Source organism: Osmerus eperlanus, chromosome 1 (assembly GCF_963692335.1).
Source record: "Osmerus eperlanus chromosome 1, fOsmEpe2.1, whole genome shotgun sequence".
NCBI lineage: Eukaryota > Metazoa > Chordata > Actinopteri > Osmeriformes > Osmeridae > Osmerus > Osmerus eperlanus.
In genome coordinates this window covers 9,386,190-9,520,907 of record NC_085018.1, presented here as the reverse complement: position 1 = coordinate 9,520,907, position 134,718 = coordinate 9,386,190, and the positions used below count along the sequence as shown (strand labels likewise).

Genomic DNA, 134,718 nt, shown 5'->3' with positions numbered 1-134,718 from the left:
ACGCAACCCATTGAGAACCTAACTTCTGTATTATTTTGAACTTTGCCTGGCCATTTCCAGCTATTACTTGTTTCGACATGGGTTTATGATAATATATATATATATATACTTTTTTTTCTTTTTTTTCACATTACTGGCCCAGATGGAGGGCACTGTAAATCTCTTCAAAGGCATTGAAATAAGTATTTTTAATATGCAAGGCTCCATTTGCTGGGATACATTGTTTTTCTTGAAGCCCACAGTAAGCAAAGTTTCTTCACAAACAAAAAAGACAGAAGACATGAGTCTGGCTATCGGCGTGACATCAGGAAGCAGATCTAATGATTTACAATGAGGTTCTAATTAAGGCCAGATTTCTACTTAAACCCACACAGCTGAAAGACATGCAGTACTGTACTCCCTATTACCCTCTGTCTACAGTTGATGCAGTCCAGAATTTACTTCATATTGCAGCAATGGTGAAGTCTACAGGACTTAATTGAATAAATACAATTTTTGGAGTAAGGCTTGAAATGACTATTTTAGCCAACAAATCGGAAATAAATAATTAGGCACCACTGGCCAAACCAATGAGATGCAGGCCAGCTTTAATTCAGAATCAAGATACAAAGCAAAATACCAAACATGATCAACCTATACATTCTGGAACTATTTTATTATATTTTATGCATTTATTTGAATTAATAATAATTGTCTGATTTATATTCCATTCACATTTCTTATGGCAATAGCCATATTTTTTAAATAAGAACCCGTTGGTCACTAAAGATGGATTGTGTTAAACAAATTCTCACTTGTTGAGCAGTCACCTATCCACATAGGATACACACAATAACAAATCATTAAGCCATAGTTCATCTGAAGATACTGAAGTTTATAGGCATATGTTTCACTTATCTGTTAGTGCTACTGGAAGATATACCCTTTTGCTAGTGTCAACACAAATGTACACTGTAGACAAGACATATCTTGAGAAGAATTGTAAAAAAGTTTCAGGCTTTGCCTTATTAGGATGGATTTCAGTTAGCGACTTGGACATTACCGTTGTTTCAAGCTCTCTCGACGTGCGCACAATGTGGGTTGACTATAATCCTGTGTTGTAAAACCTGATTTCAAGACTCCAGTCCATCTGTGCTGTCTGTTTGCTTCTTCAATGTAAAGTCAGAACCAATAACGTTTTTTTAAGCCTCAGGTCAAAGTCTACATACATAGGATGACAGAAAGTTACAATTTATGGAACCATCTTGATGTGTTCTAACTCATGGGTGTGACGTTTACAAAATGGAAGTGTCATTAGGTTGGAGAAAAGAAAGGTATTTGACCTGGCAAGGCATTTAATAGACACATTTTTGTTCGGTCAGTGCTGGCATGTGTATGGATCCTATTTGAACATGTCTCCACCAAAGGAATGCCAATTCATACGTCCAAATCATCTAAGCTTTGTCTGAGCTAAGGGATCTGCACAGCTGCAGTATCTGATGGACATGACCTGGCCTAGACATCACAATGAATGGTTTGGTTCAACTGAAATCAGAAACAATATCACATATTTATTTTTACATTCCACTTCCAAAGAAGGACATTGTTGTATGCAGTAACATTGAAAAGATTAGGACCATGTAGTGTTTTGTCATCGGGTGCTAAATTGTGTACGTCAATAGATAGAAACACAGACTTGAGCATTAATCAAAGCAATTGTCATGTCGTCAAACAGAGAAACAACACATAAGATACAAAAATGTCTATATCACCATGAATATACTGCATATAGTAACATGGATTACTTCAGATACAACTGAGGGAACAACTAGAAGGAGTTTAGCATTAAAAGATGGTTACATGCCCAAACTGAAAAAAGAGTCCAAACTGTAACAAGCATGTATTTTTTTGTGACAGTACATATGATATTGTATTATTTCATGGCATTGTATTTGTTTCATATTGTTTCGTATTGCATTATTGAATACTAACGTGACATAACAATGCAAAGTTTCACACAAGCCCAGGACAATGCAAACATAATGCAGTACAGTATGAGTATACATAGGAGTTACAGTACAGACTGACATGTTTCCTGATGTGATATTTTAGTGGTATGATTAAAAAAAAAAAATCGCAAAGGTGACTTGTGAGGACCTGTCGGCATTGTAATGCAAAGGCACATCAAAGTCTTTTAAAAGAGTCCTCTTTCTAAAGTTTTAACACACCAAACTGCATTTGAATCCTTTTCACTGGAAAGGTCCAAATCTAAGAAAAGTGGGAAAACATGAGCAATTAAAAATGTGTTGACAATAATTAAACAATGCTTGTATACCAATAATGTCGTTAATAAATGTTTTCCCCACAGAAACAATAATGTTGAATTCTAGGTCATTTCCTCCTTAAGTAGATGTGCTTGTATAAAAAGTAAATTGCAGAGATTGTGAGATGACATCAAAACCATACTTGCCAACTAATGGTTAAACCTCAGTGGACTTTCCAATGACTGCATTCTGAACCTGTGAGGGAGAGACAGTAATTTCCATCAAAACATGTGCAATAACATTAGATCCCAATCCAAGAACACATCCCACAACCCCAGGTTATTAGTCACAATGAGTCTAAAGTTGAACCCACACCTTGCAGGAAGTCAGCTCCTTGGAAATGAACAGTGGTTTTGGAGCAACCGGGGGAGGTTTTTTTGACGTGGGCCTGGTGGGACTAGTCTTAGGGTGTTCTGGTGCGTCTTCAGTTCGGTGGGCTATCTTTTCCTCCACGGTGACGGTGTTGTCAGCCTCACCTTCCAGGGTCGAGTGGCAGCTGACTCCAGAGCTGCTGAAGCCACTGACACTCTCTCCGGAGGACTCGGAGCTGTCCACTGGAACAACATGGAAACGTGCAGTTATATAGTCAGCGAATTCCATGGTCTGGTCCACAGTTGAATTACTATTCGGGATTCTTGGCAATGATTTCGAATGCACAATGTTTGGAGTATCAACTGGGAAGTGTGACAGTTAATCATTGAGGGATTCTGATGGGCCACAAAGAAGTGAAGGCGTGCAAGATATTCTTACCTCAAAACATTTCTAATATATTTTACATTACTTAACAGTGTCACATACTTATGCAAATGCTATCATCTGCTTGGCAACATCATTCTGATCTAATTTGATGTGGGTTAGAGTTAAAATATCCTAACCCAAACAGGTTGTCTTTACAGTACATCCCCACACAGAACCAACAATGAGTATGAACTGCATTCTCAATGATCCCCAGTGAGGTCTGTGCACATTGGGGTGTAGCCAGTGATGAGGTAGTGTCCCAAAACACAGATTTGTATTCAATCCCCTTTATAGTATAGGTCAAAGTTCAATGTTTCCCAATGGAACCGCCCTCACAGTGCACTCACTCAGTAGGTTTTGACTCCCACTTTCATGGTCCTGGTCATCTTCCTCCAGAACACCAGCGGGCACCCAGTACCCTCCGTGACCCGCTACACCCCTCCGTTCAGGCCCACACGGATACCCAGTGGAGGGCAGGGACCCTCTCCCAGAGGAGGAAGAGGACTGGCTGCCGGAAGACGATGTACTGCTCCTCGAGCCAATCGAGTCTGGACGCTGAACAGGAAACCCGCCCTGCAACCCAGCCGCCCCTGAGGAGACCAACGCCTTGGATTCTGGGAGGACGGCATGAGATCAAGTTAAAGAGAGATGGAATGAGACAAGAAAACACAAAGAAGTAAGTCACAAGTACAACCTGACAATTTGTATGTACAAATTCTTAGTGAGGCTCATGCTGTCTTGAAGCCAGCATTCAACCCCCCCCCCTTTCCTTAACTCCACGAATAATCTGATATGCCGTATCTGAAATAAAACGACCCGATTGTCTCACAACAAGAACTATTTTATTATTTTGTATACATTAAGTTGAAATGATATAAGACGCTCACTGAATTCCATTTATGCTATCGGGCATAACTCAACTGGAAAAATTCCTACCTCGTCCAATCAGAGCAGAGTTGACGGCCCTATTGTTGATTGCAGCGTCGCTCGGCTGGATATCCATGAAGGGCTTGCACCCAATACCCATGAATACCCTTTCCTGCATACGGACCTCTGGAAATATAAAGGGATGATATGGCCATCAACAAAACAAAGTTGCACAAATAATTGTGCAATAATTGTATAACTTCAACAACAGAAATTCTGGAGTGTGGATCTGGTAAAGGTAGGGTTTCCACCTTAGATTAGTGTGTGTGTGTGTGGGCGGGGGTGGTGGTAAGTAAGCTTTCGTATTCCTGCTACCAATCTAGTAAAAGTATACACATGGCCAATCTTCAGTATGTTTTAGGCTACCACTCAAAATTGGATGTATGAACATAAGAAAAAGAAGAAACTAGAATAGCAGTAGAAGGAAATTCCAAATGAAGTTATATTTGAAATTATGAAATTCAAATTTAGAAACACATTTTCACAAAAACGGGACAATTCATGTCCCGGAAAAACTGGGACAGGTGACAACCCAAGGTACAGGAAGACTAGCCTACTAACTTGAATGGTGCTGTACAAGGATGTAGACCACTGCAAACTGTGTGCGTGGCACATTTCCATTCCATTGTAAACATAATTAGGAACAATTATTTATCTATCGATTCCTCATGCATCCAGAGGTATTTGATTGTCTGGCCAAGGAATTCCTCCAATGAACTCTGACCTCTGTTGTGTACAGCCTGCTCCCAGAGTATGCGCTCTAGGTCCTTGGCCCAGGCCTCTTTGACCTCCCTGTTGTTGGCCTGGAGGCTGTAGGTGTCCTGGGTCTTCCTCCTCCGGAACCAGATCTCGAAACACAGACCGCTGTCCCCAGAATTGTGAGTCATTCCAATGTCAGAGGTCTGTCGATGAAGAAATCAAATTTATAAATCTAGCATTGTGCAAAAAGTTATAAGGAAGGAAGTGATACATACTACAGGGGAATCATATGACTGAGTGGTTAGGGAATCGGGCTAGTAATCAGAAGGTTGTTAGTTCGATTCCCGGCTATGCCAACCAAATGACGTTGTGTCTTTGGGCAAGGCACTTCACCCTACTTGCCTCGGGTGAATGTCCCTGTACTTACTGTAAGTCGCTCTGGAGAAGAGCGTCTGCTAAATGACTAAAATGTAAATACTTCAGTACGTACACTGACAGATATTCACCACATTCCCTTTTCAGCCCATATTATGTATATATAGGGGGAGTCAGGTGACTGAGCGGTTAGGGAAGCGGGCTTGTAATCAGAAGGTTGCCAGTTCGATTCCCGGCCGTGCCAGATGACGTTGTGTCCTTGGGCAAGGCACTTCACCCTACTTGCCTCGGGGGAATGTCCCTGTACTTACTGTAAGTCGCTCTGGATAAGAGCGTCTGCTAAATGACTAAATGTAAATGTAAATATATATTATAAGTATCACAACATCCCTTTCAGACCACTTCCTTGACCACTGTTTAGCTGTATGTGAACACTGGCCTGGGTTCCTTTTAATGACACACCAGGAGGTGTGCAATGACCCTACTGTATGTATGGCATACAGTAAATAAGCATATATATCACTACTTTGTATTCATTTCCCTTCATAGAAGTCAAAGTTCAATGTTTCCCAATGGAACCACCCTCACAGTGCACTTGGGAGAAGTAATGTTTGGATTTATTCATGGGTGTACCTTGAAGGACTGTTTGTATATGTACATGTCATTTCCCACGTCTGTCTTCTTGGTCTTGCTGAAGAGAATGAGGTCCTGGAACAGGAATATGTGGCGGAAACACTTCTTCTTCCTGAAGGAAACCAGGAACTCATCCTGGCGAATCAACTGCCCCTGCTCCTTCAAGTTGACCTATAGGAGAAAAGGAAAGGCCAAGCCTCAGGTTGCCTTTTTCGCATACACTTTCAAAAACCCAGATTGAAATGTATTCTGGAACAAACTTTGAACTAGAGCTCTTATTCAAACTCAACTTGCATTCTTCATCTGACCTTGATAACCTCCAGTCTACTAGTGTTCTGACCCTCTACAGGGTAAGAATGTCATTTCTGTGGTTGACTAAGATAAATTAGCAATCTGCATATTTTCACTTTGGACAACAGCTTTGAAAATGTGTTAGATTAAAACACTGATAATGAATAGTTCTGTAAAATATCTAAAGACTGTGCATCTTATTATTGCATTTAAATCAACAACCTAACACTGACTGTCAAGTAACTGTCACACAAACTCTTATAAGACATTACATAATATAAAAAATTATCACAAACATTCCATAACAAATTGTCATGTATCGCCTCAATCTACAATCCAATTGACAGAATAATTCAAGTTTGCACAAGACAGAGATATGCTTCCACATTGTGTTCTCCCAAAACTTGAGCAAGTTCTCAGGAACATGGTTTCCTGCAAACTTGCAAAAAAAAAACATGTACCGGTATACAATTCCTGTATCTACAGTAATGCAGTACAATTCCTTAGAAAACCTCTATTCAACCCTTCACTCACATCACAGTCCTGAATGTCATCCATGGCCAGCAGGTTGTTGCCGTGGCGGAGCTGGAACTGAATGACCTCCAGGGCAGCTTGGACTTCGGGCATCTCGCGCGCTCTCTGCAGGCCACACTCCCTCACCATGTCCTGGAGCAGCAGGCTGTACTTGCTGATCCGCTGCACAGGCTTCAGCAGGTAGGAGGACACGTCCATCTTGTCTCCTAAGTGCAGCTGTTTTTGCTGGTGGCAAGAATTGGACAATATATTGCTTGATGTGGAGAAAGTTGGTACACATTCAATACAGTATTAAAAGACACGAAAACAAGAAGGTTCTTCTGAAGTCAGATTGGATTTCTAATTAGAGTATTTTTGATTTGTATGCATGTGAATTATAAGGTGGGAAGATTCACACGTACAGTAAGTAAAAGCTAATGTGTTGTTCTGTACTTGTGGGCCCCAATAATGTAACTTACATAAACAGGAAACAGATGGCTCTAGGACTAGTGATAAGCCAATACAATTACTTTAAAATAATATAGATATCAATATTTTCCTTAGAATGTGTGCTATAATGAGCCACTATTCACAAAATTGCATATGTTGAGTAATAATGACGATATACAGTATCATTTAGGTTATCTTTGAGTATTTCTGATTCCGTAAGTAAAAGTTACTGTGATGGGGTGAAGTCATGATACAGAAAGGAGAGACAGAAGGCCAGAGGGAAGAGTCAGACGGACAGACAATAAGAGACAGACACACTGAAGAACAGATCGACTGTCAAGAGAGTTGATTCAATCAGGAGTGAGACCAAGGAGTGAGCAGGTAGTTAGGGTGAGGGAGAGAGAGAGAAAGAGAAACAGAGGGAGATTCTCACCTTGAAGAAGCCGTTGACGTGGCTGATGAGCAGGCTGTCTGACTGAGGTTTGTTTTTACTGTAGAGGGCATACAAGCCAAAACTCTCTCTCTACACAGGAAACAAAATATAGACAGTCATGTCTATAGTCATGTAGTCATGTTTGTGTTTTGTAGTTGATCGGCAACAAATCCACCTGAAAACCCGCTCTAAATGTATATGGTGGCACTTGGTGCTTTCCACAAAGCCTTGTACTGTACATGCAGGTGTAAAATATACCTCTCTTTTTGCCTATAGCCTGTAAAACCAGATGTAGAAATTTTTACATACTGACCCTGTTAAATAGACCAAAATTCTATTCTAACGATTTCTGAATCAATGTGCATCTTATTACTGTTGAGCTGTGATGTGATAGATGTCTTTCCATTTCAAAGCAAAGGCCTATGAGTAATACAGTTGCAGGAAAACGGGAGACGAGTTTGAATTTCCTTCAAAATTCCAAGGCTTTATGAAAACCATGTGTCTTCACATGGAATATACTCCATTCACATAGGTTGGAATTAAGATGCATATATCACATTACAAGTCTTGTGAATATATTCTAGGAATTTCCGCCAACAGTTGTATGCAAAAGTCCCTGAGCATTCAGACCTCCAGAATGAAGATCAACCACCCAAATATTATTGAAGTACTGAACAAAAAATGCTTTTAAGGGAACCCACATGTCTTAGAAAGCAGCGCCCTACTCTGAAGGGCTCATTCAGACAACCCTCCAGTTCCTTCAGGAAGTGATGTCGGTGGAAGTCGTGTAGCTTCTCCAGGTTGCCGAAGATGATCCCCCTCTGGCCTCTAAGATCCTGGGGGACGTCAGCCCGCTCCAGCTCTGGGAAGTAGTGCTCTCGAACGTAGCCCAGCGCTCTCACATACTCCCTCTCTGTCATCAGGAGCTCCTTCATGATCCTCTGCAACTTCCTTCCCAAACAGGAAATAAAGGAGTTTAAAAAATAAACAGAGAAAATAGAAGATTGGGTAGATGTACAGTTGTTTTTATTTGCTATTACTTGTGCTTAACACACACACGTTTTTTTTTTTTTGACTTGGCACCCACTTTTAGAGAAATGTTTATCTTGAAAAATGAATGCACGGAATTCGGAATTAGATACCATTCCAAATGAATGAAATAATCAATGAATGATTAATTAACCAACTTCTATTTGGTATTAGAATTTCCTGGAACGATATCAAGATAATAATTTTGTATTGCTTTTTTGATAACTGCTGAAAGGGGCCATTACTTACAGAACATTGCTGGCATTTTCCTCAGTATCAGGTCCAGAAAAGGGTAGCACTGACTGGGACTGGTCTTGAACAGGCTTCAGGGAGGACACTGAAGTCCCTTCACTGCAGCTACCCGTCCCTTCCCTGGCCTGCTCCGTGATCCCAGTTGACTCGCAACACGAGAAACTTGGTTGAAGGAAGATGTGAGGTTGTTGGGGAAGACAGAGTCCGTGTGAATGTGTTCTGAGCTGCCGATGGGCATGTTTTTCCGACAATGGAGAGGAAGCAGTGGTCACGCAAGACCCCTCGCTCAAAGAGCGCACCAAGGCTTCATGCCATCGAAAAGGATCGCCCCAACCACTGGGATGCACTCTCCTGAGATCCACCTCGCTACTGTGCTCTCGTACTTTCCTCACTTTTCTTTCCGGGCAACTTCCGCCATTTTGGAGAGAAACTGACACAAGATTCCCTTCACTTCCGAGTGATTTAGGCAACTTAGGTGTTTGGGCTTCTTTGCTCCCTTGGGAATCAGGTTTGAAATTGAGGTTAAAGCAAGGAAGGTTTTCACTATCCCTTTGACTTGTGTCTCTGCTTGCTTCTGAAAGCCTTGAGGCATGGACCGCTGTGCGGGGGGAGCGGCAAACCTCCTCCCTCCTTCCCTCCGTCTCCTCTCCCTCCGACCCCCCAGCCCTCTCCTGAGGATAACCAGCTGTGGGTTGCTGCTTCTGGGTCTTAACAACGTCCCCCCTCTCCAGCCTCTCCACCAGACGCAGCCTGGATTCTTGGATCTGCGACCAGGCTACATTCCACACACTCATCCTCCTTGATCCCTCAGGGCGGACCGCTTTGGCTTTTACCGCCTGGAAGTGTTGGAGAGAAAACTTCCTGACGAACTGCTCTTCGTAGTTCTTTAGCGTACTTGGCCATGCCTTAGTGGAGTGGCACCCTGTCTCTAACAGCTCCAGATACTGTCTGCATTCCATGGCGAGGGCAGTGGCCTGGGGAGTCAAGGTGGGGAAAGAGAGAGTGAGTGAGAGAGAAACATAGGGACAGAAGGCGAGAACAGAGAGAATGTTAGACAGACAGACAGACAGACAGAGATCAAATATTAAGAGAGACAGACAAAGAGAGAGAGAATTTTTGAGAGGCAGACAGAAAGAGAGAGAATATTATAGACAGACAGAAATCATGTTGTGGGTGTATATTGGAATGAGATGTGGATTTTTTTCAGATAAAGGGATTCATGGATGTGGTGGTTGGGAGCTGAAGAGGAGCCCAGGGGTCAAAGTTGAGGTCAGTTCATTCACTTACATCATATCAAGGGATGACAAATTTGAACAATTAGAGTTTTTATTCCACAATTCATAATGAGGTGCCACAAACTCAAATGTCTTCTCTAAGTATGTGTTTGCTGACGGCCAACTGTATTGGCTGTAAAGAAGTCAAGGGGTGAATAGGAGAAAGGTAAAACAGACAAAAGGATGACAACAATAATGAAAGGTTCAGAATAGGAAAGCAAGATGGGATAAAGGATAAAAGAAGGAAGTGAAGGAAAGTGGACCTTTTCAACTCACCTGCTCACAAAAGCGATACAACTGTGCCAAATTCTCCAGCTCTGCGTGCTTTTGCTCCACTTGCAACATGAACCCGGACATATTGGATTTGAAGGTGTTAATCACTGTACGAAATACATCTGCTTCGGGGCTGGAGTCAGCGCTGCCGAGAATCATCTCTGCCTCCTCCACAAGTGTCAAGGCTTGCTGTTTTTTCTCCTTTGATGAATGTAAAAGACAATATGTTATTCACATGATTCACCTCCCAGTGCCCACTCTTTCCTTCTTTCAAAACCATCCGTAAATTATTCAACTTTATCAGAACATGCCTTCAAGTACTGTGGAAAGGTGGTGGAAATGTTTTGAAAGAATTGAATGTACCATGAAAACCTATTGTGATAAACATTGACAGCAAATAACAGTAGTCTGATAATAATAATCAAGGAGATATCCGATTATTTTAACGTTTCTCCAAAGGGTTTTCTTCACACTATCAAAGTCATCACCACAATGTCATTGTAAGGTAACAATAACATATTTTATAAAAAAAATATATATATATTTGTGAGTTCAATATCAAAACATGCCAAGCACATTCAAATGGTGTAATCAAATCTCAGATGCAATCAGATGGTGTATATGGGACCATAGGCGGAAATCCCGGGGGCGACAGGGGGGACACAACCCCCCCCCCACCCTGGTAAAAATATGATTTGTCCCCCCCAATAAATCACTGTAAACATAACTATGTAATTTCAATAATATGAATAATACGCAATGAAAGCGCTTTGCTGATTATGGACACAATAATTTTTTATGTGCTATGTGTTACAGCAGTAATTTTGGTGTCCCCTTCCGGAATTGCTCTTGAGAAAATGCCCCCCCCCAAAGTTGATAGCAGAGTTTCGCCACTGTATGGGTTTTACCTTTGCCTGTGAAAGGAAAGACTCGGCATGTTGTAGGGCCTTGTTCATGCTCTTCAGGTCACTGTCTGTGGAGTTGAATTCCTTCAGCCACTGCTCTCCTTCTTTGTCGAACCACACCTTGGCCTGAAAGGTGCAGAGGGATAGGCACATGCTGTGTCATGTTTGAGCTTGTGATATGTCTGACCAAGACAGGAAAGAGAGAATAACAACCTTCAAATCTAGAACCTCTCATGTAAAATAATTGCAGGAGGTATATGGTAAGGTTCTCTCTGCAAAGATTTTTTTTTTAATCAAACCTTATTTTCTTTTACTCTGCTTGTAGTGTGTTGCTTGTACAGCCATAAACCGACAGTCATTTTAACATGGTTTGTTGAAGATCACATCACCCAAATCCAAATAATACACATGGTTGGCAACAAAGGATAAGGCATTATACCATTATCAATACACTGCAATCAACTTCCATACATGTATTGCTGGCAAATCTTTTGCCAAATGGGACTGTCAAGTCCTCCATTCAGAAGTTCAGGGATGGTCAGTTCTCAACGTACCATGTTCAGTTTGCCTTCCGAGTCTCTAAGTCTGGACAGCAGGTCCAGGTGCTGCATGGACTGGTTGGACCTCATTACCAGGGTGTGGACTCTCTCCTCTACTTGGTTGTACAGCACTGTCGCAGACTCAATGGCATCCCTGTGAGAGGGTCACATAGATTTTGCATTGAATATGTTAAAATGACATAGCATTAAGTTAGCATTAAGTCATATATTAAGAGGGAGGATTGGCCTATTAGCATTAGCATTACACATAGTGAATGCAAACGTCAAATATGCGTCTACACTTTTTGAAATTGTGTTCTTCAGTTCTCTCCTCAAATTGTTGGTCAGCACATTTAGTTTGAATCAAATGTGTACTATTTGAGTCGCTTGAATGCAGTCATCTTCACATTGGCTTCACAGTGGTGTTATTGTCACCTACAGGTCAGGACTGGAACAGCAAGCCTTTGGAAAAGTGCAATGTTGGAATATCAAACCAGTACAATAAAAGACAAACCTATAGTCTTCTGATTGGGGGAATCGAAACTCCTCCCTCCTCATTTTTGCTAGAATAGATCCGCCTTCTCGCTGTAAAGCAACCAATCGGGCATCCTCTAGGACCTCTTTCATCGAAGTTTTCTGCTCCTGTATACACTGCTGCACATCCTGTGAGTTTAAATAAAAACTTTGATCAAATGTAACTTTGACAGAGATAATATGGTGATGTATTACTGGAGCATGATGCTACGACCACAAGTTTGTGTTTCAAAGGAAACATACCTGGGCAGTGTCCATTGTTTTGTGGTCTTCAATCTTATTTATGGCTTTCTGGAGCAAACAAGCTGCACCTTGCAAATCCGACAAGAAGGAAACCTGTTTCTGAAACACAAGAATGTAAACTTTAGCATTAAAAAAGGCAAAAGAAAACTAGACCTTCTCATACTAAACCTCTTGGTAGTGACTTATACATTATATCTAAGTGAAGAAAAGCTATTTGCATCATTACCATCAAACCAATGCATGTAGTGTACACAGATCACAGACTACATTATTGTCCCGCTGTTACCTATCCATTGGGTTGACCCACTTATTGATGAATACAGTATAATGCATTACTAGGGAGTCAGGTGGCTGAGCGGTTAGGGAAGCGGGATAGTAATCTGAAGGTTGCCAGTTCGATTCCCGGCCGTGTCAAATGACGTTGTGTCCTTGGGCAAGGCACTTCACCCTACTTGCCTCGGGGGAGAATGTCCCTGTACTTACTGTAAGTCGCTCTGGATAAGAGCGTCTGCTAAATGACTAAATGTAAATGTACTTTCATTTCAAGCACGGTCATTAAGTATTGCTGCTAGACTGCCCTGCCACACCTATCATACCAAGCCCAGGTCTTAGGCTGCAACACGTCACAGGAATGATGCACTTGACATAAGTAATCATTGAGTCATCGTTAATCGGTCTCTGATGCTCAGCATGAATGGATGGATGGAGGGAGAGTTCCACAGAAAAATAAACCCCTGTCAAATTGCCTAAGAAACTCTTCATAGTACTCTATGTGTGAGGTGTATTTCGCATTCAGGGTCATTTAATGACACACAAGTGTCATTAAGTGAAAAGAGAAGTTGCAAAAAACACCAATTATGAAGATTAAATACCTGATGAAACTGTAGCCAATCAGAATGGCTGTAGGGGAAGGTTCCTCCTAGGTCAGGGGTCAGCTGCTGTACCTCAACAGTCTTACTCAGGGCCTTTAGAGAGGTCACTATGTCCATCTTGATGGACAACATGAGTATGTGTGTGTGTAGGGAAAAATGGGGAGAGTGGTTAAAGTTAAGAGGGTTAAAAAAAATAGCAGTTAATACAATACACAGGAACTTGAAATTGGCATACCTATATCTAATCTCAAATCATCATTTGAAAATAGTTTGTGACACGGTAGATTGTCTCTCAAAAGTCAAAAGTTTCTGTTGCCCTGCTTGTCACTGTAGTGATCTTAACTATTGCTGCATTCAAGAACCAAAATGTATAGCATGGGTCCACAATGTTGACCAACTGACTCTGTATCTATTTCAAAATAATGACCTTTTTCTTTCACTTCTAATAGCATCTGTAAGGAGTGAAGTAAATAAAAAAAAACCCTGACCTGCAGTCCCGGGTGTCTCTCAGGCCGTGGTGAGGTGTCTTTGTCCACCAGCAGCAGTGCACTGTGGACCGCATGCAAAGCCTGCTCCTAGAGAAGTTCACCAACAGAAAGCAACATGTTTAACATGCATCTCTGAGATCACTCACGGTTGTAAATCCCCAAAGACTGTCATAACGCAGTACCGTCTTTATTTGAGCCCAAATTCAAGTACTTTGTGTTTGGAACCTCTCAACACCTTTTGACCTTGTTCTGACCTCTTTCTGTATCCGCTTTTACATTATTGAAACCTTTGAATATATTATTTTGATAAAAGGGAAAAAGCTAGGAAAACCTAGCCTGTCAGGGTAAAACAAAGTCGAATGGAAAATGGTGAAATATTTCAATGAGTGTGGACGGGAGTTCGATCATAGAGGGCCTGCTCCTCCTGCTTAAAGCCAGAAGAGGCGTCGAAGCTAAACATTCTGGTGTGCTAAACATCCTGTATTGACTTGCTTAATAGCGCACCCTGGTGGATTGCAAGATCACGCACAATGCAGGAACGTGAATGGCTTGACACCACCTACTGCGTTCACATTTTCTGAAAACTAATCATCCCTTTGACTTGTCCCTTTGACCTATGTGACACTCAATATTTTATCTAAGAATCTTGACAGTTGGTTTATTGTTTGACAGTTGGCATTGTGAGCCTTGTTTTTCTAACCTGGACCATCAGCAGAGCTTTGTAGAGAACGGAGGGAGGAGGCTTCTTTCTGGCATCAATTACCAGTGTCATTCCCAGGTCTCGTACCTCCTTCCTGGCGAGAAATACAGGGAATCTTGTTGAAGCACATTAAGACGTGCTTGTATCAATGAAGCAGCATGTTTGCTGAAGAAGGGTGTCATTTGAGTGCTTTTTGACGACCTCGCCGGTTGCTCACTTGTGTGGATGGACACACAAATGCAAACACACACACACACACACACAATTGTGAGTGTGTGTGTGTGTGTGTGTGTATGTGTGTGTGTGAGAGAGATGCTCTAAATAAGACATTGCCTGCCAATCATTTGGAAGCCATGCTTGCATACCAGACAATGGGCAGACAGTCTGGCAGCAGGCTATGTTATTGTCACTGTAGTTAGAATGTCTCTCAAGCAGGGGCACAAGAAGGCCAACATGTTTAACGAGCTGTCACCCTGAAAACCTGTCCATGACAAACTGAGCAAACATCTATCGGAGTCTATATAGGTTACACTATTCAGTATATAAAGATGTGGCTGCTCTTATATAGGTACTGGTCCCAGTCCCAGAGTTTTGTATAGATCGTTGTATAGCGGTCGTAAATGGGAAACAAATGATTAATAATTGCTAGAGGTTGACAATAAATCATGTTTAAAAACTGCAATACATAATCTGTTGAGGATATTTGATGACAGGTCATAGAGGATTGAAGAGGAGTAATTGTCTTCATGCTTTTGCTTGAAATGCAAGAGAAGCGTCAAATTAAAAGGTGGTAAACACTCTGAAACCAGGTTCCTCCTGTCCTCCAGCAAGTACCTGAGTTTCACTGCCCCCTTGTGGTGAATAAATAAACTAATAATCCAGTCCAAAAATGTAGCATGCTTTACCTGGGAATTGAGTGGAGGTAGAGTAGGAGTTTGCAGACCTCTGGGGCTGAAACTAGTTGAGATGACCAGCCAGTGCGGTCTCCATGGACTTCCACCACTGCCCTGCCTGTCTTGTCCCTGCTTCCTAGGGGGGTTAGGGGGTATGTAGAAATGAGCAGAGATCACACTTTCTCTGACTTTATGAGAATGTGCAATAATAAAATACATGGCCCAGTCATGTGCAATAATGTGGTGGTGAAGGGTAGTATCCACTCAAATCATTATACTTTGAGATTAAGCTTGTCCCTTATCTTTAGGCAACAATTAAATCACATTTAAGTTCATTTAAATGTTTTTATAAATGTTTAATGAATTACTGTGCGTGAATACACAACAAACACATTTCTACTGTTACAAGGAAATAACCTGGCACTACTTCTGCATTTTGATTCAGTAAGTTGACCAAACGATCACCAAGGTGATCATTGACATTAGGTTCTACCAATACATGACAGTGCTGTACCTGGTAGGCTGGTAAAGCCTAGTTGAAGCAGATCACTGATGCCTCTATAACAGGATTCCAGGGTGAAGGGAGAGGGCGATGCACCAGAGGGGTAAGAGGGAGGATGGATTGGTGCCGAGGAGTTGTCAGTCTTTGGGCTCTGCATTTTTGTCTCAAGGCCACCAGTGGTTGAAGGGGTCTGTGGTTCAGCTTTGCCAAGCAGGGAGTCTAGAGATGAAAAGAAAGTTGGCTGAGTTTTGACAGTGGACATCTGGGAGATAAACCCTTGATGAATCCTAATCCTGACCTCTATTTTTGAAATGCCTGTTTTCATGGTACTCAATGTTCACCTAGCAAGAACTCACTCACCAGAGAGATTGAACAATGATCAACAACATTGTCTTATTTTTCACGTATTTTTCACTGGCGGTAGCACCTAAAAACTGTGCTCCTGTATCTCAAGCTCCATGCAACCAAGTTGTGCTTAATCGTTGTGACCCAGATATCTCTCTATTGGTCAGGAGCTACAGCTCCAACAAGTGGTTTTCATTGAAAGGTTTTGTTTGGTTGAAAGGTTTCCCATTAAAATACATTACAGAATTCATATTAATTTCTTCACTGTAGCTAATGAGAGAGTGAACGTCCTGTCCAGTGACTATGACCTTTCAATTCTGGAAACAATTCAAACTAATGCAGCCATTACTCGAAATAGTTCCCTTTCATACGAACATGAACCTAACCGCCACAGCTGAGATATGAGTAGCTTTAAACATCTGACTTGCTCTCTGAAACAAACACTTTGAGGCCTGGTAAGCCTGTCTTTGATTTTGAACATTCTAATTGGCTTCTCGTTTAAAGCCAACAAAGGCTTGTCTGTTTTCCCTCTCCTCCCCAGTCTAACAGCCCATGACAAGCATGTCTTCAGACTGACCTGTAGAGTGCTCTTACAAGGGTGTAAGGGGACATAGGGAGGGGACTGGGAAGGAGAGTTCTCTCCTTACTCCCTGGCCCCTTGTCTCTTTACTTTACAGGAATGGCGTGTTTCCTCCGCAAGCTCAAAACTTCAAGTTAAGCGCTGCATGCTATGTCTTCATTCTTTCTCGCCGCTTGTCATGATGTGAATGAATCCATTCTACATGGCAGGCCAGACAGTGGATAAGCAATCCCCTGAGAAGCAATCTCATGTTTAAGCCTGATCTTTGCCCCCTGACCCGTGGTTCTAAAAAGCTCATGGCGACCTGTTGACCTGTGTCGCTGCACACTCCCTTCAGCTAGAGGAGTCAAGGTCGAGTATAAATCTCCCTTTTTATACAGAGTTGGGTTCAATGGCCCTTTGAAATGATCATGAATGCACATCCCAAGCAAGGGAGTTGGCTGGACTGACATATAACAACAGTACATACTGTGCATGATGACACTGTGTGGGAGTAATAAACAAGCCTCAGAACTGTGCAAAGAAACAAATGAAAAACACAATAAAAACTGTCTGGCAATAACATTTTGGTCATTATTCAGGACCGGCGAAAGAATGTCACGAGCTAACAGAATCTCCAAGCCACTAAGAACCATTTGAAAGTTTATGACGCATTTGACACTGTGCACATTGTATACAACACAGAGAGCATCGTGCACACTAACCTTTCTTAGGGGACTGACGTCTCTCCAGCTTTGGGGAAATCAGGCGGAAGCCTGGGCCTTTCTTACATTGCAGTACATGGACGCTGGGGATCAACTCAGGGCAGATGTCACTGTGGCTCCGATTGTTTAGTTTGTGGACCAGAGGATTCCCTTTGGGCGTTTCTGATACAGAAGACAGCGACCTGGGTTTGGCCTTGTTTTTGCCTGTGGGTTTCATCACTTCCACACTCCAACGTGGCTTGGAGCCCGCTTCGCTAGCACCTAAATTAGTCTGAGGAGGTGCTGGAGATAAGGTGGTTTTAAGTTCTGCTTGGTACAATGAGCGGTTTACTCGACAGTTCTGTTGTCCCCCATGGTTCTGTTTGTGTACCAGTACCAGAGATTCCTTCATACTTTTTTCTGGTTGGCAACCTGCTTCTGGTGTCTTGTGGTGAAGACTCTGAGATTCCACGAGACAATGTCCAAGAGACTCTTTGTCGTAGTTACAGAAGTCACCTTGCTCCCGACATGGGCCTACTGAATGCCCTTTGCCTTCATCCTCCCCCTCAGAAGGACTAATCTCCTCCAAAGCAGACAACAAGTCTACACTTCCTCTTTCAAAGGGAACAGGGTTAAGCAAAGCTGCCAGGTAGGAGTCCCTGTACCTGCACTTTATATCCTGGCCACCAGCTTCTTGCCCCAACTTTCTTTGACTGCATGGACTACAAGGCTCTGCTGAAAACCTGAGAGTTCGTCCACAGGGGATGCTGTGGCCTACTGGAACAGGGGGAGGGGGCCTGACTGGTTTGAACAGAGGGGTTGTGGGCTTTGTATTCCTCTCCAGTTTTGCCAAAGTCTCTTTTTCCTTGGCAAAATCGATCAGATCTACATAATCCCCCTCTATTTCGCGGAAGTTCCGGCTGTCCCAGGTATTGGGAGAAACCCAGCCCACGGGTTTGATTAGTGGTTTGGAGCGTACTTTGGGGGTGGGTTTATTTTGGCCCATGCCAATGTGCTTGGAGGTACCTTCCATAAGCCGTAAGGATACAGATATTCCATCCCTAGCTGGGATGGTTTTAAAGGCCAGGGTGGAAGCATCCGAGGCTGACATCTTTGCATTGAGTGGAGATTCCCGAATAACTGGTGGTGTGGTCGGCATGGTCTTGGGTTTGTCCAAAAACTCCGGAACAGCTACTTGCACCCACGGTACCTTCACCACCCCCTGCTCTGTAGACAGCAGACAGCGAGACAGTGGGGTACTGTGACGGCCATCGTTGACCTCCCTCAGCCAGTCCTCTGTGAAGATGCAGGGGTAAGAGGTCTCGGGGATGGGGGTCTCCTCCACCTCCCGACAGCCTTCCTCCAGGAGGCTCTTGAGGACGATGCGGGCAGCCTGGTCCCCGAATGGCTCCACCTGGAGGTAGAAATCTCCTGGTCGCAGTAGAAGGGGGTTGAGGGGAGCAAGCTGAATTACAGTCCTGTCGTGGAGACACAGGGGCCACCCTTCACAGCGGAACAGTACATCAGAGTAGGCAGCCTGGGAGGACGACAAGGAAGACGACATTCAGAAGAATGTCATTCTAAAAAAGACAGTATAATTGAGATCCAAGTTACAGTAGGTCTTGAATCCCAATACCAGACACTTTTCCACAGAGTTTTCACATGTGATATGAGAAGGGGACAGGCTTGAAAAAAATAAAGAAAAGGAAATGGATCCATAGATTGGTCTGAAATTACCTTTCTCGAGCTAGCCTGTGATGGCAACCCTGTGATAGCAACCCTAACCCTCACCATGGATTTTGAAGAGCTCCTTTTTTTCTTTTAAAAAGATAACATTTTACTAATTACCTGTCAGCTTACTTGCCTGTCTGGCTAAGAGACATTTGAATTTGAGAAACAAAACAGCTCATTCTACATTGTGTGACCTAAAATGCAAATTGCGTCGTCAGTCTTGAATGTCACTGCCATTTGGCGCCTTGTGCTGCTCAAAGGGCTATGTGATGTTTCTGTTAGTCCTACTATATATCGCTCTTTGAACATCCAACTGTGTTTTTTGTGGATATCGACGTGTGTTAGAATATACTTTGGATTTTTTTTCACGTGTTTATTTGTGTGTGTACGTGTGTTTGTGAGAGTAAAAGAGAGGGAGGATGCGTGTGTCTACTCACACATGCCGCCTGCTGCACGCTCTCAAGGAGGTGTTTGGCCGGGATCAGAAAGTCCAGCAGGCACTGCAGTGCATCGCCCTGGTAACGCTCCTCGATGGTGCGAAACAGCTGGCTGAGGACAGTGGGTGCTGTGGCCTCAAAGGGTGGGAAAAGGGCCGACAGGGCACTCTGGATGGTGGAGTCCAAGGATTCTGGGTTCTGTATTCCAATGGAAAGATAGTAGACAATAGTAATTCCTCAAAATAAAGTTATTGTAAGTGACATGATGAATAAAAAATTGTTCTTACACATTGTTTCATGGTTACTATAAATGGTTCACATGTTCTGTTAAGCAATGTCTTCCAAACCTAAACTCCTTCCTCATTTATTTTTAATGCAGTTTAAAAAAATCCAGAATTTGCACAGATTAAGATGTATCTATGTGTACGTGTGAGTCAATTCTCTGAGTGTCCATTTTGACTTTCACTAGCGTTGACAGCAACGCTTTATTTGAGCAACGTCTACAGAAACAGGGAACATTTAAAAAGATAAATACTTGGCAAAAGTGAATCCACAGGACAGATATTTTCCTTGGCCTTTACCCCTATCTCAGTGGAACTCAAAGTAATATCGTTTCAGTGTCAGCATTCTTCAACCCAAGATACATTGAAATTTGAAGTACAGTGTGAGTGGAATACTGGGTCACTGTAGACTCAAGTTAAAAATTCATATTCAGTTTAGATAACCCTTTTCAGACAAAAAAGCTGCCCCCAGAAAAAAAAATTCCGTCATTTAATTAGATTAAATATATTAATCTATTTGCCAAAAGTACGTGACGCAAAATAATAAACAGGTATTTTTTAAAAGAAAGGTTTTATTTAAGAATGCACTGATCTAAACCCTCTTTGGCATGTCTGGTTATGATTAACTGGAGTCTTCTGCAAGTCTGGAAGTGCTTGTTTCATGTGCGTCCAAGATACACCTAATTTAAGCTGGTACACTTCAAGCAGGCAAGGGTCAAGTTCTGACCTGATTCAAACGGACAAGTGTGAGAAGGAGAACAAAGAAACGTCCCTGTAGTCGGCAGATCTGCGTAAAAGGATACCGTTGTGCACTGGCGTCACACGTGGCGGTACTGTTGACTACTCACACACATCTGTTTTACATAGTCACAGCTTTAAGAGAAATGAGACTAATGTGAAATTTCCCTCTTTAAACTAATCTAGGGGACTAATACCCTGGAACTATATACAGCACACTTCTGAACGTTACTGTATTTGCTTTCAGCGGTGTGGTATTTACTATGTTTTTGCCCTGGTCTGAAAGCTTATTGTCCTGGGTTATCTACTGCACTGACTATATGCACTTTTGTCATTTTGGATGAAAGCATAAACGTAAATGTGTTTCCTTGTATTTTCTCAAGAAGTGCCATCAAAAGCCTGAAGAGAGACTCAAGTCCTGAAGAGAGATACAGTATTGTTTATGGAGTTAGTAAGCTGTACAACTGCACAAGAATACAAACTAATGAAAATCACTTTTCCCCTTCAGTTCATGATATAAGACCTATTATTGGGCCTGTGAATGCAGCTTTGGACCCTATGGTTCAGAACTATATGTTTTCTGTGTACGCTGATACCGTGCACACAAAGTTAACAGCTTGGGGCTGATCTAATACTTGATAGTATCAAGTAAATCTTTTTACCTGGATGCATTGGAAGCATACTTAGCATCAACGTTGGTTCACAGTTCCCTGTGCTGTTGATCTCTGACCCCCAAGTAACTGTTTTTAGCCGTTTCCTTATTTAGCTCCTCTGGCCTCTCTAAGGCCACAGACTTTTCAAGGATAAACAAACCGCAGACAGACTCAAAGACCTCACACAGAAATGTATGCTAACATACAGTATGTTTTGCTAACCTGTGCTAATGTGACCCACTAGGTGTTCTGTGCAATTTGAGACCATAGCATAATGGAACAGCATTAGCATTAGTTGTAGGCCTAGGGGGTGGTAGGTTTTACATGTTACATGTGGATTATTTACCAGCTGTAATTAGCTACATGAAAGATACTAGGATAATCTTCTTGTCCTTTAAACTTGAAATAGAGCTTTCTCAAAGGTCAATTGAGTTGTCCATTACCTGTACAGCATGCCAATGTGGATTAACCTTAGCCTCCTTGATGAATAACGGCTGCTTAAAAATGTAGTCTAAGCTATGTCAACAGGATAATGGTGCACAAAAAATAAAGCAATGCCATTAGGGTTGAACAACCTAACTGTCGATATTGACTAATTACCCTGAATCTTTGTGTCGGTTGGAGAGATTACATGTCCTCAGCAGAAAAGAATGCTTCCCTTTGCTAATTGTGCACATCTGTCACAATAGCTTAGGAAGAGGAGAAATACCTTGGTTGCTGAACTTCACATGTTACCTCATCACAGCTGTGAATGAGTGGGATAAGTAGTCATTTAGGAGTGTGCTTTACTGTATGTCATTTGAGATACTTTTTGATATAGACCTAAGGCCATATTTCATTTTGAAAAAACATTACTCAAATGTTATTACATTTCCCCTGTCTGAAAGCTTCATTTGGATTGAGGTTTAGATGAATATACATTTCGCAAACATGGCAAAGTCTTCTTTCTACAATCAAATTATTGTAAAATGAAGAGCATGTTTGGCACACTCATATAGGCTCTAAAACTCAATTGAATTGGTCAGGTCAGGCCAGCTAATCTCATGCTTGACATACTACCTAATGTTCTCACTGGTAAAAGTTCTCTTTCTAAAAGGCAGCACGGTTTAACTCTGACCTCTTACCCTGACCCGAACTTCCTCATGGGTGGCTTGGCTGGCCACAGCCTCATGAGTAAGAGATCCCCTCGAGATACAGTAAACATAGCTGCACAGCTGGACCCAGTTCAGACTGTCTCGCTGGCCAAGTGGAGTGAGTGGTGTGGGATGGAGGCAAGCGTGGTGAGTCCTTTTTGGATCCCATTTCTTTTGACAGACTGCCAGACAGCATTGCAAAGCAGGCCAGGGCCATGTGCAGGTCAGCACTGGCTCCTTCCCGGAGAGAACATGTTTGTGTTTGATGGCAAACATTGTATTTTGCCATCAAGAAACCGTCTCTGATGGATGTAGATAGAGGCTCTTTCGGCCTCTGACCACCAGCAACGCGTTGTTGTGGAACGGCTTTCACCAGACTACATTTTGTAATTTGCCTGCTTTTCATGAATGACTTCCCTCTCCACTGAAAGGTTTTCGGGTTTACATTTCTTCGGCCAACTCCCATTATAATCTAAAGACACCATCATCTTCCTACATCCTCTTGACAACATATTACTGCACTCAACCATATCAATTTAACACGCACCCATTTCCTTGCATTAAAGCAGGGGCAAATAACACCAGAACTCATTTTCCATTTACAGAGATCCAGTAGGAAGGGTTCAACCAATCTTGAACCCAGAGGAATTATCTTGCTTTACATACACAGTAGAACTAGGGCCCGTGTCCAGCTGACAGGCCCATTTCCCTGCCGCCCACCCTGCCTGCCCACTCAAGCAAGCCTGCGGTGTGGGACAGGGGGTTTCCCTTGGCTCAGCTATTGTCCTGAGCAGCCAGGGGGTTCGACCCTATTCAACAAGCGCTTTGCCTCCGAAAAGCCCTCAGTCGTTAACAAAGGTTATTGTTTGACATGGACTGACATGGAGGTGACTGGTCTGTGGCATCTGTCATAATGGTTTTGGTCTTTGTCCCGTCTGGCCAAAAGATGTCCCTTGGCCATTTTCACTGCAATGAACACTAAGGAGTTAATTATAGTCTTTTCTCTTATTCTCTCTTGGTTCTATATTGCCTTGGGTACTGGTGAACAAAGGAGGCCTCTTGTGGATTTAAACAAACTGTCAGGTGGATGTGGCGCTGCCCGATGACTGACATTTTAAAAGGCACCAGCGGCAGCAAGGTCAATGGCTTAAATGAGCAAGATAATTACAGATGGGATTATTATGGGATTGTCATTGCCAGTTCTCTTTGTGTAATGACAAGCGTAGAGGCTGTACAGATGTGTCTTTTCAAACTTGTTCAAATCTTTTCTTCAATTAGAGTTGAAGAATGCAGGGTCAATATCCCCTTTGGGCCAAAGAGCCCAACATGTCTCCAGTATTTTACCTGAGAGTAGAAGTGTAGGTTCTGAGAGTTCATAGAAAGAGAGAGTCAGCAGTGACCGAGTAGTAAACTGTGGTGAGTCATTTGTCCAAGCCGACAAGTAAAAGCCTCATGCAGACGTCGCGTCAGCAACCTGAGGACACCACCACATAGTTTTGTCTGTGTGGACAGAGTGGGGCAGACAACACGTCTTTCCCCAAAACACTCATATCAGATATCCTGTCAGAGGAAGGCGCAGTAGACAAATGATTGGGTCACATTTACATTAAGTCATTTCAGGTAATGGAAGCTTGAGGACAGAACATTTGAATTCATGAAATGATCTGTGTCGTCATAGTTCATTCAAGAGGTTTGATTCTTTTTATAATGAAATACCTTTTTGGGGGGTAAATGCAAAGGTTAATTATTTCAGGTAAAAAAGTATTTCCAGACCCTTAGTGTGACAACAATATATATATTCCCTGTTCCCACACTTTCTCGCGCCTTCCCTTTTACTCCCCCCTTCTTCCCCTCTTTCTTCAGGAGCAGCAGTCTCTGTTGCTTGGTGGGACAGTACTGTCTTTGTCTGGGACACCCTTGTAAAACTCTGCTCGGGCCTTTAGCAAAGGGGCACACAATTGAACTAAGCCATGTTAAATCCTCTCCAACACTACCCGCCCAATAAAAATGGTCCCCAAGACAAAGCCTCTGCATTGGTTCATTTATCTGTGCGTCCTTTTGGCTTGTACTAGTATGCGCATGCTTACTGCAAGTGGATTTGGTCAAACTCATGTGCTATGGGTTTTAATGGCCCTGTATAACTCAGACTGTGTTAGTGAAGTTAAGAGGCCATGTAAACACTGTATCTGGTTTCTGGTGTTGAGTTGCCTTGGTTGAAAGTAAGTCAGTAAAGTAAGTAAGAATTAAATGCAGGTCTTCGTGAGTGAGCTGAGATTGGAGCTTAAAAACAAAGAAGGGGTCTGCATTAAGGCCGAATTCCTCATTTAATTTGATTTTGATTTCATGAATGGAGAGGCATCTGGCTAACTATACACACAGCACAGCACAGTCTAATGCTATAAGTTATGGAGAATGTTCAGATGGTTACCATAGAGTAAATGACAAACATACAATAACTACAGTACACAGTTGTAAATTTACCACACAGTTTCAATCTTGGTAGGAACTGCTGAAGCTTAAAAAACATGTTAATACTGTACTGAAGACATTTTGTCAGTGAGAAATATGCCAGTTATTTATGCAACAACTTCAGGAACAACGAGTTGAGTGTAATAAAATGGCTCCATAAACCATCACTGTCACATTTGTATGAAGAAAAGATGGACTTGTGGTTGTCTGTTACATCTGTGTCCTGGCATATATACCACAAACACCATTTGGTGGAAAAATAAAATACTTTAAATGACTTTTATTTTGTATATGGTTTATAATGTATACATCCTATTGATGTAAAGATATCTGAAAACACTCGATCAAAGTTGATAAAAAGAAAATTATAAATGATACACCAAGAATGCAATTATTAAAACCATCATTAAAGCCTTAAATGAGGATATTGACATTTGACTATTCAGATTGGGCCCATTTTTGCCAAGAGCACAATGCCCATTGCTATGGCATTATCAAGACGGAGCTGTAAAACACCCAACCTGGCAACCCCCCCCCCCCCCCCCCACCACCACCAGCACCTCCCCCTCCACCCACCCATCCCAAGCAGGCAGCTTTTAGGTAAATATATTTATCATCCAAATTTCTTTTCCCTCTCTTTGTATGCTTCCAAAAGCTGAATACTGACGACCCACAAAGCACAACAATCTCATTTCAGCATCTCTCTCCAACTCACTTCCTACAGCTTGCTTCCTTGGCAGAACATTTGGAAATTATTTCAAAATATGTGTGTGTTTTGTTATAGTTTCCTTAGGGGGGGGGGAGGCAGAAGTAAGTAATAGCTAGCGATGTCGTGGTCAACAGGTTAAATAGGCTAAGTAATACTCAACTCATAGAATACTGTAGGATGAGTTTAATGGTTTCATGTTTGTAAAAGCTGGGAAGTGAAGATACCAGTGGAATTTATTGTGACTGGAATTGACAGTTGTTGCTCTCCCTTGGCTGTAGCTGCGAAGTTCTTCTGGAGGCAAAACAAGTACACAGCTCCAAACAGAAGAGGGGTTGTGGAGCGCATGTGGCATAAACAGCTGTAGAATCACACAACACGACGAGACAGGATACGGTGGAATGTGAATGTAAAAGTTCAACTGAAAGTTGACAATTCCAAGGCTTTCACTTAACCCTTAACCAAGTATACAAGCTGAAGGTGACATGTTGGCTTTTACATTTCGTCTGAGAAATGTCAAATACTCTGAAAAAAGACTTTGACGGAAACCAAAAACCACACAGATTTTTGTTTGGTGAAAAATATATCATAGTACCTACATACCAGTAGCGTAGCCACGAGGGGGCCCGGGGAGGCCTAGGCCCCCTCATTTACATGTCTGGCAGCCTCAGATTTCAGATAAAAAATTAAAAAAAATCCTTGGTACAAGGAAATCACCCATCTCTGGACAATATTCACAATAATTCTTCTTTTTTTCCGAATTTCAATTCTGGAAAATGTAAGAGCCACATGGGCACTGAAATGCTGCCAATAATACAATTTTTCTGTTTTTAAAAAGACATTACAGAAACTCTCTCAAGTTCATTCCACTTTTGTGATCCAAAGACAACAAACACTCCAACAATAAATACACCACTGTTATGAAACCAGAACTCTCACTCCCATCCAAGTCTGAGGTGTATTCATCTTCAAAAACATCTCAGTCTGCAGATGTCTGTAATAATCCAGTATTTTACGAAAATCACACCCACGTGTAAGATACTGGTATTTACACAGCAACCAGATAGAAACATGGGAATCCTGCTAACTCGCTGAGCACAGCAGTGGGTGTAGAAGCGTTATCTGGTTGCCAAAACGGTACACAGACGCTGGTATTGTAAAGAGATTGGGAGGACTCTTCATTAACTGCTCATCAGGATGTGGATGACTCGCACATGGCTGTTTAGAGAGTTACAGCTGTAGCCCCGCCGGACAAATCACAGTCAACATGTCCGCTGGCCAAGCAACATCTGGATAGTATCAAACAGTGCATGTTTTATTATTTTTTACAACAGTTTTAGCCCCCTGTGAACAGGTCTGTCATTGAGTTTGAGATTGAACCTATTGCATTGAATGGTCGATGATTCGTTCTGCTACACCATGTCAAGTTAAACACAAGCACTGAAGTGCCTTAAATTGTCCTTTGTTAATTCAAAAACTGAAAGTTTGGGAATCAATGACTTGAGTCAATGTTGTGCTATTCATACCTACAGTAAAATAGGTAACCAGTACACATAATGGCTTACTATCCAGCAATTGAAGGTTTTTTTGCTTCAAAACTGAAATCAGGCTACCAACCGTAGAGTAATCTAATAATTTGGACAGATAGGATAACAACTTTAGATCAGGGGGTGGGATTCGAAGATAACGTCCGTCATACTGTAAGAACAAAGCAGCTATTGAAAACAACATCCCAGGGAAGGCTTGAGGAGTAACACCTGTTAGCAGTGTGTCTATGCCTGGACAGTAAATGTAAGCAACAAATCAACACAATTTGAAGTTAAAAGCTAAAGTTAAGGAACAACACAAAACAAAAGAAAAATCATGTATCACAGATTGAACATGCTTGGTATCAGAAATTCTGTGGTGGAAACCACAGGTCTCTCATGGTAGAGTTTAGCCTGGGGTGCCCATCCAACCTGAAGTGCAGCCAATGAGGCGGATTAAATGAGAAGGATTTCACTCTGCAGATATTATATGAACTTGTTTCAACAGTCTCCTCAACAACATTTTATGACTCCAACCACAACAAAAAACGTCTCAATAAAAGTTGGAGATCCTTCAAAAACACTTCCATGTAACTAGCTACCATTGTGAGCAGAATTAGTGCCTCCAAATTTAAAGATCTTTGTGAGTGTAAAACATTTAGTGAACAGCTCACTGAGCTGTGGAGCACTCAGTCGTAGTATATGTACAGAAAAACACCCCCACTTGCCCAAGAATGTGTGAAATCCACATGAATTCAATTCTAATCAAAAGGCTGCCATGTTGCCAACAAAACAAAAGACAGTGCTGCAGCTTCTCTCTTTGGCAAAATATGATTGGAATCCTTGAGTGTCATGGGATGTTGTGTTGAAAAACTGAACGTGGGCTCTAAACAATGCATTACCTTGTGTATGGACAGTAAAATGTTGTGAAACTAAAAAGATGTCCACAAGAAAATCATATTTTCCACTTTTACTTACTTTTACCACACCATACAACCCAGTACTGTCGCCTTATAAACTTCCAAACACTGTAGCTGGTGCCTTGCTAATGTCAGCTGGTTCTACAGATTCCCAACTTTTTGGAGATACTGTAATGTATTTTAAATCAAAATACACTTTTAGAACACATTTAATTCATGGCTAACTGATGAAGCCACATTCAACACTACTGCTTGTCCAGACATGCAGTTTGTTTAGGGGAGTACTTTAAATCCCAGACCTGGCTGAAATGTCATCCACAGAACAATACCTCACAACAACCACAACTCAAAAGTCACCAAAAGTACATTTACCATCTTTCCTGGCGCTTCTCTTCTACCCTGCCAAAAGCTTGGTCATGTTAATCCTTGTTATCCTGTCAGGCTAAATTCCCTCGAATTTACAGAAGGAAAAGTTTTCTTCCCATGCTCTCTCAGTTAACGTCCAAGTTCCTGCCACCAGTGAGCGCACGTCCAAATGACAGAGGGTTCAGAAGGAGGGTTATGGTAGGAGATGTGGTAGTTCCCATTCTTGGGCCACTTTCTGAAAGTTTGTGCCGAGTTGAGCTCAGGAGAGTTTTGTCAAGCTTCCTGCTGCTTCTCTCACTACTCTTTGCTTCTTTGGACCAAGTGGCCGTAAGTATAGAGAGAGAGAGGGGGGCGGGGGGGTATAAAGTGAAAGAGGGAAGAACGGAGGGAGGGTGAGAGAGAGAGCCCTCGAAGGGGGGAGGAGAGAAGCTTTCCCTTTCAGAGGAAATCCCCCTCCAGGCTTTTCAAGCTATTTAGACAGAGACTGCAGCAGCCCCATAGCTCTCTGGGGATTCACACACACACAAACAGAAACACTGACCTGCAGACTCCACCAAACAGACTTGAATAATTAATTTTTATTTTGATATGAGTAAAGACCCTGTTACACACATCATTTAAATTCCTATTCATATTTGAGGCTATATGGATACAAGAGACACATCCACACAAAAACGACACCAACACAATCACATGCATGCCAACACACACACACACACACTCACTATTACATACGTTCTCATTCACACACTATAACCAATCCCACTTGAGCTTTCAATAGAACTTCCAAATCTATTCCCACTTTTACAGATCACTTTTTTCCCTCTTAATCATCGGGGAGAATCCTTCTCCTTCCTATTTCTGTCATTGCACACTGCAGTTCCAGGCCGCTCCACGCTCCAGGCCTTCTCATTTCCTCTACCCAGAGTGCTCCTCTGCTCAACGGGGCTGCTTCCCAAAGTTTGGCTCACTTCAAAGAGAGAGCCGGGCCCCATTTGAATCCTCAACAAAAAAAAGGCATCTTTTCTTTCGTTCTCCCTTTTATCCGACTTTTCTTACGTGTTTTTTTTTTTGATATTGCATGGTCGGATAGGTTAAATCTTGTGCTTCTCAACACTTAACAGGGATCAAATTGGTCTTGTCAGATCAATGACTTCGAGGACTTGTAGCGCATCGAGACTGGGCCCTGGGAGCAGCAGCCCCAGGAAAAGGTCCAACAGCAGAAGCAGGCAAGGGAAGGGAAGGGTGCTGCTGCTTCCACACACCGACTGAAGGAATGCAGGGTTCCACCCTCTCTAGGAGGGATCGAGCCTGCTCCTGGAGGGGCTGCTGCGTGCAAAAGAAACTCAAGTCTAGTGTGTGTAGACAGCAGCCTTGGTTGCCGTATAACTTCAATTGCTGAAACGTTCTTGTTTTGAGAGAGAGAGAGAAATCGAGATGGAGAGAAATTAAATGTGTCACAGTAGTATGTAAAAAAAGAAATATATTTGATGTGAATGATTGGCTTGACATGCAGTGTTAAAGAGTTCTTTTGTAGAGCTCTCTCCATCGATATTGGCTATCCCAAAACTGGCCCCTCAATTATCCTCACGTAAGGAAGGAAATAAATATTTATGAAGCAGTCAAAAAGTGATACAAATCAACAGATGGGGCTCTGCTAATAAGAATCGCCTCAACTCAGGTTCACCTAATGTCTGTGACCTTCAGATCCAGCGATCATCAGGTTCCAGAAGCCCCCCAACCCCCACCTCCCGCCCCGGACATTCTTGGAATGTTTTCATTCGGTGAGAGAGCAAAACCAACGGTCATTTCTCTTTGCTCCCCTTCAAAAATGCTAAAATATATAGGTGAAGTACCCGAAACACGAAATCTTTCAGCTGTTGACTTTGTCTGTAGCTCAGAAAAGGGCAAGTGCTTGCCTGTCTCAGGTTCTTTTCACAGATGTGCCTATGTGAGTCTCGGAGGGGGTGAGGGTGGGGGTGGGGGGGTCTTTTTAAGTGGACAGATGTTTTGGCAGGGATTAGACTGACAGCGGGTATTCCCGGGTAATCTTGTTTCATTCTTTTCTCCTCACTTCTTTTCACCTCCCTCTGGTTTGACAAGACAGCTGAGGTTCTCCCACTATTTTGACAGAGCTCCTCTCCCACACTGCTTCTACATCTCCCTCGCTCAATTTTCTCTTTGTCTATGTCCATGGGCTTGGTTTTCACGGGTCTCAGCAAGGCTGGGCAATATGATATTGCTCGAATAGATAACAATCAACAGATGCCGCTTCTTATTTTCCTCAAGAAATGATGTCCACGCAAAGCATTTGATTTTTATCTAGAACTTCGCATACCATCGTCAATACATATACGCCAAATGGAAGCAATTCAGATTTGTTTTGCTTCGACTCATTGCCCAGGCCAACCCGGGTGATGTTCCCCAGTATGAAACATGCCTGTCTAGTGAGGCTACACCAGATCAAAGAGACCACAGCGTCTGACATTCATTTCAGATCCTTCATGGGATCCAGATGTGGGGTCCATCTCCACCCGCACAGGCCTGCTTAGTGTGTCACGAGTCGGTGAGAATGAGGCAGGGGATGGGGTCGCCTTTAAAGGCAGACACACACGCACACATCCACACAACCAGATATAAGCAGACCATGGAGTCAAACAGAAACAACACTAAACCAGATGGTTTAGTAGGACAGAGACACAAACATCAACATCAGACGTTCTTCCATTAGACAGACACTGCCTCCCTACTCCACCCCTCCATTGCAGTTCTTTCTCAGTGAGGGGAAGGGAACTAAGCAGGACTTTGCCGCCTCACCCCCCACCGTGTCAGTAGCTTACTCAAACAAATACCCCTATCTTTTCCTCCATAACCTCCCATTCAGACTCAGACGTTTAGTTAGGTCTACACAGGATGACTCACGTTGGGAGTAGATAATAAAGACAAGCCATCGGGAAATAGAGAAATGCTAGTCCAGACATATCACAAGTCCACCAAAAGGAAAACACCACTTTCTCTATGTATTTTTCAAAGTTGTTTCGTGACTAGCAAAACACATTGGGGTTTGAGAGATACTTAGCTCCTTTAGCTGGTTACCATCCATATTCTCACAAAAGCAAGAGACTATCTCAACCAAACAGCATGGCTGCCGTTCGTCTGCAATCTGTGGATGTTTGATGTGGGCAAGATGAAAGAAGGGAGCAGACGCACAATGGTGTTATCTGTCTTCACTCTGGTCACTTTCCCAGAGGGATTCTTATCACTGTCTGGAGAGCTCCAGAAGCTAGACTGTGACATCATTTCCTGCCAGGCCAAGCCTGTCATAATTTAGATTGGCGTGGTGGGACTTTTGACAGTCTTGCAACAAACAGACAGGAAGTCGCTTAAATAGCTTGATCTTCCTGTCAGTTGTCTGTCGTCACCCCAGATGCACTTTTGTGTGAGGAATTAGTATGGATCCCACATATTTAAATGCATGTTTTGACTGCTGGACTACATAAGAAGTGGCTCGTTGTGGCAAACACTGCGGAGAGCATTCCTCAAAATTCGGCCTGAATTATGAGTGTGTGTGCTTGTATGCGAAAGGAAAGGAGAGAGACAGAGAGAGTGAGTGAGTGAGGGAAATACCGAACGAAGAGAATGAACAAGTAAGACCCAGAAAGACAGAGTGCATGTGTGCGGGTGAACAATATTATTGTTCAGTGTGTGGTTAAAAATGTCAAACAGCTTAAACCATACTTGTGATATATCTTGACATGAAAGTTTCCCAAACGTATGTATTCCTGTAAAAGTAAATCCACAAATCTGTCAAGTTCCACAAATCGTGTTACGACTTTATGGATATAGTGAGCGAGCAGACAGAGATTTTTCCAACACTTTAAATTGATTTCCATCTGTCACAATTTAACAGCTCATTCACCATTGAGGTTTATATAATGAGATAACTTACATTCATAGCACCAACTTTTTCTTAATGGCAAGATTGTCACCATGAAGTCACATGGGTTGTGCAGGATTATTTTGCAGTATGAAAACTGACAATATTTCTTGCGAAATGTGCAGTGCTATTTATTTTTAAATCCATCATTATCAAATGGTAAACCACCATTTCAGCAAATCTCAGTAAACGCAAATATTTGAGTCTTGTCTGTCCAATCGTGACTACTCTTGAAGCAAATTCACTGATTTGTCATGACACACTTTTTGAATGAAAATGACAGACCATGAATGCAGACTATAAACTTGTCGAGCACATTCAGATGTACACATGATGGATCAGGCTTGTTATGACCAGATGAGTCCCTCTCGCCATGACAACAGAATGTTGAGTCAGTGTGACAAACTAATGTCACGATCCTAAACATCCACACGCAGACAGATCACATGTAGCTATTGTATGACTCCCCAATGCCAGTATATCCATTTTGTGCATCCTTCAAAATACAGATGATGAATTTCCATTCTCATTATGTTTTTAGCAAACAAAACACATTATTCTTATATAGCCCCCGACCCATTGCCAAAAATGTCAACACAGTCTGGCCCTGCACAGTCTGCTAGAAAATACCCCAAACATGTTTTTTTCATTTTACTGGAAACTGAAAATTTGCCGTAACGGAGATAGAATCTTTTTGCAGGTTGCTGAGTAGGTATTTTAAAAGGACTGCTTGTTAAAGTAGATTTTTGCACGGAATGTTGTTCTTTGATTTGATTTTGTTTTTCATTGTTGATTCTTAGGGGATAGTTTAAATCATGATTAATAATAATAACAATTAGTCATTGTTGAGCAGGGATGGTTCTTAAGAGGTCAGTAATCCAGAATAAAACATACGACTGGGTAATAATGAGCAGGCAATGAATGATAGTACCAGTGTAGACCAGCATAAAGAGAGGTTGCGTTTATTTGTCTTGCTTTGCTTTGTCTATACTTAAGATTGTCTATGAAAAGTAGGTCAGATAGTGCCCTCGTTTGTCAAACAAAGGATTTCCACATGTATTCTGTTTCCTCCCTCATCAAACTCAAGTGTTTTCCTTTCGTTCCAAATGTCGAAAGGTCACAACCCCAATTGACCACAGCTGTGGAGTGGTCCAGCTAGGAGCAGGTGCAGGAGGACATATCAGATCTCTAAGAGGAGACAGCCCAGTTAAAATGTTCACAAACTGGGAAGGGAATCCATACAATTGTTTAGTGGGGAAAATGGCTATTACTGGCTTTCTGTTTGATTCGGCATGCAGTAAGCCTGAAGTGAACATGCATAGAATAGAGAATGGAAATTCAAAGTATCAAATAAGCTACTGAACACAGTATTTCGAGAGGTCCTATCAAAATTCACTTTATCCAGCATACTGTCTTTACAGTATGCAGTATATAGTATACATACAACCACACTAGTTTACTTGCATATATATACTCTGTGCTACAACACATTTTTACAATGTTTTACCAGGGTTAACATGATGTACATGACTCTTGAACATCACTGTACAGTATTAAGAACACCCAAGAAGATGGTGAGAAGTTCACTAATGGTGCTAGGCTAGGCCAATTAACTAGCTTGCTCCATCGGGCTGTGTAAGCAAAGCTGTGGACACAATGGTGTTTTGGGAAAGCGGTATGTGAAAACAGTTTCTGTTCTTAGAAAGGCCATGGGAAACTTCAGGAAATGTCAACCTCACACAGAGACAGACAGACAGCGGTGTTGTCCCAGGTCACCCAGAGGACAAGCAGGTGTGAGAGGAAGCAGGGAACATCTTTTCGTATCGTAAGACCAAACAACATGGTCCGGCCAAATATAAACAAGAAAGGGATGCATAGAGGCACTCTGCGTTCTTGGCTTGGTTTCACTGATAAACAGATACCTCTCTACTGTAAATATTCTTGGCTTAGACAGATGGAATTAATTTGTCTCAGGTAAGAATGTTGTTAGTACCAGATATCGCATACTTGACACATGACACAAGTGTATATCCACAAACACAGACACATTATTTGGTTTATTAGTTTAGTTTTGTCACACAAACAAGTTAAATGTTGTCAAACATTAATTCAGGTCATTCTAGATAATAATAACAATAATCATTTTAAAATGTAGACCATACAATTCCAAATCAACACAAATATTAAATGAAAACACAGAGGCTGAAAGCACCTCCAACCCTCAAGCGTCCAAAACAGACGTAATTAAAACCAATATGTAAACGTGTGAGGTATTTTCTAACTTGGGGAAAGTCCAAGACAATAACAAACAGTAATTCAGCAAGCAGACCAAAAAAAATCCAGTGAGTCACCGCAAGTTGGCTAGACATCTATCGTCTCCATCTTTCACTCGTCTCTCATGACAGTCCACAATACACATCTGTCCCTCTGCCTCTCCCTTCCCATCTTCCTGTTCCGTTTTATCTTTCTGCTCCATCTCTCCCTCCCTGTCCCACTGTAGTTGTGCAAGGCTGTTTGTGTGTGCCTGTCTGCCTGGTAAATGTGAGGCTCCGTCCATGTGGACGTCTCGTTCATGCGCTTATGTGCACGAGTGAGTGGGAGAAAGGATGCTTGTATGGGAGTGTTTGCGTGTCAGTGAGTGGAGGACCGTGTAACAGTGGGAGTGTTTTTGTATGTTTGTTGACATCCAGACCAGCTGTTATCGGCAGGCAGTCTGGGAAGCGAGATAATCTCTGGTTGATTTAGCACCCTATACACTGACAGACCTGCTAATCCCAAACTAAGACGTGGGGAAAGGTGGTAAAAAGTCACGCTCCTCTCATTCTTCTCGTCCTTCGTCATTTCACACAGCTGGATGTCTTTCCATTGCCGCACATTGCTTCGCCGTCTACCACTTCCTCTTCGTCCCGAATCTTTTTCATAAAGATCCTTTTCTTTCATGAAAATGATGTGTTGATACGTCCTTCTCCTTCTCTGTCACTTTTGCTGACTCTTTTACTTTTCTGCCAATCTTTATGAATCTCTCTCTCTCTCTCTCTCTCTCTCTCCCTCCCTCCCTCCCTCCCTCCCTCCCTCCCTCCCTCCCTCCCCTTCCTCTCTCCCTCTCTCCCTCTCTCCCTCTCTGTCTCTCCCTCCTTCGCTCCCTCGCTCACTCCCTCTCTTCTTTTCTCTCCCTCCCTGGTGTCCCTTTCCTTGTTCCTCTGCACCCCCCCCCCTGTCTCTGCGTTTGTGTGGTTATTGGTTTGCGTAAGGGGCAGATGTTTAGGCTGGCCCGTGGAGCCACAGACACAGACAGTGGGCTAGGGTGGAGGGCTCGGGCTGACACAACAACACAGATGTAATTTACCGACAAACAGGGCAGGGCCTCGAGAGACCATGACAACATGCCTTGGTTGTCACAGAGAGAGAGGCTGACTTAGAAAGACAGAAGGAGAGAGGGAAAAAAGTGTGAATTACTGACCCATCCAAACAAAGCACAGTCTCAGACATCTGTTTACGGCTTGGTAGTTAGTTAAGGCAACTGTCCAACAAACATACAGTTCACATACACATCACAGTGAGTGCACTTGGATACACCACTAGATGGCATACTTTGGCCATGGTCTGCCAGACATTTTTGTCAATCTTAACCAAGGTTACAACTGGTAATAAATTGTTTGTAATCAACCCTGTATGCAAGTTAGAGACACAATTCATTTTTTATTAGAATTAAATAACTGCCTAAAAAATAAAATTGCCTTTTTTTCCTTGTTCATCCACTCCAATCAAACAAGAAGGTTGTGTGATTGCAGCAAACGGGTGACTGCAGCAAGAGGCATGTATCAAAATAAATAATAAAGAAATGAGCTCAGAGGATATTTCCTCAAGGCAGGGGTCCTGGATCAGGTTTCCCACCTCTAACCTAACCTTGACTATCAGTGACAAACACTAAAACCACCCAAATACCAGCACATGGGACAGATGTCTCTTTTGAACCTGCCCTGTATTATGGAGGTCCTAAACATGACAGGTGGCCTTGCTCTATAAAGAAACTGGCTGAAACGAAGATGGACCCAACTGGTTCCTCCACAGTGATTGAAAGCACGGGTATTTTTAACTCAATATGCCGCATAATGATCATATGTTTTAAGCAAACGTGTGAGTGCTGTTGTGGGAGTTTTCAGAGAATAGGGTAAAGTCCTGGAGAGGGCCGTGTCCTTCGGTGTAGAAAAGAATCTAAGTCTTGTCCAGATTGAGCCGAGGCCCTATTGTCTGACTTCCTGTTAACACACATAGTGTGATTTAATAACCAACACACTAAAACAGAGACAATGGAAGCGGAGAGATTTAAAAAAAGCTAGACTTCTTTCTGTTAATGTGTGTATGAAAGACGGAGAGCAGAATGAGACACAGAGGGAGAGATTGAGATGAGACTCACGACAACAGCATCACATATGCCTCAAACATTTTTACTACACAAATAAAAGGTTTCCTAAACAAAACTCCTGAATTAAATGAATCTCAGATACCACAAATACATTGATATCTTTTACCAACTGGGGTGCCACTTTTTTTGTTGTTTTCTCTGTAGTTAGCAACAACTTTTAGTAACAACTGTGACAATATTTTCTTTTCCTAACCATGCTGAACTTTGTTCAACCAAAGCAAAAAGGAAATGATCACAAACTGCAGTAGTAAATAGATTGTAATGAAATGCATTGAACCCTTACAAACTAAAATAAAAGTTCAAACAAAACTTGTGAAACAAGTGCTGGCATTGACACTCGTTTTGAGGGTCATTTCCAGCCGGCTAGTCTACACCAGAGCACAGCAGGAGCACAAAGACTAACAAAGACCCTTAGAAACCTGTGTTTACACTGCATGGGCAGGTTCTAAAATTGGACAAAGACAACTGCTGACGGCTCAGTTGTCCCCTCTTTCTTTTGTACGGGCTACTTGTACTGCTAGTCACAATATCGTAAAGGCAACACTGCTAATTGCAGACGACTGAAGATGTGTGCCTAAACCAAACACAATCTACATGGAATTTTGTGATTTGTAAAGTATTAAAAACGAATTACACTTATTCGTTTTTTTAAATGTGGCCCACCGAAATGTGAGATGGTACATGGTACATGTTACATCACGTACATAGGCAGCCCCTAGGGCAAACCAGCCTTCCCCTTACTGTGATCTGATGTGCTACTGGAAACCACTATGGCTTAAATTCCTGATTTGTTCAAAGCTCTGTTATCTGAATCCAGCATGTCTGTTTGATGTACCTTTGGCAACAATGAAAAATTAGTCAACGAGTGTGTTTTGGAGAGAAAGGGTGCCCGAGGGACACTTTGCCTCTGTTTGTCGAAGTATTAGTCTTTCCGTCCAAGATACCCTCAAAAGCCATTAAGCCGGAAACGGGGTTTAGGCTGTCATTGTAAAACATAGTCAAAAACAACAAAACACACTTAACGGTAGTGAGAGACAGAGTAGAGAGACAGAATCAAGTATCGTTTTTGGAGGGTTCTCGTTAATGTCTGTCCTGAAGAAGATCTGGAAATGTATCTATTAAAAATGATCTGGGGGAAAAACATGAATCCTAATCACTAACCAAGGAAGACTGGGTGTGTTTAGATGGTTTGAGGTCAGTGGTACAATTGCATATGAAACTGTATAAGGACTTAAACAGCCATTAACAGTAAATCTATACCAAATTTAGTTTTATCAAGCTCAAACTATCTAAAATCTATCCTTTGTTCAGCAGTGAATAGCATCCTAAACGGGACTCAATGATGACTGTAATGTAACATATTCATTTAGCTCATGCTTGCACAGGAGGGATATGAACCAGTGACCTCTTGATCTGCAGTCAAATGCTCTGCCACTCAGCTCGAACCCCTCTCCCTTCTAGAAGTCCTTTAAAGTTCTAGCAGGATGGAACAATGATCCTCACATGCTGAAACACAGCAGGCAGCTGAATGACGGACAAGGCACGGTGGACATGCCGGCACACACATTCCAGGGGCAGCCACCTTTGGCTCTCGGGTCTCGACAGATCCCCGTCATGTAGAATGGCAGGTACAACTGTGCTTCTCAAAACACCCATGACACCAGTGAACAGGTGGGACGCCATGTCGTGAAAGACTCTCCTTGGAAAATACGGAAGTGTGATTGTTGTCAACGCTTAGAAAGCTATACTGAATGCAACAGAGAATAGCGTGAATGTGATATCCTATGTTTTTTTTGTTGCCTATTGTAATACACTGGCCTACTTTGTAAGACAGTCTTGCTGATTCAATGCATAGCCTGAGGTACATAAGTATCTCCCCATCTATTTATTAGGGTATTCAGTAAGCTCACATAGAAATTATGTTTGCCGCACCCAGCCGGATGAATTGATTGGTGACCCAAACAAAATCTGAGTGGCCTAATGTGCTCTAATCATGTTTTTTTCATGTGAAACCTAGACATTCCTTGTTTTTTAATGTGACTATATAGTAATGCAGCAACATCTACTAAACTCCATCCAAGTCTCATTTAGCAAATTAAGATTGCTGAGTCACTTCCTGCACTGTAAAGGTAATAAACAAATAAAGTGAAGCCTATCCCATCCTGTTAGTATCAGTCATCTACACTGAGGCCTTGTAGAATGTAATCTACGAGTCACTGATTGAAGAAGAAATGAAAGTAATATCTAGGCTAGGGACCCCCTACTCAGGAAAATGAGGATTGCAGCTCAACACACCAAGAGGGGATTGAATCCTGTTGTTTTGTCATAATCCACTCCATGAATGACAGATATGTTTACAATGTGAACAATATTATATTGAATATCCCATCCAGCAAAGATTAGAAAAAAAGAAGAAAAAAAAGTTCCATGCCTTCAGGATGCAATTTGATATTCTAAAGAAATACCAAGACTTATTGAATTTCAAGTTTTACAGTAAAACAATTGGTCAGGTTTTATGTTATGGTTTGTATTAAGGGTTTTTTAAGTATAACCAGGAAGACCCTCAGAGAGTTTAATGGCATGAGAGAAGTATATTTTTGCCAAGCTCAGTTAAATGCTGGACAATAATAGTATTGATCACTCAATGCTCTCTCCCCGTTCTTCACAAACGAACATTCTCAATAATAGGTTCACAATGCCATGAATCATACTGTCGTTGTACTGGTACGACTGGTATTGTATGGTTTATTTATTTTTTATATCTATAATAAAAGGGACAAACTAGTAAACCAATGTCTTGGTCCAGGAATATTGAAATCGTGTCTACGGCAGTTCGTTTCATAGTAGGGCGAGTCAGGTGTTTTCTCACACTTCCCTAGGACACACCTGAATAAGAGCGACTAGTTCGCATTGTTCGAGATGAACTTCGGGAACGACAAACCAATTAAATTCGTCCGACTACAATTCCTCATAAACATAATTCATACTGTACTAGTTTTTTCACAAGAACAAACTGACGTAACTTGAACTTTAAATAGAAAACCCAATTCATGCATTATGCGATTGACAAAAATAGGTAAACAGGTAGCCTACCTTCAGGTGAAATTCACACTTCTTTCCAACTAAATACAATCTGACAATGCGCCTATCTGTCTGTGTCCACGCCACAGGGTACAGCCTATTAATTTGACAAACTGAAAGGCTGTGACAACATGCGCCTTATACTTTAACAGGTGTAAATGGGCAAGGCAGGGCGGGTGGAAAGAAGGAGGGAAGGGGAAAGAGAGACAGAGAGAAAGATGCTACTCTGAGTTTTGAAAATCACGAACATTTGAAAAAGCCTTGTTCAGATTGTTTAGGAATCAGGCAGCAAGATAAAGGGCTGATTAAGAAATAAGTAAAATAGGCTGCGTCATTTGTATATAATAAAAATGAATATATAATGTAGAAAACTGTGGTTTGTGATAGTCCTATCTGTACCACTTGGGGGCAGTATAATGCAGAGAATAGAAGAAAGAACATATTTTAGAAAAATTAGGAAATAATGACATTTACTACATTTTCCTTCACATGCTTTAACTATAATAGGTTTTGTGGATCCCAAGGTTTTTATAAAAACAAAAGCATATACCAATTAAAGTAAAACATTATTCATCTAATTTCCTGGTTTAAAACATGATTCTGTTTTCTTGATGGTAAGAAAATTGCAGGACTATTCTGATAACTGAGTCCGACCCTATGTTCTGTTAACCAATTGCTTCTCAATGATAAATGGCTAAAGATAAATATATCAAAAAGTCTAAAGGAAGCATGTTATCTGATCTCATAGCCTCAATGTGAGGAGGAACCTGTTCAATGTCCAAGGTTGATCTAAGTGGCATAAGATTTACTGGAAAAACCTTAGATCCAGGTACTTGTAGTAAGTGTCAGTTAATAGATAATAAAGCCTGGGTAAGATTTTAAGTCTTTTAACACATCATTAATATGAATAAGCATCTTGTAAGGGCATTAGATATTACCCAATGCTTATCACAATTTACAATAACCTTAAACCGAATCCTAGCGCTAATCTTTACTAATATTATTAACATTTACATAGTCTTATTAACACATTACTATTCATAAGCATCTTATAAGGGCCTTACTATCTGGATCTAAACCAATTTACTCAATTTTTTGCTCCGGTTTCCTTTGATTTTGGATCAAGAGGGAAAGTCCTTTGAAAGACAGTTCATTATTGGAGCAGAGATGGCAGGAGATGGCTAGTGTTTCAATAGAATCAGACTAAAGTGGTTTCTGCAATTAGACTGATGGGCAAGGCATCAGTAGATGGGGTCAACAAGCCAAGGTATTAATGAGGAATGTTTAATTATCTTGAGACATTGTCTACCCCACCATAGATTATTTTAAGCATATACAAGATACAATTGAAATGTTGTCACATCAACACACACACACACACACACACGCACACACACACACACACACACACACACAAATGTGAGCCACTGTTGCTGGGTCATATAATTAGACTAAATAAAACACTCAATGGGTGAGCATCTAGGTACAAACTTGTATTCTATACGTTACCTTATAAATACATTTACATGTTATTCATTACAACGTGACAAGACATACTAAATATGACCTGCCATTTTATAGGATGGTAGTATGCCAAGTGAGCTTGACCACCTAACATCAGTGTAATCTATGTTATTCATTTTACAGGAAGATGGTGGGAGAGAGAGTGACAGTTCTGCCAGCTCTGTTGTCTGATAACTAAGACAGTCTGATAACTGCTTTTTTCCCTCAGAGGTATAGACTTGGTGGAAGTTTGAGGAATCAACAAAAATGTATTAACAATAAAGACAGGATATGAAGACAGCATAGTAAAATGTTGAATAGATGAGAATACATAATAACACTTTTACAATACTTCTTTCTAGGAAGCTGTAGGACTTTATTAATGTAATGTAAAATGGAATGGTTTAGGTTATATTTTATTTTTTCATGGGTCTATGGTTCGAAAGGGAATTATAAACATGTGTGTTACGTTTTATGAACGCACGATGGAAGCATTGTCTCTTGAATCAATGCACATGTCAACCACAGTTTTTAATATTTATTAAAACTCCAGTCATCTGAGAGTTATTTTTGCATCCCATTGTTTTGCGTTATTAACACATGGGCTCCCTACGTCTCATTGCTGATTGACGACCAAACCAAATGTATGTTACCTTAGCAGTGGTACACATTGTCAAATTAATTTTTACGCGTCTTTTCTATAAACGCATTCATAAACCTGGTTAAAGGGTCGCATTTACAGGACCTGAATGATGTCCATTGCAGTCATACACTTCACACGCTCTCATGCTTTCACGTACAGTGGACTCTCCACCGGTGCATGGCTCTGTACGCGGGAGAGGAACGGAGCCTAGTATAAAGCACGCCAACGTGAAGCGAACATTATTCCAGGATGGATCGTCAGCAGTAAGCGTTTGGAAACGATCTTGCAAACATAAACGTTTTCTACATCGGTCAATGAGGTAAGCAGTTTTAGATATTTTACTATAATTCTTGCCAATTTCGTGTTGCATTTGTGTAATATTAGTCCCTCAGACAACGAAATAAAACACTGAAATTAAGTATCAGCCGATGATACGGTATAGTCTAATTGTGCATGCTATTATTTTCTTGTATGGCATTTTTGGGTCCAGTATTTGATCCAACTGTTTATTTATTAAAACTGCAGACTACAATGGTAAATAAATAATAACATGCACTCAGAACATGCGGGTTTCGACTACGTGCAAAGTCATTAGGTTAGTTTTGGGTTCTTAGTATAACTTTACATTGCAATTTTATTTTCTGTCAAGGCATTGAGTATCGTATCATTCAGTCAGTCAATTTTTGTACAATTCACTCTAAGTGACTTTGACAATACTCTACCTTCTACATCCTAGTTGATTTCCTCTGATTTCCCTTATTTCTCTATATTCTCAATTTTTTCTGCATACTTTTTCTTGAATCATGCCTACTTTTTCTTGCATCCTCCTTCTCTCTCTTTCCCCCTCTATGTTCTAAATGTCAGTGACGGGGTGCTAGTATCAAGCACATGTGATTGCATATATAGACCACCTGGTGATCGGAGTGTAGTCAGCTTGCCATTACCCTCTACTCTCTCATGGCCTTAGCCTAGTGGGGTGCCCCAGTGGTACTGACAGCAATGAACTCTATTCCATCATGACCTTTTTAAAATTGATTATCAATAACCCTGGCAAGAGAGAGCCACATACACATTTGGATCAAAACACAATTTGATGCATGAATCATACTTTCCAGCATACAGTACGCCTAACTCTAAATCAACACTTGAACAACACAATTTGCTCTAATGTGGTATATTATACCCTTCAGAGCCTATATATGGAGAGGTTCAAAATAGAAGTAGAAAGTGGCTCTTAGTCTTCTCAGATGGATGCCCGGGCCAGTCATGCGATGGGAGATCTTCCTCTCCACCCCCCATTTAGATACAGATGGTCTGGCCCTTGGGCAGCTGGCAGTCTCTGTCCTCTGGGCCTGTAACGATCTCAGGAAATGTGAGGGGTGGTTGATTAGGAAACACGCAGATTAGAAGTAATTTACACATTGTTTGTACGTTCGTCTTGCTACTTGAATGCATAGTTACATTGATTTTAAAAAGAATTGTCCTTATAAACAACAACTGTACTTGGTGAAAACCCTGGTAAACCCTCACACTGTACTGCTGACACAAGCAGTCAAACAAACCTTTTTTCCCTTTTTTATGACTTTGACCATGTGGTCTTAAGATGTGTACAGGTTGGCCCTGGAAAGCCCAACACTGGAAATAACTTCAAATATGTACAAAAGATTGATCCTTTTGGAAGCTTTGCTTGAAGAAATAACAACATGTAGGTCTAAAATAGTGCTAGTTTAGAGGTTTGTTATTATCTTCTTTCCACTTATGTTCATGACTGTATAGGCAGTTTATAAAGAATTTTGCAAGAAGAATCATAAAAAGTCTTTTTAATTGTAATTCTTCTTTTATGTCCCCTGCCCCCCCCCCCTTCTATTTGGCCTCTTAGAGAAGCTTGCTCTTCTTCAGTCTCGTATCCATCTCTGGATGTTGTCCCACTTTATGGGAACTTGCCAAGCGTACACCCTGCCCACGCATTTGCAGACGAAGCGCCTATCTGCTGTGCATGTGCTTCCCACTTGCAGGCTGACACAGCCGATTCTGATCTCAAGGCTAGCTGTTTTCAGGGTGTTTGTGTCTCACAGGAATAGATTTTTTCCTTGTCTGTCACATTAATCACTGGACTTTCTCATTCACTTAGATTTATTTGCCTGTGTGTTTTTGTGTCTATACCTGTACACAACCCCTTGTTGTTGTGTAAGGAAGTCTTGCAGACTGGTGCAAACGGGTTTTGATGTGGAAACATATACCACAACAATGTGTGAAGTGATTGGTGGACTTAATTTTTTATTTTCATTCTTTCATTCTGGCTCCATTGGTGCTCAGCATTATGGTGGGATTATTACTAAAAGTCAAGACTCTAGAGAAATTATCTACCCACTCTCTGAAAGGTTACAGTATGATGAAAACATTTGTCAGGCATAACTAGTTGAAGTTCAGAATACTTCCTATTTACATATTTTATGCTGTATAGTTTTTTCTTGCATGTAGTCGTGGTTGGAAAGCCAGTTCAAGATAATGGCCTGTTTTAGCGTTGAATATGCTGTATACCTATTTTGGTATCAATACCTCATCATTATTATCATTGTTAATAGTTAATAACCTTTTATTCCTTTGATCAGTGATGGATTCAAGCTTAAGACCAAGCACAATCCTGTTTCCTTACTGGGAAACACAGCAAACCCTTGGAATGTCGGTGAAAAAAGGTTAAGAGATGTACAAATCAGAGAAATGTCCAATGCTTATTGAACATAGTCAATGTAGAAAAGTTTGAAAAGAAAAGTAGGTGTTTTTCTTCCATATGTTTTAAGTGCTCCAAAAGCGATTTCTAACTGGTGAACGGAACATAGTATGAATGTCTTATGCCAGCTCCACTGCAGCCAGAACTCTGTTACCCAAAAGCCCTTGGTAAAAGCAGTCCATGAAGCCTTAATGGTTATGGCATTCAAAACCACTCTACAAAGCCCTCATGCTTGCATCTCAACTCAAAATAGCTCTTTCTCTGAGCTGAATGTGTTCCAACCCTCGGCACCAAAGACTCTGAAAATAATTTACCACTTGGCCGTCCTCTATGTCAGGAGCAAAGCCTGAAAATCATTGTATTGTTTGACTGCTTGGTAAAAAGACAGCTTGTTGTGGCATGTAGAACCCCCTACTTTTAACATACCCATACACACACACACACATACACAGAACTCTGTGTAATTGCATACACTGTGATCCCCTTGCTCCACGCTTGATATCTCTTCTGACAGCTTTTGTCCTCTCTTCTTCTTCAAGTTGTGGGTTAAAAGGGTCTCAAAGACCGGCTAGTTTTCCAGGGAGAAAAAGAGTGAAGAGAACATAAGCAATGCCCGATACTGCAATGTAGTGAGACCAGAGGGACAATATAGGGAGAATAGAGTTGACAGAAATGTAACACTCAATATAGAATCTCTGAAGATGCGTTTGAAACCTGACCCTGATAAATTCATACACTCACTGATGTGAATCGTAACGTTGTTTCTGGGTGATGATAGAAAGATGATAACTTTGTTGGCTTTGGTCAAATATGCAGCGTGATTTTCTACAAATGTATACTTCATACTTCAACTTAAAATTTAGATAATATCTTGATTAGTGGTCTTAAATAGTTTCCATACTGTTTGTTATTTCATGTTATTTGCTTATTTGGCAGGACACATTTCTAGTTCAGAAGTAGCCCACTCCACAATGACAGAATTAATACGCTGTTTAAATGTTACCCAGTATATATGCCATGGGTTGTTTGTCCGGCAGCAAGCCTTTGAAGAAACCATATACGAGAACGAGTAAAGATTGGCAACATACAATTAGTGGTCTTAATTATTGAAAAACCTGTTCATAACTTTTTCATCTCTGTTCTTGTTCTGTGTATGGTCATGCCAACCTTCCAATGTAGCAATGCATGGGTTCTCTGCTTTTCCCGATATGGATTTTAGGGTCTTAGGCTACATCTTTTAAAATGTCTAACAGGCTTTGTTATGAAAAAATGTACTCTAGGAGGTATCCCTACAATTGCCCTGTTGTCATGACTTTGTCAGTCTCATGCTAAACTGAAGCTCAGACTCGAGCCTCAAGCTGACTGTCAGAACACAGAGTTATTGCATGCCAGCAATTTAAACATTTAACATAAAAATTACATAAAACATTTAAACAACGGAAACATATATTCATATCTGTAATACGAGACTTGATTGACGTTCTTGTGCAGACTAATAGTTCCTACAGACTAAAAGTTCCTACTGAGGTTAGTCCTAATTCGTACCTAGATCCTACTCTATCCTGCACACAGACAGCTAGCTACACCATACATGTATTACTTCCACACACCAAAAATGCTGTATATGGAGCACAAACATGTCTCTCTCTGCTTGAAGCGAGTGGGTGCAACTTTCTAGCTGAGTGAACTTACCTAGCTAGCTCGTCAGCTAATAACACAGTGCATGAGTAGTGTGTACACTTATGTGCATCACAAAATTTGAAACCTACTGAGAAAACACAAACACAAATACAATTGTAGAATGTATGGTGCTATGTATGGTCCCCCCCCCCCCCCCCCATCTTTAAGTCACTGTCAGACCCTCATAAGCCAATTCTTGTTCTTTTACTAGTGACTACCACATCTATGCTACTCCTGCTATTTAATTTACTCTTCACAGGGGAGCTGTCAAGAACTTCCACGACGAACATGGGAGTACATCCTTTAAAACTGAGCGCATATCTTCAGAGCTTCGAATGTACCTTCTGCTCAGTTTTATTTGTTGTGGCTGGGCTATCCATATAGCTTAGACCTAATACCTGTTAAGAGAACCAGTCCTTCCAAGCTGTAGTGTTAGCTAACGCATTGCGGTGAGCTAACTGCACTTTAATTGAATGGCTATTCCCTCCTTGACTATAGCCTCTCCATCACAAGAGAGCACTAGAAACAAAGCCCTCCCGGTTTGCCTCCGCATCGTGTGGCTCCGTGGTTTCAGGGAGAGATTCTTCAGACCTGTGCAAAGCCTGTCTCGGAATCAAGCATGCTAGCACGTCCTTCGCTAGCCCCAAAACATGTCAACATCGCCTTTCCATGTCGGAGAAGACCTCATAGAAGAGTGCGCGTTGCTGCCACTCCGAAAGGAGACCCATTTCTATCTTCCACTGCTGTCTGCAGTGACGTCAGGGATGCCCAGGCTATCACCTGGCACATACCGGTCGGAAATTACGGGGAATTCATCCTCTGGACTCCCTCCCCAGTTTGAGCCACTTGCCCTGGGGCCTGGTTGAGAGTGAGACCTCTCCTCAGCTCAGCTGTCTAAGCCTGCCCGTGCCCAGGGTGGCAGTTCCTTCCCAGTGGAAACATTGCTGTCTAAGGTCTGCCAGAGGGCTGCCACCAAGCTCAGGGCTTGAGTGACTAGCCTCCCAGTCGGAACCGGGGGCAGACAAGAGCCTGTATGACAGCATGATAGCCGTAGACTGGCTACTTGCCAGCCCCCCACGAGTCAGCTCATGCGTCTCATCCCAGACTGCCTTTTGAGAAGCCACTCTCCCTCAACACCACAGTTAAAGGCCTCTCTGGTGTGGATATTGGGGGGTGGGGATGGAAGAGCTCCCAGGTCCTTCACTGGCTGAGCCTGCGGTGGCCCGCCACCTTAATTCCTTCCAGTGGCTAACCACAGCTGGCCTCTCCCTCCCGGGTAAGCGAGAGCGATTCACTGCCTCTACTTACCGTGAGATCTACCAGACTTCAGCTCATTCGGTGAGAGCCCCTAACTCTGCTACTCTCCTGGCAGCCTACCGGGCCCAACATTTGGAGGAGATGGGTCACCAGTGGGACTCGGGCACTGCTAACCCAGCACTCTGAGAAGAAGGAGGGAGGAGCTCTTCAGGCTTACCTGCCTTACACTGATGACTACCTACTTTGCACTTCCTCATGGGAACAAACAGTGCAAGACACCATTGGTGCAATGGTATATTGCACCAATGGAACAATGGTAGATTGCACCACTGGTGGCTTTCCAGACTTGGTTTCAGAATCAATCTGACCAAGAGCTGTCTCACCCCTCTCAGGAAATAGAATCTCTAGGTCTCAGACTAAACTGAAGGGATGCTTGACAAGGGCAAGGCATTTTCTACCATTAAGGTTTATTTAGCAGCTAGTTCAGCCTGTCATGTAGGCTTTGGCAATACTTCAGTGGGACAACACCCACTGAAAAAATTTATGAAAGTGGCCCGCCACCGTAATCCCTTCCAGTGGCTAACCACAGCTGGCCCCTCCCTCCCGGGTAAGCGAGAGCGATTCACTGCCTCTACTTACCGTGAGATCTACCAGACTTCAGCTCATTCGGTGAGAGCCCCTAACTCTGCTACTCTCCTGGCAGCCTACCGGGCCCAACATTTGGAGGAGATGGGTCACCAGTGGGACTCGGGCACTGCTAACCCAGCACTCTGAGAAGAAATAGAGTCTCTAGGTCTCCGCCTAAACTGAAGGGATGCTTGACAAGGGCAAGGCATTTTCTACCATTAAGGTTAATGTAGCAGCTATTTCAGCCTGTCATGTAGGCTTTGGCAATACTTCAGTGGGACAACACCCACTGAAAAAATGTATGAAAGACGCACGCTGATTAAGCCTGGTTGTCAAGTCCTTTGTCCCTTATTGGGATTTATCTCTTGTTCTCAAGGCTCTTTCTCAACAGCCTTTCAAACCACCGAACACTGTTGACATGAGATATCTCTAATTGAAAACAGCCCTTCTTCTGGCTCTGGCCCCAGCTCAGCGAGGATGTGATGTGCACCCTCTGCCGGTTCATTCCTCGTGCATGCAATTTGACCCCGGGTTTTCTAAGGTGTGCTTAACCCCACCTTTGTGCCTAAAGTCATTGACTACACGCCTGCTCTGGAGTTACTGGCTTTACACCCTCTGCCCTTGTCCTCTCCCGAGGAACAAAGGCTCCATTCTTTATGTATATATTGACATACTGTATGGAGAGGGGTCATAACCTTCAGGTTTATTTAGAACACTTCGGTCTTGGCTTGTCATCAGAACGAGGCCAACAGGAGTTGTCTATATCCTTCTGAAAGTGATATACAGAGCGAGAATTTGAGATAGAATTTGCATTATGTTACGTAAGCCTGGTTCTTTGATCTTTGATAAGGGAGATATCTCACTGCACATCCCTTCTTGCTGGGCACATGGACAAGATTTCCCCCATATGGATACATTTCATATCACGTGCTTCGATCTGTGTAATAATAGAAGAAACTTTTCTGGAAATGCACTTGACACTTCAGGTAAGAAGTGAAAAGGAGATATCTCACTGCGCATCCCTTTGTGCTGTGCACAGGGACAAGATTTCATCCATATACATTTCAAATCATGTGCTTCAATCTGTGTAATAATTGAAGACATTTCTCTCAAAGTGCACTTGACACATTAGGGCAATGTATGCAGTGTGTGCATGAAAAATCAGCACTCTGTTCCTGCTTGACACAAGTAAAATGGAGCACACAAAATAAGGCAGGGAAGCAAACCTCTCTCTCCATCCATTGAGATTCAAAGTTGCTTATTCACTTAATGGGAGCAGAAGGCCTACCGGAACTTTCCCTCTACAAGGATAGAAATCTGTCTTGGCTGGCATACTTGAGCCAGTACCTCACACCTCTGCAGGCCTTCCCATGAAAATGATTTGCTATGAAAATATGATAAATAGATTGGGGCCACTTCTCACACTGTGCATACAGAAAATCAGCATATGGCATGGTTGTGTATGTGTATGAGAGAGTGCCTGTCTGCGATAAAGATGAGGAGTGAATCATTCAAAGGGGGAACAGATGGTCTGTGCAAGAATAAATGGGACAAGATCTGTGTCGTCTAGGATTTATGTCTGGCGCTGGACATTTGTCAAAAGTCATTTTTTTGCACCCTCTCTCGTTCTCTGGTCATGAATGCTCTTTGCTTTTCAAATCTGGGGGGGGGGGGGGGGGGTCAGGTGGCTGAGCGGTGAGGGAGTCGGGCTATTAATTGGAAGGTTGTTGGTTCGATTCCCATCCGTGCCAAATGACGTTGTGTCCTTGGGCAAGACACTTCACCCTACTTGCCTCGGGGAGAATGTCCCTGTACTTACTGTAAATCGCTCTGGATAAGAGCGTCTGCTAAATGACTAAATGTAAATCTACTAAAGAGAATGTAAGAGAATGCAGAATGCATAGCAGTGAATGCTCATGAATGAAGATACCGTTTTGGAACTTGAAAAGATGTTGGTGGTCTTGGGAGTTGTGCTTTATACTCCAGCAGTTATATGTTTGCTGATCAGTGCAGTTTTTTTTAATTATGTCATGTTCATTTTGGCTTAATATGAACATTTTATGGATGTTTGTATATGGATGTGTAATGTTTATTATATCGGCCAAATGAAAATGTGACATCAAGTTGAACATAACAATGAAGGATACTACCCATTCCGAATAACTGTTAATCGGTTTAATGATTGCTTAGATAATTCTACGCACAAGCTGCCCCTCCCCCCTTTCCTTAATGTGTCCTATCTCATTCCCTCTGCAGGGATCCGACAACAGAAGTTGGAGCCAACCAAACCGATACCGAACCTTTTCAACATTGCTTTGGATGGACAAAGCTATTTTGTACAGCTATTCTTCCCCCAGGTGAACAGGGACGGGGCTCTACAGAAAAGCTGGGGCAAGGGTTGAGGTCTCACTTCGTAGAAAGAAGAGACCACAGGCACTGAAGACGCGCAACGCATATCTTCGGGGTAATCACACGTGGACACATCAACTGTAGGCTGAGAATAAAAAGTGTCTTTCTCCTTGGTGTGTTACAAAGCCGTCCACTTTTGGACACAGGTTTTTGCCTGCGAGTGAGCGGAACATCAAAACTCAACAGCGTTGTCTTTAGAAGTCTTATCAATGGTAGTTTCGAGTGGAGCCACTTTAAAAAGAGAGGAAGGAAGCAGGCATGAAGGAGGACAGCGGCGCTAGGTGTATCCAGACATCCATACCTTTCATCTCTCCTTAAATTGGCTGTGCACTAGATATATTCCATTTCATATTCAATATTCTCGCTTTGTTCCTGCCGAGACCCTTCAAACAGACGCAGGCGCAACAGGCCACGCAAAACTCTCCCGCCATGGAGGCAAACGAAAGTGTGCCCGGACTGTCGACAGCCGCCATGGTGGCCATCGCCTGCAACGCGCTGGTGGGCTTCCTGCTCTTCGTCCTCTTCCTCATCCTCTACAAAGCTTGCAAAGTGCCCTCTAGCCAGGAGAGGCTTCCTGTGCTGGCTCCTGCAACACTGCAGACTGAGCAGAGGAGCGAGCAGAAGTACTTACTGACCTCGTGACTCTCCGGGCGAAGGGCGTCATCCTCTCAAAGGGGTGACAGTGGCGAGCAAGTGTGCGTTTTCAGTGTGTCGGCTCCCAGGGCGGAGAGAGCTTTGTGGGAGGAAGGGGGAGTGGGCAGAAGAGGAGCAGCTCAGACTGCAGTGGTGGCGGGTCACTTTGAACCTGGTCTCCTGGCACCTGTACCTGACTGACACAGCCTGTACAAAGTTAGGTTAAGGGATGAAATGTTTGTGTCTCCAAAAGCTGTCCAAAAAAATGAATGAAAAATAAACGGTGAGAACGTTTGTACAAACACGCATGCAAGAATGCAGGCATGGTTGTATGTACGCAACATCAACACACTCACACACACACACACACACACACACAGACAGGCAACCACCTGCCGAGGCCATTGAAACAAATAGAAAAACATACTGGCAGCGACGGAGGCAGGGTCAAGAGTGTCACGGTCACACAAACACGCCGGTGGTCTGCAAACAACAGTTACATAAGGAGCTTCCCATTGTCCCCTTCAATGCGATACTCCATGCGCTCTTTTTATGGCACCGTGCTAGGGGCAACCCACACATGGTCGTGGGTGAGAAAGAAAGCACTCCTACACGCCAGTCTCCCCCTTCGAGCCAGAGCATGCCTATTTGTATATAATGTGATTTGCAGGACACAAAAAAGGCCCAATTAAATATTCAGACGCAAATAAACTTCAACGTGAAGTTGTGATTCATCGTTGGCGGCGAAGGGGGGGGGGGGGGGGCGTGTGTGCTTCGCAGCCACGAGAGAGCGGTGAGAGCACCGAGGAGAAGCGACCGAGGCGAAGGTTAAGGCTCTGGGGTTGGGTGGGCCCGTTTGATTTAAGGCCGAGCTACAGTGCACTGGCAGCCCACTGTACAGAAGATCGGGAGCATTAGCTGACGGAAGAGTTTCGAAAACCCACATAGGCGGAATAAGGATTGAAGTGACTCACAATTAATTCCTTTACGTAGGTGTAAAACAAAATGCGATTTGCCAAAGGCCCAACTCGACAGTAGACAACTACTAGACAAGACAGGCTACTGTCGTTGGACTAGATTTCCATGTACATGTATTTCCTTGCATCCGATTGTCAAATGCAGAAGTTCCATACCGGTGTTAATGGTGGAGTGACAACTATGGAGGTTATGTTGCGTTTGTAGCATGTCTGCAAGTACAAGTCTTAAGTGTTCAACCAAAGCATAACTGTATCGTTGACTGTATACTTGATTTCTCAGAGCTATACGAATAGAAAAGGGTTCTGAGCCGTGTCTTTCAAACTCCTACTGAACACAAAGATGACCCTTTTTTTCAATAAAATCTTTCAAACGAATCCGTCTTCCTTGTCTACCAAGTCATTTGCTTTGAGTTCTTTTTGACAATAGGTTTAATCAGTTTTTTGGGGGGTAGAATGCAGACAAGTATTGAATCACAGTTGGATTCTAGCACAACAGATCAAAGTCAGCGGGTTTATATACAAGATGAGATACAAATGAGATACAAATTGAATTTCAAAAAGTAATATTAGGTTGGGGGGGGGGGAGTCACTTGAGTAGCACATGACTGTAGTTAGGCTGGCAAAGGTGGTGCGATTCTTGTGGGCTCTTAAGAGCTGGCCTCTGGCTCCCTCAGCAAGCTCAGAAGCTTCTCCATCTTGGCGACCTCCACCTCTGGACCCTTGGGCAGCTCCTGGCCCTTCTTCTCCTGGAGGGAGGGAAAAGAAAGGGGAGTAAAGGGAAACAAAGAGAGAGAGAGAGAGAGAGAGAGAGAGAGAGAGAGAGAGAGAGAGAGAGAGAGAGAGAGAAAGAAAGGAAACGGTTCAGTGTTCAGTGAGCTTGGATGTTATGCCGGTGCACTTGAAGCAAATGCATCAACTTAATGCAGATCCAGTGTTTGTGTATGCCCGTAAGCAAGAAGGAACAGACTGAACATTAGACAATCACAATTCAATTCAATTGACAATGAAAAGCAACCCCTATGTCAAAGGGCCACTTAGAACACTTCATCACAGGGAATAATGCATTCTACAAATGGTCTTTTTAAGGCTCTGTGGTCAAAGTGCTTTCCACAAAGAAAGAATACCCTGCAAAGGTGAAATTCATTAAAACACTCAATCTGGGCAGGGAAAGTGGAAAGTGACAAATTATACCAAGAAATCTGCAGACTGAGAGCGAGAGAAAGAAAAAGAGGGAACTATTTGGATATTTTACCGGTACTTAACACTCATCATTGATTTGAAATGCTGTGAGGTAGGGCTGGGTGAGACCTCAACTGTGGCCTTGCTTGTCTTTTCTTAAAAATATAATTTTGGGCCTTTTTTGACAGAGACAGACAGAGATAGACAGGATACATAGGGTAGAGAGAGAGAGAGAGAGAGAGAGAGAGAGAGAGAGAGAGAGAGAGAGAGAGAGAGAGAGAGAGAGAGAGAGAGAGAGAGAGAGAGAGAGAGAGGCAGACATGCAGAAACGGCCAGAGCCGGAATCCCGAGCCGGAGCCGCTGTGTTAGGAAGCCGTACGGTACGTGCCCTCCACCGGAGCACCCCCGAGGCCTGGCATTTGTCCTGGCTATTACTAAAGGTTCCCACCCATCCAACCCGTCTTCCATCTGTCCATATCTTCCATCATCCCTATGGTTACAGACATTTCTGACGAGGCATTACATGTCCTGGGGTGCAGGGTAATTGAATGAACGTAGATGAAGCCTTTTTGTCTTTTGGACGAACACTGGTCTGCGTCAGGGTTAACGAGGGGAGTCGGCTCAGCGAAAGCTTGCACTGTTTCTGGGTACACACGGTTGTACGAGCGACTTCTTTCTGTCGGGTAGTCGAGTCAAAGATTGGCTCTGGCACAGATCATTCTCTGACTTCTCGAATACGCACCTTGAATTATCCTGCGGAAAACATCATGTGAGGCTCTCCTCTCTTATATTTGTTGGGATGACATTTTATTTGTTCCTGTGTAATTAGATGCAGTCTAATTCTCATGCACATATATTGAAATGCAAGGTTTCTGTTGCTGGAAAGAGTGACATTCCAAGATAAAGAACTTGATTGGTGGGTCACAGAATGCCGACATCCATTGCCTGTATAGGATGTGCAACCAAGTAGAAGGACTTTTGGTGCCACCTGTAAATGGGACTATGTGCTGTAGGTGCACTTGGGTCTAAGCTAGGACAGGAGGTCTAACATCTGGGTCCCTTGGTGTGTCAGCAAATCCTGCTTTTTCACATTTACATTTACATTTAGTCATTTAGCAGACGCTCTTATCCAGAGCGACTTACAGTAAGTACAGGGACATTCCCCCCGAGGCAAGTAGGGTGAAGTGCCTTGCCCAAGGACACAACGTCAGTTGGCATGACCAGGAATTAATTCCTGTCCAAAAACACAATCATGTGGACGCCTCGTCAAGTCAGGTGCTGTGATCCCTTTGCTAGCGGGAAAGCGCCGATCCGACAAAACCCATTTCCAGTGAATCACTGGTGACTCATTGAGCAAAGCAAACGTCCGTTGTGTGACACACGACTCTTGAAAAGCGGGGAGCAGAAGTGACGGCAGGGCCATGGCTGACCCCCAAATGGCCCTAATTAAGGCCTGTGAGTCAGAGCCCTTTTCTCTAGCCCTGTGGTTACCGAGAGGACAATGACTGTAAACAGAACATGGTGGCTAACTGTGATCGTCGGTAGCCGCGAGAGGACGGACACGGAGCAGGGCCGCGTGGAAAGGGGGGACGCCTTTGAGGGCGGCGCCAAATGGCCCTCCTTCCTCACGTCCTCAAGGTACAGGCTGTGGGGAGGGAACCTCAAACGCCTGAAATGAGAAGGGTATCGCTCGTCGACTCAAAACTCACCAGTCTGAAGGAGAGTGGACACTGCTGCTTTAACTGTGTTCGACTGGTGCTAACTGATGTCCACCAATGCAGAGTGCGAGTGAAGGAAAAAGACAGAGAGCCCACGTAAACCCCTCCTAATTAGCAGTGAGATAGAAAATTGGAGCCTTCATTTATTTATTTAGTCAAATCATTCATCTGGGGGTAAGTATTGCTTCTCAAACCGCTCTAAACTTCCGATGACATGGTCACATCAAAGGTAGTTGGACTCCCATCAAAAACCCTCGGTTGTTACACATCGACTATAGTGATCATACTGGTGTGAGTCATAACCAATTCTGTATCCAACCTTGATCTATTTTTTCCTCAAGCCTTTCATTAAACAAAGTTGAACAAATAAACAAAAGCATCCATCAATAACTGTTTTGTGCCAGCTTGCCACTTCCCTGTACAATAATAAATCAGGCTTTGCCTTACGTGCAAAACGGGGCTCGCTCGGATTATGCACAATTGATTGATACTTCCAATTGCCTTCTTGCGGTTGACATTTCAGCCCGATCGATCCTTGCAATACTAGTACCACCGGGTAAAGCTGCAATCTGATTGCTGTTATCCATGGGGGGGGGGGCTGTGGCTTCACATGGGGAGCATAGCAACAGTCTACTCGCTTGTGTCAGTCTGTTTATGTTAGAGTGGGAACTGTGTTTGCGAGGCTGACCGTGAGGCAGTTTTGAGATCTGTTTCCGGAAGCTACACATCTGGGATTCTCTTACCTTGGGTTTCTTGCGGAGGTTGGGTGAGAGCTTGAGGCTGGTCACGATGCCTCGGTCGTCGCCTACGATGAGGATGGGGTGGACGGGGTTGAACTCCACGTGGGTCAGCTTGGTCTTCTTCTTGGCTACCACTGGCTGTTGGCAGATGGCTTCGTACTTGTTGATGCTTAGGTCAAAGATGTGGACCTAAGGGCACAGTGACATTTAATGGGAAAAGTGAGTGAGTGAGATACGAAAATGGTCCGTTTGTTCATTCTGGTACATTCGTAATGGTGGTGATATTTTGCTATTCACTTTTTAATTAAATAATCACACAGTGGTATAGTGTAGGATATATCCCAAGTAACATGAATAGTATGAAAAGGATGTGAATGGGTTAAACATCTGTGTGGATGACACAAGGCTTTGCTGCATACATGACTGTACCTTTTAAATGAAGGCAAAGTTAGCCCTGAATCAGGCCTGAATAAATGTTCAAAGCTTACAACCTCCAAGTAGAAACTTGAAACAGTAATAGCTGGTTCTGATAGCTGTCTTGTGTGTGCGGGTGCATGTGAGATAGAGCAAGATAGACAACAAGTGAGAGGTCGAGGCTGTGTGTGTTTGTAATTCTTTGCAGCAACGCTAGAAAAGGCTATCTTGTGTTTCAGCATTTCTTGTATGTCCTGCACGTGTGTATCTTGCCTATTGTACAATTTTGTGACCGCAACTAGCTCACAGAGAACTGTCAACAGCCTGCTAATGCTTGGGCTAATTATTCTGTGAAATCAACTGACAGGAACATAAATTGGATTCCAGGGAGTGGGGCGGGGGGGGATTCGATCATACATGTTATCCAACAGAGTGAATCCTAGTTACCTGTCCTCCAGTTAGCTTAAAGGCTGCTCTATATATTTCAGCCAAGGGCTCATTTACAATAATCGTCACCAGAAACGTCCATAGAAATGCATGACTCACACCACAAACGCACCACAACCAACGGCTCATTTACTTGAATTGTTCGCGCAAATGTCCATGGCAATGCATGACGCACACCACAAGTGCACTTCATATGTGCACTGTGAGGCTGGTGAAGTTCTATGAGTGATGTAGACAGCAGGTGCAAGGCTAAGGGAGGTCCAGGGTGAGAATTGACGCCAGCTCTACACTTGGGGGTCAATTGGGGGATGAAGACAGACACAGCAAGGTTTTTTTTTTCCGCTCCCCCCTTCCCTTCTGAACCTTGGTCTAGCACGATCTTATCCATATCGGTCCATGTGAAGGGCGGCAGGGAGAATGGAGGAGACCTTTTGTTAGCACCCGCTCATCCCGTGTTCTCATTGTCATTCATAGGTTACCGTCTGAGGTTAGACGGTGACAGACCCTGACATTTGAGTATCACCCATCAGTGCGAGACTGGGCTGTCGCCATGGGGATATACATGAAGGAGTCGTGCAGAGTCGCCCTACCTGGGATTCAGGATGGTGGCAGAACAAATGAAAGATCTTGTTCTTTTGGGAGTGTTACGCAACACAAAAACCACACAGTTGGAAGTTGGCACAACAAACTTGCATATACAGTATGCCGAAATGTAAGAGGTGAAATTCTAGTGGTGTTGACGCAATATAAGTGCATTATAAATAAAATACATTTAGTAAATCATGCATTCATTGTAAAAGATTTACGAGTTTAAGCATGGTTTGGTAAACATTTCAATCACAGCAACCTTTCTCAGACACCTGGATTCAAACGAAACATGCCGTGTTCAATATTCATAATACTGAATATGCATTAAAAAAGGTAAGCAATGCCAAAACCCATTTTTGCCATTGTTTCTAAGCTAATGAGTTTGACTAATTGAAATTCTGTATACACACGTGGGACCTCATTACTAATGATTCTCTTTGTTTCAAATCTAGTGAACTGAAGGTAGGTTTGTGTAATACACTGAAATGGTTGCTGCCATTTTCATTGTTTTATTGGATGGCAGGTTTTTCATATTAAACCGTTTAGTCCGTTTTTTATATTTTGTATATACGTGAAATATTACACCATCAGGACATTCTTATAATGATATTTCTATAATGATTATTAACATATCTATGTATGACATAAAGTTACTAAGATATTTGTCGAAAGATTGTGATCTGCATATTGCTTCCTCTTCGCCATCTGTCTCAGCCAACAGTGTTATTTCCTGACCAGGGAGAGGTTGGACAGGATTCAACGTATTACGCAAATGCTGCCATTTGCCTCTAAATTCCTCCCATTTATCCTTGATGATATTCATTTTGCGCAATGGAGCAACAGCTGGGAGCAAACGGCCGTCGGCAGGCTGTTTCCTGGCCCCTGCTGCACAGACGAGGCCAGCCTCGACGCATCACTTTGAGGACCAGACAGAGGACAACTGGCTGGCATACTAACAACACGCTAAACAAACCGACTACAAAAGATGCCGAATCGAAAGGTTCTTGAAAATAACCAAGAAGGACAACGCAGATCCCAAAACGACCTGGTTTCGAAACTGAAAACAAACAAGTTAGGGTTACAGAGGGAGTACAGAAAGACTTCACCATTAAGACTCATTGGCAAACTATGTTTTTGGCAAGATACATTCCACTCGCACACTTATGATACATGATTATATGACTATAATGTGTATATTTAGCTGGAGCTGAGCCGAAGCAGTACTGGCAGGAAGTTCAGACCAGGTACGAGAGGTAGCATCCTTCAGCTGTCGTTGAGCCGTTGTCGTTGTGGTTGTGGTGGGTGAAAAAACGAGCATTTCCAGCTCTGGTCGTTTGGCTTACCTTGCCGTCCGTGGTGGCAGCTGCAAAAACTGTGGAGGAGTATGGAGACCAGGCCACATCTCCAACAGGGGAGTTCAGGTCAAAGGTGAACATCGGTGTGCTGAAGAGACAGGTGCATAGATTAGGATAAGTGGATGTAAGTGTCTGGGCAATTATGAATTCTTACGTTTTTTCACAGCACCATTCGCACTGAACCTTTTTTTGCACTGTACAGTTACCCACTTAAAGGTACAATGGGTACAATTAGTATAGTAGTGAAAAAAGCAAAGAAAGAAGCAAAAAATGGGTGCTAGTGGCCCACATGGCCTGCAGTTACTGCTCTGGGCCCATGTGACTTTGTGGTGTCTCTTTGAGCGTTCGTCTTTACTAGCCTCTTTATGTCGTATTTATGTATGGATGGTTAGTGTTTTCAAAGTAATTTATGTGACTTTCATGTGTTTTATGTTGTTTCTGAGTCAATAACCTAAGACTCATGTGATGGACATTAACGTTTTTTGAATCTTGAAGGCTACACACATCTGTTTTACTGCTGATGGGCCTCAAATGGGAGACAAATGCATCGTAAACATGAACTTGTAGGGTGCAGAGTGGCAGTTACTTGAGCTGAACTGCAGGTGCAGGGGGAAAAGTACAAAACATGAGGATGACAGCATGTGTATGATTTTATTCTGAGTGATATTCACATCACTGTGACTAGCAACCCGAAGGACCACAGGGGATAAAACTAACCCCAACCACGTTTATGGATTTTTACAGTAGTTAGTTGTGACCTTGATTTGTGATTGGTGGACAGCCATTAATGATAAATCATGGCTAATGTATCTTTGCAACAAAACAATAAATACAAAAGTCCCTATGCACCAGCACAGACATGGGTAACACTATAATAAGTCAACGCTTTTTGGCATTTACAAAGTGTTAACTAATAGTTAGTTAATCCTTTATAAAACATTTTGAAACATTAACAATACATTATTAAATAGTTAATAAGCTTATTATTAAATGCTATGTTAATCATTAATAAACACTGTTAAACATTATGGATTTGATTCATAATACAATTCATAAGGTGCTTGATAACTGCATTACCATACTTTATAGACAGCTTGTTAATATAGTTGCAAACCAGTAGTTTATAATCTGTTAATGGTACATGAGCTGGTATAGAAAGCATTAGCAAATGGTGAACAAATCATTTACATTACCTTTACAAAGCATGAGTAAATAACTAACAACATATTTACTTATGTCTTTAATTAATGTACGCCAAGTCGAATACATGATGTACACTAATACTTAGCAGATGTCTTAACAACTATTTTATAAACACTTACTAATGATGCAACTTGTGATTAGTAATGCAAGTTATAAAGCATTTACTAACTGTTAGTTAAGGCTTTTGTGTTATTTATTAAGGTGTTCTTGTCCATTCTCAAACCTCACATTCACAAAGGTATCATAACAACTATTTTATAAACACTTACTAATGATGCAACTTGTGATTAGTAATGCAAGTTATAAAGCATTTACTAAATGTTAGTTAAGGCTTTTGCATGACCTAATCTAAAGTGTGAACTATCTATGCCTTATTAAACATTTATAAGTTATTTATTAAGGTATTCTTGTCCATTCTCGAACCTCACATTCACAAAGGCTGAACATACGTTTCTCAAAAGGAAACAGACACAACACAATGTGATACACAAAATTACTATTTTATTGAAGTAATGACAGGCATGTGTCTTACTAACTACAGTACTTAGCTCTACTAGCCGAGAGTGACTGCGGTCGATACGTTATAACCTCAGTTTGATATTTCCCGGCATGACCGAACGGTCGAGGTTAGTAAGTTGTTTATTATATGGCATTTTTAGCTCTTTTCATTTAAAACATGTCGTTTTGTTCAGCTCTACAGTACTCAAGTCTTCACACGGTGTGTTTCAGGTGTTAGCACCTACCTAGCAACCAATCTGAAATCTGAGCAACCAAACCTAGCAATCTGCCTAGCGCTTGTCGTTTATCTCTCTGTGTTCACACTTTTCTGCTCTTTTAGAAAGTTAAGAATTTCCTCGTCGCTGTTGATGTCTTCATTATCATCTGGATAGTAAAACTCCTCGATCTCGCTCATTTTGAAGATGACATCAGCGGAGGGCAATAAGAATACGTATCAGACCGCAGGTCAATACGCGCATAGAATATAAAGACTTAATACGCGGCTGGCATGACTACCCATTAGCCAATCAGAACGCTCGTACTGTTGTTGCAATTGAACCAATATGCTGTTCTTATTGGTTCAGAAGACGTTCTCAAAAGAGTTGTTGATATGTTGCCTTGGAGATGTAGTGACGTCACCAGTACAAGTGCAGCTGATTGCTCTGACAAGATGGCGTCTGCTCCAGATTCGCCGTGTTTGATTTGGGATCTTCCCACGTATTGTTGTAGTATATAAGAAACCAAATGTTTACTCTTCGACAGGTCAGCAAACGCTTTGTCGCCTCAATATGTTAAAACGATTTGTTTGTTTGTAACCCTCGACCTACGGTCTCGGTTAACACACGTTTTAATAAATCTCTGCTTTCAAAGGCGTTTGCAGACCTGTCGAGGAGTAGCTAGCTAAACATTTGCAGTTTATTACAGCCATTTTTTGAAAATAAAATACAGCTTTGGGTAACCAACTTTTATACCAATTCTACTGTATCGCTTCTTAATGGAAATAAAATACTATTTTATTACCCAGGTAAATAAATTAACAGCAATTTCTTCTAAAAAACAAAAACACAACATCTATAGGCCTATAGTCTTTCTATAAATGCTTAATAAGGCATAAATAGTTCACACTTTAGATTAGGTCACGCAAAAGCCTTAACTAACAGTTAGTAAATGCTTTATAACTTGCATTACTAATCAGAAGTTGCATCATTAGTAAGTCTTTATAAAATAGTTGTTAAGATATCTGCAAAGCATAGTGTACATCCTGTATTCGACTTGGCATACATTAATTAAAGACATAAGAAAATATGTTGTTAGTTATTTACTCATGCTTTGTAAAGGTAATGTAAATGGTTTGTTCACCATTTGCTAATGCTTTTTATACCAGCTCATGTACCATTAACACCTTTTAAACTACTGGTTTGCAACTATATTAACAAGCTGTCTATAAAGTATGATAATGCAGTTATCAAACACCTTATGAATTGTATTATGAATAAAATACATAATTTTTAACAGTGTTTATTAATGATCAACATAGTGTTTAATAATAAGCCTATTAACTATTTAATAATGTATTGTTAATGTTTCAAAATGTTTTATAAAGGATGAACTAACTATTAGTTAACACTTTGTAAATGCCAAAAAGTGTTGACTTATTATAAAGTGTTACCCAGACATGTGTTTATTAGCATGCTGGCAATTCCCTGCATGTCTATTGGGATTTAAGTATGCTTGTTATGAAAATCATTTTGCTTGTTAGATGAGTTTACCACACATCTGCAGCCTTGTGTTTAACTACCATGAGAGTGGCATCACTTAGCATCTGATTGCAGCATTGCTGTCAACTTTCAGTCAGCTTCCCATATGTTGGTGATTGTTCCCTTGAGTCCTCAGTCAGTGCTGCGCAGAGTGTCTCCCCCGTTCTTGACTGTATTCCCTGATAAAACTTGTCCCTTGGGTCTAATTGCTAGAATGAGATCCGTAGCCACATGAAAGCCTCTCTGCTTTGAGAAGAGACGTTATCAGCCCACATCCTCATAAGCACAAAGGATTGCGAGAGAGATATGGATTCCTTTTTAACTACAAAATATCTTATGGAATGGAGTGTGTATTTTAAAGCCATTTACCGATGTTTACCTAAAATGTGTTATTGCAATGTGAACTAGAGAGGGTACAATTTCTGGGGAAATTGTAGGGTGTGCTTGCTTGCGTCGGTTTCACATGGGTCCGTTTTTGAATGACATTTTTAAAACTGATATTTCTGTATATTTTATATAAAAATGCATACTTATTATTCATAAAGATTACATAGATTTAAAAGCATTTTTTTTGCTGCTCATTTACAACTGAAAATACGAGTGAAGTGTAGAATGAAATAGATGTCTTATCATTTCCCCTGCAAGAGGCAGCCTCATAGCTGAATCAAAACGAATACATTTGGCAGACCGGTGCAAAAATTTACCTAATCTCTATGACTTAAACGTCCTTTTAAGTTTTTCCCTTCTCGTGATATTTTAAGGCATTTAGCCTACTCATATTGCATTCATTCATGAATAAAGAACTTCCTTTGAAGATTATTCTACGACGTTAGCGGCAGTAGAAGATGGAATCGCGATTCAAACAGTACCATCTGCTAACTGAAAATATGCCCCCAAAAACGTAAATAAGCTTGACATTTATCTAGTGGAAAATCGCTTTCATAAAAAGCTCACTGGTAGCGATCGTTGTCAGTAACAATGCCAAGTGCGATATAGCCCTGTGTGGAGAGCTGCCCCGGTAAATTGTACTACTTCAGTACAGTAGACTACTGCTGTGTTCGTCTTGGTAGCGATTGCGTTGGTTGAATTGGATTTAACGTTCCGTTGTACAGTTTAGGCTGAAATTAATTATTTTCATGAACAGATTGACAAAGTTTAGGCTGTGGCAATGAAGTTAAGGTTAGTAGTTAGATAGACTTTTGATTTAAGTAAGGGGAGTGCCGAACATGTTCTGTCGCCGTTTGACTTCCTACAGCTGTGTAGATGTTTTTGTAGTGTCTCGCGTAGGCTACAGCGTTGCAGTGAGCAACACTGGTTTGAAACCACAGGTAATGATAATTTCACCCACAAATCGTTTACTTGTAATGTAATGTCATAATAAATCCTACAACAAAAATGTATTTGTGAGGAATGTTTATTTTAACGATTGAAAACAGATGCATCATAGACCACTGTAGTATGTGTTGCCCGGGCAACAGAGGCTAATGTCATGATGATAATACTTCAGTGAAATAGTAGACTACTGTTTCCGAAAGTAGATGTACTTCCTTAATAAAATCAGCTTATATTGTACATTACACGTCACAATTGTGTGTCATATCACAAAGTAAAATTAGTAAATAGTTATCACCCTGGCCTCTTTGCTTGTGGCGTTTCTGCAGCTGCCTTGCAGTAAAGCAGTTAGCTTAGCTATCTCCCAGAAGTTAACGAGCTGCTAAACTAATGTTCTGCTAGAGGTAGTCACGCGAATTTTCGTGACGTTAGTGACGTAAGTAGCGTCATTGACTGTGGCTAGCAAGTTAGCCACCGTTAGCTTCACTTTTCGCCACAAAAACTTAATTTCCACTTAAACCATGCAACGGAACGTAAATCCCAATAGAAGCAACTCAATCGCTACCAAGACGAAACTTTTGACACCTAGGTTGTCTATGTAGGCCAAATATTGACTGAGTTTTAGGGGGACAAAAATAAAAATAACTAGAAAAGGCTGTTCCTGCGAAACAGCAGTGAGAATGCTGAAAACCTGAATGGGGATAGCTGACAATGCTAAAAAAGCTGAAAATAGTGAAAATTTAGTAGAAAGTTATAAGCTGAAGCTTCAAAGCAACCGAAAGGTATTTTTGAAAGGGGCTGGAGCAGCATTCCAACAATGATTTGAAAGGATTTACCATTACTTTTAAAGGGAGAATAATTTGCACAAAAACCTTAATATTTTAAAAAGTATAAAAGTGAGAAATGAGAAAATACCTGCAAGCTGAAATGAATTTCAAAAATGTGTGAGTCACACAAAAGAGGCAGTGTGGAAGCTGAACTGCATCATCTTAACAAAGCTAAGAGCTAAAATAGCCTACAATGTGGGAGAAGCTGAAAGCTGAACTGTTAAACAGAAGAAGTAGTAGGCTAGCTAGTCGTAACAAGAATATTATCGTTTTAACAGATTAAATTATAGTTGGGATAGTATTAGCAGTAGCAGATGTAGCCTATGCGTTTACTCGGCTTTCTTAGTTGGATTCAATGTGTTGATGGAATGAAACATACAGCAGTAGGGCCGATACAGGAAGACACGGCGACACTTTGTTGCAGAAGGATGATGGTGCAAGTTTTGTCCTTGGAGCATACAACGATTAATAAAAAAGAATCATGTAGACGTGTTTATTGAGTAATCGCATAACTAATTACACATGTAAACGGAGTAATCGTATTGTTGGCATAAACCGACAATTGCTAGTAATCGTGTTTCTCATGGTCAAGTAAACGTACCAATCACCTGTGTGAGAGACTTGAGTGGTGCGTGTATGTCGTTACGGTGATGGTGCAGCTATGATTGCTAACGCGCTGAGGGCAGAGAATAAGAGAAATGTAGCTAGAATCCACACCTCAAACAAGATAACCTAGACGCAAAACTGTACGTCCAATCCAAAATATAAGGATATTTTCCAAGACCCAAGACTCTGCCGAAACCAGAGATATTCTTTATATGTCTGTGCAGTCAGAAATACGACTCTACCTGCAGTTTCAAAAACGTGTTCCTTTTGCTTTCCTGGTGCTTGTTTGTTTGGTTGCCACGGTGATGGCGCAGCTGTGATAGCTAACGAGCTAGGCAGAGAGAAAAACGAACATTTACCTAGCATCCACACCTCAAACAAGTTGACCTAGACGCAAAACTATACGTCCAATCCAAAATATAAGGATATTTTCCGAGACCCAAGACTCTGCCGAAACCAGAGATGTCCTTTATATGTCTGTGCGGTCAGAAATACGACTCTATCGGCAGTTTCAAAATCTTGTTCCTTCTTGCTTTCTCTGACTGATTTTACTCACCTCTCCATTGAAGTTAGTGAGAGAATTTGAAAGGCTGCTCTCGCTTCAAGGCTCATAGCTGAAAATCTGTAAATGTGAGCTCTTTAGTAGTTACATTGGCTGAAAGAGGACAATTTTTCCTACATTTTAAGGTATAACTCGTTTCTGTAAGTTAAACTATATGAACGTTAGAGGAATTTGTTTGACAAATTAGTTGAATATCAGAAAAAGAGCAGCAAGCAGAGTGTGCCACTCTGCTTGCTGCTCATTCATAAAAATCAAGAAGGAGCAAACATTTTAATGTATTTCAAACTGTCATAATTCAAAATTGGCTGAACATTTGAAAAAGCTGAATCATTTGGGAATAGCTGAATGTCTTGTGAACATTTTAAAGGTTGAATGGTGTCTCTAGCTGAAAGTAAGCTGAAGTAGTTACGTTTGAAAGAGGTGGAAGCTTTTTAATGATTTGAAAGGATTTACCATTACTTTTAATGGGAGAATAATTTGCACAAAAACCTTAATGTCTTAAAAAGTATAAAAGTGAGAAATACCAAAAGTCATAGCCATCATCTCCTGAAGGAGCTGAACGTTTTGATACAAAAGTTGTAGGAATCGGTTAAAGTATGCAGAACGAGTTAAAGGCCAAAAAACGGCGGAAGAACTAAGAAGTTGAAAAACAATAGTGAGAATGCTGAACAGCATTCTCACAATAATAATATATATGTGAGAGAACAAAGGTTGTGCCCTTGCCGAAGGCAAAGCACACCCAATAATCATACGTCTGATTGTAATTACCCATAGGAGGAGGTACCGGTACATATTCTTCTATTTCTAATTTGATAGCAGTCTTTAGGAGAATTCCACCTACTCATCACAATAGGAACCCCGGAATACAAACCCTCAACCAACTACAAAGACACTCTCTCAGACTGCTCACAAAGCGCTCTTCCCATTGTCCTTTCATTAAGAACCTTCTAGAGAAACTCTAAAAAGGTGTAAGAGACCCAGACCGTTTCTGATGCTAGCCCCTCACAGGATGAGATAAATAAAAGGTTTCTTAAACAAAACTCCTGAATTAAATGAATCTCAGATACCACAAATACATTGATATCTTTTACCAACTGGGGTGCCACTTTTTTTGTTGTTTTCTCTGTAGTTAGCAACAACTGTTAGTAACAACTGTGACAATATTTTTCTTTTCCTAACCATGCTGAACTTTGTCCAACCAAAGCAAAAAGGAAATGATCACAAACTGAAGTAGTAAATAGATTGTAATGAAATGCATTGAACCCTTACAAACTAAAATAAAAGTTCAAACAAAACTTGTGAAACAAGTGCTGGCATTGACACTAAATGTAAATGTAAATGTGAGACTCAGCCTGACTGGAATTATAAAATAGACAGATACTGCCACAAGGTCGTGAGGAGAAGCATTATGGACAGTCTGGCCCCCTTTTATGCCAAGCACCTACCCAGTGTTCCCCTCTTCACATGGACTGATCAGAAACTGGACATACAAGCCATGGAAAACGGTGTAAATATGTGGGTAAATTATTTTTACATTTAAGTATCATTTGCATTTTAATAGTTATAGATGTTATCTTGCCATATTAGCCCCAGCCTATATTATTCATTTATTGTCTTTCTTGTGTTGTCTTATGCTGTGTTGCACTTCTCGTTTTACATGGTTTAGTTGATGCAATAGAATGTTATTGACTGCTGTGTTCTCTTGCACTGACAAAATCTGTCACTAAAAACGAAGAAAGATTCTCAATATTTGCTAATCATCACATTGTCTTCAGATAGCCATATCAACATTAGGTGTTACATTTCTTACAATATTATGACTTCTCAAAGAAATCTCATGAAATGTTTCCCATACCTTGGAGATGGGTAGTGTCTCAAGTTAGTGTGAATTCCACACTGTCATTAAATATAGTTTAGCAACACCCATAATTCTAGTACAATAGGACCACTCTCTGATCAAGCAGCATTATCTCTTACCCCCCCCCCCCCCTACTGTCATCACTCTGCCACAATATAGCCCCTGCAGTTAGACAGGGAAGGAAAGAGGTGTGGGGAGAGGACGCATAGAAAGCCGATGGGGAGGGAGGAATGTATTGTGGCTGAACAGTGAGAAAGATCAAATCAAGAGCGGCTTGTCATGCACAGAGACCTCCCCCGTGCGAGCTGGCAAGTGAATTGGAACCTCTTTTATCCTGACATGAATAAGAATGATAGTGTTTCTTCAAAGGTCTCTATCGGTTACCTTGTCTCTCGATGGCATTTGGCTGTTTTGTAATTCAAGCCCTTTCCTCCCCGAACTCTGGGTGACGAGCTACACCAGGTATAGGGGATCCATGACAATCAGTTAGGAGACCTGCAGAGGTGCTGGTACAAGGTTCAAGGCATAAGGGCATAATAATTCTAGATTAGGAATGTATAGGCTTGTGGCTTGATTTACCACAGAGGACCACAATGAACATGAAATATTTCCCCTTTCCTCCATTATCTTTTGCAACATTAAGATCATTGATCTTCTACTGTACTTTTTATATGCACTATTTATTTGACCATTGTTTTGGATGAAGGCATCTGCTGAATTAATAAAATATACAATTCAAAAAATATACAGTAAGTGGTTTTAAAAGTCACTGTTCTCTTAATACAAGAAAACTCATTAGAACCTTTTTTGTGCATTGTGCACACATGGTTTGTTAAAAATATGGCCCAACCACTACCACTGGTTGCAGGATAAACAAGGTGATCCACACACAACAAACCTCTGAATCTGAATTAATTATTTTTTACTTTCCCCGAATATTGAAGAGCAGATGCTGGTCCACATCTGAATTCCGTTCCATTGTGCATCTTAATATTCAAATGAACAATGTGCTTGGATGAGTTAAAGTTAGATGCCAAGAGTCAGGTTGAAGTAGTGCTAAACATGACCATAATATATAGATTAAGTTAAAAAGGGTGGGGGGGCAATAACATTTTCCACATCTGAGGGTTGTATGCAGAATTATTACTGTGCACGCAAAAAAATGTGCAAAGATGAAGAAAATCCGATAGCTTATACGTTTTCATGGCAGTAGTAGGTCTTTTGGGAATCTGTCTCATTTCAAGTGGGCTGACGACACAGAGATCCAGCAACAGATATATGGATGGCGAGGGTGGGGGGCTGTTGAGCGATGGAGAACGTTTATCACTGGGCTGAGCCATTGATTCATGAGAACCTCCTTACACAGACAGTGACTAATAGAATACTGTAGGTCTGAGGTAACGCCTTCCTCTTAAAGATCCTGTAAAGCACATTCCATGATTTGCTTCTCAGTACATTATATACGTGTGAAATGAGTTCCTAAAAGCATGTGCAAAGCGCAAAAATGTTGTCGCACTGAAATGTGGAGTTAGACCGTAGAACAGTTTCTCTTCCGTTTTCAGATCAGGTTTTAATGGGCGGAGCCAAAACATTACCTATCTACGTCATTTTGACCCATCTACGTCAGATCACTGAATGGTTCCTTCTGCTGTACTGTTATTGTAGCCTACATCAGCTAGCTAGCTAGCTTCAGGATGTCTCCCTCCACCCGCAACTGCATCTTCCCTGGATGCAAGAACTTCAGCTGCGCTGCAACGCTTCTATTGATGAGGAAAGGAAAAATAGGTGGATTGCTTTTGTGAAGAGCCACACTGATGGAGAGCTTCGGATAAACTCCAACAGCCGCCTCTGCAGTGACCATTTCATGGCGGATAGTTTTAACATGGACCAGAGACAGACGGGGTTCAGGGACACACGGCTTCTCTTGCAGCGCGGAGCCGTACCGAGCATCGCCCTCCCGGCCGTTACTCCTCTGGTCGCACCTGGACCATCCACCGCCGCCAGCAGTTCATCACTCAGTTCTGTGTGCTTGTTATAATTATACTAGATAACTTTTCCAGAGGTATCTCTGCTATGAGTTAGTGCAAACCGCTAACTTGATATTAAGCTACTCGGTGTAGAATTATGGTATTTTGGTGAAATGGTAGCTAATGTGCTAGAAGTAGCCTAGTTGGAGAGCTCACTGTCTGCTGTCTCTGGTGTCAATTTTTACTGTTACAGCTCAGGGGAGTAAGACCATAAGCCGTTTCGAAATCTTAATTTAGAAGAATATTAATTTCAAGAAAAATGTAAAATCGGGGTATAAACCTCGGTTTTATTTCAAAAAAATAGCCTACGGTATTAAACACCGTTTTAATACAGAAACCTGGATTAAAGAGTTCATTAAACTTTTTCAGAGTATGCTGCAGCTTTAGTTCAAAAACGGATTTGACTTCAGTGGAACATGAACGATATTTGGTCGGTTTTGGGCTTGGACTGAAGTCTGCGGAACCTCAAACTGCTCCTGGGTGGAGGGTGTCACCTCGCCTTGCATCCGTGAGAGGAAAAAAGCTTTCCACAAGAGGAGGACTAGGAGGGAGTACAGAACATGGAAGCCCTTATGAAAAGGCAATCATTAAAACAATTTTTAAATATTGTCTATAAACATGATTGCGCTTTAATATAAGGGTCATTCTCGATCTCGCATATATGTAATCTATCAACAAAATTATGATTTTTCTGGTTACAAACATTTTGTCCCAAACATGGGCCTAGTTTGCGCTCTAAGCATCAGCTACCCTTGGAACCAGTGCAGCAATTATTAGCTAGATAATTATAACCATTACTTAGTCAAGGGAACCATTACTTTTGACATCAAAGGGGATGTCTAATAGGTTTGTCAAATGATCTGGCAGGTAAATTATATTGTGTCCAATCATGTGCAGGAGAGGGTCATAAATATGCAGCAATTACAATGATGAATGTGCATTCATTCAATTTCCACAGTTTGTAATGCAGGCCAATTTAGCTGAACTTGAAACACTCTTGAGGATATTTTGGTTTGCCATCTGTCAATTTGTCAATCAGCCAGAGTTGCGCAGAGATAGCTGTCAGCAGGGAAGAGAGCACGTCATGTTTGAGGTTAAAAGTCAATTGTTTTGTTGACTATTACCTTTTAATTTTTTATCACTAGAAATGTGATTTCATTTGAGTTCTTTTTATATCCAGGATGTGTTTAATAAATGGTTAAACATGTTAACAGAATAACACAACTTATAAGTCTTTGGTTTTGTTGTAACAATGATAAACTAGAGAGGGTACAATTTCTGGGGAAATTGTAGGGTGTGCTTGCTTGCGTTGGTTGGACAGGGGTCCGTTTTTTTATTATATTTTTACAACTGATATTTCTGTATTTTATATAAAAATGCATACTTATTATTTATAAAGATTACATAGATTTAAAAGCATTTTTTTTTGCTGCTCATTTACAACTGAAAATACGAGTGAAGTGTAGAATGAAATGGATGTCTTCTCATTTCCCCTGCAAGAGGCAGCCTCATCGTTGAATCAAAACGAATAAATTTGGCAGACCGGTGTACAAATTGACCTAATCTCTATGACTTAAACGTTCTTTTAAGTTTTTCCCTTCTCGTGATATTTTCATGCATTTAGCCTACTCATTGCATTCATTCATTAATAAAGAACCCCCTTTGAAGATTATTCTACGACGTTACCCGGCAGTAGAAGATGGAATCGCAATTCAAACAGTACCATCTGCTAACTGAAAATATGCCCCCCAAAACGTAAATAAGCTTGACATTTATTTAGTGGAAAATCGCTCATTCATAAAAAGCTCACTGGTAGCGATCATTGTAAGGTAACAACGCAAAATGCGATATAGCCCTGTGTGGAGAAGCTGCCCCGGTAAATTCTACTACTACGGTACTGTACAGTACTAGACTACTGCTGTGTTCGTCTCGGTAGCGATTGCGTTGGTTGAATTCGATTAAACGTTCCGTTGTACGGTTTAGGCTGAAATTATTTTCATGAACAGATTGACAAAGTTTAGGCTGTAGCAATGAAGTTCAGGTTAGTAGTTAGATAGACTTTTGATTTAAGTAAGGGGAGTGCCGAACATGTTCTGTCGCCGTTTGACTTCCTAAACAGCTGTGTATGTTAGATGTTTTTGTTGTGTGTCTCGCGTAGGCTACAGCGTTGCAGTGATACACTGGATTGAAACCACAGGTAATGATAATTTCACCCACAAATCGTTTACTTGTAATCTAATGTCATAATAAATCCTACAACGAAAATGTATATGTGAGGAATGTTTATTTTAACGATTGAAAACAGATACATCATAGACCACTGTAGTATGTGTTGCCCGGGCAACAGAGGCTAATGTCATGATGCTAATATTTCAGTGAAATAGTAGACTACCGTTTCCGAAAGTAGATGTGGGCTTACTTCCTTAATAATATCAGCTAATATTGTACATTACACATCACAATTGTGTGTCATATCACAAAGTAAAATGAGTAAATAGTTATCACCCTGGCCTCTTTGCTTGTGGCGTTCCTGCAGCTGCCTTGCAGTAAAGCTATAGTTAGCCTAGCTATCCCCCAAGTTAACAGATGCGAAACGAATGTTCTGCTACAGGTAGTCACGCGTGTTTTCGTGACGTTAGTGACGTAGTGACGTTAGTAAAGTCAGTGACTGTGGCTAGCAAATTAGCCACCGTTAGCTTCACTTTTCGCCACAAAAACTTAACTTAAGCCCAAACCATGCAACGGAACGTAAATTCCAATAGAAGCAACGCAATCGCTACCAAGACGAACCTTTTGACACCGCCGTTGTGTATGTAGGCCAAATATTGACTGAGTTTTAGGGGGGCGAAAATAAACAATAAATAAATAAATATATATGTGAGAGAACAAAGGTTGTGCTCTCGCCGAAGGCTTGAGCACACCCAATTACAACTTTTGGAGGGGGGGCCAGTAAAAACTGTCTTGGGGCCAGTAAGTAAGGGCCAGTGCCAAAAAATGTTAATGTTGAGCCCTGTGTTGGAATCCACACATAAGAAATCCTTAGTCAAGAGACTTGAGGCCAGCAATACATTTTCCAACCTCAATAGGTCCTTGCATTTCAGAGCCTTTTACATGGTGTTTGTTGACCAGCCAGCATTCTAATGTACAGTCTGGTCTGGCATTGACGGATGTCCCACACTACAAGACTGTTGGTCCACACAAGGCTTACTTGATGGTGTGGTCCCAGATCTTGATGGTCCAGTCGGAGCTGCAGGAGATGAAGACCTTGGGGTGGAAGGGGTTCCACCTGACCGCGTCCACCGCCATGTTGTGGGCGTCGAATGTATCCAGGAACTGGCTGGAGTAGGCCTTGGAGCACTGAGAAAAAAGGTGATCAAAACAACATCTCTGTTGACGTCCACTTAGCCATGGACAGCCCAACCTCACCCATATCAAGTTTCACTTAAATAACTGACCATAATGCATAAAATAAAATAACTTGTACTGCTAAACTGTTATAAACTCTCACTACCTAGCCGTTTCTATGTAACTACAATGTTTTTATCATAGGTATTGCTGTGTAGTTACATGGTAGTTCATGTTACCTTAATGTAAAGTGTTGCCCAATGTTGTCATACTTTACATAACATTTTCATAAAGCAAAAGCCTTGGTACTTTACTGGACGCCTACACATTCTTTATCATGTAAATATATTCTCCATTTCATGCCAGTGAGATGCAAGGTCAGGCATTCAGCTTGAGGAGTAAAAGCCTGCCTTGTTTTTACATGTGGTTAGTTAGCCCAGGGAGAATACTGTTGTATTGCACACTGTGGACCACAGCACCATGCTCTGAGTAGTTTCAGTAGAGTCCGCAAAGTTTGCCACTGAGCTCTGGACGTGTTGGAAGGTTTCGGGAGGAAGAGCAGGGCTGAGAGGGCAGTACAAGATGTTTTTTTAATGATAAAAATATAAACGAATCAGAGCAAAGCTCCGGACGGGTTGCTGTTAGGAGACAGTGATTATCCATCAATGACCTGGCTCAGCACGACATACTCGAGACAATACACATTCAATCACAGCTTTCAACATCCCCAGTATTATAGAAATATAATTATAATAATATAGAAAGAAAGTGCCTTTTGGATCCAGGAGCACTTTAAGACAGCTGTCAAAAAACCTGTGCTACCTTTGCAGAATGTTGCGTTCAGCACAATATTGCCATGTGTGATGATGAATATGACAAAGTAGACACTGCAGGGCTGTAGGCAACGTGATGGAGTTAAATGAGCAAGGGAATTGCACCCACAGCACCCTGGAGCAGTTGTTAGCAGCTTGTGTCTCAACAAAACACTTAGACTTGTGTATATGGAACGTATAGGTTGTTTGATCATTTTTCAACTGTACAGGGGCTCCCTATGTGATGTTGACAATAGCAACAGGCAACAGGGGGTCTACCTTAGATACTGGTTTAGCAAACCTATCTGGCATTCGTACGCAAGATGTGTTTCGACAAACCTCTCCACGCTGAAGGTAATGAAAGAAACAAAAAAAAATGGCCTGCAGGCTATTCCAAAACATCACGGCTGTTTTACTGTAATTACAGTATTATCTTGGCAAGCCCAGGAAATTAAGTTACATTTACGTAAGAGATCAATACAATTCTTGTCCATGTTGTGTTTTGGGGAGGGAGGGGCAACATTGGGTACAATGTGTACCAGAATGACACCGGATAGGCAGTGGGAGATTAGACCTGTCCTCTCTGTACCCCAGGGTGATGAGTCAGAAGAAGAGGTGACAGACAGGAACTGATATATTAGATGTGTGTGTGTGTGAGTGAGAGAGAGAGAGAGAGAGAGAGAGAGAGAGAGAGAGAGAGAGAGAGAGAGAGAGAGAGAGAGAGAGAGAGAGAGAGAGAGAGAGAGAGAGTGAAAGAGAGAGTGAAAGAGAGAGAGAGAGAGTGAAAGTGAAAGTGAAAGAGAGAGGAAGAGAGTGAAAGAGAGATAGAGAGACAGGTGGAGATGAATTTTAAAAAAACAACCCCCGTAAAGGCCAGGCAAAACCAATATCTTCTACATATTCAATACTTGTTTCCTTGATTGGAAATGAAAAAGAGAAGGTATCATGTCATATGAGGCATGAACCAGGACTATTGTGTTGTAATGAAATATACCCAGACACACCCTGCTACCATAGCTCGAAGGCCTCTAAAAGATGACACTGAAAACAAACAAATGAGCTGTCAGCATCTCTGCAGGTGTAGAGGAAGGAACCCTTGTCAACACAGCAGGCTTCAAAAATCAAATCAGCTCAAAACCCCAATTAGCATGTGCGCAGCTATCTGAAACGCATCAATGAACATCCAGCTAGCACGGTTGGCTAACTTGGCTCATGATATAAACAAAGCTTTTGAGGAAGTAGAAAGGGAACTAAGTAGGCTGGGGGGATACATTCATCACAATCAGGGATTCAAATATTATGCTGGAGTTCATTTTTAAAGGTAATCTGCCATCTTTCTGCATATCACTGCAGAGCACATGTTTGGCCAATATGCCAAATGAGGAAGGGACAAAAGCCAAAAACTACAGCTGTCTGCTGTACACCAGCTTTTCTTTCTTGGGTACTCATTAAACGCTTAACACGCCAAACAAGACGGCTTCCCAGGGACGGCATGTCCATTGCGCCCACAAACCAACATTACATATGAAATACTTTGGATAAAAGCGTCTGCGAAATGAATAAATGTAAATGACAACACGCACATTGGCATCCATAGGGACACACACACACCAACAAAAACAACACTTCCTTTTTTATATCTGGCATTCTAAGAGCCCCGTGCCCTCCCCTTAAAACCTTAAGAGGTTTTAATGAGAACACTTCCTCACTGGCTGATAGTGGTGCAATGCCAGCACAGCAGGATATTGCACACCGCGGCACAACCCAGCAAGCCTGTATTTCTCAGAGGGAGACAGAGTGGGAGACAGCCATGTGGTCTCATTATGTGGCAGGGTGGGTTTTTGTTTTTGAAAGGGCCCTAGTAGGATAAGAGTCAGCAATGGCGTGTGGGTGTTAAACGTCCGAGGTATCAAGTTGAAGCAAAACAAATACTTTCCCACTTAATGATACTTCAGGGCTAAGAGCGAGAGTTTGTTGGTGCGTTTCGTTTGCAGTGTTCTTGTGGTCAGGAATAGTCGTGGCCCAACAGGAACTGGCAGAAATGTCATTCTCACTTGACAAATACTTAACAAGCCGTTTGTCCATTACAGAGCACTTCTCCATCTCCAATCGAGTTGCTGCCTGGTTAAGCTAGCCACGGTGAGCTTGACCATAAACTCTGGTAGGATAAACCGATAAAACTGTCCAAAAAACAAGACAAGGCTAGTTTGGTCCTAGATAACACAATTCCAGACCAGCGACTGATCAGACAACTTCATAGGCAACAGCATTACACTTGGGAGACCCAAAGTTTGTACTGGACTAACTTTCATGGTTTTTCCACAGCGTGGGTAGATAGATAGGGCCCCTTGTAGGCGTGGAAGATTGGCAACATCCCTTGAATATGTAAAAATGTGTGATTTTGTTCTAAAAACCATTCATCTCTGCTTTAAGTCACTCTTAAAAATGTAAAAGAGGTGCTCAAAGATATGTTAGGTTAAAGATATATAAGGACACTCCCCTTTAAAGCTAGGATAGGTAATATTTCTGAGAAGAACTTTGTCATATTTGCTGAAATAAACTTCCCATTCTGATAGCAATCAATAAATCAAATGCTCTGATAAAAAAAAATCTGATATCTGTGGCCATCGCAGGACTGTATTAAACACAACCAATCATTGCGTTCGGACCTAATGCAATGCTTGGACAGGCTACTTGCCTGTCTACCTACAGTACCTGCACATAGTAGTCAGGCAGTGTAGTAGTTCATGTGTTTTGGGGTCGTGGCCTTGAAGGGAGGTAATGGGATATTTTGGGTGGATACTTTCAAACTCAAGCCAAAATTGCGTACGTACCTACCCTGCCTTTAAGGCAACCAAGATTGTGTAGATACAAGACTCACCTTGTGGATCTTTCCCTCCTCAGTGCCGACCAGGAAGAGGTATTCAATCTCCTTGTGGAAGTCAAACGAGGTTCCACAAGCTGGGCAGAGGCCGATGCAAGACAAGACAGACATTTCAACAAAGCAGCATGTAGTCAGGCTAGAATTCTCTTCACTCAACGTGTACTGAAAACCTCTGCTGCACGCATCCGGGAATGAACAGAGCCAAACAATGGGCCAGAGACAACCGCCAACAGAGCAGTTGCGTGTTACCGACAATAACATCCAATCTCAAATGTCTTTTTTTAAGGAATCAACATTTATCCAACATTGCTGCCATCTGTTTGTTTGTTGTGGTTGAAATGTGAGCAGCAAACCTGAAACGGCATGATAAGTGCAACACACAAAACATATTATTTTAGTTGTACCACCACACATGGGTTCCTGCACAACAGATGGTGTTAGATGGGGACTCATCATTCTGATCCTACTGCCAAATGAGGTGTGAAAACATCTGAGTGACTTTAATTGTGTACTGAAACTCAAAGCATTACCAAACTGCTACTGCTTGGATAAACGGGGGGCCAAAAGATGAAAGGAAAAGAGGGTCATCATGACTCATTATAATGGGATCAACAAGAGGCTCTCTGTCCCCGACCGAATGATTTCAGTAAGAGGACGCAAAGAGTTTAATGTAATGTAGTGTTTGCCTGATAATGTCTGTGCATGTGTTGGCAAACAGTCACTCCTTCTGTTTAATACACTGGCTGAAAAAACACTGTCTGTCTTCGAGTCATACACACTCTCACACACACACACACACACACACACACTTACCCATTGTGGGAAGCTGCATTCCCTCTAGCCCATCTGACAAGGCTCCCTCCAGAGACAGTTTGATGATGTCTGTGAAGACCAGCTCGTTCTGCGATCAAACCAACACAGCTGTAAAACTCGGATGGAGGCCGCGGTTATAAATCTACGACTCAGTCCATTCTCTTGTTTCGTTTGCACGTAGACATTCTGCTCGCAAGAAACCGATGCACTCAAAACAAAGCTTTGTTTACAAGGTTCCTCTCAGTCTTTATCGGGTTTCATTGAGAAGTGTGTGCTGTAGTGTTTAGTGGCTCAAATATGACATGTTGACTGTGCTATTTATGTTGAGGTACTACATTCAGAGAGATAGAGAGGCAAAGAGAGAGAGATAGAGAAGACAGGCTACAAAGGAACACAAACGTATTTCTAGGGCACCTTGACAAGAGTCCACGATACGACGCGTCCGTCGGATGACACAGAGAAGAAGTTGTGATTGTTGTCCATGTCGTCCTTCTGCCACCTCACCTGAAACCAGTACCAGCATGGGATTACCATAGGGGCACAGCCATGAAAGAAAAAGCAATGTTTCAGAATAGTTATGTTCATACTTTACTTTATTCAAGTACTGACTGTAGCCTATGTAAGCACCCACTTTGCCATGAGCAAGACACACTGAAGATAGCCTAGTCAGCATAACCTGATTAGACAGATGGTTTGTTACACATAACCATCTGGGAAGTCGTCCTTAGAAACTGATTGAAAAAGACAAGTGATTGTATGAACAATCTGTCTATCAACGTCTATCACAGGCTAACTTTGCCACACCTAAATCACACCTGTGGCTGCCGGTACTTCATCAGAGGATGCTGATTGGTCCACTGTGGTTTGGGCAAAAACGGATAACTTGGAGCTCGGCAAGATGGATTCTCACATGGTCGTAATGTCGCGAATCACCCCGTCTCGCAAGGTCATAGTAAGCCCACTCAGTGTTTCCCCTAGGTTTACAGTTTTAGGGGCGTGTAGAGACAGAAATGACATGCCGTTGTGTAAATAAGATAAATAACATAAGACCATTAACTTTTTTATTGAAGAGCAAGCTATAGACCTGTTTTATAGGAAAGGTAACCTTAAAGGACTTATTTTGTGCTCTGGCGCTATATAAAAGCGGTGCCGTTGGGGGGGGCGGGGCGCCCCCCTCATATAATGGTAGGGGAAACACTGCCACTCCCTCCCTCTCTTTCAAACGCACACCTTTTTTCGAAACGACGCAGCCACAGAGCACGCCACCAACCCCTCCCCAATCGCTGCCAGGCAACCTGACGACTGACCTGCCACACGGGGTCCGTGTGCTTGCCTGACCTGGCGGTGCTCTTGTAGGTGGGCTGCTGGCCGTCCTCCTTCAGGCTGTAGACGGCCACGCAGCCGTCGTAGAAGCCCACCGCCACCAGGTGGGGCAGAGACGTGTGGATGTCCAGGCACATGACCCCGGACGTGGTGGGGTATGCGTACTCCGGGTAGGTGGTGTTCTTGAGGGAGTAGAAAAGCAGCATGCCGCGGCCCTGCTTGGTGAAGTCGTCTGGGAAACAAGGGGGGGGGGGGGGGGGGGTAGAATGAGAAGGCGTGGGAGAATGAGAGGACAAAGAGGAAGATTAAGGGAGGCGAAGTGGAGGAAGACGTGGGAGGAGAATGGAGCCGGAAGGATAGGAGTGGGATAGGATCAGGGGGATGCAGATTTTTGCCAAATTGAAACAGCACCTAACCTCAAAACTTGACCAGTGGTGGGTTCGCATAAGAAACATGAGTAAGTGGCAGGGATTTCCAAGCTGGGAACATTTACAAAAACAAGCTTCATAAAAAAAACAAACATGAAGAACAGCTTTGAAATGAACCGTTTTTATGATTTACGGCATTTATGATTTTCAAAAAAGAAGAAAATACCTACAATGACACAACCGGGTGTTACTTACAGGATCCGAGACCCACAGTAAACAGGTCTTCGTAGGTTAGATTCCTGTAAGGAAACAAAGTAAATACTCATCGATTTTATCCAAAAACAAACCAGTGCTTTCTTTTATATATGAGTATATCTATCTTTTATGCACCAACTGCATTGTCCTCTATGACCACTTTCTCATCCTCCCTCACCGACTGACAGGCATATTGTGTTCTGGCATTGTAGCTAAATAGTGTGTCTATCATCTTGATTTCCAGCACCATGTTCTATATCGTGGAGCACTGGAGAGGAGCTTTAAAGGATCTAACAATGACAGATCAGTAATGACTCCAATGAGGGGACGGTAGAAGGACAGGACTCGTGGAGAGGAGCGGGCTTGTTGGGCTGAAGAACACGCAGTCACACTGACCAGCAGAGGGCAGTCACTGACAGCCTTTTGGCTTTGTCGTACTGGAACTTCCAGAGTGGGAGAAGGGTGCCCTCTTGCTCTCGGAACTCGTCTGACGCGTCCTCAAAGTACTTGAAGTCTACAGGGGCAAGGAGTGGACAAGAGAAGTACAGGCAGCGTCAAACAAAAGGTGTCAAGTAAAAAAACAAAAGAGGTTTATAGTATTTAAAGTTCAATTTACTGTCATTAATTTGTATAATTATCAATACCTTTTAAGATGCTGACATTACTTTTTATTGACATGGGGTTATGTTCTGTACAAATATTAATACTTCATCAAATCTGCCAGCAGCCATTGTGCCAGAATCATCCTTTGCTACGCTGTTTAGTTTTTTTTTTTTTTTAAGTAGGGTCATTGGGGCTACGGTTATGCTGAAATGGTTGTATTAAGAATAGAGTATGTGTTGTGTATAACCTGCCTTGTGCAATGTCATCAAATGTATTCTGGTTCACCATCCGCTCAATGATCTTTGCCACCTTGGCCACTTTGGTGATGTCATCGCTCTGAAACGAAAGTCAACAGCTCCGAGATCAGCGTTGGGACGTTCTAACGGAAGCCAATTTGGTTTTCGCGGCGGTCTGACACAACTGTGTCAGGACAGGTGCCACAGCCAAGGACGTACAACTGTATCGGTATCTCCTGATGGGCAGTCCTTGTATGGCAGCTCTGCCGCCGTCGGTGTATGAGTGTGAATAGGTGAACGAGAGGCAACATTTTGAATGCGCTTTGAGTGCCGCTAAGGTACAAAAAAGCGCCATATAAACGCGCTCCGTATCAGCGGAATATCAGCGAGAGCTCACCTGAGCCTCGACCAGCATCATCTTCTTCTTGCCCTTGTCCTCCTCCTTCTTTGCGGGGGCCGCTTTCAGCTTCTCCTTATTCCTCTCCTGCTTCTGCAGCTCCTCCACGTAGGCGTCGTAGATCTCCCACTGCAGGAGGTGGTCCAGGTGACAGGTCAGAGGGCTCCATGGTATGTTCAACACTATTGTCTTCACTCATCAGTGCATTGGTTTGTTCATTTCCCCTCACTGATTTGAAAGGATTGAAGTGCTCGAAGGATACGTATATGTTGTCAGTTGTGTGTGTGGGAACGATGTTAGGGTACAAAGTGATCCGGAATTCATTGCTGTTATTGACAAAGATATTTTGCTCCAGGGAGTGTAAAATAACAACTTGAAAATAAAAACCTGAATACATCATCTCTACACATGAACAGCTAATTGCAATACAGCGGTAGACATCCTTTGTGTGAAAACCAAACTCCAATCTAGCCACGCTATTGTGGTTTATTGGGTAGGAGAGGAGCCAGTTCTAGTAAGCCTCTATTCTGTTTGGCACACTTTAAATTAGGGCTGGGACTGCCGGCAGTATCATCAGTGCCCTGTGAGAGTCTATGGGATATTTGGTTACCTGGTTGGCAGTCGCAGAGAAGTTTACACGAGGAGGAGGCTCAGTCTGACATCCCCTTTCCTGAAAAGGGCGATCGTGGGGAAATTCAACGGTAAGAAACACACATAACGTACATCCAAATGTTTACACCCGTGAGTCGTGTCAATATTTCTTCGGAATCAGAATTCGTATGCTAATATAAAACGTCAAACAGGTGGGTCGATATTTTATCCTCCCCCAGACAATAATAGTCCCTGGTTTCCCCCTATCCTTGGCCCCCGTACCCTGAGTGGGTTGTTTAAGGTCTGGGAAGCCCTCTCGCTGTAGTTGAACTGATTGATTAGTTTTTGCTCCTTCTTGCTGCCCTTGGAGGCGACGCTGTCGGTTCTTTCCTCTCCTTCGGCCTCCCCTGCATCCTCTGTGCCATCCGTAGTCTGCAACGAACCAAGCAGAGCATATAAACCATTCATATAAACCAGTACTGGGAAGCTCGCTCAGAAGGTACTCTTGGAATTTGGGGTGTTTGGGGGAAAAAAGTGGCAACCTTGTCAAAACTGTTATTTCTATGAGATGTAGCAGGTAAAGATTTTTTTGTTGCAAAAACCATCAGAAAATAGTAGTATAGTGCAGTGGTGCAACGTGTTATCTTTACAACATACACTTGAAGGACACACACACCACCATAAACATTAGCAAAATACTCATCTCCGAATGTAAGACTAACGTAATCACTGTACAGCTCAAATCCTACAATAATATGATGAACAGATAAATCTGCACAATGACTATAAATTTGATCCTGTTATCAAATGAGATGATTTTGTTTACCGGGGTGTCTGCTATTGCTCCACGGGTTTCCGTCACATGTGCCTCCACTGGTGCTTTTAATAGAAAGAATAAAGACCCATTTGTGTCATTACTAGGATTGTGTCATTGGCATCATTGGCTTTCACAACCTTCCAATTGACTGAAATGGACAAAGGTTTAGAAGGCTAAACTTAAATGAATGGTTGAGCAATAAGTGAAGCCACCACCGTGAGAAACGCCTTGTTTGGCCAGCTGCCTGCGTGCTTCATCAGAGTCCTGGTGCAGAAGGTTGCCCTCCAGCAGAAAGTGGACAGCCATCTGATCGACGCTGCTGATTGGTTTGTAAGAGCGCTCCTATGGAAAGGTAAGATTCAAGTGTAAGTGTTGGGTTTCAGTGCATTTCCGTGGTCGCTTTGTCTCACTGTGGTTGCACTGTAAATGTTGCTGAGATGAAGGTCACTACGCTTTACTTTGAAACTGTAACGGACGATGTTCTGTGGGGCGTGTGGGTTGTTTGCGGTCAGGATCCTTGTGAGTTCCTCTTTCAGCTCCTGGCAAGGTGAAAGGATGCATTTCAAACTTACGAGCACTTCTTAACATACAAAACGATCACACTTCTGATTTACTGCATTTCAGCTACATGTCTAGTGCCCATCACTGTAGAGTTAGGCATAAGCATCCACACCATAGTATCTGCTCGAGCTGTGTAATCGGTTACTGTAGATGTAAAGGGCTATTTTTAGGGTGCTTTTCCAGGTAACACTAAGTTGAATCCTACTCAGCTTGACCACCACTGCAATAATGCATGATGGACAATGTTCTCTGTCATAAACCTTATCACGGTCCTTACCGCCTCAGTGAGGTCTAACTGGTCGGGGGGCTTGATAAGTGTCTTCCCTTGTGTCCACTCATCTCCCCCTTCACCCATCTCAGCTCCATCTTCTTCATCCTGGGAAAAACAACAATCATCGACTCGGAACAGAGTACTAAACTGTGTAAGGTCCTTACAACTCAATTTGTATCTTAATAATATGGTCTAAATGTATAGGACTAGATCATAAGAATGTGTTTGAGGAACATTCCAGAGAACAAAGTTCATGCATAGTTATGCGTGACTCACCTTTTTCTTACTGACCGCCTTCGCAGCCTTTGCAGCTGGTGCTTTCTGCTGAGACAAGGCGTTCGACCCCTATGACGTTTTAAGATTTATGTCTGTTAAGTTCTTGTAACAGCACATTTTCTAGCAAGTTCCATCATGAATAATAGTTTGCTGACGAGCTCTTGCCTAATGTCAGACCTTTTGGGTTTCTTACATGGGTCCTATCTAACATTGACAGTTCATTATTTAACAAGTCATCACTGAGCTAATAAGGTTTAACGATATACTTATGTTAAAAAGGGTCAAATGTTTTCTAAATCTACTATTTCATTGCTACTGGCACAGTAGCTTTTAATTTAATGTTAAATTACATAAATTACAAGGTTTGTTTTACAACAAACTTAGGCTACTTAAATAACGTTACTTGGAGCATTTTGAAGCATATTGTAAATCTTCAACAGAAGGAAGACCTTGAAAAAAGGATTGCTAGATAGTCCCACTCCAGTAGGCTACAGTTCAGTGGTGCAAATAGCACTAGTACAGTATAGTACAGTACAGTAGAGCTTGAACTGACTACAATTAAGCCTACTAGTACAGTAGCCTACACGTTATGCCTCAAGAAAACGTTAGAGCTAGCTCTACTTGCTGTGTACAATACCTGCTTGGATTTCACTGTTCCTGTTTTCTGAGGAACAGACATCTTTAAAAACTTGCAGAAAACAACTATTCAGTGTTGTGCACCACAACCAATGAAAAAGAGAAAATAATTGTAAACACAAACTTAGTTGTTAATCTCATCAGGGGCCAGCTACAATTTAGATACACCACCAGTTGTAGCTAGCTGTGTACATCGGTTACCTTGCCAACCGGGTTGTCTCAGTGAAAGGGAACGCGCTTGCACTCAATGTTTTGGAACCAAAGCCAGTTTGAACCATGACTCTGTTTGGAACACATACTTTTCTGGATTAAAGATTGACCATTTAACAAATTCACACGTAACAAATGTTCACAAAAGGGTATTCTATTCAGACTAGATGACATTAGTTATGTAATAATCATTTGATTATTTTTTTAATGGAAATAGGGAGGAGGTGTCTACCATGGAGTAAATTAAATGTATGGTGTGTTTTTATTTGCATGTGTCATTGTATGATGTTTTTCGCATAATCACGAAGATCTTGTTTATGATTGGACTGGAAAGTCATGAATATTGTAAACATGTCCCAGAGCCGGAAGTGAGTTGGTAGGCAGCTGCTGGTTTGCTGTTAATAACGTGAAGCTGGCGTCGATGGTCCTCAATGGTATTTCCGGTTTTGCGAATGTGCCTTCAGAATAAGAGCATGGCCCGAGATTTGCCATGATCTTTGGATTTAAAAAGTAATCGCTCTTATTACACCTAAAATCAAGACCAAATAGCGTTTGTTAATATAAGTTGTGCAAGGTATTATTGTTATATATTATCATTCTGTATTTGCACTACAATGTCAAAAAAGTAGAACACTAGCTGTTGAGGAATTACTTAATGTTAATAAATGAAAATATGAAGCGCAAATTCACAAATGAAAACATTTTAAATAGAGCAGTTTGCTTAATTTGTTAATTAATGACTGTGACAGACTTTAACCAAACATGCAATGAGTGAGAAAAGCTAAATAACTCTGTGGCTCAAAATCAAATCAAATTGTATTTATATAGCACTTTTTACAAGCCATGTCATGGCTTCACACATGCTGATATAATTGCACCTGAAGCAACTTAAAACTCTCACAGAAGACAAGGAAAAACTCAACAAAGAAAAACCTTGGAAGGAGCCATTCAGCAATGGATCCCCTCCTCCAGAGACAGTTCATGATACAGAGAGAGGTACAGACCATAGGCTGAATACAATTATGCAGTAAGAATGAAAAATACAATCTCAAGTTAATGGATGGTGAAACAGATATTCAGAATTCAGAATTAATATAGCATTTACACTGCTCTGCACTAGCACTTAACAGTTTGGGCAGTGGTCAGAAACAGGGCTGGGATGTACAGGATCAACTTAACACGGCAGGACGGTCAGGTAGGAACCACAATCTCTGTGGTCCATCAGACAGCTTTAGAGACCAAAGCCTGAAGGGGATTTACCAACAGCCTCTTGAATTTTTCTGGGATTTAATAAATTGGTGTCACCTAACCTTCACATAATACAACTGTGAAAATGACCTATTTTGCCCTCTAGAAATCTGAATATGTAATAATATTGGAACATACATTGCCTGCCTACTCATAACCTTCAAGTAGTAAGGCTGAAAAAACTAGCTCCTTCAACATAAGGGTAAAATAGATTCACTACAAGCCCCTACCCCTAGCTTCTAAGCTTAAAGCAAAGGCCCCAATGGATCTTGGTGGTATTGATTTTTCCTTTTGACAACCATCTTGTTATTGTTATTGCCCACATCAAAGACAGCATAGCCTATCATTAAGTCAGGAGCACCACAAACTCACTTACTGTGCAAGACCGGATGAGCCAGAGTTCAACATGGTGTTGACCAATGGCTCAGTTTTGTAAGCTTCAATGCGCCACTGAGCACTTGCTATATGCTTGCTGTAGACGCCATCTTTAAATCATGGTTTGATGCTTTGTATACTTAATAATAAGTCTATCCACTGACTATTTGAGTGTGAGAGATTTCAAAATGTGTAATAATATTGGAACGTAAATCATCTGCTAGCGTATGGGAGGCTTTTAACTATGCTATCAATTGATATTAAATGTTTACCGAATGCAAAGACATACCAATATATAACAAATATATATACAGTATGGTAACTGATAACTGGGACACCTAGTCAGACCATAAACAAAGGAATACTAATGCCATTGTCAATAATTATATACACTAGAACACTAGAACTACTGAACCAGAAATGTGTTTGTGTCATGAAGTGACACAGAAGAGATTGGTGGTTCGAGCCCTGTCTTTATTCATGCTTAATGCTGTACTGTTGTGTGGTGTTTGTGGGACCCGTTCAAGTTTATAAAAAAATTATACAATAACGTATTTTTTCAACCTAAGACTCATTGGCGTTATCTCGTTTTCTGTGAAGCATATGTAAAAAAAAAGAAACTGAATTTACATCTAGTGCAAATTGTGCACCCCCCCCCTACATATTTATATCACAAACTGTGGTGTTTCAGTGTAATGGACACAGGGGTGTAACAGTGTAGGAGAAAAAAGGTGCAATTTGAACTAAAAGGTTTTCTGTGTACCTTCACGGTCCTTCTCTTCCCTGGGCCGGCTGTTTCAATAAGGCATCAAAAACCTGTTTGTCACCCTGCTTGTCTGAATGTCTCCTGCTTTTGGTGCTCCTTTACCCTTTCTACTGTGTGAAACGACAAAATGGCTTGCTTATTTCAATAGGCCGACATACAAATGTACTCATATTCAGACCCTGCAAGAAGCAAATTGAGAGTTTGTTTACAGAAATTGTAATGGTTGGATTGTTTTAAAAACCAAATTATGTTGTGGGTCCATCAGACCCACAAACATTGGGTGAATAACACAACATCTACATTACAGGAGGGTGAAGGTAAACCTATGGGTGAACCTATTCTTCAAATGTGCAGTTTGAGATTGATGTTCAGAGCTAATTTCTATATAATTTATATTCTATTGATCACTGACATAAAACAATGTACCAAGTTCAAAAATAGATTCCAGTGATGTGGTGGAACGTAGAAAGGGGAAGTGAGGAATCTGCTAACGATGCTCAGAGCAGGCAATGTCTAATATTTTGTCGATTCTGTCCCATGACCTTCATTTTGAAATTCTTTGGATGAAATAAACCGGAAATGAGATTACTGATTGAGGCTGGTTTGTGGCTTCACCCTGCACTGTTGAGTCACCTCTCTAGCGAATGGATTTAAGCAAACTGAGATCATGCAAAATAGGAGAGTCCTGTCTCAGCAAACTACCTAGTTGTTAATTAACCAGTTGGTAGTGTTAATTTATCCATAACTGTTGCCCAGGACTGGCGACCGTCAAGATAGCGCTTTGCCAATATGATGGAGGAAATTGACAGATTCCAAGTACCTCCAGTCAACGGAGAAACGCAGCCTTTGGTAAGAAATGTTGTTCATGAAATTATTTGATGTCAGCCAGTTTAGAAGACCGAATTTTATTAGCAATGTAGCCATTAGTCGAGCCATTAAAAAATAAAATAATGTATGATGGACAATATTCTCTGTCATAAACCTTATCACGAATTGTCATATTTTGGAGACCAGCCTATCCTACTTCTCGCTCTTCCATCAGAGAAAAAGTGCCACGACGTTATATTTGACAATTTTGTCAAGGCTCCCATCAGTTGCATCAGTATATCTCAGTCATTCCTTGATTACATTCACTGTCTTCAAAATATCGATTGGGTTATGTTAACCTAACGGGTGACGTGTTTTTTCATGTGACTTGATGTGGAGGACCGAACTATCGCCTATCGGCCTAAATAATCCTGCTTGTGTGAACAGACAAGCGCTGTGGCCCAGTTGATGCTGCATAGCCAGTGGTTGAAAATGGGTGAGGGAAATACTTTTTCACCGGTGTCTGCCACAATCCACTCGCAATGCTGGTGAAATATTAAGGTTTAACATTGCCTAAATATGTGTTCTTTTTATTTTGTGCACTCCATCACTGACAGCCTTTGAATTATTTAGCTCAATTCGGCAGTTCCTGTTGGGGCTGCGGGGTTCCACTTAATGAGCAAGGATGTGAGGATATCCATTTTAATATCAGCTAATGCTTTAACATATTGACTTGTGCTGCTGTAGATTCCACATGGAGTTACCTGTTCAGTCTTATGACAAAATGGCAGCTTTGTTAAACCATTTTTCCCTAAACCTTTTTTTCCTAAAACCTTTCTGTCTGATAAGCCATTATGCATGCTTGGTCTTGAAACAAATACATTGTTGCAAACATGTCTCACTTTTTAAAGCAATCTTTCAATAGCAAGGGCATAGCTCTTCATGCATAGTAGACCATTGACTCCAAATCTATGATTCATGTTTGCCCATCTTCACATTGTCCCAGTCATTTGAGCTCATACTTGGCAATTTGGATTTGATAAAGCTTTTAGTCCATTCTCTAATGTTACAACTAAGCATGAGCACTGGTGTTGATATGATGCTATTATCTGGTCATTTGAGTGAAATGCAGGCCTATTAGAGCATAAGTGCTGCCGGTATGTGTAATTGGAGAATAAATGTGTGACGATCTCAAATGACCAACTGCTTCTTTTGAATCCAGTCATAAATTTGGACTTATCTTTATGCCTAAACAAAATAAAGTGATCTCCCAAGTCTTTATAATAAAATTAACATGAACATGCATCTGCAAATGTCTTGCCAGGCTTGCATAACAGCCTGCTATTGCAGTGAGATTGAGTAATGTCCAAATCATGCATGTTTGAAATCCATGGTCTGGTACTTCAAGTTGTCTGTTTTTTATGTTTACTCTCCTTATTCAACCCATATCAGACAGACTAACAGGCCAGCTGTTCTGTTGCACAGGGCTCTATGCAAATGCTCTTTCATAATGCTTTGCTTCAAGGTCTAATTTCTCAGTAATCTGTGTTCTTCTAAAAGCCACTTTGTCTAAGCATGCATAATGAGGTTCTGATTGTATTGTGGAGGCTTACACTTCATCTTGAGGTACATGGCCTAAATATAGCGTGAAGGACTATTGGAGGATCTCCAGATATTTTCTTTACCCTCAGGAATGCCTTTACTTTACTACAGCCATAGAAAACATGGTGATCCAGCTATTTCAGGTGACCTGGAGTCTCAGCCTTAACCCTTGTGTTATCTTCGGGTCATTATCCCTTGTGTTATCTTCGGGTCATTCTGACCCATCAGTCATTGTGACCCACCGTCGTATTGCGACAAATTTACCGCATACAAAGACAAAGTGAAGCATTTTCTTTTAACAGCTAGGCTGTCTCAGACCCCCCACATTGCAAAGGTTAAAAGAAAATTATTTTTATTTGTTTTTGTATTGGGTAAAATTGGGTAAACACAACGATGGTTCGTTATGAACCTTTGGGTCATGTGACCCGAAGGCAGCACGAGGGTTAAGACCCATCAGTCATTGTGACCCACCGTCGTATTGCGACAGATTTACCGCATACAAAGACAAAGTGAAGCATTTTCTTTTAACCGTTGGGCTGTCTCAGACCCCCCACATTGCAAAGGTTAAAAGAAAATTATTTTAATTTGTTTTTGTATTGGGTAAAATTGGGTAAACACAACGATGGTTCGTTATGAACCTTTGGGTCATGTGACCCGAAGGCAGCACGAGGGTTAACTGAGTAAAAAAATGGTCACTCATCATTCTGAAATGGAGATCGCTGCAGACCAGCTGTTCACAAGATTAATTTCTGTTTAACCAACCCCTCTGTCTGCCCAGAATGACCACATGCTGATTGCTGTAAGTCACAGCATTATATAAGGATACACTTCACTTTTGACACTTTTACTGCCATACCCATCTACAACTGTTGGACACATCATTGGTCCCTCGGTCACCTGATCAATCAACCTTGCTTGCCATTGGTCCATCGTGAGCCGAGATGGATAAGCCCACCAATCCTCTCACGGATGTGCTGCATCAGCAAACCCCTGTGTCGTGGCTCTCCATCATCACAGGCATTAAAACCACTGCTCAGAGAGGAGACGAGTTCCTTGAGAACGAGACATGGAGAGGTCGCAGTTTTGATTAAAGGGTCATAGAGTGAAGGTGTGAATGTTTGCTGGTGAGGTCAGGGTTGTTCTTGTAAAACACACACCCTCTGACAGTAGAAGAGGAAATGGAAACATGTCCTTGAAGTTATTCAGTTAGGATAAATGTCTGCAATCATGATTTCAAGTGGTATTAAAGGCTATTTTAATAAGCACAGAGAATAATATTGCAACTAGCCTAGTATCTCACTGAGGAGTACAATATTGTTGAATACTTTCCCCTTTGAAACAAGTATGGTATTAATGACAATTTTACCAGCAGTATATTTTTCCTTTTTTTTTTTTTTTTTTTTAATAAAGGATATTCTTTGAAACTTGTAATTGTGCTTCGGATAACAAAATAGACACGTCATTGACCCATAAACGTAATCATTTCTTAAAAACCATATCACTGGTGGAGTAGATATATTGAGATGAGCAATAACACAGCTGGAAAATCATGTGCATATTTTAGTCCCAGAGCTCCAACTGAGTGAGCACCCTGATTTGCATTACTCATTCTATCCTTTGAAAAGCACAGAATGGAAAATGACATTTTGGATACATTTGATTTGCATCTGCCCAGGTGGTATCTTTGACTTGGAGATGGCTGCCGTTTGCAGAGTTCAGTCATTTTCAGCTGGCTCCCATCTGCTCTGTACAGAGGTTTTCCTTCTTTATTTCCCCTTTATAAGATATGTGCTGAATTAATATTTTCACCAAGCCATTTCGTTTTCTCATCCATTCGATGTTGTGTTTTGCAAGCGAAACGTCAAAGCAGATAAGGAATGCTGTGTTATTTTTTTATTGAGGTACATGGAAAATGAATTCAAGAAGAAATGCTGTAGAATAACTAAGAAGTAGGCTAGTTTAGAGTTGTTTATTCCATGGAATATAAAGAAAATGGATGCCACTTGATGAAACGCTGCATGACTATTTACCCCCAAATGTCAAAGGTGCTGAGGTAGCGCAAACATGTTGTCTAGGCTACGTCATCTACTTAAATCAAGTATCAACTAGCCAACATTCTTAAAAGGTTTGGAATTTGCACCTTGGAACATGCAGTTGTATTGATTATTGCAAAGCCTATATTTTCACCTTCCAATAGGAATCCAATTCTACATTTAAGTTAGAAAGGTTTCTTAAAAAAATAAAAGAAATAAACAGACAATTATTGAACAGTACTACATCCCAGTTTTCATTAGAGGCTTGTATAAGAGTGAAGTGACTTTGGCAGCCTCAGTGATGATTCACAGTTTGGGTAGTAGTGAGAGAACATTGAAGGAAGCCACATTTAAGCTCAGATAACTTGAATGTTCTAGAGGCTATTTGTAGTACATCACAGAACATAACCTGGACTCGCATTAAAAACACATAAAATACACAAAACAACAATCATTCAAGATCGTTCTGTAGCAGTCACACATAATCAGTCCAGGAAGGCATTAAAGATGCATATCCATAACTGTATGCCAACAATTGTACGAATACAAAATAAATTATGAGTAAACTACACATCCACTATGTACGTATTCCCTAGTCCATATATTTCCCATCCCATATCCCATCCACAGTTTTTTGCGAAAAACGGGTAAGCCATCTTGGCAGACTTCACTGAGATAATCCCTCCCTGCATCCTCGTAGGGATGGGGCTACTTGAAAACCAGCAGAGGTGGAGGAACCGAGAACTTGAGTTGGAGCCTGACTATTGTTAGCAGACCAGGAAAGGGCTGTTCCCTCTAGGCAAGGACCGAGTCCTTGAATTTGATGCAGGCTAAGGGTTTGGAGGAAGGATGTTACTCGGGAGAATTAGAGTAGCTTGAAACACCACAGGCTGTGTTACATGTTGGGTTTGGGAGGCAGGCAGCCAGGCCAGAAGGCTGATGCTGCAGTCATCGTTGCAATTGTGTACAGTAGCAGTGTGTCTCAGCTGTGATCCAAGTCTCTCAAATGTGTAGAAGGACTCAAACATGCTCTGGGTTTGAAATGGTCAGTTTTTTTTTCTTGGACTGCTGACTGGCAGTTACTGGGCCCTCCAGCAATAGCAACATTGTGACTGTTCGAGCTTGTTGGGGAGACTAGCCCTAGATTGAATAGATGGCTGCTCTGGAGTGGAGTATAAAATTTACAAGATTTAGATTACCATAAGCATGACAATACCAGAAACAGGTTCAAATGGTAGTAATGGGAGAACAGACTTGGGGTCTTGTGTTTGCGTATCCCACCTGTGAAAGCTGTGGCTGTGGTCAAAGAAGTTGCATCCATGTGTGGAAGCTGTGTTAAAGCATGTGGGGAACAACTAGCACTCAGTACCTGGGGACTGAAACCAAAAATACTATACTAAACAGAACCTGGATTAAAAAAGTAACAAGCAAGCCACCAAAATAGTTATGTCTGAGTTTTTTTGCATGTTGGATAATATGCCAAGGCTACATGCTTTCCTACATTAAGTTTCCTGTAAACCCATTTATCGCGGGCTCCCTGGTTAATCATGAATTCATCTCATTACATTACAATGGCTGTGTGTTCTCAAGTAAACCGGGCGGTTTGAAAAGAAACTAGCACGTGTGTCACAGAACCACAGGCTGATGGTAGGAATACCTATTCTTTGCACTTTCCCCCGTCTTCCACAATATTGCTTAGTGAACACGAGTGTCAGCGTTGATTCATTGCCTTTAAATGAACAATACTTCACTAGATAAAGCCATTGTATACAAGTCAGGAGTGGGAAATACAGTTAGGTCCATAAATATTTGGACATTGACACAATTTTCATCATTTTGGCTCAGGAGTGGGAAATACAGTTAGGTCCATAAATATTTGGACATTGACACAATTTTCATCATTTTGGCTCTGTATACCACCACAATGGATTTGAAATGAAACAATCAAGATGTGCTTTAAGTGCAGACTTTCAGCTTTGATTTCAGGGTATTTACATCCAAATCAGGTGAACGGTGTAGGAATTACAACACATTTTATATGTGCCCCCCCCCCCCCTTTTTAAGGGACCAAAAATAATTGGACAAACTAACATAATCATAAATCTAATTGTCACTTTTAATACTTGGTGGCAAATCCTTTGCAGTCAATGACAGCCTGAAGTCTGGAACCCATAGACATCACCAGACGCTGGGTTTCGTCCCTGGTGATGCTCTGCCAGGCCTCTACTGCAACTGTCTTCAGTTCCTGCTTGTTCTTGGGGCATTTTCCCTTCAGTTTTGTCTTTAGCAAGTGAAATGCATGCTCAATTGGATTTAGGTCAGGTGATTGACTTGGCCATTGCAGAACATTCCACTTCTTTGCCTTAAAAAACTCTTTGGTTGCTTTCGCAGTATGCTTCGGGTCATTGTCCATCTGCACTGTGAAGCGCCGTCCTATGAGTTCTGAAGCATTTGGCTGAATCTGAGCAGATAATATTGCCAGAAACACTTCAGAATTCATCCTACTGCTTTTGTCAGCAGTCACATCATCGATAAATACAAGGGAACCAGTTCCATTGGCAGCCATACATGCCCACGCCATAACACTACCTCCACCATGCTTCACTGATGAGGTGGTATGCTTTGGATCATGAGCAGTTCCTTCCCTTCTCCATACTCTTCTCTTCCCATCATTCAGGTACAAGTTGATCTTGGTCTCATCTGTCCATAGGATGTTGTTCCAGAACTGTACAGGGTCTTTTAGATGTTTTTTTGGCAAACTCTAATCTGGTCTTCCTGTTTTTGAGACTCACCAATGGTTTACATCTTGTGGTGAACCCTCTGTATTTACTCTGGTGAAGTCTTCTCTTAATTTTTGACTTTGACACAGATATGCCTACCTGCTGGAGAGTGTTCTTGATCTGGCCAACTGTTGTGAAGGGGTTTTTCTTCACCAGGGAAATAATTCTTCTGTCATCCACCACAGTTGTTTTCCGTGGTCTTCCGGGTCTTTTGGTGTTGCTGAGCTCACCAGTGCGTTCTTTCTTTTTAAGAATGTACCAAACAGTTGATTTGGCCACACCTAATGTTTTTGCTATCTCTCTGATAGGTTTGTTTTGATTTTTCAGCCTAACGATGGCTTGCTTCACTGATGGTGACAGCTCTTTGGACTTCATATTGAGAGTTGACAGCAACAGATTCCAAACACAAATACCATACTTGAAATGAACTCTAGACCTTTTATCTGCTCCTTGTCAATGAAATAACGAACTCCCATGAGGGAATAACATACACCTGGCAATGGAACAGCTGAGCAGCAAATTGTCCAATTACTTTTGGTCCCTTAAAAAGGGGGGGGCCACATATAAAATGTATTGTAATTCCTACACCGTTCACCTGATTTGGATGTAAATACCCTGAAATTAAAGCTGAAAGTCTGCACTTAAAGCACATCTTGATTGTTTAATTTCAAATCCATTGTGGTGGTATACAGAGCCAAAATGATGAAAATTGTGTCAATGTCCAAATATTTATGGACCTAACTGTACATCTGTGGCCTATATTCAAGTGTGAGCAAGAGAGATTTTCGACAGCCAAAGACTATAATCTCTGCTACATTAAGGTCTAACCTGGAAACCTACAATCATATGTTTTTGCTTTTATATCTTGACCTGTTAAAACACAATATCATCAAAGCCTCTTAAACCTCACGATTATTACAATATATAAACTTTGGTCAAAATGCAAGCTATGTATCAAAATATAAATGGATGTGCAGAGTAGTTTCTTATTTCATAGCTGTGTGAAATATGACACGCGTGGAGCCATATGTGATTGGATAGGATCTGTTGGCTTCATAAAGCCTTCTTCAAAAAGAAAATTACCGATTACCGTTAATAAAAGTAAGTTTGTCTCAAATATAATCTGTTAAAGGAAGTATTGTTAATTGGTTTTTAGTCTACATTAATCCAAAGTAAAGTCTCTTAAAAAATTTTTTTTGGTACTTTAGCATGTCCTAGGCTATATTTTCCAAACAGAATGCTTAGGCTTGTACTGTAAGTTAGCCTAATCATGCATTTAGCCCCCCAGCACTTGACATAAATTGACAGATAGTTAGACTTTTCCATATTAACAGACTTTCAGCTCCATTCAACTGCTTGCTGTCTGTTCGAGGAAACATTATGTAAACATGGCAGGACCCTGAACAAAATATTACGTTTATTCAGCTCTGACTTCCAGCATCAGCTCATGGACTGTAAACCATCTCTTTTTAGCACTACTTGGCCGACTGACAAGGCTAAGCTTGTGGTTGGGTTGGACATAATGCAGGGCTCTGTCAGTAGACGAGGCCAGGACCTTGTCCCAGCTCTTTTTAGAACCATAGGGAGTAAAGGAGGGGGGGGGGGGGGGGGTGACTCAAGCTCCAACAGGAAACCCCTCTGTTCTACCACAGCAAGCCCCCCAGGATGGTGTCATACAGACTCATACTCGCACACTTACACAAATGTGTCATTCATGCACTCGCTCACATACAAACATGTACATTCACACGGACAAAAAAACCTGCACTTGTGACGCGGAACACCACGGACAACCCCCATTTGCACAGTCCTCTGCCTATCAAATCAAAACTGACAGGGATATGCACTCAAGGCAATAAAGCTAGCCACAAAGGTGGAATGTGGGACTAATGAAGATTAGTTGCTTATCTATTGGAAGGATCTCATAAAATGGAAACCAGTTGGAAAAGTTGAGGCCAGCTGTTTGAGGCTCAGGATCATATAAAGAGGCTGCTTTATCACAAAGTAAGCATACATGCTCACAGCTCTGCTAAGTCCGTACAGTTTCACGTCCTCAAATTTTCGGAACCTGGTTCCATAACTGTGAGTGCCTCCTCTGCCAACACGTGTCCCTGCAGTTGAGGGGCATAATACAATTCTGTGAAGACTTTATTTTGTTTCAGTGGCGGCGCCAGAGAATTTTTCATGCAGGTGCTGAGGGGGTGCTAGATCATTGACAGGGGGAGCTGCGCAATTATATATATATATATTATATATATTTGTATAAATACTATCAGGGCCAGAGTGGGACCCATTTTCAGCCCGCGAGTGTAATGGCCAAAACCAGCCCATCCCCACCAGGGGCCGAGGCATACGTTTAACATTCGGGGCTTAACCCAAATTTAGGACCTAGTCAAGGTTTTGATGTGAGCTGAAATCGGAACTTCACATTAATGCGAGCACGCAAGCGAGATATTTTGCATTAATTTCAGTGCAAAATAGGTTTTTGAGCTTTATGTAATATAAACATTACGTTGGACTCATTGTTATATTTTCTCGAAATTACAACCCAAATTTTTACCTGAAAGATTTGGGGCTTTTGAGAACATATTTTTCCCACCCTTGCAGGAACCTAGATTTCTGAAGTGACAGATCTTTCTTTTATACCTGTCTTTTTCAGTTCCTCCTGGCATCTTTTTCCCATCCATTTTATTATTTTGACATCATCTTAATCTTGCAAACTCCCTCCACAACAATAAATGATGGTTTAGGGTTGTCTTGGTACACGCACCTGTGTTTGAGAAAGAGAGCATGCGCGACAACTGAAAACGGCACTTTTTAATGCACGGTCTGATCATGCGTTTATTTAGATTAAAACCTAGTGTAGCCTATTAGCTTACTTATCAGTCACACAGTAACAAACTTAACACAAATCGTTTTATTCGGTGTGTGAAAAAACAAAGACAAAGCAGGCGATCTGCTGGCACAATTTATGAACGGCAGAGCGGGCAGACCGGGAATTCTCCCGATTCTCCCGATGGCCACTCCGGGCCTGAATACTATTACTAAATGAGCAATATTTTAGGGGGTGCTATCGGGGTGCTTTTGTCTTTCTTGGGGGTGCTGAAGCACCTGCTAGCCCCTCCCTAGCGCCGCCCATGTTTTGTTTGCTGTAAACATTAAGCTGGTGTGCTTTGCCAAAAAGCTCTAAGTTGGCTACAGTGCCAAAGAAACATGAACATCATGGTTTCAAGAGATACACTTGAGTAGATCTTCTCTGAAGGCCAAACAAGTATGCCTACACAGAACTTTGAAACCTTGTCTTCTGGATCCAAGAAAGTGGGCACTTTTCATAAGGCACTCTTAATTTTTCAAAGATTGTCTGTCAAAAAAGTGTTCCAGGGAAATGGTTAGCAATCACCTACTGGAAAAATAACCAGGCTTTTTTTTCTCTGGCCCACTTCATACCCACAGTAAAAGTACTACTTAATCTAGAATATATTACGTTTGAATATTTCACATCACAGAACACCTGTAGACTTCAGTGTTTTGTTTGTTTTGCAGGACCCAGCAGCCTCTTCCACCACAGAAGCAGACTCTGACACAAGAGAAGACGAGACTGTGGCCATGAACTACAAGCCCTCGCCACTCCAAGTGAAAATAGGTAGGTGCTAATCTGCTATAGAGCTATTGTCCATAAGGGAAACGATTCCCTAAGGCAGGTAAAGTAAAGATAGAACTTCTATCAATATGGTTTGTCTTCCTACTGTAAGCAAGACATTTGACGTGTGATGGCCTGTTCGATACAAGTCCATGCTGTGTTAGCAAGACCAGGTTACTGCGTTTCTTAGAAATGGACAAGAAGGCAGAACAATCATGATCAAATAAATGTCTGCATACAAATCTTTTAAGAGAACTTTTACAATCCCTGAATAACAGATTACGGTTTACAATTGGCTATTTCTAAATCATTGTGGTGAAAAAGGTGACCGTACTCTGAAAGCATTCGAAACATTTTCCGTAAGACCACTGCGTTTACCTGTGCTATTTTATAAATTGTCTTTACTTGTGGTGTCTAAGATTGACAGGACATTCTGAAAGAGAGGCACTAACACAGGTAAACATGAAGTGGTCTTAAGAAATAAGAAGAAAAACAATACTATTAAAAACTGGCTTGTGGTTTCATCTGTCTTTCTCCTTCTCTTTCTTTTGGTTTGATTGATGTGAGAATCCAACAAATGCTGTTGGGGAGACTGTCAGGAGAGAAAGGTTGAAAACCACCTACTACTATGAAGTTGATAAGGATGCTCGGCCGGCTAACAAGAAAGTCCTGCGATTGCTTTTAAGGCCTTAAGCCTTTAAACCTTGCTACTTCAGAAAAATGTACGCGTTCTTCAGATTATTAAATTATCGACCAATATATAAATTATCAAGCAATAAACCACAGGAGGGTATGGTATATTGCTAAATAACCTATGGGTCTTGCACGAGGCGGATCCATGCTAACGGAACTTGGCTCATGCGTGTCGGTCCTGACCGCATCACTATCGTGCCAGTGATTGACGGTAAATCACACCCGTGTGATATTGCTTAAGTGGCCGACATACTGTTGCAGCCATACTTATTAGAAGCTTAAAATGGCACGGTAATATGAACGGCTGGTCCTCGGCCTGGTCTCCTTCAGCCTGTCTTATGCAGTGGAGTGGCATAATAGCCTTCTATTCAGCCACCCGAAGCTAGTCGTGTAACGCCTCTAGCAACATTGAAAGTGATGAAGTCACAGCGTGTTGTTATTACTGAGAGATGAGACCATTGTCAAGTTTGCAGACGACACTACGGTGATTGGCCTCATCAGTAACAACGATGAGTCGGCCTACAGGGATGAGGTCCAGCACCTGGCTGAGTGGTGCGCCAACAACAACCTGGCTCTCAACACCAAGAAGCCTCCTCACCAACTGCATCTCGGTGTGGCATGGCAGTTGCTCTGTTGCGAACCGGAAGTCTCTTCAGAGGGTGGTGAAAACTGCCCACCGCATCACTGCTTCCTCACTTCCCACCATTGAGGCTGTCCAGCACAAAAGATGTCTGCGGAGGGCACGCAGCATCGGCAAGGACAACTCTCACCCCAGCCACAGACTGTTTGCCCTCCTCCCCTCTGGGAGGCGCTACAGGGCCCTCCGTTCCCGGACCAGCAGGTTCAGGAACAGGTTCAGGAACAGCTTCTTCCCATGCGGCTGTCACCCTGCTGCACTCTGCACCACGGTGATGGCCCCCCTGGTTACCCCCTCACGCACCCTCCTCCAGTGACTGTACTTACCCCCTACACCCTGGCCTGGACGGCCATGCACCTTCTTCCAGCCACTGAACATTTGCACTACTTTTTACTAACTGTACATCCACTTATATACTTAGTCCGTGGTATTCACTGTACCTATCTCTTAATTTTGCACTACCTTGCTGCTGTTACAGCACATATAGTATTACCGGTACTGCACATATCTTATTACTGTACATATACTTTTATCCTTTTATTTATATGTTACTTCCCTTTTTATATACTTTTACTGCTTTCTTTGCACTTCTGGTTGATGCTAAACTGCTTTTCGTTGTCTTAGTACTCTGTGCAATGACAATGAAGTTGAATCTCATCTCAGATGGAATAATAACACATGCTAATATTGATTAGGCTCTACATTTCCCTTCCATGCTTGGAACCTCTGCTATTTACCTAGGTGTGAAGATGTGTGTGTGTGTGTTACTACGACACAGAAAGCCACTGTGTAGTAGTCTCACAGTAGTCTAACTGCTAAATGACTAAATGTAGTCAAGGCTGAAGTAAAAAATGATCAACAACAGTCTTTGTACTTTCTGTATGTGGTCCTTAAATTTTGTCAAGCAGATATATACTATTTCCTATAGTTTAAATGTTATTAGTTGTACGATAGTGCTAATGTCAAGGATGGGTTTGAAATAGTCCAAAGGAAATGCTTTCCACAGAGAATAAAATTAATCTGTCAGTATTTTAGTTTTTTGGAAGGGGTTGGGGTGATTTAGGTTGTTTGTTTCTAACTGATGACATCATATCCTGTTCTTGGCAGAGAAACAGAGGGAGCTCGCCAGGAAGGGATCAGTGAAGAATGGCACTGTGGGAAGTCCTGTCAACCAGCAGCCCAAGAAGAACATGGCTCGAACACGGTACTCTATAGTTGTTTTATTGTTTCAACCAAAAAGTATAATGTATTACTTAGTACCACATATAAGGTGTGCAGAAGTGTGTATCTTCATGGATCCCTTATGTAAAAAAAACTCAATTGGAACTGGAAAAAACACCTGCTGTCTGTTCACATAAGGACATAGCTTTGATTTTATATTGGCACAATGTTCCAAAAATAAACAATATTGAACTGAAGAATAGTTTTTATTGGTAATGACATCTTGCCCTAATAGTTATTTGCAATACACACATTTTCAATTTTCCATAGAGAATCGGAAGTTCTTTCTACTTTGTTATTCTGGCCCAGAATTAGTTAATTAGTCTGTCTGGGGTATTGGCTGGCTCTGTGCTCTGTGCTTGCTTCATGTATTATCTCCATGCACATTTCCAGGGAAAACAGCGGCCAGGGTTTCTAAAAACATTCATTAACCAGAATTCAAGAGGATTGGCACAGTATTGTGCATGCCATCCGATTAAAAAATGTTAAAACCACAAAAAAGACTGTCTGTAACAAAAGCAAGGCTTTATTTCTGAAACCAGCCCAAACCCGCTTTGTTCTACGAATGGTAATACAGTCCTACTCTTTTGAAAACACCGGGCTCTAATAGGTGAAAAATGCATCCATTAGCTGGGGGCCCTCATCTGCCAATCACCACATGTCCCCGGGTGGATTAGTTGAGATGTGAGAAGCCTTCTGCAGACGTGAGAGAACCTTGAGCCAGAGGGTGAGAGATTATCTGCAGGCCTCTCAGCCTGAGGCCCGGAGATTAGCTGAAACCTCTCTACCAGGCTATGAGAGTGGCACTGCCCCCTGCTGTGAGCTCCCCTGCTGGTGCCGACAAGTCTGAATGATGTCACTCATCTCTGTTTTTGTTGTTGCCACAAATCCATTCTCTTTTGATAGATTAGAGAAGGGATTTATGAATGAGTCGGTTTCCCTTTTATACATTAATTTATAGTCTCCATTAGTGAACTTCAAACTGTTTTAAACGATTAAAAAACTCAGACAACCTAAAGGGCAAACTAGAAGCTGATGGCCTTTTAAGGTGTCAATGAACCTGAGTAAAATTTCACTTAGAATTTGGCTTCGAAAGAGCCCTTTTTTATATGCTATGTTTATACCTGACAACAATGATGGGCTTATAGCCACATCACAGAATGTTGACTCTGTGTTGGCTTTTCAAATTCAATGTAATGAGTGTTATTAACAGGTCCATTTTTACCTATGTTGTTTTAGGTTGGTCGTGCCAAACAAAGGGTACTCTTCTTTAGACCAGAGCCCAGATGAGAAGCCGTTGGTAGCACTGGACACTGACAGGTAACATTAAACGCTGGGTTAATGGTTGGTTTGTCTCTAAACTTGTAAATGTAAACATCATACTTTTGTAACATTTTCAATTTAGCATTTTCATGATTTGTTGTATTTGCTTACCTTTTTGATATGAAGTTAATATTTAAGCTTAACAAGAACTTGGTAAACTTATTGACTAATCATTATCAATCTAACAGTCAAAACCATGTTTATTAGGCTGCAGAAAAGCTTAAACTGACTTTCACAGCCAATATACAAATAAAGAATGCTTTCTTCTAAAGTCCAATGACTTTTATAATTCAGAACCAAACTGGTTTTGTCCTTGTTTCATAGAAATCCTGTCTAACCCTCCCTACCAACTGAAAAGTCTATTTAATTTTTACAATACAAACCGGATGATTAAAACCTCCAACTGTGTAGTGTAATATACCTTTGTGCTTTTGAAATAAGTAGCGTATTGGGGAAGTTAAAACTTTTGGTTTCTTCTGTACTGTAATTATTCTGATGCAAATGGAATCATATCTTGCCAGAATACTCAACTAGCTGAACAGGCTTGTGTTCTTTTCGAACTCACCACAGGCCCAGACACTAAGCAGAAGTCTTTCAATGCGCAACCACAGTTCATGACTTTGACACTAGGCAAACTCTCCCCAGGATTAGAGGGTGACCTGCCATGTACAAGGAGGAGGGGAGGGAGTTTTTTTGCTCTGGCAGTTCAGCTCTGGGTAGAGTCTCTTCCAACATAAGCATGATCCCGAAAGAGGGAAAAGTCCTTCCTGGGTTACAGAATCAGGGGGAGGGAGTTGGCATTTGGACAGGGAACTGCAGATCAGTGTCCCTTCCTCCCTGCCCATTGTGGGTGCATCAGACAAGCGTTTTTTGCACCCTGCGTTTTTAATTGCTCCGGCGTCGCTGGCTTGCCGCATGGTTAACTCTTTCTCAGAAATTTCTGCTCGTTGGCAGCAAGTCAAGATAACGTCAGGGGTGAAGTCATCAGTCTTTTCTGTGACACTCTCTGACATACACGCGCGCACACACACACAGACCCCCCCCCACACACACACACTGGTTTGTTCTAGTTTCACGTTCATGTTACCTCCTTTCACATTCAACTCCTTTGTGTCTTCCTCACACACGTAAACAGACCTTCATTCACATGACGTGCATTCAAATGCTCTACTGTACACAGTAGAGCTATGTACACCTTGATTAGTTGTTATTGTGCACCGCTGTGTTAAATTGTCAGTTGTCTATACACTCATTCCATTCAAAAGATCTTTGTTTGAAAATGCATTATAGAAGTTCAGCTCCATTAGTGAGATGCCCAGTAATTCTTATAGGAATCCATAGAGGGTTCCAGATTGTCTATTCTGGTTCGTATAACAAATCAATCTCTTTGGAATGTCAGCTCCTTATGGTGCCTAATTAGTTTCTTGGGAGATGTTTTGAAATGTATGGCTGCTCCAGCATATCCTGAAAGAGGGTGGGGGGGGGTAAGTGCTTAACACACAATCATTTGGAATGTATCCCTAAATTGTTACAGTATGTTCTGTCAGCAATCAAAATCTGTTGTGTGTGTTTTATAACCTTGGACTGAATTACAACAATCAAATATATTCAAATGGTATCATGCTTCGTTAATGATTCATACAGCCGTTAGGAACTATAAAGCGAAGACTTTCTCTCTGGTTTTGGTCTTAAAGTTGCACCGAGTGGTCCCATGACCCCATCGCCATCTATTATAACAATCATATCATTGATTCGAGTTTTAATGGATATCATTTCCCTTTCTTTCTGTTTGTTTCCAGTGATGATGACTTTGACGTGTCGAGATATTCCTCGTCGGGATACTCCTCAGCCGAGGTGAGAGGTCTGAGGGACCAGGTATCTACGCACTACAGCTCCTGTCTCCTCACACCCCACTAGCCGGCATAAGCATCACATGGCACACTGTATGACTGACATGTCATATCCGTCTGTCTGTCATCATCACCCCCTCTACCTTCCCGCGATCCTTACGGGCTTTGTCGCCCCATGTTTGAATCCTGCGATACAGAAATGCACTTATTTCGACGAGGCTGACATGTAGGCCTGTCGCAGTTATGGTGGAACTGTTTGAGGAATGCAATTATTATATTCCTAAGATGTTTTCATCCAAGTAAAGAGTTTTGGACAATTTTTGAAGTGTTGTAATAGGAACTGTCCTTATACTTGTTCTATCAGTTTGATGTCTCCTATCCGTTTTCTATTCAGCAACTAATTTACTGTGCGTTGCTTCTTTAAGCTCAGTTAAGAATTGTTGTGCAGTGCAAATTGGTCCATAACGCTCTTTGGTCATGTCATATTTGCCACATTATTCATTATTGAGCAAACACATTTCCTGCAACTAATTAACTGTCTTAAACCACAATTTTGTTCTGTTAGAGATACACATTCATTTTAGAACAAGCTTAAAAATAATTATACGCACAGCAAAGTAAAAGCAATATGTAAACTTTTTGAATTTTTGCTTTATTGCTTTATCTCGGTTTAGCAGTTGTTGAAATTAACAAAATTAGTGTCAGATGCAGCAGCACCACTGTGGGAACATTTAGTGTTTCAAGCCAAGTGGAAAAGGAAATTCCAAGAACGTGGGATGTTGGATTTGTAACAGAAATGTTCAGTTCAAAGGCGCCAATGTAATTCCACAAAATAATAAAAGGGAAAAGCTAATCACAATTAACTCGTCGAGTTAATCACAATTAACATGTTGTCATTGTGACAGTACTACATGGTAGATATGCAGATTACTTTTCAATTAGTGTTTTGATTAGTACAAATCTGCTCCTTTCCCTCATCAATACCATTTCACTCTCACCGTTTACTAATACCATCATGAACCATACTGCCTGTCCTTGTAGAGGTTTGTTGCCATTTGTACTTCACATTTGTACTTCACTACGTTGTTCAACATTACTTTTTTGTCCGAGTTATCTCTAGGTTTTGGTAGTGTATTCCTAATGCTTTTAGGATTAGTAGTTATTATTAATGACCATTAAGTTGTTCTCTTTTTATGCTGTTTCTCATGCTCTTTGGGTGAACCCTGCAGCAAATAAACCAGGATCTCAACATCCAGCTGCTGAAAGATGGCTACCGGCTGGACGAGATCCCTGACGATGAAGATCTGGATTTGATCCCGCCAAAGTCTGTCAACCCCACCTGCATGTGCTGCCAAGCCACTTCCTCTACAGCCTGCCAAATACAGTAGCCTTTCCTTAACCCGCCACACACACACACTGCCCCCCCACCCCACTTCCTCCAACACACACACACAACCCAACCATCATTATGAGTGTAACTAGCCATTGTCGGAGACATTCAGCATAAACGACATTGGTCGGGGCCGGGGAAAAGGTAAAAGGATCGATGGAAATGAAAATGGAAAAAGTGTCTAAAGGTTCAAAAAAATTATACTCAGTTTCAATGACTCCTCCTATGGAAGGATACTTCTTCTGTTTGTGTAGCATACTGGAGAGGATTTTGTCTGACGATGGCATCCGCATACAGCTGTTCCAGACTTATGTTGGAATGAAACACCGACAGCGAAAAGGAAGACTTTCAAATGCAGAACTTTCGTTTTCAAGATGGTTAATTGTGAAGGAGGGTTCTCCTTTGAAGGAACTTCTGTCGTCCCTAGTTTTTCTCATGGTACAATAGCAGTGGCAGTGAGTGGCTACTGTGTGTCAAAGAACAACTATTGTATTGAAATGAATGACGTGTGTTGATTGTCTCTCGTCATATCTAGAATTTAAACCTCTGAAGGGAATAATAATATATTGATGCTTTTGCAAGGGAATCACAAATGTTTGGGAGATAGCTCTTGGATCTGGATGCCCTTCACTCTCTGTGGTGAATTTGCAGTGACATTGGTCTCCTCACTCTTGTAATTTCTTTGTTTTGTTTTTACTTATTTTACTGATGCATATAAACCTACAAGTTAAGTGTACAGACCACAAGAAACTTGGGTTTTGGAAAAGGTAGACTCTACTGCTTACTATAAAAGACTGTGGGACAAGTGTTTAAGGTTGACTCTAAATTCTATGACGTACTGGTTATTTTGAGGTAAAAAGCAATGTTGCAACTGGAATGGGAATAACTATTACTGCAATTTAAACCCAACCAGCATGGTTTATTGTGACTTGTAGAGCTGTAATGGTACAGTATATCCACAGTGCAGTATGTACTCAAATGTTTAGACAACTTTGTCCTTGGTACAGCACAATGAAATACAACTCAAGACTACTGATGTAGCAGTGCATTTGAATATAAATATGAAGCCATTTGGTCCACTTCATTTAGGACCATTTGAAAGGGGTTGTACCGAACGATTCAAAAGTCAAATATTTCTCAAAGCAGTATTATTAACTTGCAACAGTTTAACTGTGCCAAAATCCCACCCTGCTGTTGAGGGGTTCACCTCTGCACAGGGATCCCTCTACACACTTAATGCTGCCGTTATATGTAGAACACTTGTTAATGAGCTGTAACTTTGTAGTCAGTGTCAGGTGTCAAATTGCCAGGTTAGATGTGTTCAGCCCTTGACATGCGAGTTTGTTCCTTAAAAGTGTTTTCACTGTTTGGTCACCATGTCTGGGGTTTGGTAGTCTTAGTACAATTAGAGGACATCGACAGCAGGGCATGTTGGCTACTGTACATCTTTTGTTCTCTTGTATGACAGCAACATAGATTTGTTAAGTTCTTTTAATTTATTTTTCTTTCTTTTATGTTTTTGTTTGTTTGTTTATAACTTGTGGTGCCTGTTGCCCACAACCCCATAGTGTTGAGTACACTGTTTTCCTCAGAGGCAGCTGACTCTGGGGTAAACACCACGCTAAATGTTTGGTCCTAGCACTAGTAGTTGGGCACTAATTTCATTTGCACATGTAACCCATTCTTTCCTAAATCTCCCATCAACCTTTCTGTTTTGTGTCTAAAGTTGATGTTCAGTCTGTTGTGCTTCCAACTTTTGGCAATAGTGCCATCTGTGCTTCTCTCACTGCCATTACAACAATCACTGGCTACTCACCAGGATGTGTGGTATTTGGAGAAACGTTCCAATGATTGGTAGCCAAAGCATTGTTCACCATCCTGCATGGATTTCAAAACATTAGATGAAAAATCATCTGGATACACAGTCCAGCCCATGCCCACATCAAGTATATGTTTTCAAACACTTTCAAATATGCTGTGAAAGGCTGCGTTCACAAAGACACTTGTCACAGTTTTTTTGTCTTGTTGAAAGGAAAGTCTAGACACTACCTGAAAAGGGATTATTAATGTAAACATTGAAACAATGTGCACACACTTTCATTACTGTACTACTTTTTACAAGCTTTGTAAATGAAAAGTTATCGACCCAATGTGCATCTACTTTATGGGACAGTTTTCTCTTTCGCAGGGGTGTAACAGCTTTGTTTATCGAGGGCTAACAGTCCTGCTTCTGATTTCGGTCCATGTTTGTTTTCAAAGGACTGGTCATTTCTATCTAGGAATCCGTTTGTAGAGTCTGTAGTAAATCAGCAACATCAATGGATTGAGAAAGTCCCAGCAAAAACTATCAGGACTGGAAAACCTGAGGCGTGGAAGAGGTTCTTGTTTTTTGTTAGAATGCAAATTGGGGGAACACTGTTGTAAAGCTGGGGATAGTTTCCCATCAAGACCAAGGTCGGATGCTATATATGGATGAGGACCCAGGGTGTAGCGTTGAGGGCCAAATGATATCCTATTGATCTGTTCTGTAGTGCGAATTGTTTGATGGGTTAAACCTGATGAATGATGAACAAGAGAATTCCTAGTGTCCTGTTTGCTGTGAATAAAAATCTTTATCAGTCAAACTTCTCAACTGACAGACTATGTACACTACAGTATATCAGACCAGGGTCATATCTGAATTTATGTTACTGTCAAAATGACATTTTTATTGTCACATCCATAAAGAAGGATCTCTGTGGGATGTTGGCTAACTAAATTCTTAACATTATAAGTAAATATAAATTTTATTTTTTACCAACCCTACAAATCTCGTGCCTGAGATTCACGAAACACAATTACTCCTGCAAGTGTATACGAACTAATGGCATTCATTATGAAAATGTTATCCAATAACAAGTAGAAGTGTCTCGTTAAAAAGTGTATGGGAGCATAAATATAACCATTTTAGGTTTGATTGAAAGAGATTTATCCTCAGTTGTCCACTTTAACCCTGAATGCAATATGTACTTTACCTGCTTTGGTTGTGAGTTCTAAGCATTAGTTTCCTCTCAGCTGTTCCTCAACAGTTAACACAGGTTCCCCATCGAGTGCACCTTTTGTCTGTTGTTAGGATGCCATTTGGGACTGAGAATCCCTCACCTCTTGAGTTTACTAAAGTAGAGTATTAAATGCCTTAAAGAATTGTATTTTAGTGGGAGATATTTATCAGCAGCTGTTTGTGTTTAAGTTATTTGAAAAATGGGAAATTATGTTTTAACATAGTCACCTAATATTTTATTTTACAGATGCTTGTTATTAAGGTTTTGAAAACTGTAAACAATTTCCATTAGTGTATTTAACAATGCTATTGTTCTGTGTAGTGTAACATATCAAGAAATAAATATTAAAACTGAAATAAGAAACAACGTTTTTTGTGAGTGTAATTACTTTGGAGTATAAAGAAACATGTATAAATACCTATAATAAATAATGTTGTTATTAACTATCTTAGTTACTCTTGAATGTACTGTAACTTATTTGTAAATTGTTGATACACACTCAATTGAGTTTATTTTCCATAAACTTTTTCTGTAACAGTTTGACTGATTCAAGAGCAAATTTTAACCGGGGGAAAAAAACTCTTTAGTTCACACAAAGATCTCTTCACACAAATTCAACATGAAAACATCAATGGTCCATGTCTGACCAATGGTTGTCAGATGTGACCCAGTACTATGCGATTACCTGTTTGTGAAGGACCTAAGAGGTGTGTTTGTGTGTGTGTGTGCGTGCGTGCGTGAAGAGGGAGTTATTAGCCTCAAATCCCTTGGGCCAGATGGCGTACGGCAGCTTAACAACAAGACATCTTTAGCCTGTTCCTCTGTGGAGCAAGTTCTTTTTTCACACTGCAAGGAGCGGGGAGTAACGCGGTCTCCTACCTTAAGGGCCAAGGTCTGGGAGAAAGCCTGGTGGACGGGTGAGTTGAGTCAACCTTATTGATGGGGTGTTTTGATGTTGACCATGGCATAAGGACATGGTAATATAGGTCATTGCATTAACCTGCATTAGTCTTATGAAACCGTCAGGTAAATGCAATTGGTTAGTCTATACTATTTGGTTATGACAGACCTTGAGCACATGGGACTTTTAACCATGTGGAATGAAGTACATAGACATTTTTACTCATTTTGACACATGGGATACAGTCTTGCAGAAGTACATTATTGTCCTTCTTTGGTCATAGAATGTGTTATTACATTTGTTCTATGTCAGTCTAGGCACCGTGTCTAAAGCCATGTGACACTGGACCTAACTGTGCTGGACCAATATGAGATTACTATTACTGTTACTCTAAATGATTCAAGATGAGAATGTCCTTTGAGTTGTACAAAGTTAATTGAATATCATGTGTGTCTTTAATTGAATTGCTTTAAATCTCAAATGGTCAATCCCAATGGTGCTCCACAGAGAAGTACGTTTTCAGAAACTGAGGAAGTGACATCATGTGGTTGAGAGTGTGGCCTGCGGTGGCTTGTCTGCTGCTGCTGTGTGTCCAGCCTCTGCACGCGTCTGCACTGCTAGCAGTGTCCTCCTACGAGTTCACCGCTTACAGGATGCAGCATTTTGACCTGCAGCAGGACAAACATGGTAGGGTCATGGGGAAACCGTAGTCAATCTTGAACATATTTTATATTAATCTTTGCATTTTAGCTGGCTTGTCAAAAATAATAGGCTTGATAAGAAATACAAGATTGGATGAAAGTGTCCTTTTAGTTCACGATCATGTTTCGACAAGACTCCGAAGGGGCGCACTACCTGGCCTCTGGTGACCTTTGACCCTTTCGTTGGACTGTTGAGGTTGTCGTGGAGCCATTGTGATCGCCGAGGCGCGCGCGGCGGACGACTCGAGCCTGACGCGGCGTTGCGTGATCATGAAGCTGCAAGACTTCACCACGGAGCAGTACGTCGAGGCGCAGAGGCAGAACGCCGCCGCAGTGCTCATCCTGCTGCCTCAGAACATCTCCGCTGTGCCCCCTGATGTCATACAGGTAGCCATGTTCAGCATCAAGGTAGCGCTCAAAGCCACAAGTGTCATCTAGGATCAATTATACTTTAAATGATGGACAATGAGAAGTTTTGCCCGTTTAGCTCTGTGTATTTTGTGTATTTCCCATTTAAGTATGCTGTTTATGTGTTTATAAGCCTAAAAGAAGACGTTTTCGATTCAACTGTATCTTTCTTTTGTCGTTCAAAAAAGCACTTGGTGACAGGAAAAAGGACATTGATGAGTCTTGTAGTCTAATTCAACTTTACAAGGGAGCACTGTTTTTCGAAAACTGTGACCTGCCTTCCCTCCAGACGTTCATGGTGAGTGAGAACAAAGCCTTGCGCAAAGAGACCGTCATGCCTGTGTACGTGGCCCCCGAAGACGAGCAGCTCCTCTGCATGTACGAGGAGGTTAAGCTGGTCGCCAGCACACACACCTCCTCAATCCTGGTGCGAGGTGAGGGGGGGGGGAGTAGAGGATAAGGGGGAACAGGGGGGGGGATTAGAATGTTTGGGGTGGGGGTGGAGGTCCGGAGAGGGGAGATTAGACAGCAGAGAAGGAAAAGATGGATGCATGGGTGGATGTTGCAAAGTCAGTCATGGAGTAAAGAAAAAAGAATGGCAGAGGGATGGAGAAAGATAGATGTATCAGACAGTTTATAGAAGAGATGTAAGCAAACTATGTATATAGTTGATAGGTATGTACTGTACGTGACAGTGTATTGAATGTGTGTTGAATTGTATTTTGCATTCCCCCCCCTTTTCTTGCCAGTTCTTCGTAGCATGGTCCTGGCCACTGCCTTTCAGATTCTTGTGAGCAACAACAACCCTGTCAAGACCATCACCGATAACTCCATAGTAACGCTGGAGGTGAGAGAACAGACACATTGTCAAAAAGAAAGGGTGCTGGTGATGGCTTCTGGAGCACCTCAACCAAAGAAAAAGCACAGACCAAAAGCGGACCAAGGCACAGCCGTTGGGATGACACCATTTGAAAAAGAATAAAATCCTTTGTGAGATCATTCAATGTGATTGGTCATTGCACTTTTAGGGTGTGCTTCCTGGAGCAGGAGGGGATCCACCCACCATTGTCATCACCGCCCATTATGACTCGTATGGACTTGCACCTGTAAGTCTCATGGCAAAACCTTCCATACATATAAGAACCCACAGCATTTCAGGTAGGAACCCTCCATATTGTAAGATGACGGTCTAAAACAGCAGTTCAGTATTAAAATTCCACAATCTTGGGTTTCTAGTGTCTCTCCCTAAGGAGCATGGTAAGACTGCTGACTCATCTACTGACTTACTGCTTCCTGTATTTCAATCAGGGGAATTATAAAGACATGGTTGGGGATGTTACAGCATGGTATTAAATATGGTAATATATGACTAAGACCACATCTCCTTCAAGCATGCTCTTCTAATACTATTGAACCCTTCTATGTACTGTCATAATCCATCTGGTAGCTCCAACTCCATCTAAAATAAAATCCCTCAGATCCCTAAGAATCTATTGTATTTTGAAGGGTAGCGTATAGGTATAGTCCCAATTTTTCCACAAACATACATCGCCGTATTGTACTCTTTCATATGTTTTGATGTGTCAACGCCTGACAGTGGCTGGCCTACGGCGCTGACTCAAACGCTAGTGGGGTTACCATCCTGCTCGAGCTGGTCCGACTCTTCAGCAAGCTGTACAGCAACCCAGGCACCAGGCCCCAGTGAGTTACAAAAATATTTGTGACTTCACCCCCCCCCCCTCCCCCTCTCCCAAAAAGAACGAAAATTATTCTTTGCATCCTTTTATGACTAAATCTTTCATTTTTCACAGATGGTGTATTATACAGTTTCCTTGTTTTCTTTACCCTTTAGTTATCACCTTCTGTTCTCCTTGACTGGTGGTGGGAAGTATAACTACATGGGGACAAAGAAGTGGGTGGAGGAGAACATGGACCATGCTGGTGTGTTTAGTTTGAAAACATCCTGTCTTTCTCTCTTTGTTTATGCCTACCTTTACAGGCACAAGGCGCCAGACCATTGTTGTTATATCCTTAACATCTCAATTCCATGTCAGGTGACCAATCAGAGTTTATGTAGTGCTTGATTGCACATTCTGTATAGATAATAATACAGTATACTTTGTGAGCTTTTAATAGAGATTATAGAGATGAATAGGGATTATACATCTACTGTATAACTAGTTACTAGTTTGGAGAAAGTTTGGGATAGAATTACGTATTCATACTGTATCTGTCTTCCCTTGAAACCAATCAGAATCAAGTCTCCTTCATGACAATGTTGCATTTGTTCTGAGTCTGGACACACTGGCCAATGGGGATGAGCTTTACATGCATGTATCCCGCCCTCCCAAACCTGACACCCCCCAGCATAACTTTTTCCAACAGTTGGAACAGGTAAAACATCATCTTGAAAACATTTGATTTGAATAATTATGACAGTTATAAAGAATATATTGACAGTACAGTTAACTGTTTGAAATGTACAGTATGGTTCATCTAATTGCTGAATGTGCATCCCTACCCATGGCACATTGTTGTGGTGTGGCATGGGCTTAAACCATACTGACTTCATCACAGGTTATCTCTGCCCGCTTCCCGTGGGTGAGACTGGGCATGGTCCACAAGAAGATCCACCTGGGAGAGTCCACTGTGTCTTGGGAGCATGAGCGCTACGGGTTGCGCAGGATCCCAGGGTTCACCCTGTCACACCTGGAAGACCCCAAATCAGAAGTCAGAGGCTCCATCCTCGACACTATGTAAGTTAGATTTATATATCTAAGTCTATTTCAAGTATCGACTCTAGGTTGCGGGACTTTACGTATTACGTTACAGTTACATACGACAGTAGGCCAGGGTTTGATTTTCAGCCCTGACAGTTTCTGTTCCTACCTGTTTTTACCCTCTCTCCTTCCTCCTTTTCAATAACGTGAAACTTGACAAAAGGGTTGATTAATCAGCCTATTAAAGATCTACCTTTTTCTTTAAACTTGGATTAGCAGTGAGGAATCTGTCCTACAGGATGCCTCAACACAACATTATATTGGTCTTATATAAATTGTTATTTAATGGCAGTGTAATATTACTAATGATCATTTCGCTAGCACACTTTGTCATTAGTTTTTTCTTTTGGGATCTAGATCACAGGTGGATTTAAGAAAGTTCAAACGAAATGGCATCATCATAGCAGAAACTCTGGCACGTTTTATGTACAATCTGTCTGATAAGGTAAGAAAATAGCCCACATACAAAATATAGTGCTTACCCACTGACACTGGCATTTAAGCCATAGTCTAGGACTTAGAGCCTAGTTGCTATGTGTTTCCACTATAAGGAACAGCCTCAAAAACACCAACACAGATTTGAGACCTTCTTTGGGCCATGGGTGAAGTTTGGCAGTGGGTGTGCTCATCTAATCTTAATAAACATAAAGGTTTTGGTCACTTGAGGTCACATTCCATCTCGTTCCATATTTGGTGAATTTTATAGACCCATTATAATTTTGTTTTGGACAACATGAATAATGTGAACTTCACTATAGTCAAAATCCCTGAATAGTGGAAACACATGACTCATTGGTGACACCAGCCCCCCAAAAATGCTCCTTGTTTTTTTTATCTTCTATTCTTTAATGTCTCTCAATCTGTTTTTCTTCAGGGTTCTGCCAAAGACATACACATTTTCAAAGGCCAAATGGTGAGACATTTCATGTGAACTGTATTTATCAACTACATTTTGGGGAAAAAAACACGGCCTACTGTAAGCAAAGCATCTAGTAACTTAGAGAATCACAATGCTCTCTAATGTAAAATGGTTTTACAGGAACAACACACCCACACGCACGCACACATCAACTCCCATACCATACAAGTGGTTGTGTCTTTACGATTTCACTTGCAGGAGTTCCTGGACAACCGTTTGTCCACCATGATGTCCTTCCTGACCTCCATCCCGCGGGCCGCCCAGCTGCTTGACAAGGAGCCCAAGCACACCCTGCTGGTGAACTCTCTGGAACAAGAGCTGAGGCACTACCTGCAGCAGGTCCACAGGCACACCTTCCGCCAGGACAAACGGTAGGCACACACGTCTCTGCTAATGACCACTCCCATTCCAGAGTAGCACGGACGCATACACAACGCAAGTATATCAACTGAGTCGTCAACTGAGCTGTTCACTTTTACCGTCAATTGTTTTGCATGTTTGTGTGCTATCTAGAATGGGTTAATCCTTCATGAAAGAAAAGATAACCACAACATGTGTTTTTTCTTTCAGGGACCCTGACATCACCTTTTTTGATCAAATGCACCAGCCAATGACGATGTACAGGTGGGAGAAGACAGACCTTAAACATGATTAATTAAAATCAAATGTATGTAGGCTGCTGTATTTGTCGGTCGTTCATGATATGTGTCCGTTCACAGAGTGAAACCTGCTGCCTTTGATCTCTTCCTCGGTGGCTGCATTGCGGCCTATCTAGGGATCGTTTACTATGCCATTCAGGTTTGTCAATATCCAGTCTTCCATTTTGTTCGGTCCTAAACTCTTAGCTTGGCTCTAAAGTGTGTTTAAAGCAGTGTCTTTTCCCAACCCTTGTATCTTGGACACACTGTGTTTCAGCTGCACCTTTTGAGCCCTACTGGGTGCACTTACATAAACATAAAACACATGATTATTTCAATTTTTCCCTTTGTCAGAACTGTGAATATCTCTACACCAAACTCAAAGCAGCAGTGAAATCCAAACAGCATTGAGTGCTTTGATGCTTTGAAGAATGTTTCAGAAGGTGAATGAGTACGGGCATGAGTATTGTTTTGAGAACAGTTGGAAATTGGACTTGCTTCAGTGGACATCAAACCCAAGATGTACGGGTAAAATCTTACTTATAAGAATATGTGTCCTCAAATTGGGCACTGCATCATTTGTACACCATCTGTATTTTATGAATAAAATTCCTGAAACGCTTTATGATTCCATTCTTCTTCTTTGAAAATGTTACTTAACTTTAGCCAAACATAGCTCAGCACATAGCTAGGTTAAGACCTAAACGTGACCTCAAAGTAAAGTTACTAATGATACAATTGTTCAATATTTGTCCACGTTGAATATTCTAAACTCTACTACATTGGCCACATTGTTACATATAAAGAATAATAGCTCCGCCAAAGATTTAAAATACAGTCTATATACAGTAACTGCCATTAGCGTGAGAATCAAGAAACCATTCTACCCTGTTTTACCTGGCTTTGCCCCCTCACCTCCCTGCCTAGTGACAGCCTGTTCAACAGACCACACATGCGAAGACCCCAATCTTCCGTTCACGAATGTACAGTAGTTCTGTGCAACGGAATGTACAAAATATGAAACAGTACATGGCTCAAAAGCATAATTCTATTCAGGTCAGGCCAGCCTTTTATAATGTTGTTATTTTACCTGAATACGAATGGGCTTTAATTGGCCGTGTGCATGCCCCTGACAGGGGGTTACTGATCAGTTCCTGCAGCGGTGCCACTAAGGGACTCTGCTGCCAGCCAGAGAATTATTGATGAATGTGACTCCTGGCAAAAAAGGACGAGAAAGGTGACCCAGGTTAGTCTCACTGTAGGGGGGCCTGTGTCGGTAATAAGGCCTGTGAGCTTCAGAGCTATGTCTGCTCAGATTGCAGTGAGAGAGAGACAGCGAATGTGTGTGTGTAAGTAGTGTAAGACCATCTACTGTATAAGGTAGGGTGACCCGATTGTTCTACTGATTAAAATAACACCCCAAGTAAAAGAAAGTGGAGACCAGCCACTGTGAGAGGAATGTTAAGGGAGGAAGAAGTAAGGAGCAAATGTAGGTGCCGAGGGAGGGTGGGAGGGGTGGAGGGAGGGGGAGAGAGAGAAAGAGAAGGGGAGGGGGGAGGGAGGGAGGGAGGGGGAGAGAGAGAAAGAGAGGGGGAGGGAGGGAGGGGAAGGGAGGGAGGGATTGAGGGAGGGAGGGAGGGAGGGGGAAGGGAGAGAGAGAGAGGGGGAGATTGAATCCGTCATTAGAGGTGTAAATTCACAGTAGTGTGAGGACAGGTAGAAAGTGAAGGCGGGTGTTCACAAGATGTGATGGCTCCCCTATTGCTTAGCACGTACACAGAGGAGTTCAACTGTCCTGGCCGAAGAAAACCAGCCCAGCCCAGACCATCCTCAGCACACCGCCGGAACAACCCTCACCCCAGACCGGTAAGAGCCCCAACACTGTTGTTGGCTGATGACATATTCCGTACCCAGATGCAAAAAGAAATGTGAGTTCACTGTGTTCTCTAAGTACATTTGTTGTTCTGACTTATGGCTGTCACTGCACAGTACATGTAGTGCTTTCAAAAATACTTCCCAATCATTTTTACATACTGTCACTACATTATGAAGATGTGACTAATTCTACTATTTTGATCCAATAGGCGTTAGAAAAGCACTTAACATAATCAGTCAGTCAATAAAACAACAACAAACAAAACTCAATTATTTACAGCAGAACATTTTTTCCAATCCAATTTTGCAGCCCAGGCCCTTTAAAGAACAAGAACAAAACACACCCCATTACCTCCTTCTTCATTCCCTTCATTACTTCAGGAAAAGGCCAGGTACTCTTATGCTAATTGGAGTTTCATCGTTTGCATACATCTCCACAGGTTGAAAGCCGTTTCATTCATTATTTAGCTTTTCTTTCCTCTCCCTCACCGCTGATGGGATTTAACAAGTAAACATGGAAGCTATAACCCACCACCACCACCATTCTCTGTCCGCTCAGTTCCTGAGCTTTGGCTGTACATGGGTTGAAAGCATGGTTAGGATGTTTCTTTCAAACATCACGGAAACTGTAAGTCTACTCCAGTACCAGTGAAAGTTCCTTTTTTTTACCTTCGTCATCTCTACAGGCAACAAGAAAAAGCTAAAAGGCAGCTAAAACCATGAAGGATATCCTTTCATGTGAAATTCAACGATGAGAGTATCATGCCTCAATTGAATGCTTGTAAACTTGAACTGGTTTCCCAGCCCATCTTGTCCCTTCCCTCAAGGAAGGAAAGGCTCAAATTGACATCAACTACCTCGCTCTCTGCATATGTGTCCCGGAGTGGGACACAATAGCCTCAATGCATCACCTCGGCCTCCTTCCATCCATCTTCACCACCCTGGGAGAAAGAGAACAGGTGTCTAATTTCCTCTCTCCTTTCTTATTTACTCAGGACTTCCTCTTACCCAGGAAACTGCAGACGGGCCACAGGTCATCTCGCTCAGTGTTTCAGGCGAACGCAGTTCCTGTGAACGTCGGACGCCCCCTTTTCCCTCCCATCCGACACCTCTCCTTCCACCACCAAGGTGCTGCTGCAAACTCAAGAACACAATAAAGTATATTTCTATTAAATGTGGAACCTTCATTTGTTTTACCTTTATTTATGTAATATATCGCTGCTGTTCTTTTTTCTTTACAGAACGTTCAGTTTTGTCAAATCTTTAACCCCAACCCATGCACTCTTTCCCCAAACTTCTTAGATGATACAGTAGAAATCTAGTAGAGTTTTTCTTCTTTAACTTACATTGACCTACAGCCATGTCTGGATGTATTTTATCCCATTTAGTATAGTCTTGAGTTTGAATGCATTCTTTGTGTGACAACCCTGTCTTGTGCAGGTTCTCCACCAGATGGCAAAAGAGTACACTCTCTCAGTGCAGCACATGCAGACAAAAGAACGAGGGAGCCATCCAGACTACATGTGCTGCCCTCAGCTGGATGGATGCACAAAGTACAGATGACTGAACCTTCAGGGAGAGACAGCCGAATGCAACCTCCCTTGAGAAATACACAGAGGTAGAGCATTGCACTGTTTTCATGCTTTTGAAACGTTTCCCTTCTACTTATTGTCTGTATGAATTCACTGATTTGACTGGACCCGAAGAAGTGAACCCATATGGATCTTGTGAGTTTTAAAAAAATGGGTCTTTCAATGGTCTTTCAATTGTTTCAAAAGTATTTTCGGAAACAATTTCTGCACATTGAACTGTTTTAACGCATTCATGTTACACAAAAGCTTTGAGTCGGTCATTTATCTGAACAGATATGAAGGCTGTAGTCCATGTTGTTTACAGTCAGGGGGAGTCCTTCAGATCCTCACAGCACAGGCCAATCCGGTCAGACACACAGCAATATCCTGGTGACCTTACCTCCCGTTTATCATCAGGATCCAGGTGAGAGATTCTGATGTTTGACCTAATGGTAGTGTGAACATCTTTTTGTAAATCTACATTTTGGCATGAATGGATATTTGACAACATTGAGAATGTTTTGTTCATGAGAACGCGAACAAATATATTTATTGTTTTGCAAAAACTGTTTGGTAAAACAATTTGTGTGTTTGATTCCCATGCCACTTATGCAAAATATCCATGTAGGCCTATAGGCTACATTCGTATGACCACTGTTCATGTTCACGTTTCCCAGTGCTGGATACAGCTGTTTTCATGTAGTGAAACCGTACCAGGCTGGATCGTACATCATTCACCCGGAATTTGTTTCTGAGTCTAAGCGCTAAAACAACCGATCACAAAGTGTGTCCTCTTAAATAAAGGAATTTATCTGATTATTTGAAATGTGAGTTTTGTTGTGAAATACTGTTGTGAAACAATAATAATATTTTGGTGGAAGCATAGGCTACATTCTAAAAAAGTATTGTGTAGAATAGAATTTCTAAGAAAAGTCGAAACCTTTAGAAGAATCCTGAAGTTTTACATTTAAAATGTGAATCAACAAAACGTTCCTAATTTATTTTTCGACTTATAAATATACCATTCTTAAATATTGCATTGGGTAGACTTATTTTGAGGTGTGTAGTACGGTAAAAGTGAACCGGAACATAAACTACATTTCCCATACATCTCTTCAAGGAATCTTGCCTGCATACGCTATGCAACAAGATACCTCTTCATGCGCGTTCTGCGCCCAGCGCAGTCACGAGCCAGCAAAGTTTGTGTATGCGGATAGAAGATTGAAGTTTGGCTGCTCGATCGGTAAGTAAAGCTTATGAAGAAATCAATTCTGTTTAAGTAACGTTTTAATATTTGTTTTTTTCCACGCAAATGTCAGACTAAACAACCACCGAGTTGAGCATAACATGACTCAACAGAGTTGAGTCCCACATGAATGCGAACCAGTTTAGGCAAATGTTGTTTACCACACTCGAGTTCATGTTGACTTGAAAATATTTATGCAAGTAAAAAATGTGTTTATTAAACGATTTCCTTATTGATACTGTACACAGTATCCTTGATTGGTCGTTTGAAATGCGGGTTTTGTGTTTTAAACGTTAGCGATAGCCAGTGGTATACGTTTACATAAGCTTGATCTCGTGCATGAGGGGGAAGCAACTACAGAGGTAGGCTATCTATTCTTTCTTTATGTCTGAACTCGTTGAGTGTACAGAAGGGTTTTACCCTAGTGTTCTCTGACTGACTCAAATACTCGGCACTGTTATTAAACCAGTTTAGTTTACAGTTTCGACGCTAAGGTGAGTGTCACTCAAGTTACTGTCTGCAGATCAAAGTTTATGCAACCAAGCTGATAACAAATCAACGGATGCGCCAAAGGGCCATTCATGCCCTGACCTGACTTTTTTTTCAATCTTTATTTCTCAATATCTGAAGTTGACTAGCTCTCTTTTGTGTGTGTGGAAGGGGGCGGGGGGAGGTAAATTAAAGCAAGCCTGGTTAAACACAGAATAGACAATAAGGTTGCTAATTAACTACAAGCATGCGTTATTATCCCAGCCCTGACGGACAATGTAAGGATGAAGGCCCAAATAAGCAGTTAAAAGCAGCACACCAGCACAAGAAATGTTTGTGTGTGAGAGCGGCAGCAGAACCTTGGTCCAATGCAGATTCAATCAAATTAATCTTGCTGTGCCTCAATAGCTAAAAACAGCCATGCAAATTCCCATAACCCATGTTTGTTTCTTTGTATCAGCATGTACTGTTTGTCAGCAGCGTAAGATAAGTATGTGTGTGTTTGTGTACACCTTTTTAAGAGATGAGTCGGCAAATGGCCTTGTTCTGCCTAGTCCAGGCTTGATTATTCCACCTACCCCCTGTAACTGAGTGGGCTTGTTGCTTGGGTTACAAAACTCTCTGAAGTTGCAGTGAAGTACACAAGGGTGCCACAGTGGCCATTAGTTTGACTCGGAGGAACAGGGTGTTTTGTATGTGTTCAATCTCCTCACTGTTGGCAGAACATCACAACAAAGGGTCCAGATGAGGCCTGAATACTCACTACAGCTCAACTACAAACTATTTGTGTGCACTGCATACAAATTAGTCTGAGACAAGCCAATGTTTAAAATAGGATTGTTGCCATATCAACCTCTTAAAAGCACACTGGGCTTTATTCCATTACGTCAAGAACCAAGGATAGCCTACATTTATCCAAAAAACATTACAGATTTATTTTATTTTTTTAGTCTTTCATCAACTAGGTATCCACCCACTTTCAAGTGTTGAGTTAGCCCAAACTATGATAAGTGAGTCATCTCTGTCTCATGGATTGTTATGGCAGTTATGTCTCGCCTGTTGTCTCACCAAGATAGTAAGAGATCTCAGTCTGGTTCACTGCTGAATTTGTGTATGTAAATGTTCAAACATGCAATTTTCAAAAGCCTAGGTAGGCTACTATTTAGAACTATAGCACTATCCAACCTTTCGGCCATATAGTGCCATTTAGTGGAGCTATTTTATGCTGAATATCTCTGTTTTGAGATGTTATTTTACAAGTATCCTTTGGTTTATTTATTGTGGTGTCTAAGCAATGACAGACTTGTAGGATGTGTGGGACTGTCACTGTTGTTGAACTGACTTTGCTGTGCAGCCTTAAATCTAAGATCCTGTTATGTTATTTCTTCTCCAACAGGTAAAGAGATGAAACAATTCTGCTAGAGGGCAACATCGCATGAAAGAAGTTGAAAAGCAAAGAAGAATTCCTTTCGAACCATCTTCAAGGTCATGCCTCAGAGAAGTGCCAGCATACTGACAAAAGAGCTGTGTATCACAGAGCTTTGTGGGTGATCTCTGGGAGCTGCAAAAGTGGGTCTCTCCTGGCTGTACCCCAAGGATTTACATCATTTAAAGGATTGTTGAAAGCTTACTTTATTGGTCGACTCAACAAAAGCTGTCATGTACCAAGTGGTACCAGGAGGTGCAGGGGGCACTATTACCAATGTTACCCCCATTAAGCAGAAACTGAGCCGGGAAACTCGTCCACTAGTGGGAGCTGGGGTGCTGGGTGTGGTGCTGGTGATTGCAGCTGTGACCTCATGGTGTTACTACATTGCCTCGCTGCGCAAGGCTGAGCTGTTGAAGACTGAGTTGCTGGATCTTAACAAGGATGGCTACATCATCCGCAACCAGGCAGGATCTATCGTCTTCAAAATGGCCTTCAAGTATGTACTGTAGGCTTCTTTCTGGAATTGAGCTTAATGAGTTCATAAACGTTCTGGGTCCATTTATGTACCGTATTTTTTGGAAATAAAACCGCGGCTTGTACCCCGATTTTACAGTTTTCTTGTGGTTGTACGGCTTATATTTCGAAGCGGCGTATAGCCCGGTTTTAGAACAAAAAAGTGGCTTTGTCCCAAGATCTCTACAGACCGTGCAGCTAATTTAATGCTCGACACTGGAACAGGGGCTTATTGAAAGAGGAATTATTTACTGTGTCGTCTCAATTACACTATCAGGGCTTGGAAATACAGTGACTTGCTAAAGTAGGCAAATGGCTAGTAGAACATAACATTTAATTATAATTTCAGTAAATCAAACAGCTGCAAGACCCAGTGAAATGCTTTATACAGCAAGCAAACCAACGTTACCTAGCATCGCTAACAACATTGGCTAGTTCAACTTCTGTAGGCTATTCTCAGGATTTGCAAGCTAGCTAAACTTATACTATATCTAAAATAATTTTGTAGACATAACAATTGATTTTGCCACGCATGGACATACTATCCACAACCGAAGTGTGTTACGGCATGCTGTAAGATCGCCTATAGCCTACTCGTGCATTGCTTGGTATCATTGTTCCCGTATCAAGTGCGGCATATATTTCAGTGCGGGTTAAAATACAATTTACAAATACAAAGCTCCCATTCTGGTGGGGTGCGGGTTATAGATAATGCGGCTTGTTTTCTGAAAAATACGGTAATCATAATTCAACTCACATTCAGCCAGATCCTTTTAGTTGGTGTTTTATGAATGACCATAATGCAATTTAACATTATACAACACAAGGTTCAGGACTTGTTTCTGACGTAATTACAGCTTTTGATGCTACCTTAAAGGTACACTTAGTGGTAAATGTACAATTCAAATGTATCTAGAATTCAAAGTAACAATTATTTTTTTAATGTTGAATTGTAGGTCTGGGACACTGGATCTGGACTCATGTACCAAAGAAGGGGAGATTCTAAGATGTGGGCGCACGATTGATGGTAAACTAATTTTCTTCATCCAAACGGTACGTCCTAAAGACACAGTCCAATGCTACCGTGTGCGTTGGGAAGAACTGGTTCCTGATCGACCTGTGGAGCATGCAATGACTTACAACGATTCCCATTGGTATGGTGGTGCCGAAACAGCCAAACAGCATTGGCCTATCTCTATTGAAGGGCAACAGGCTCCAAAGCCTTTCGTCACCAGCGACATCTACTCCAATCGAAATGACTTTGGTGGGATCTTGGAGCGCTACTGGCTGTCTTCCAACGCCACAGCCATCAAGATCAACGACTCTGTGCCCTTTCACCTCGGCTGGAATGAAACGGAGAAGACCATGTACTTCCAGGCCCGGTACCATGACAGCCCATACAAGCCAATCCCAGGGCCGGGGGAGACGCAGTTTGCCGAACTCAGCTATAGAGTATGTGTAGGATCAGATGTTACTTCCATCCACAAGTACATGGTGCGCAGGTACTTCACCAAGCCTAACAAGGTACCCTCCAAAGCCATGTTTCGCCATCCAATCTGGTCTACATGGGCACTCCATAAGAAAGACATTGACCAAGAGAAACTGTTGATCTACGCTGCCAACATCAACAAGCATGGCTTTAATTGTAGCCACCTGGAGTTGGATGACAGATACACCAACCGCTACGGTGAATATGAGTTTGACACGACCAAGTTCCCGAACGCCTCAGCAATGTTTCAGAAGCTGAAAGCGGATGGTTTTCTAGTCTCCCTATGGACGCACCCCTTCGTCAACTATGAATCCGAGAACTTCCACACCTGTGTGGAAAAAGGACTTTTTGTCCGAGAGCCTACCGGCCTATTGCCAGCTTTGGTTCGATGGTGGAATGGTATTGGTGGCATCCTGGATTTCACCAATCCGGACGCCCGTGATTGGTTTGCATCCCACTTGCGGTCCCTCCGCTCCAAATATGGGGTGTCATCCTTTAAACTGGATGCTGGCGAGACAAACTACTTGCCGTGGAAGTTCAGTACGAGGATTCCCCTTCGTGACCCAAGCACCTTCACGCGACGATACACAGAAATGGCAATTCCCTACAACGAGCGTGCTGAACTCCGCATCGGCTATCAATCCCAGAACATCTCTTGCTTCTTCAGGCCCATCGACAGGGACTCCGTTTGGGGCTATGAGCTAGGTCTCAAATCCCTTATTCCTACAGTCCTCACCATTAGCATTCTTGGTTACCAGTTCATCCTACCGGACATGATTGGCGGGAATGCTTACCTAAACCGCACAGAGGGAGGGCAACGTTTACCAGACCGTGAACTCTACATTCGCTGGCTGGAGCTGGCCGCATTCATGCCCTCCATGCAGTTCTCGATCCCTCCCTGGGAGTATGATAGGGAGGTGGTGGAGATTGCCCGGAAGTACACGGCTCTCCATGAGAGCCTCGTGGCCCCGCGTGTTTTGGAATTGGCTGGAGAGGTGCTGGACACGGGGGACCCCATCATACGCCCCCTGTGGTGGATCGCCACTGGGGATGAGAACGCTTACAAGATAGATTCTCAGTTCCTGATAGGGGATGACCTCATGGTAGCTCCAGTCCTTGAGCCTGGGAAGCAGGAGCGGGACATCTACCTCCCTGCTGGGCGTTGGCGTAGCTACAAGGGAGAGCGCTTTGATATTAAAGAGCCTCTGCACCTTACAGACTATCCCGTGGATCTTGACGAAATTGCTTACTTTGTCTGGGTTTAATGAGGTGTACGTCGTAGAGGAAACGGTTGTCGGTCTCCTCTAAAACGTATTAGACAACCAGCTTATTGGAGAGGGTTAACGCACACCTCGGCAAGAACTGTGGTAATAGCAAAGTCTCTCTCTGAGGAATGAAGGTCAGAGGAAGGATTTTATAGAGAATAGAGAAAACAAAAATAACAGGGCCAACACGTGTTACCATATCAGGATTCCTGACTCCAGTACTCGTTTCCACCCAGTGCCTAGAAGGCTGCTGCTCAGCCTACAGAATGTGTTTTAGGCCTGACTACTGCTAGCAACTGTTCTAAACAGGACTGTCCTTAATACATTATTTATTACAGTAGTAAAAATATCACAGATAATAAGGCAACAGGTGATCTTTTAATTGTGATTAACATAAGCACAGGAAATCCTTGATTTATCCCACAACACAACAACAATATGGGTGACTCAAAATCAATATTAACAATAAAAAGCATGTTAGATTTGCTGAAGGACAAAATCATTTGATTGTGAGGTGATAATGTTTTCCATGCATGTGCCATAAATGTCAGCCTTGTTATATGGTGTTGTAGTAGGCAATAAGCTAAATGGGAAACACATTTTATTTGAACACCATACCTAATAATATATCCCCTCATCACAAGTAGTAATTGTCCTCCAATATGTCCAATTCAGAAGACGTATTGGTGGTACCAGCATTTGTTAGAAAGACAGATACTCAAATTATCATATTCGGTTAATAAAGCTTTTATAATAACAGAAGTGTACAATATAACGTGATACAGGTTTTAACATTATTGATTGTTGCCTATATGGAAAGCTAAAAGGGATGATGAATACTGTGAATTTTGAACATTTTGATTGTTTTGTCTTTTTGCTTTGCTAATTTGCATTTGCCTTGAGTCTATTAGCTTTAGCATTCATGCTCAGCGATGGCTTTCGCAACCTATTTTATATTATATTTTAATGTACGCCTCAATGTGTACCTCCACAGGCTTAGCTTTTGTAACCTGAGTTTGGGATTCACTAAGGCATGGTACTTGATGGTCTCGTCTGAAGTAATTCTTCTTGACATGGCTTATTCATAGCAGATATGGGCTGAAGAGTAGATATGTGATTCCATCCTGATGGAGGAGTTTGCTGACCTCGTGATCTTTTGATACATTCAAAACAAAAACAACAGTATGCTGACAAAGGCTTAAGCTTTTGTTTTTCCACATGAATGGACTTTTCCTACTGGTGAGAAGCCACACAATGTTATTTGATAAACACAGCCATAAACTGTAATGAGTGCAAAAACATAACCAGTATGCAGGGGAATGTGTTTATTCTACTGATGAAGCCAATACGAGGAAAATATATTACTTTATGTTTTGGAAGATCAAAAAAGACTAACTATAGACTTGAACATTTTACTTAGGGATCTAGAATGTTGATTTACTTGGAAAAGGGTGCCGCCATACCACCATATACTGTAAATGCAAGCTAAAGGTTGTTGTGAAATGTAATAACCTTGTATGCATTCAGTTGGATGAGGAGATCATGCTTCTTCATGAGATTGTGTTGATAGTGACACCTCTTTGAATGAAAGGAGTTGGAAGACAATGCTTGTATTATTTTGTCAAAAGCCTAAAACACAAATATCAGGGAAAGTATGTATGTATGTATCTTTGGCCAAATGTTTTACAATAGTTGTTATACAATAGCTCAGCTTAAATTGGTGTTGAGTGTTAATGTCTTCATTGTATAACCCAACAAAGCTCATGTTGATATGCTAAAAGTGTGTATAGATATTTTAGTTTTTTGTCAGAATAGCGGTTTTCATGTATGTCTCATTGAGCAATGGAGGAAGTGTTGTCTCGAAAAATGAAACAGTAACTATGGTTACTGGTTTATTGGTGAAGCTACTTAAAAATGTGATCGAATTGAATTGAATAAGACCCTACTGCAATGTTCCTATATTTGTCCTTTCAGCATTATTTTCATTAGTAAAAATATGCTCCTTGTTTGCCATGTAAATTTGGACACCACTAGATTTGTAAAGCATCGGCAGAATGTTTTTAATAGCCTTTACTAAATCTTTGGTAAGAAATTGACTTTTGGGCCACTTTACTTGGCATGTCTTGTATCTATGGATACAAAACTATTGACTCTTCTGATATGAAGCAACTATTCAAGGTGTAAGGGTTAGTGGGGATATAATGTAGTGGTAAATGGTTGATTGTCTGATGAACATCATGCATCCACTGTTATTCGCTGTCCAAGCCTTCTGTACCCTCAAAGTAAAGCGTTAACCATTGCAAAGAAATAACAATAAATCTGCATGCTATTTCCAACCATTTGTGTTGTGGACGTCTCTTTGCATTGCTGTTATTGTCAAGGAGTTCATGGTGAGAAAAGGATTCACGGTAAATGTTTTCATTACCTACCTCTCAAAAGAGATGATTGTAAACAACAGCAGCCCTTCCCTATATATTCGAGTGTGTGACGGAAAGTTTTACAAAGCTTTACTTACTTGCTGAACTGACATGGAGGGTTCATGAGATGACTCTGAACTGCAGGTCGACCAGATGCTCTCTGACCACAATCACCAGTCTACTCACCTCCCTGCAACCTTGTCCGAATTAGCAATTTGAGAAAGCAAATTTATCTAGGGACACACTGTTGAATGAAACCCGCCTTAGGGAGAGAACTTCTGGCCTTTTGGGTGCTCGGCTCATCATTGGGTGATGATGGCAAAGTGATGAGGCAATACAACAGGTTACATGGAGGCTGCCCCGATCAATAAATCATTTGCTAGCCCGGGGCACAGGGGCAAGGGAGCATGTGATCAAGCTAGATGGCTAGGGTGGCCACAACACTGAGCAAATGAAAGTGATAATCCTCTTGATAAATTAGAGAACAGAGAAAAGGTATTGTTGGTGAGGCCAAAGAGCGTTCACCATTCATGATGGCGGGGGGGATCCTTCTCCAACTGATGACCGGGATGAATTCTTTGCAGCCAGCACTGCACACAATCATGCCGGAGAGCTGCTCCACTCTGGCTGTCAATGACTTCTGTCTCTCTCTAACATTGATCTGGACTCGCTGGGGGAGACACGCATGCATCGATTAGCTGTCTGTGCGTTCCAAGGAATCAATGCCGTTTCTAAGTTTGCTTTGTACAATGATATTGTTTTGCCCAGTTCATCTTTTTAATTGTATGGATGATAGACAGGCAATATTATTTCTAAATAAGGGAGAAAGGGGAAATGTACCTTAAACAGGGTCTTCATGTCTTGTATCCAGATTTAAAATGAAGGCAATAGAATTCTGAGCAATGTAATATTGTGGCTTTCAGCTTTAGGGCTGTTGCTAAGTAGTTGCTAAAGCTCAGTGTTTCTGTGTTTACAGATCGTTCCATAGCCCACTACATGATTCAAGGGTAATTATGAATGTAACAATGGCAGATTTCTTAACAAGCCATACTGTACAACAATGACATGCTTTTCATAATCATCCACAGGCCAAATAGTCAATATTATCTTACATTATAGCCGTGTTAACATGTTTTGGTGACTTTGCATGTGCTGCTCTAGGGTACCACTGGAGTGCAGTGTAGAATCACGGCTGGAGTCTGGCTTCAGCCAGACACCGTGGACCGAGGTCCAGATGTGACCAGCCGAGCAGACCCCCCCCCCCCCCCAAACAAAAAACAAACAAAAAAAACCCAGTAAAAACTGGAACACACACATTCATACACACACCAAGCAGCTCGGAGGACACAAACCTGGCAGAGCCTACCCACCCTCCCTCCCCCCACCTGTGTGCCCACCTGTGTGCCCATCTGCGGAGGAGCGGCGCCAGTTGTTCTGGTCCTGTGCCAGTGTGTCTCAAGTACCAACCCAGAGACCTCCACACCCCCCTTTTTGGGTGGCTGTCTTTCTGACTGAATTTCATGGCTCATGCCCCTCGGCGCCCGGCTTCACATGGCAAGCTGTGGATGTATCCCGCTCCAGAAAACGGCCTGTAAAAGTGATAACAATGTTCCGAGTACTGTTTTCTGTCTGGGAGTTAGGTTGTGGTCATTCTAACCATGTCAGATTTGTGTCCTTTTGCTTTCAAATCAGGAATGCAAAATTCATAGACCGTTCAAATTATGACTGACATATTAAGTGAATTTGGCTCGAATCTGACGACGTTTTGGCTTGGTATCATTTCATCTTCATTTGCACTTTAATGTTGTGAAACTCAATTACTGTCAATGATTGTAATTTAGACCACATTAAACATCAGTGGCTCATACCAAAGATTTATCTATAACATATTCTAACAAAAGTGTGTATGAAACAGAGGGAATATTACATAAATTTCTGGCCTGAAACCCATTGATTAGCTCGCAGCAGGGTCTGGAAAGTCGGTCGAACTGCGAAGTCCGCCCTAATTCATGATAAACAGACCACTAATTTATCACTGATACGATAAGTGGAATAATTTTTCTTGAGCCCTCCTAGCTCACTAATATCTAAATCACGCAGACTATAAGTTCTAATCCAAAACTAAAGAGCCAAGTTAACGAGCCGTACACTCCCCTCTTTTCTCTTCCTGTGAAAAGCTCACTCCTTAGTTAATCTCAATCAAGTTCTTAACTTAGAGCTCCAACTCTGTGAGTAAAAAGGCCTTTGCAGAGATCAGTCGACCAAAGGGAGTTGTAGGTGGCTCCATACACAGCATAGCCCTGTTCATATTTATTGGGTGTGCTCAAGCCTTCGGCGAGAGCACAACCTTTGTTCTCTCACATATATATTATTATTATTATTATTGGGTGTGCTCAAGCCTTCGGCGAGAGCACAACCTTTGTTCTCTCACATGTATATTTGGGTGTGCTCAAGCCTTCGGCGAGAGCACAACCTTTGTTCTCTCACATATATATTATTATTGGGTGTGCTCAAGCCTTCGGCGAGAGCACAACCTTTGTTTTCTCACATATATATTATTATTATTATTTTTATTTCTTTTTGCCCCCCTAAAACTCAGTCAATATTTGGCCTACATAGACAACGTAGGTGTCAAAAGTTTCGTCTTGGTAGCGATTGAGTTGCTTGTATTGGGATTTACGTTCCGTTGCACGGTTTAAGTAGAAATTACGTTTTTGTGTCGAAAAGTGAAGCTAACGGTGGCTAACTTGCTAACCACAGTCAATGACGCTACTTACGTCACTAACGTCACGAAAACTCGCGTGACTACCTCTAGCAGAATATTAGTTTAGCAGCTCGTTAACTTCTGGGAGATAGCTAGGCTAACTATAGCTTTACTGCAAGGCAGCTGCAGAAACGCCACAAGCAAAGAGGCCAGGTGATAACTATTTACTAATTTTACTTTGTGATATGATACACAATTGTGATGTGTAATGTACAATATAAGCTGATATTATTAAGGAAGTACATCTACTTTCGGAAACAGTAGTCTACTATTTCACTGAAGTATTAGCATCATGACATTAGCCTGTGTTGCCCGGGCAACACATACTACAGTGGTCTATGATGTAGCGTTATCTGTTTTCAATCGTTAAAATAAACATTCCTCACATATACATTTTCGTTGTAGGATTTATTCTGAAATTAGTAAACGATCTGTTGGTGAAAAAAACATTAACTGTGGTTTCAAACCAGTGCAGCTCACTGCAACGCTGTAGCTTACGTGAGACACACTACAAAAACATCTAGCTTACACAACTGTAGGAAGTCAAACGGCGACAGAACATGTTCGGCACTCCCCTTACTTAAATCAAAAGTCTATCTAACTACTAACCTGAACTTCATTGCCACAGCCTAAACGTTGTCAATCTGTTCATGAAAATAATTAATTTCAGCTTAAACCGTACAACGGAACGTTAAATCCAATTCAACCAACGCAATCGCTACCAAGACGAACACAGCAGTAGTCTAGTACTGTACCGTAGTAGTACAATTTACCGGGGCAACTTCTCCACACAGGGCTATATCGCATTTTGCGTTGTTACTGACAATGATCGCTACCAGTGAGCTTTTTATAAATGAGCGATTTTCCACTAAATAAATGTCAAGCTTATTTACGTTTTGGGGGCATATTTTCAGTTAGCAGATGGTACTGTTTGAATCGCGATTCCATCTTCTACTGCCGGGTAACGTCGTAGAATAATCTTCAAAGGGGGTTCTTTATTAATGAATGAATGCAATGAGTAGGCTAAATGCCTGAAAATATCATGAGAAGGGAAAAACTTAAAATGACGTTTAAATCATAGAGATTAGGTCAATTTTTACACCGGTCTGCCAAATTTATTAGTTTTGATTCAACGATGAGGCTGCCTCTTGCAGGGGAAATGAGAAGACATCTATTTCATTCTACACTTCACTCGTATTTTCAGTTGTAAATGAGCAGCAAAAAAAAAATGCTTTTAAATCTATGTCATCTTTATAAATAATAAGTATGCATTTTTATATAAAATATACAGAAATATCAGTTGTAAAAATGTCATTCAAAAACGGATCCCTGTGCAACCGACGCAAGCAAGCACACCCTACAATTTCCCCAGAAATTGTACCCTCTCTAGTTGGTGTATGAGGTATGACTTGGGGCCTAAGGATCCAATCTCGTTCGCTTAATTTATAGGAAGAGCCCTTGCACTGATATGAAAAGGCAGATAATGTATTACATCGATAATGAAGATTATCGACACAGTGGGCCAATCAGAATGATGGAATTGCTGCTGTAATGTTCAGATTAGCGCTGACTACTTATGTTTGCTCTCAGGACCAGATATTCATGACGGATGATTTTGATGGCTCTTGACCTATTTTCTGTGAATCAGTCAATCATGAGTGACACACTAAGTATGCATGTGATTGAACCAATTTTATAAATTCACATTGCGGCATGTTCAGTTAATGCATGTCAGAACCATAGATTCATTCTTTTTAAAAACCTTTTATTTTATGTATTTTAATAGTAGTACAATAGTCCATGTCATGTGTGCAAAGCATGCATGTTGGTTGAGAACCAACTGAAAATGACATGAATGAGCCATATTTGTGAAATATCTGGTTATTACATTGAAGGTGGTTATGAATCCTCACATCAAGGCTGGCCATGTATGAATGGCGAACTGGTTAACAATGACCATTTACAAGATATATATATTTGAGAGATATCAAATGATAAGGGAGATAAAGGTTTAAAAAGTGTCAAAGCTAGCTTGGGTACCTTTGATTTCATGTGAGGAGTGGCGTTTTGTGGAAACTCTCGGGGGAAATAAAGAACCTGTGGCCGCTGTTGTCGGGGGTTTCGAGGCGAGAGCGCTTAAATCCTTAACCCAAGGTTCTCAAGCAGCGACTGGAGTGACCTCACATCTGGCGCTGCTGCTCTCCGTCTGAGGGGAATACATTCGTCCTCGCCAGGTAACAAATGAACCTGACACTCTGGAGACTGTCGGGCCCTCGCATCTGTTTATCTTTTTCACCCCCTGCCTGTCTCTCTGCAGCACCAGACTGTCAAGCCCCACTCTCCAACCCCCATTTTTCCATTCCGTGTAATGCCTACGGCCTCCGTGGATTTAAGGTGATGCCTTTTGGGCTTGGTCGTGTACGCAGAAAAAGTTGCACTGTCTACTCTACGGCGTCCGTGTCTTCCAAAATCATTTGCATGGCAGTCTGAGCTTTGATTTGGCGTGGGGGGGTGGGGGGGGTGGGGGCGGGGGACCGGTGGACGAAAGATGAGAGAAACTGAGAAAGAAACAAAAATGTGTAAAGTGGGTTATGAAAAGGATGAGTTGCTTTGGTTGATAAAGGATGCGCAATCTACCAACGGTGCCGAGGTTGGGGGTGGCAAGAGGTGGGACAAGGCTGTCTGTCTCAGAGGGAAAAGGGAGTTTAATTGAAACATTGGATTGCTGCTAGGGGGCGTGCTTCGGTGGTGATTGATGCCGTTTTGGAATACCCCTGGCCTCTTGGGGTGCAGGGGTGGCTTACCTGGGGGATGAACGAGGGGTGGTGTGTGTATGCATGTGCGTCGGGTTGGGTGAAAGGAGGAGAAGGTGCTTAGGTGGCTTATCTAGGTTTGTGAGGAAAAATTGGTGCCATCCATCACGCGCAGCGTTTAACAAGCGGCAAACGCCGGGTGCTGCCCAACAAAGGATTCTTATTTAAGGCGGTGAACCGTCTAACACGTGAGGTGCGGGGGGACTGGCGAGGGTCTATCAATCAGCCAGTCAGCTCCTTTATTTAACAAGCAAGGGGCATGGACCCTGAGGGCGACTCTCCATATTCCGGCCTGTTGGGCTCGCCGTCGTCCTCCCCTTGGAAGGAGGGGAAAAAAGGAGTTTGGAGAGGAGTGTGAAGGGAGGCAGACAGACAGGGATGGAGGGTAATAGGGGAAGGGGGAGAGAAGGAACACGAGGGGGAGATGCGTCAGGGATTTGGTGGACGGCTTCCACCGGCGCTGCCGCTCTTCATCTTGCCGGACGCAAGGACCTGGAACTGTGGCTTGATGAGATTTTCTTCCTGCCCCGTGGCCTCCACACTTTCTATCCAACCCCCCCACCCCCCACTGGAGACCTGCGGGGCGGCACAGCGGCTGGATTCTCGGTGACACGCCGACACGGTGTACAAAAAGCCGGGCAGCGCTGCAGTCCGTCTCACAGATTTGGAACTCGCTGCTCTGTGCTCAGTGGACGGGTGCACACCGAGGAACACTTCTTCCCCCTGTAGGGGACACGCCACTGATCTGAGGTCTGCTGTGTGCTCAATGGAGGGGCGCAACGCCCACAGCGTGGCAGCTCCCGTCCAATCCCCAATTCTCTGAGAGACTGAAGTAGAACCGGGACCTAAGTATTCTGCAACCCTAATGATGTGGAGAGAGAGAAGGGGGAGGGGGGAGGAGGGTGCCCAGCCTGTGGAGAGAAGAAAACTGGGATGGAGAGGTAGAGAAAAAGCCATGCCTGTGGAGATAGATAGTTCATGTTCTTCTTCACCCAGCTTGACCGAAACCTCCCTCCCTCTCTCTGTCAAACAATTCAAAGTTGCTCAATGGTGTTTTTGTTTTCAAATGTATACTTTACTTACACACTCAAAATAGCTGTGTCACTTCCTACAAACACACCAGATGCTATGTTGGAGGGTATGTGCCGGACAGTAGTAAATAAACAGACCCAGATCCAATAAACTGCATAATTCACATCCAGAAAAACTTTATAAAGCACATTTAGATTTAGGCCGAGACACCCCAAATTCATTGCCTACGTTATGCAGGTTCATGAATGTATTCAGAGGAGAAGGATGCTTCTTTTGTGAATGTAAATACCATCACCCTGCCAAGTTTGCCTTCACGGAAAGCGCATCTTCCCAGCTACCAGAGTCCTGCAGCCCGGAAGCATAATTCACTGTGAAGCCCAGGATCAAGGTCTGCTTTCAATCCCCTTTAGCACGATACCCCTTTCATCCCCAGACTAAAGACTATTCCATTTCTCCTTCTATTTATTTATCATATGGATTTTTACCATTCTGTGCTCCAATAAAACACCGCCCACATAGACACCGAGGAGTAAACAGCATTGGAAGTGGAGGGGGGGGGGGGGGGGGGGTGGGACAGGGGGACAGAGTGGCTGGGCCCGCTCAGACACCCAATCAATTCTGATCAATGTTTTATAACAGCAACACGCTCCTTTTTCCCAACCTGGGGAGAAAAGACGAGAGAAGCCGAAGAGCTGTTCCTTTCCTGGGAGGAGTAACACTCCACTGTCACCTTTTCGTTCGACACGCCTCATGTGCAAGCATGACGAGCATCGGAATCACCATGACCTGCCGCCCGTGATAGATGTTGTGCTATAATCCTGTACATCCATAGAACCATAATTGGAACAAATCAATACTCGCAAGCATAATTGTATCCTATTTCAACCATGCTCGCGGTTGAGGGAGCTCCACATGGCACCCTGCCTTTTTCTGGCCACACTGGACTCCACTTACGGGCCATTGTCCATTTGGTAGCGTACTTCTTTACCAACGCTAACCCCCTTAGCATATCTAAAATGACTGCCCATTTGAGCATCGGTGGTTATCTGAAAGCGTGCCGCAGTCCACACCCTCTGCCAGTATTCAAATCGAAAAATGCATTTCAAAATGCCATTTTGGGCATTATCGCTGGAATGAACATATGTTGCTAGGGATAACCCTCTCCACACCCTCTTTGCATCCATGTCGGTCTTTCCCTTTGATCATCCGTCTTTTCTACAGAGACTCAACCGTCGAAAACAAATGAGAAGAAGTTCAGACCAACTAGAATGGCTTTTCTCCCAAACTGGCTGAGCCAAGCCAGACAAACCCATTAGCATAGTCTGTTCTCTCTAGACGCCTCTAAATTTAACGGATGCGGCCCAGTAGTGGGCGAGGTGGGCAGACGGTCGACTGAATAAATAAACAGAAACCGTCTGAGGGTGACACAGGGGCCCCCACCTGCCCGCCATCAATCAATATTACAGCATTTCTCAGGCAGGCCAATTGCCCTTTTATGGGCATGTGAAATGATCAAACATCTGTTCATAACCATGCCTCATATAGATGCTCCGTACATACAATATCGAAGTCTAAATGATGATGTCAGTGGACGGTGTTTGGTTTTGAAACCTTGTTGCTGATATTACAATGCAGAGTTAGATTTTCTGCATTTATGGATGCATGACATTATGCAGTTACAACATGGTGCTATCCGGTTTTTATCTCTGTGGCCCTGAGACAGTAATACCTCTCTCCACTGGTCTACCTCTATCTCTCACTACAGCCAGATGGAGTACCATTTTAGAACATGTACTTTACACATGATGGCACTGAGAATAGTACCATTCCATTCTGGTAATGGCATTTTCTGTGCTTTACTCTGCTCTGTCCTGACACTCAATGTTTTTCTGTGGCAAACCTTCTTCTGTGCATCCAAACAAACTGTCTAACTGGAGAGCTCTGGAAGAGGAGTATGATTAGAGCTGGGAATTTCAAAACCCCTGAGCTGTATTCCAAATTGAGCTCCTGTTAATAGGCGGATTGTCCCTCCTCCCGACCCACCACACACACACACGCTCACTCGCGCACACACACACACACACACACACAAACAGACACACATGCACACACATGGATACACATTCTTTCATTCCTTTTCCCTTGTGCTCCTTACACACAAAAACACAATTTCACTTTGTTTCGCTCACAACTAGTAGTTGAACTACACACACAC

At 42.0% G+C, this 134,718-nt stretch overlaps 5 protein-coding genes across 8 annotated transcripts; 3 read left to right on the top strand and 2 right to left on the bottom strand.

Annotated features, from left to right (window-relative positions):
* Positions 1–1,530: 1,530 nt before the first annotated feature.
* On the bottom strand, positions 1,531–28,735 carry quo (quattro). 3 transcript variants are annotated; one of them, XM_062458042.1, is made up of 24 exons: positions 28,441–28,735; positions 19,643–19,840; positions 17,496–19,011; positions 15,879–16,085; positions 15,377–15,500; positions 14,472–14,565; positions 13,772–13,858; positions 13,284–13,400; positions 12,412–12,510; positions 12,149–12,297; positions 11,650–11,788; positions 11,099–11,221; positions 10,194–10,391; positions 8,641–9,617; positions 8,064–8,313; positions 7,363–7,452; positions 6,501–6,725; positions 5,676–5,846; positions 4,693–4,870; positions 3,978–4,094; positions 3,389–3,655; positions 2,619–2,857; positions 2,446–2,498; positions 1,531–2,247 (listed from the first exon to the last, which is right to left on the bottom strand). In XM_062458042.1, the coding sequence occupies exons 1-23, from the start codon at positions 28,441–28,443 to the stop codon at positions 2,460–2,462; spliced, it is 5,607 nt and encodes a 1,868-aa protein (XP_062314026.1). In that variant the 5' UTR covers positions 28,444–28,735; the 3' UTR covers positions 1,531–2,247; positions 2,446–2,459. The 3 variants fall into 3 exon arrangements, with proteins under 3 accessions (XP_062314026.1, XP_062314018.1, XP_062314030.1); XM_062458034.1 differs by having other exon boundaries at positions 2,450–2,498; XM_062458046.1 differs by having other exon boundaries at positions 2,450–2,498; positions 10,194–10,388.
* A 24,115-nt stretch (positions 28,736–52,850) lies between these two features.
* dnai1.2 (dynein, axonemal, intermediate chain 1, paralog 2) lies at positions 52,851–83,820 on the bottom strand. Its single transcript, XM_062466261.1, has 20 exons — positions 83,639–83,820; positions 83,002–83,070; positions 82,732–82,830; positions 82,352–82,432; positions 82,109–82,235; positions 81,903–81,955; positions 81,359–81,508; positions 81,096–81,155; positions 80,486–80,614; positions 80,104–80,188; positions 79,646–79,763; positions 79,250–79,293; positions 78,611–78,858; positions 77,718–77,807; positions 77,304–77,391; positions 76,488–76,567; positions 72,658–72,806; positions 58,768–58,867; positions 55,979–56,164; positions 52,851–53,084 (listed from the first exon to the last, which is right to left on the bottom strand). The coding sequence occupies exons 1-20, from the start codon at positions 83,678–83,680 to the stop codon at positions 52,986–52,988; spliced, it is 2,097 nt and encodes a 698-aa protein (XP_062322245.1). The 5' UTR covers positions 83,681–83,820; the 3' UTR covers positions 52,851–52,985.
* Positions 83,821–86,832: 3,012 nt separating this feature from the next.
* On the top strand, positions 86,833–104,239 carry fam219aa (family with sequence similarity 219 member Aa). Of its 2 annotated transcripts, none has more exons than XM_062458021.1 (6): positions 86,833–87,085; positions 97,002–97,101; positions 99,536–99,632; positions 100,889–100,969; positions 102,772–102,826; positions 104,052–104,239. In XM_062458021.1, exons 1-6 carry the CDS (start codon positions 87,026–87,028, stop codon positions 104,208–104,210), a joined length of 552 nt encoding a protein of 183 aa, XP_062314005.1. In that variant the 5' UTR covers positions 86,833–87,025; the 3' UTR covers positions 104,211–104,239. The 2 variants fall into 2 exon arrangements, with proteins under 2 accessions (XP_062314005.1, XP_062313996.1); XM_062458012.1 differs by having other exon boundaries at positions 102,772–102,847.
* Positions 104,240–108,040: 3,801 nt separating this feature from the next.
* zgc:109965 (Nicalin-1-like) lies at positions 108,041–114,222 on the top strand. The gene is made up of 16 exons (XM_062466162.1): positions 108,041–108,170; positions 108,662–108,841; positions 109,052–109,242; positions 109,553–109,697; positions 110,013–110,110; positions 110,292–110,369; positions 110,861–110,964; positions 111,116–111,204; positions 111,518–111,657; positions 111,841–112,019; positions 112,401–112,488; positions 112,918–112,956; positions 113,161–113,333; positions 113,533–113,586; positions 113,682–113,760; positions 113,955–114,222. Exons 2-16 carry the CDS (start codon positions 108,697–108,699, stop codon positions 114,009–114,011), a joined length of 1,659 nt encoding a protein of 552 aa, XP_062322146.1. The 5' UTR covers positions 108,041–108,170; positions 108,662–108,696; the 3' UTR covers positions 114,012–114,222.
* Positions 114,223–118,162: 3,940 nt separating this feature from the next.
* On the top strand, positions 118,163–125,816 carry myorg (myogenesis regulating glycosidase (putative)). The gene is made up of 3 exons (XM_062458001.1): positions 118,163–118,289; positions 120,178–120,706; positions 121,680–125,816. The coding sequence occupies exons 2-3, from the start codon at positions 120,441–120,443 to the stop codon at positions 123,475–123,477; spliced, it is 2,064 nt and encodes a 687-aa protein (XP_062313985.1). The 5' UTR covers positions 118,163–118,289; positions 120,178–120,440; the 3' UTR covers positions 123,478–125,816.
* Positions 125,817–134,718: the final 8,902 nt, after the last annotated feature.

Excerpts from the sequence above, each read along its gene's own strand:
- quo (XM_062458042.1), bottom strand. Across the intron at positions 13,859-14,471 it reads AAGCTCTGCTGATGGTCCAG|GAGCAGGCTTTGCATGCGGT; the intron begins GTTAGAAAAACA and ends GAACTTCTCTAG. Across the intron at positions 8,314-8,640 it reads GAAAATGCCAGCAATGTTCT|GAAGTTGCAGAGGATCATGA; the intron begins GTAAGTAATGGC and ends CTGTTTGGGAAG.
- myorg (XM_062458001.1), top strand. The coding sequence starts at position 120,441 with ATGTACCAAGTGGTACCAGGAGGTGCAGGGGGCACTATTACCAATGTT. Across the intron at positions 120,707-121,679 it reads GTCTTCAAAATGGCCTTCAA|GTCTGGGACACTGGATCTGG; the intron begins GTATGTACTGTA and ends GTTGAATTGTAG.
- fam219aa (XM_062458012.1), top strand. The coding sequence starts at position 87,026 with ATGATGGAGGAAATTGACAGATTCCAAGTACCTCCAGTCAACGGAGAA. Across the intron at positions 97,102-99,535 it reads GCCACTCCAAGTGAAAATAG|AGAAACAGAGGGAGCTCGCC; the intron begins GTAGGTGCTAAT and ends TGTTCTTGGCAG. Across the intron at positions 102,848-104,051 it reads TGAGAGGTCTGAGGGACCAG|CAAATAAACCAGGATCTCAA; the intron begins GTATCTACGCAC and ends TGAACCCTGCAG.
- dnai1.2 (XM_062466261.1), bottom strand. The coding sequence starts at position 83,680 with ATGTCTGTTCCTCAGAAAACAGGAACAGTGAAATCCAAGCAG. Across the intron at positions 83,071-83,638 it reads GAACAGTGAAATCCAAGCAG|GGGTCGAACGCCTTGTCTCA; the intron begins GTATTGTACACA and ends AAAACGTCATAG. Across the intron at positions 81,156-81,358 it reads CCTTAAACAACCCACTCAGG|GAAAGGGGATGTCAGACTGA; the intron begins GTACGGGGGCCA and ends CGCCCTTTTCAG.
- zgc:109965 (XM_062466162.1), top strand. The coding sequence starts at position 108,697 with ATGTGGTTGAGAGTGTGGCCTGCGGTGGCTTGTCTGCTGCTGCTGTGT. Across the intron at positions 112,957-113,160 it reads ACATTTTCAAAGGCCAAATG|GAGTTCCTGGACAACCGTTT; the intron begins GTGAGACATTTC and ends TTTCACTTGCAG. Across the intron at positions 113,334-113,532 it reads ACCTTCCGCCAGGACAAACG|GGACCCTGACATCACCTTTT; the intron begins GTAGGCACACAC and ends TTTTTCTTTCAG.